Below are 144,179 nucleotides of genomic sequence, written 5' to 3'. Positions count from 1 at the left end.
ACTCCCATGATGAACAGCTCGTGTGCCCACGAGGGCTTATGAAACATTAAATTTAGACATAAAGAAACAGTGCACAGCACACTCGAGAGAGCATAGCTATTTAAGGCTTATGATATATCAGTGAAACAGTTGATGTCTAGATATGCTTTCTAAGCTTTCACCCTTTGACCCAATCACTGGTGATTAACTGTGATTGTCTCCCTAGTAGCACCAACACATGTTTATCACCGTCCTCTGTGATAAATATCTACCGACGAGATAATGTGCTCCTCTGTTTAGGTAATGGCAGCCACTTGGATACATTTTATGGAGTTTCCATGATCCAGGTAATTTCATGTTTGGAAATAGCCTAGAACAGCTGCAAGATATCAATGTAAGGTTGCATTCCTTAACTACCCTCTTGTAATGAAAAAACCTGTCCTCTGGGGCAAACAAGTAAGGCAGAATGAGTTAGAGAGGGTACCAGGGCTACATCATATTACCTTCAGTGCTCCGCAATACTCCAGATTTAATTAAAAGCATGCATAGTTGAGGCTGGAAACAAAGGAAGCATTCACCTAAGTCAAATTCCTCTGTAAATCAAGAACACTGCAAATACATCGCCCATTTACTGAAGCTGAAAGATAACAAGGTTATTTTCTTAATTTCATGAGTAGAAAATATTGAAAATGGTCTTGGATGGTACCTGAGAAACACCTGAAGCGATCACCACAGCCATCTTCTGTTGGGCATCCCCTTGTGGGGGTGCATGATCTTGTTTCAAAGGTATCTCCAGAGCAGGGATTTCCTCCATACTGGCCATAAACTGCCACTGTCCGTCTCCTAATCTGAATGCAAATCAAAGGAGACTGTGGAAAATCCAAACGAAAAGCCAGAATAGTTTACTACTGTAAAGACAGTGCTACTAGTCTAGACATTCACTGTTTTTTCTGAGAACAGCCACCCCTGGATATTACCACCATATGGTAACAAACTCTCAATGTTTTTAGACTGGTGCATGAGCTTGGCTTGGTTTCCTCAGAAATCTAATATGTAACTGAAGTCAAGAGTAAGCCGCTAAGAAATTTAAGTGATTATTTTCATTTTTAATACAACTAACCCTGCCTGACAGGAATTTGTTAACATTTTGTGAAGTAAACAATGACATTAAGGAAGATGATAAAATCTTATATCCAGTGGGCTAGTTTTTGTTTCTAAAAAAGTGAGTACTGTCTCATGGCACATATTTAATTTTGACTAATCCCTCCTTATATAGATGTAACATCAAAGTAAAAGAGAAGAAAAATTAAAATAAAGTGTCTTGCACATCTATAGAGTTGCAGTGTAAAAATCATCAACTTATTTTCATTGAAGGTAACACTAAGCAACCAAGTTTTCTTCCCTTGAGACATGCCACTAATGAAAAACCAGTGGAACTGGTACAAACCAGCATCAGTGGAGAAATATCTGTGTTTACTGGACAGTTCAGCTGAAACTATCACCAAAATAAAAGCAGCACAAATTATTTTACAACATGAACATCATAGCTTTGAAAGGAAACATATTGGGACAGACGGGGGGATTTATTTTCTTAGTTCTTTGCTCTTCAGCCTTCTTGTTCTGCTAGGGCTTTTGTCTGAGCACCTGATTTGGGGGTTCAATGTTAGAGTGGCTTCTTAATTACCGGGGAAAAAATTATATGCTAATAAGGTTTTGAGTACAGAAAAGATGTGTCCATCTATACCTGTTTTTGAGTACAGCCATTGCACTCGGACCAAGGGCCAAAAGAATTCCAGTGGCAATGGATTGGAGAAGGGCTGCTCCGGTATTGGGTTTTGCATTAAACAAACAAACAAACAATAAACACACAAAACACAACAATAAAAAACCCACCCACCCCAAAACAGCAACAAACAAAAGAAAAGAGAGAGGAAAATCATCAGAGATCTCCATCCATAAGCATGAGTACAAAACTTTCCTAAAAGGCAAAGCAAACCTTCAACAATAATAAGGAGTATGATGAGGTTTACTATAAAACCAATTGGATTTGCTTTACACATGTAAGAATGAAATCAGTCCCAGCTCGGCCTTTCTGCCCATTGCAAAGAAGAAACTAGACACATTCGCCTAGCCTAAAGATCAGCAAAAAAATGAACTGCCAGTTTCCATGGCAGGCATTGAGGGTGCAACCTGGGACTGGGGCTGGCTTGGGGTAAGCTCTGCTGTGTTTCACAGACATGGGTTGCTGGGCTTACACCATCACTGTGCACTCTCTTCCCCAAGGATGGCTGACTCCTCTAGGTAGAAGTTAAAGGGCACCATAATGCCTCACTGTTGTCATCACTGGTGGCAGTGCCAGAGCTGACACCAGTGTGTATTTCTCCCAGAAAATATACCTGATGACCCCTTGAAACCCTGCTTCACATCATGCAATATAATTATACATGCTTAACCTTCAGCACTTATTTTATGAAATAAATATTCACCTGGAAACAATGGGAGAGAAGCCTGAAACTTCCAGCAACAGAAAAATCCCCACCACCTGAAAAAAAAGAAGTAAAAGCAAATTTACTTCATTTTTCTACTTTTTCCTCCCTTTTTTAGATCATGCATTTAGTTCATGATTTCTGCAATCTATATGCTAGTCAGTGTAAGAAATAAAAGGAAAATGTCACACAGATTTTTCAGCTTTGTTGTACAAGCTCGTTTTTAAATTTTCTTCTTTCTTGCAGTGCTGTCAAATTACTTTTTTAAGCTAACTATTTCTCCATATAAATTAATATTTCATTGCACTTTCCATATTCACTTCATCAGTACAAATTAAGTAAGCAATTTTCTTACCTTCATGTTAGACAAAATACTCAGATATACAGCAATTACCAGGGAAAATGCACTTCAAGCATTTTCAGTCTGGAAGCCAAAGGAGTCAGTCAGTCTGTCTGTTGCTGTTCATCTCTTCTCACTGTGTCTTGCTACCCTGCTTTTCTTTCCCTAAAAGGGTTGAATATTGCCAAGGAATTTTAACCTTAACCCATCTAGTTCTCTCCAGGGACGCAGCCTGCTTTGGGAGCTGCTCAGTATTTTTAAGACATATAAATAAAGGCTTGGATATATTAACTGGGGCTGGCAGAAAATTGTGATCACTTACTGAAAGAAGAATCATCTTTTCCTTATATTCTCATCATTTCTTTCCTCTGAATCTTAAGAGATCCCAGGCCACGTGTACTACACCCCAGCTGAATTCACACTGCAGCAGGAAGAACTGCTCTAGAATAAAGCTGATGTTGCTAAGGTTTCATTTTAAGCACAAATCTTCATTCTCCACTTCTAAAGTCATGCTGATTTTTGTGTATCAAATTTCACAGTGAAAATCAGCTTATGGATCCGAATGCAAATTTTGGTCAATTCTGGCCTGGTTCTGCATATTTTTTGTGGAGATACTCATAAAGAAACAAGATCTTTCCTTATCCTGCCATGTCCTCTTAATTTTAGTTTTGACTTTTTTTTTCTTTTTACTTTTTAGAGCTCATCCACTCCAGTAATGGCATGAAAATGACAATGAAAATGCTGGGGAAATTTACCCCAATTTATCCTAGTGTGACCCAGATAAATCCCTCATGGAAAAGTAGCACCCCTATGTGAAGACACCTCATATACTAGATCTCAGATCCTATGACAGTTTTGAACTGCTGACACTGCCCTCAGAAAACTAAGTGCTTCATATCACAGTATGACAACATGGTGAGTTTGAAGCCCTGCACCTTGTTGGCATGGCCTGCTTTCCTTATGGAGATGCCTAGATCTTGGGTCACTCTACTCCATTCACGTGTGAGATGCCTATGTCCACTCCTCAAAGCCAATTTTGATGAGCCAGAGCATATTTGGGGACTTTTCAAGTTTAGCAACTATGAATCTCTTTGATAATGTAATTCACAGACTTTCAACCCTTCTGTAAATATTTTATTGCTTTTCATCAAAATCCTCATGCTCCTATTTAGTTTACAACCAATTTGTGCAACACTGACAGTGGTCATTTGTCTATGAATTAAATTATTAAAACTGAGTCAAGACCTTTAATGGTGGCCCAGAATACAGGAACTGCAAAGAATATTTTATTTACCCAGACATATGTCTTAATCTTTTAGTCAGCTCTTTTAATGGCTTAGATAGCAATTTCACTTTTTGTAAGTATATCATTAGCTATAATAACCCTCAAGACCAAGATATACTGTAATTTGGTCCCAAACAAAACATGTAAATAAATATAAAAAAGGACAAGTAGAGCTAGCAAAGAAAGTGTATGTTGTCAGGGGTCTGGTCTCAATTAACAGGTAGTCAAATCATTATTAGTAATGGTATCATATTCAAATGAGTTTATATTGATAGACTGTCTTCCTGCAAAAAATTATTTCAGCAAGACAAAAATGTTTCTCTGGCAGACACTGTATAAAAGTAATTTTATTACACATTTTCAGGTATTTCAGCCTAACAATTTTATCTTATTTTATTTGGAAATAGGACCCCGCTTTTGTCCTGATCCTGGCTTCAGAGTAACAAAAGCAAAGAAACTGAACCAACATGGTGCAAACCAGAGGGAGGATAGAGCTGTATTTGTGCTGTTCCTAGGACTGCCAGTCCACAGGCCCCATGGCACTACCCTGCTTTGCAGTGGATGGGTGTTCAGTCTCTCTAGAGCAATGGGACTGGGAAAGGCTGATTCTTATTTCATTTCATAGGGTACTTAGAGCAGCTTTTTTTTTCTACTTTGCATTTAAGCTCTAAGCCATTTATATAGTTTTCTACTTTTTTGTGTGTGTTACTGACACTTAAGGAAATATACAGTAGCATAAACATCTACTTACGCGTGAATTTTGTGACTGCATTGCACAGCCACATTGACATGCAGTTCTACAATAACATCAATTATAATGAAAGGCCTGACTGGGGAGCTCCCCAATGACTTCCCCTGATGGCACAGTAGCAAAGAGCAGAGTGCAACTTACAGAGAAATGGAAGCTGATTTTCCCTTACTGTTTGTGAAAATGGCAACAATCTAGTAACCATTTTACTGTCTCATCATAGCAACATTTGGTTCTTGCTAAACATTGCTACCGTGCATTCAAAGATAAACCTTTAGAATTAATAAAATTAATAAATTCTTTAGAATCAAACCCAGTGTTTTAGGGGATTGTAAGTGGAGCAGTTTGAGAGACACAAACAGTTAGCCATAAGGCAGGGCACTTTTTGTCTTGCATCAAATGATAGTCCTAGCACAAAAGTGATTAATGCAAGGCTTCGTTTGCTGGGCTAATGATATCCTGCTTGGTCTAGAGACAGCCTGAAATGGTATTGTCTGCATTCTACTTCACACTAAGGTCAGCCAGAATATAATTATATCAATGATATTTCCCTGTAGGCTTCTAGCCTTTTATAGGATTGATGCTAAGGTTACCCAATAGTTTACCAAGCTTTTAATAGTCTCGTGTCTTCATTGTCCAAGTTCATTATGTATTACAGCCCTAAAGACAGTTTGTGTTCTGTGACTACTGCAAATGCCAAAGTTCCAGTGACAACTGAGTGGAGAAGGAACATCCTGTTATTATGGTTTTGAATTGTGAAATTGACTTGGAGAGTTTTTGTATTTGTTTCTGTATGCTAAGGCCATCTCAATTCCTTTTTTAAAGCTTTTTAATTGCCTGTTTAGCTTTTAATGTATTTGTCACATTTCAAGGATTAATGACAATGCCTTGGGATGTGTCTCCATGAAATATGTCAAATGGCATTACTGCTGTGCTAACTTTAATGCAAATTATTCTCTCTCAGGGGACCTTGTAGAAGGATATTGCCTTAGATACCGGAATTTGTATGCTGCAGAAACTACACCAAACAAACAAGGGCTGTGAGGGTTCTGGTTTGAAAGAACTGGGTTAGAACAAAAGAGCTCAAGCTACTAGGATTCAAAACTCAGAGAGCTTCAGTGGTATATCAGCCATACATGAGACATGTTCAGAGCACAGACATTCCAGGCTTTATGTACACAAAGGTCATCCCTGGGCAAAAAAATAATTACTTTTCTTTAGAGTTACGTTCTGCTCTTAAAACAAAGTTATGGTGAATGAACTCAGGACTTGAATCTGCTCAAAGCCAAGTTACTGTTCTGATTTTTTTCCACCTTTGCCTGCTTTTTCTCCCAACCACCACATGCCTGCTTCTTCTGCATATCTGGTGCTGGCTTTGACACACTTCAGTCATCTCTGAGCCAGTTTAATTTATCCCAATAGCAGAAAATAAATCCAGTGCAAAAAGATATCTGTGTGGGTTTGAGCTGTTTTCATGAATTAGGTCTTCTCCCAGAAAGGTCTGGTGAGAAACAGACCCATGGAAAGGGTAAAAACATACAGTCACAGATAAGAGGGATGGGACAAGAGAGATGGGACAAAAAAGATGGGAAGTGGGAAAATGAGGCCAAGAAGAGAACCTTCTGTTTGCAGATGCAGAGAGCCACTGCATCTGCTCAAGTGCCAGTGAACCACCATCTTGCACAAACTCTTTTCATTTTTTTCTTGTATTTTTAACATTGTTTACTCTAAGTTTAATTCATACAGTTTAATAAATTCATGAGGATCTTTATATGACTGCCTGAGAGAGCAGTATCTCACTGATAATCCAGATCTCTTCTGGCCTGAGGTCTTGGTGCTTTTTAAAATATCATCTCTTTCTGATTTCTCTGTAGAGTGAATAGAATGTCAAATATCAACCATTAGCAACCTTGCCCATGCTTTAATATTTCTGGTTCTTTCTGAATCAGTGAATATATTCTAGACTTATTATTATAACTAGCTGAAAAGCTAAAATGCCTCAAGCACCAAAAACCTTGAACAAAATCTTTCATCAAAGTCCATTAGTCTCCCTCTGAAAATTTCCAAGTATCATGAAATTAAAACCTTAAAAATGTTTTTCCAATAAGCAGAACAAAGTCTCCTTTCCTATAAAGGAGAGTTAGGGAACAAAATTAAGACAGGACTTCAAAGAAACAGATCTTATTAGGATATCTTTTTGAACTACAGCATTTTTAGGACCATCTGAAATTCATTTTAATTTTGTCAGCTTATTTGAGAAGTCAGTAATTAACCCTAACTGCTACTGTGAAACTTCCTGGAATAAGCTTTTGTGGATATGTTCCATCTGGAAACAAAGTTCAACAGATAAAGTAAGGTTTTGCAAACTTTCATAGAGGCAAAAGAGACGTAGCGCATTACCAAGAAACAGACGCAACACGGCCTTGACTCTGGCTCTCCCTCATTCTGGACTCGCTATGCATAAAATCACCATCAGACTGTGATAATTGAAAACATGCACCAGTGATAGGAAAGGGATAATGCAGTTGCAGAGATTCACCTGAGCCCAGGGAAGTTTAGATGTGCTCAACATTTTGTATTTCTTCCACAACAAGCTTATAAGCATAGTGAGTTATTCTGGCTTCTGTCTGTACTTGCATTTCAGTTAAAAGGAGCAGGACTGAAGCACAGGGTCGCTGTGACCACACTAAAGATGTACTTTTTTATTTCCAGATACAAAATTCTCAGAAAACCTCTTCCTATCCAGCCATCCAATTACTTTTATATAACAGATTTGATTAGTTGGAGTTATGTAAATAGGAAATACTTTATCTGATAGTGGAGACTATATGACTAAACATCTCTGAAAGAATCTTCATTTCTGGAGATTGGACTTGTCCCCACTTAGCCTGAGAAGACATCCCAGACTGTGCTTATTTGTTTGAAAGACCATTGTGAAAGTAATTGAAAGTATGGTATTTCTAACATAGGTGGAGGTTCTTTACAACTTTTAATAGCCAGAAAAAAGTATTCAGCAAACAGCAATCTCCAGACTTTTTAGAACTAGCAAATAACTTTGAGATTTTATAAATCATTTAAAATGAGAGATAAATACTGGTAATTCCAAAGAGAGAATGTAAAATATAAGGTTTGTGATAGCAACAGAGGGAAGCCTCCTGTTTCATCCTTTTTAGGGCCTCATGGCAAGAGAGGTACACAATTCTGCTCATTTATTGGTGAAGATGTATTTGGTCCTCTGAGACAGCAATGAAAGCAGGTGTGTTGTTTTTTGCTGGGGTAGAGTTAATTTTTTAAATCTATAGGGTTAACACTAGTATAGGGTTATGTTTTTGATTTGTGCTGAACACAGGATTGATAATGAAGAGATTTTTTTTATTATTGCTGAGCAGGGATTGCACAGAGCCAAGGCCTTTTCTGCTTTTCCTGCTGCCATGCTGGTGAGGAAGCTGGGGGCTCATGGGAGGCTGGGAAGATGCACAGCTGGGACAGCTGACCCAAGGGATATTCCAGACCATATGACATCATGCTCAGTACATAAAGTGGGAAGAAGAAGGTGGTACTGGGGGACATTTGGAGCGATGATGTTTGTCTTCACAACACATAACCATTATGTGTGATGGGACTTTGCTCTTCTGGAGATGGCTGAATGCCTACCAGATCATGTGCAGAAGTGAAAGAATTCCTTATTTTGCTTTGCTTGTTTGCACAGCTTTTTCCCTGTTATACCTGCTTTGTCTCAGCCCACAAGATTTCAGGCTTTTACTCTTCCAATTCTCTCCTCAATCCCAGTGTCATGGGAAGAGCAAGCAGGTGTACGTGGCTTAGTTGCCAGCTGGACTTTAAGCTGGGACACCAGGACAGGGAAATACTTCCACGTAAAAGCATGAGAAAGAAAGGTACCCTGAGAAAGGCTGGTGGTCAGTTTTGCACAGAGGTCAATTACAGACTTGTAAAATGGTTGAGACACGGAGCAGAAAAAGTAAATTACCGATATTGTTACTGGGAGGGCTACCATATTTTATCTGCAACTAAAATAGAATAAGTAGGCTTAGACTTGCCACCATTTTGTGACCATTACATAGTGCAACATTCTCTCAGGCATTTTTCCCTTCTTGAGCACTCACTCTTTAGGCTACATCTCTCCCTAATGTGTGTTCAAGCTCTGGTGAAAGCTATGCAACTAGTTAACAATGACCAACTAGAGGGATAACCCAAATCTAAAACTGTACATACTGGCATATTCTCCACCATCTGCCAGAGAAGTTGAGTTTGCCCTGCATCATCTGGAACACTGTGCATGCCGTGTGTGTTAGTCTAATCGAGGTTTTGTGGCCACAGGATTGTAAGTTCCATTTTGTGACCAAAAAAAGAAAAAGTTAAAAAACCTCCATTTCTTTTCTCTGTCCTCTTTACATACACTAATAAGGTTAGGCACTATTTTGTCTTCTATTTTTGGTAAAGTGAAATAGTGTAAGAGGGAAATTGTGCATGGTGTTACGGGAATTCCCTGATGGAGCCAGTATGCCTCAATTCCAGTAAATGTAAAGCTGAAAATGCTTGAATACAGGGAAAACATTCCAGAATAAACAGAAGATAGTATTTGTAACTGCAAAGTTGAGCTGACCTTTGGTAGCAATTCATTTGTACTTAGGGAAGGTTCTCAGCTGGTGAAAATAATAAAATGCAAGAGTGATTTTGAAGAAGGAAAGTGAACTTATTTTACCTGGGGACTAAGACTTTATCTTCAGCAAACATTAGACTTAAATTTGTCTGTTCCACTGCAAAGTCTTTTTTTTTTTTAACAGCTTCTGTCTCACAGCCAAAAATTAAAAGCAACCCCCACAAATCCATACAGGGTAAAGGGTGCTATGCAAGTGACAGGTTTTTTTTAATTTAAAGTGAACTTAAATTTTTATTTCTAGAGAAGAGACAGGGTGACCAGCGAAAGCAATAATTTGAAGTAGTCCCACAGCAAGAAAAATGTAAATTCTTTAGGACTCCTGAGGTGAAATGTAAGATAAAATAATTATATACACAAACAACTAATATGTTACGCTCATTTTTGTGGTTTTCAAATTAAACACAAGTGCCCCAATTTTCTTCAATGCCCTTTTCTTTGAACTTCCACTTTATTGCTGACATTTGTCTTTCTTCCTGAATATTAGATCTAAAGTAAAACTTGAAACTTATAAATGACAAATATTTGTGAGAAATGCATTTTTCCAAAAGAAAATCAGATACCTTATATTTTGTGCACAGCTTTACATTTACTCACATACATGGATAGTTAAAATTACAATATGCATGAAAAACTTTAAAATTTACCATGTATATGCTGTACCAGTTCTTTTTAACATCAACAGGTGCCAAACCTGGATGAGTCCTGTAAAACTAAATTACCTGCTTACCATGGGAGACAGAAAGCAATGTAAAAGGGCATTTCTCTGCATTTCTCCAGCATTTCCAGGAGGAGAATATCAAGTCATGTTCTAAGGAATGGCTGGTGAGAAGTAAAATCATTTGCATTTAGTAAAATCAGACTATTACAAAAGATAAAGTCATTCACATATGCACTTAGAGCATAGCTGAGAAAGACAAGGACGGAATGTAATGCCAGAGATCTAACTAGCCAAGCACGTAATTCCATGTAAAAAGCGAGAAATTGAGAAGGTAAGATACCCAAAGACTTTTACTCCCAACACTTCTGCAGGCAAGAGATTTTTTTTTCCCAACCAGTTGATACTGTATCTCTTTTCCAAAGATTATGCCCATGTATCCCTCATACAGAACATTTGGAAGTATAAAAGAATTGACATTGTAAGTTATTTTCAGCACTCAGCTTCCAAGTTAGCAAATTTCAACCATAATTCCTGGACTTAAGTATAGGCTGTGTCTAGCTATAAGTGCAACAAGCTTTTGATATTTTTTTTAGTACAAAAGAAAGGAAAGAAAACATTTTTAGTACAGCTAACTGTGTACCATCTGTGTATGTGTCTGCACAGAAAGACACACACATGTATCACAGAATATTGGAAAGGACCCACAACAGTGATCAAGCCCTGCTCTTCTGTGAATGGCCCATACAGGGTTCAAAACCACAACCTTGGTGTTATTGGCACCATGCTCTGACCTACTGAGCTAATCTTAGGGTCATGACTAGGTAACATTTGCTTTTCAGTTATATAATTATTTTCAATAATAAATCTTTTGGGTTTAATGAGCTTTGGAATAACTCCAAAAATGCAAGTCAGAGAGTTACATAACCTGAGAGAAGGATGGATGTTTAAAATGCAGGCCTGTCAGTGGTGTAAGAAAGGGAACATAGAACTTATTTGGCCACCCACCACAATTGGAAAAGTAGACAAAACTTGAAAGCAGAAATCATGAAGATCTGACCTTTTTTTTTCCAAGTATAAAATTGGTCAAATGCATTTTTCTGAGAAAATGACAGCCCAAGAGATTAGAGATACAGTTATGTCTCTATAGTTAGAGGCCTTTTATGAAATCACAGCATGACAAAAGTACAGCTGGAAGGAACCTCAGAAGGTCATCCAGCTTATTTGCCTTCCCACTAGAAGATCCACCAAATCAGTGCCATTTCAGACAACCATTTGACCAGCCTTTTCTCAAAAATTCCAGAACCATCTGAAGGAAAATTAACTCGAGTACTTTGCAGTCTGTACTGGTACAAACATTTTCCTCACAGCACACTAAAATATTTTCTGCTGCAGTGTAAGAGGCATGTGGTTAGAAGCTAGGCGTTTCCACCTGGAATGTGATTTAGACTACAATACCAGATGGTGATAGCTCAGATGCTTTTTGTACCTCCCCAGTGAAAATTTTGCTCTAGGCTTGTGTGTGCATACATTTGTCCATGAATAATGCAACAAAGTTTTAAGACAACAATGTCAAACAAAACAAGATCAAGAAAGGTTGTTTTTTATCAAAATAATACTAAGAAGACAAGAATATTTTGTTGTTATAGAACTGAGAAATAAATGGCTGCCACGTTGTAAAGGAACTTGTGGCTTTCTCTTATAAACCCTGTTTGATGCTCAGCCCAAACTGCCATGCAAACACCTCTGCAAACAGTGAATACCCCTCTGAGAATTACTTTGGTGCAACAAAGCCCCACAAACCTATACTGTATCTAAGCATAAGCATTAAAAAGAAAACAAAAAAAAAAAAATCAAAACTAAACAAAAATAGAACCAAAGCAAAACAAACAGACAAACAGAAACTAGGGACATTTTAAAATTCTGATTTTTCTGAATTCTTTTGCACTGTGTAGGAAGAGTGTCCCAGGCTTGTCCCTACCTCTGCTGAGAAGAGATATGCTCTCCCAGTTCCCCTAGCCAGATGCAACAAGAAAGATTTTAGTGTGGTTTCTAGTGGGAAAGAAACCAGCATCCCCCCTTGCAACTACTCTAAGATAAAGGTTAAAGGCAGCTGAGGAAATGGGCAAGGAGCTCTTCCTGCTATGTTTGTAATGGTAGTCATGCATCTGCCATGATCTGTAAGTATTAGTGCTATCCCCAAGGTGGTCTGAAGGCTATTATCTGGTCTCTCTCTCTGATGCTGAGGAGTGGTAATAGAATAACAGAATGGTTTGGGTTGGAAGGGACCTTAAAGATCATCTTGTTCCAAGGCCCCTACCATGCGAAGGGACACGTTTTACTAGACCAGCCCCATCCAGCCTAGTCTTGAACACTTAAATGGATAGGGCACTCACAGCCTCTCTGGGTAACCTGTCCCAGTGCATCCCTGCCCTGACAGTAAATAATTTCTTCCTAATACCTAATCTAAAGCTGTCTTTCTTCATCTTAAGGCCATTCTCCCTTGACATCCCCTTGTAAAGTCTCCCTCCATCCTACTTGTAAGCACCCTTTAGGTACTGGAAGGCTGCCATAGACTTGTAATTTAAAAATATTGAGTTGTTAAAATTTTTTAACACTTCCACTGTATTTTAACAATCAATTTCAGAAGTTCGTGTCAGCTGTTTAATTTTCTTGTACTCATTTTCATCTTAAACAAATAAAAAGACTTTTCTATTATGCTTATTAGTATCTTAGCAGGATACAACAGGCTTATTCATAAGCACTCTTGTTTGCTAAAATGTTCTGTTATTTTCTGTACAGATAATATTCATTAATTTTTCAATGTATTAACTTAATTTACTGTAACTGAGAGTTTTTACTGAGTTTTTTAGTAAAAAGGTTTTACTTGAACTCTACTGTCATCTTGTGGTGACCAATGTTTGTAGTTCAAACTCACACACAAAAGCTTCCAAGCTGAAGAAACTGGATATTATACAAATGAAGTTAAGCTGCTTCTACCTTCTAGATAACAAATAATCAGTGTCTTTCCCACTAATTCAAACTGAGATATTTACCTCTGCAAATCAGGATGATACCCAGAAACAAAGGCAACCTGATCAACCCTCATGAAAATGTTGCCCCCAAATTCCTCAGTTTTCCTGTAGCATTCCTGAGATGGTGTTACCTATGTTAAAGTGTTTGATATTCAGGAGGATACCAAAAGGCATTCCTTTGATTTATAAGATCACACAGTGTCTGCATCACTGAAGATAACTGAAGATAATATTAAGTGCTGACTAGCTTCAAATATCTATATATAAAGGTTGAATTTTCGCTATTCCCATCCCTTTAACTCATGCCTGCTTGTGCAAAGGGTGCTACACATGTGCACAGACAGGCGATGCCATATGATGACACTAGACAGAACTTGCCTGGATATCAGTTTTGCATTTATCACACACTAGACCCTTGAGCAGTTCAAGCTCCATAAAACCAATTCAGCTGTTTGTTGAAGCAAGTCACCCCCTGAGCAAAACAAACGCCACCGAGGTTATTTGTTGCTCACACCCCCCTTCCTCTCTAATGCCTAGCCAGCCTGGTTCTGATCTCCCTGTCCCTGAACTAGACTTAACTCTAAGGTTTATTTCCAAATGCATATCTATTTTTTACTTCAGTGTTTTAACCCCAATCAGGCTGCATAACATGGTGCAGATGTAGTGGCTTGTGAGCAAAACAAATGAGAGGCTCCAAGTCAGAGCTATAATTTAATAGGAAGAAAGGAAAAAAAGTAAAATAAAATAGATGCAATAGTACAAAAGACCACTGACAGAGTCAGAATACAACCTGAGCAGAGTGATGGAGGCAGTCCAGATGAGATGGTCTTCCTGAAGCAGTGATCCTGTAGAAAGGTCTGGTAGCTGTGTTCCTCTGGGAATCCAGTGGGTCAGGGCCCCCTTTACTGTCCCAAACCCCAGATTATATCCAGCTGAGAATGCTTGGTTCCTCCCCCTGGGCGGAGCATCTCACAATGGGATGATGAGTCATGCAGGGGGTCCTTGATGGCCCATTAAACAGAGATAGCTCCCGGAGGGAGTTATCTATGAGTCATGGGCAAGGCATCTGATGGGCCATTAACAGAAGATAATGGCCCAGAGGGAGGGGGTCTGGGAAAACACTGCCCCACCTGGATTCAACAGTCCATGAAGACGGTGATAGAATACTTTGTGCTCATCCTATACTACAACCCAGGACACAGAACACAGTATTCAATAAACCCTAGCCTGGAAGATTAATAGGATCACTGTTTGCTGGCACAACAAAGGGTTTTTTCTATCAATAAACCTGGCTGGACCAAAATTGCTGTGCGGACACTGTGACAGGATACCAGCTGCAGTGACAGACTGCTGTTTCCTAGATCACAAAGTCAGTTCTGAAATCCAGACTTGTCACCTTCTAAATTTTGAATTACCTCCTATGCAACAAAGAAGCACAATGGGCAATGAACCCTGTTCTCCCCTGTGAGCTTTATATGGGCTAAGACCTTCTCAAATGGTGCTGGGTCAGCCACAGCTCTGCCCATTCTCTACCCTAAAAGTATTCCTGAATACTAAAGACAAATCTATGATGATAGCAAAAATCTTTCTTTCTGAACAGGTTTGAAGACACATAAATGAAGATTATTTTTAACCCACAAAGGACAGCAATGATTCCTGCATATTTTTGCAGGCAGCCAAACCAACAGACATCCTTTGGAGGCTGTTGCCATGGCACCTGTCCAATGTCCATGCCATCTTCCAGATTTCTGAGATTTAGTGGAAAAGAAAGACCAAAGGAGGCACTAGATAAAAGGCACACAGCAAGGTTGCTGGGAGAAATATGACTCCAGTTCAGCCTGTAGGATGTATTAACACTGTTTGAGTTAAGTGGTTTGTTTGGTTTTTTTCTGAATGGCATTTCATCCATAGAACAGTGCGATTTCTGATTTGATTTCTGGTAAGGAAGACAAAATTGCTCTACAATATCTTAATTGAGTTAAGTCAGGGCGAAATTAATTTTACCTAACTTCAGCTACCTATGTACCCAGCCTAAGGGGCCTCCCTAGGCTTCTCTTAGAATTTATGCAAGAAGGGTTCCTCATTTTTTCACCCTACTTCAGACACGTAATTTAAGATGGGATGATTTACCATTTGGAACCAGTCTCTCCTTTTTAACTACCGCAGGACCATGGATGAAGTAAATGTTTGGATTTCATGTGAGGTAGAAATGAATATAGGCAAAGATTCCTATTCTTTCAGAAACAGAAATTGACATCCAAAAATGAGAGAACTGAGTGAACAGCCTGAGACACACCTTTGTGGGTCTGGAAGCTGTGTTGCTGAAGCCAAAATGGCATTTCCCCCCATTCTTCAAAATTAGCAGAGGCCTCTCACTACATAAATTAGCACCAAAAGAATTCAATAAGAGGCTGCCACTCCAAAAGAAGTGAAGATAATTTAATACTTAGACAATCTCATGAACATGATTTGTCCAGGAGTGAAAATGCAGCAGGTCAGACACAGCCTCACTAATCTGGGGACTGTGCCATGGGATTACCCCTTTTTCTGATCAATGAACTCCATGTCACTGGGGTTCAACTCATTCATAGTGGGAAGGTTCCTCAGAGTTTGTTGGCTTCTAGTGGGCCCAGACAATTGAAAAGCTGCACTTTTAGTCAGTAAACAAAGAGTAAGATCTATCCTACCAGACAAAGACATGATTTGTCAAGTATTGTAAGACAGGTTACATAATTCTATAATCAAAGATAAATAACCTGGCTATAGCATCAATTTCTTGCTTTGTTTTGGATGACACGGAAATGATCTGATAATAAATAGATATAAATTTCTCAAATTTCCCCTGAAATAAACTCTCTCAAGATAAAATTGTGTATAGATTGTAAGTCTACTGAAGATGCATAGTAGACAGGCTTGTAAGAATTTAAATAGATTTTCAGAGAATCACAGAATATGCTAGGTTGGAAGGGATCTACAGGGATCATCAACAAATTCTTGGCCCTGCACAAGACAGCCTCAAGAATCATGCCCTGCATCTAGAGCATTGTCCACTTGTTTCTTGGACTCAGGCTTGGTGCTGTGACCACTTCCCTCTTTTGTGCCCATGATGTCCTTTGCAATGCTTTTGATCTCAGGCAGACTGACCAGTGCTGTGGCGAGGTCTGAGGGAGGACATTGGCAAAGAAAGAGTGCAGGAGGGCCTATTGTTCAAGTCAGCATATGTTGAAGTTTTGTATTACGGGCAAGAGTACCCTGTGCCTGAACTTCTCTCAATAAAACTCACCCACTAGACCCCATTGCTCTGTACAACCACCTGGAACAAGGTGTAGTAAGGTGGGGACTGCTCACTGTGCCTACAGAGAGGGCAACAGAAAATGGCCTAAACTGCGATATGGAGAATTCACGTCAAGGAAATTGTCACTGCTCCGGTCAGAAATTGGTTACCTAGAAGATGGTGGAATCGTTCTCCGTGGAGGTGTTCAACAGGGTCTGGGTCTGGCATTTGGTGATGTGGTTTAGGGGTTTAGTGTGACAGGAATAGTGCTGGGCGGACGGGGGGACCTGACGGTCTTGCAGATCCGTTCCATAACTGTTGATTCTGTGACTCTATAAAAACAGGCTGTCGGTGTGAGCAGAATCAGGACGAGTGGCCAGCGAAGCCCCAGCGCCGCGCCCGCGGCGCCGACGGCAACGGCGCCCGGAACCCGCCGAGCGCCCCCCCCACGGGACACGGCGCGGGCCCGCCCCGGAAGCGCTCGCGGGGGCGTGACGGAAGCGGGGCGGAGCGTGGCCTCTTTGGTGCTGGCGGCCGGCGAAGATGGTGAGTGCTCCGCTCGCTCGCGGGATATCCATCGCCATCCGCCATAATCCGCCGCCGCGCCAGGCCGGGGGCACCGCGGGATTTGGTCGGGCCGCGGCGGGGAGGCCCCGCGCTGTGCCGCGGTCGGGCTCGGCGGCGGGGCTGGGGCCGGGGGGCCGGCGGGCCGGCTGCCGCGCCGGGGCAGGCCGGGCCGGGCGGGGAGGCCGTGGTGCGGTGTGGGGCCGCGGGCGCTCTGGGGACTCCTGATTCATGCCCGCTGCCGCCGTGGCCGAGCAGCCCGGCTGTAACGTAGCAAAAGCGAGTTCGGTCGCCAAAGGTGAGTGTGCGGCTGCTGTGTGGGAAGCAAGTCATTTTCCGTCAGGAGAGAGCAGTTTGCTGCTGTAGGGGGGATGGGCGCGGGGAGAGGGGAGCCGTGGCTCCGTTTTACTTGAGCACAGGGGCGGGGTCACATGAGGAAAGGCGGCAATGAGTCCTGAAAATCGAGTCTACTTGTAGCTGAAACTGAGTTGTGGTTCGGAGTTGAATGTGCCTCCGACGTGTTTAAACGACTCGATTTGATCTTGTTTTTTTAGGGCTTGTTCCTTTAATTTTATCACTTGGAAGTGTTAGTGATGTTTCCATTTCTTGAAATGCTTTTCAGACGAAGGGTACGTCATCATTTGGTAAGCGAAGAAATAAGACGCACACCCTGTGTCGTCGATGTGGATCCAAGGCGTACCATCTGCAAAAATCGACCTGTGGGAAGTGTGGTTATCCTGCCAAGCGTAAGAGAAAGTGTAAGTAACAAACTTTTAACTGGCTCTAGTTTAAAAAACCGTGTTTTTCTTCAGTAGTTTGACTTGTTTTCCAGTCAAGGAGAAAAGCTGTCATTTTGCATTTTGGAGCTTTGTTCAAATTAACGATGATTTAACTAAATGCTAAGTAATATACAGTATTACTGCATAGAAAGTGATTTAAATTATAATTTTTTTTTTCTTTTGTCAGCTTGAATAATTGTGCCATCCAAATATAGCATGTGACTAAAATTACTTGATGCGGGTAAATAACAGTAACTTACATATTTTAGATAACTGGAGTGCAAAGGCTAAAAGACGCAACACCACTGGTACTGGTCGCATGAGGCACCTGAAAAAGGTCTACCGTCGATTCAGGTATAACATCTCATTGCACACTAGCAGGGTGTGAAATCTTGCATAGACACCACTTAATGGCAAAACTCAGCATTCAGAGTTAACGTTCTGATTTTCTTTTAGTACTGCTTAATAGGCTATGATCCTAAATATGTAATGAAATAATGTGCTTTGTATGGTTGTCTGCATTTTATCCTCCTTTGAGGATTAAAAAAACCTTACTGGTAAGACAAACGGTATGTAAAAAGTTTTTATGTTTCTACTAAATTTAGGTAGTGCAGAATGCAGAGGTTATTGTGATACGAAGCCCACATGTGCTTTGTGTGGTATTGCATCTGTGATTCAGTTAAATAGATAATTACACTATAATGGGGAGTCTTGTAGAGATAAGTCTCAAAATGCACTTCAGTCCCCATTTGCTCATGCACAAAAAAGTTCAGGACAGGAATAACTTCTGTTTTCTCTCCTTATTTACAGTTCAGTCAGCATTAAATAGGTATTACATCAGATCCTGAGTTGCAAGTTTCTAAGACTTGTTACAAAGCTTTTGAGTTGTACTTGGAAGGTTATTGGGGGTGTTGTATGATTCCCATGGAACTTGGTTGTTTCTGGTCTACTACACAAGAAAGCTTTACGAAAAAATATGTAATTCAGGAATGTTGTCATAAAAATTTAGATTGGCATTATTAGCAAAAGGTAGGAGATTTTTAAGTCTCAGTCCTGAGTGTGATTGAGAGATCAATTCACACATTTTGGTTAGCTCATTCTCAGCCATAAAACACCTTCCAGTGTGCAGTGTGGCTTGCTTTCCACTGAGTGTTGCTCAAGTAGAAATGTTATCCAAAAGGAAGTTCAGGGCTGAAGGGTGTGGCTGAGGGCATAGAGGACTTTTGTAAGGAACAGGCTTCACAGACAGGACCTCTCTAGTCAGATTGCTTAGAAGGAACGTGAACTAAGATGTGCTTTCAGCAGTTGAGCTGTATTTGCAGTGTTCACTCTGATAATGAAATCTTCCTGGTTCGAGAAGTCAAATTTACTTCAGCAGAAGAGAGTGAAAACCGTACTTCTAATTCAAGACAATTTTTAATGTCTTTCTTTTTAAAAAGGTGTGAATGGATGAACTCTGTAGTGATCTCAGTGCATTTCTGAGATAAATTGAAAAAAGCTTGTGAGCTTCATCTAAAGCATGACTGTCAGAAAATGACCTGGAGCAGGAATCAATTTCTCAAAAAGTGGTAACCATGTTTTTGCTTGCAGGAATGGATTCCGTGAGGGAACCACACCGAAGCCCAAGAGAGCAGCTGTGGCAGCCTCCAGTTCGTCTTAAAGACTCATCTATTTGTTAAAATAAATGGTCTTGCCCAGAAAATCTGTCACCTTTTTTTATATACTCTACTTCATACTTACATGCTTTGAAATGTAGTATTCATGAAAATACATAAATACTTAAAACCACAAATTCTGAACTGATCAATTTAAAACAATCCTTTAATTGACACTTCATGTGGTAGTACCTTTGTCTGGAAAAGGACCATAATGTCTCCAGTGAACTGAAAAAGAGGCTTGTATGTGTTACTCAGAGGAGGTCCCCTGCTAGCGATGTGGAATATTAGTATTGTGAGTTTGCCCTTTGTGCCTCTGATCTCAGGATGCTGTAGCATAGAGAGCCAGAATTGTGTTTTAAAGATTGTAGCTATAATAATGGCTCTGTGTGCTGTCTTGGGAGGTGTTAATGAAAGAGGGATTTCCAATACTGTTTTTTTCTCTGCTCTGTGGTACTGAAAAGCCTGCAAAGAAACTGCTTACTCTGTAGATCATTGCTTCTTGGGCAAAAAGAAACTCCCAAGCCTGGAGTGCTGTAGGTACAGGGATGTTGGGAGATCTGCTGTGGGTGGGACAAAATTGCCTAAATGGTTGGGTGGGGTTGGTGTGTAAAACAGACACACAGATCTGAGTTAACTGTTAGGTGTAAATAATAAATTGATACCAGAGAGTAGTAAGTCAGTTTGAGTTGCATGAAAATTACAGATGAGTATGAGATAACTTAGGTGTTTGTACCCTATGTTATGTATTACTGGTATTGAAACTCACACTAAGAAAGTCGTCATGAGGTGCTGCAATGAAAGTTTGGGGAATTGCAGTAATTTCTGTGAGGGTTTAGAGGATTTTCAGATTGCACTGCAGACAATACCAGAAACTGGAAAACTTGTGATGCTGTAAGCTTCTTAGGCTGTTTACACTGCTCTTAGTTTTGTCATAAACTTTCAAAATACTGCTTTGTCACTACTGAATGAGCAGAATGTATCACCACCTGCAAAATTTTTAGCCAGGTGTGAAATTGGAGTGCCCAACTGCACTTTACTACGTCTTTAAATGGAGTTAAAGCTTTTGGATATTTCAGCATATCAATTTGAGCTGTTTGTAAACCAAAAGAAGTTATTTGCTGCTGTTGTATAGCATTTAACAAATAGACTCTACTTGCTCTAGATTCAGCCGGTCCATTTGAGAAAGTCAGAATGTAAGTAAGTTGTAGTGATGCTCTTAAAAAAATACGGTGTGCACAATACTGACCATGTATTCCCAGGGCTAAGGAGCATCCTTGGAATGTGGTTTTTGGTGATGTTTGGGAAACATGTAGGGAGGAAGTAATCATAAATGTGTCCTCATTCTCTGAGAATAAACTCAAGACCAGTATAAAAACAGGTCAGAAGGAGTCTAAGGAAGGGCTTTTTGAGTGACAGTACAGCTGGACGGTACAGCTGGACAGTGGTATGGCAGGTATTCTGACTGTGGGTGGGAGTGAAAGCCTTTGCTTGCCAAGTCTGGGGTGATCTTTCTGTAGCATGGGATTTTGCTCTGAGCAGCCTGTTTGACCTGCAGACATGATAAAAACACTGTAAGAGCAAGTCCTTAGCTACTTGCTGCTGTTAAATATTAGCTTATGAATTCTGCTCCTGCAAAATTAACATTTGTATAGTAAGCAACACACCATGGTAACAGTGATTGACATTTCCTGTGACTTGGAGTAAATGAAACCATTTATTTCAGGAAGAATTTTACTTGCAGCAAGAATGAATTTTATGGATAAGACTTTTGACAGCCATTTTCAATTGTTTTAAAATTCTTGGTGAGGGGCAGGAAATCAGTTTTTTGTGGGTTTTTTTTGTCCTGTTCAGAAAGGATTGTGTACTTCATGTGTCAGTTACATTTGCACTGTACAGGAAATAGATTTTGATGCACTTCTGTTCTTCGTAGTGTGTTAAATATTGACAGGCTGCTTTGCTGGTTGCTCAGTGTATAATGTTTTGTTGAGATCTTGTTAAGCATTTTAACTCAAGGATTATCAGTTGAAGCTCTGCATAATGCCCACTATATACTTTATGTATATGGAAATATTAGCATACCCAGTCTGTAATGTGTGATTTTTGCATCCTCTAGACCGATAGATGGTGTAGCCGAAATTGCATCAGGAATTACATTTCCTATTGTTCAGTGTACAAGTCTCACTTTTTAGAAGTGTATCAGATGAAGGTGTCTTAAAGGCAGAGATGTTCAAGTGACTACAGTAGTGAAAGTTTGATTGTCTTTGGTAAAAGATCCTTGTGTGGGGATGTATTATGTCCCCAGACACCTCCCCCTACCCCCTCACCAAATGCCCTTGAACTTACCCAAACACTGTCCTAACCAAGGAGGGTGACAGATAGTAAGTCATCCCCTGATAGCCTAGGAACATTACTTGCCCTTAACATAGCCTGAAGGGAACAATATGGTTATGAGCTTCTGAAAATTTCCAGTGATTACTGCCTTGGATTGCAGCAAAGATGGAAATTGGCTGAGGGCTGAAGTCAGTCATCTTGCAACCCTATAAACAGTGGTTCTAAGTGAGGCCTTTTGAGTTCCCTGGCACAACAGCAGGCTGCATGAGCATTTCCCTGCAGGAGATTTGAGCAATTCTTAGGTTGAAGGAGCTAGTCCACTACCCTCAGAGTGGAACAGAGCTGGTAGATCCTTGACATGTGTGTTCGACAGGGAGCAAGAGCTCTCAATCCCCATCTATAGAGAACCAGGAAAGGAAAGCCAACAGCATGGCTGAGTCCAGACGTGCTCACCAAACTGAAGGGCAAGAAGGAAATACAAAGGCAGGGAAGCAGGAGGAGGTTTCCTGGAAAGCGCATGGGGACATCGCTTGATTGTGACAGGATAGGGCTGGGAGGGCCAAGGTGTGGGTAAAGCTGTACCTGGCAAGGGATGCAAAGACGAGGAAGGGCTTCTGTAGGCATGTGAGCCACAAGGGAAGGTCAAAGGGTAACCTCCCCCATCAGTATTATAGAAGGATTGAGTGCACCCTGAGTGAATTTGCAGGAGAAGCTGAGTGGTGTGGTTGACATGTTCAAGGGACAGGATGCCATGCAGAAGGGCATGGACAAGATCAAGCAGGTTCATGTGAATTTAAAGATGCTCAGAAAGGCCTCAGTAAGGTCCTGCACTCAGATCAAGGCAAATCCCAACCAAGAGATGAACAGATTGAGAGATTCTCTATGAAGAAGGATTGAGGGTGCTTGAAAAGCTGGACATGAGCCAGCAATGTGCACTTGCAGCCCAGAAACCAGAAAGCCAACCACATCCAGGGCTGCATCCAGAGCAGTGTGGCCAGCAGGTCAAGCGAAGTGATTCTGCCCCTCTGTCCTGTCTACAGAGAGATTTCAACCCAGAGCACTGCATTCAGCTCTGGGATCCCCAGAACAGGAAAGATGTTCTGTTGAACTGAGCCCTGAGAAGGGCCACAAATAAGATTCAGGAGGCTGCAGCACCTCTCCTATGAACCCAGAGAGTTGGCATTGTCCAGCCCGGAGAACAGAAGGCTTCAGGAAGCCATTATGTACTTCTAGGAAACTTGGAAGAAAGATGAGGACGAATGTATTAGTAGGGCCTGCAGTTATAGGACAAGGGGTAATGGTTTTAAACTAGAGGAGGGTAGATTCAGGCTATGTAAAAGGAAGAAGTCTTTTCCTATGAGGCTGCTGAGACAATAGAACAGGTTGCCCAGAGAAGCTGTAACACTACCAATCCCTGGGAGTGTTTCAGGAGAGATTGGCCTGGGCTCTGAGCAACCTGGTCTAGTCGAAGGTGTCCTGGCTGATTGCAGGGCAAGTTGCATTGGAGGATCTTTACAGTTGCCTTCCAAGCCAAACCATTCTATGATTCTGTGATTTCTGCAGTGTCTTCAACTTAGAAGCTAGAAACAGCAGAAGAGATAAAAGCCTGGAGCTGGGCAAAATGTACGCTATTAGGGGGAGGAGAGGGAAAGTAGAAATAGTACCAGAAATGTGCTGTACATTCAGCAGTAATATTGGGGAGTCAGAAGTCAAAGAGAAAAGGGCAAGAAGTGTGTGCCTGTTTGCAAAGCGCACCAATGATGCCAAGGAAGTCTTAATACCAGCTGATAGAAAAAACATCAACGTTGCCCCTTTCATAGTGTTAGTAAAGTTGAGAATGTTTTCTCTTTTGTCTCCAATTCTTTGTTTTCTTGTACTGTCTGATTATTACATCATCTACCACTTCTGGTCTCCTTGCTGGCCCTGAACTGTACAGGGGCCTGATGGCATTGCAGTGTCTGGGCAGACACTTAGGAAGGCCTTGCTGTGTCCCTGAACCACAGCACTGGCTCCCTGTGTGGCACAAAGGGCATGCAAACTGGTAGCACTTGTAACACGCTGGGGGTGTTCCCACAGAACAGCAGCTCTATGCTAGAGTGCCCTGAGTCTTCCCACATATGGGAATAAATTACTGAAAATACAGAAACAATTTTAAAGAAATAAACGGTACAAGGGGAAAATAACAGCAATTGTCTGTCTCAAAATAAGATTATGGATATAACTGACAGAAATCATAAAGTCAGCTTTGAGTTCATTCTTTGTTTTAAAATTGTCTTAAAAGTAGAGGCATGCCCAGTGTGAATAAACAAACAGAAAAAGTGGTTTTATAGTAGTGCATGGGCTTTTCAAGATAATTAGTGTAATGGAGAGATTATCAGAAAGTAAATTGTCTTGAAAGACTCATGGAGTAATTCCTCTGTTATGTCTTGTTCCTACAGCTATTCTAAGAAGACAACCTGCACCGCACACCCTAACAATACATTACTCAAAGTTGCACTGTCAGCCAAAAAATTTCAATCTTTTAATATGACTCTTACATGCAAAAAATGAGGAAGGAAGCAGTGCTGCTGCTTAGTATTGTAAAGTGTGTATCATTACCTCTCACACTGAGTAAAGTTCAAGTAGCTGTGTAGGTTCATATGTATTGTACATAAGTATCAAATATTAAAATATTAATCCACTGCAATCTTACTATAAGGCTTGGTCTAGATTATGCTTGATTTGACTCAGCCTGGGAGACTCCACCTATCAGAGATTTTATGCTTTTTTTTTCTTTTTTTTTTTTAGCAATTTAGTGCTCTAGGTGTGACAAAGAACTTTGAGTAAAACTGCAGTGATATGAACATAAAAGTCGCTATACAAATGGACAAAATATTTTGGTAATTTGGTAATACTCAGTTTTGGCTGCAAATATAAAACTCATGAATAGCTTCTATAGTTCCCATCTGGCTTTAACAGCTCATTTATTTTCATTTTCTAAAATGTTCTGTTATCTAAGAGATAAGAGATTACTTAGTAATTCATGAAATTATATCATTTTCTAGAATAGATCTGTAGAGCTTTATGAATTCTCATTTCGTTGTCATGATCAGGATTAACAGCTTGAGTTAAAGCCAAAAATGGCTTGTAAACATTTGGTATCAAGACCACCAATGAGCTCGCAGACATCCCAAATAATTTTTCCCTCTTCAGCTAGCTATGGCTTAATCCATTTTTTCCTCAGTGCGATGTTCAACACATAATTTTCTCCTCATACTACAAAGAATGTTTCCAAAAGGTTAAAGTAATACTTTTTGCATCACAAAAGAGATCTTGCCAGTTTTTCTTTTCCTGAAGTTAAATTGCTATCCAATCCCACCCTGAAATTTGATAGCCTGACAATAAATATTTTTCCCCAAAATCCCAGAACTATGCTATCTTGTGTATTCTTATTTGTGTGCGTGATGTACAAGATTTTTAGAGTCAAAGATCTAACATCAGGCCAAATAATTTTTATAAATACGCTTCAAAGCATGAAAAAAAGCCTACTCCTCAAATTAAAGAGTTAATAAGGAATAATAAGAGACAGATCAATATAGCAAAAGTAACAGTGCTGGGTCCATGGCAACAGCCAGAGGCACACCCAATTCTTTAGCACACAGTCCTTTATACTGTTGCAGTTGCATTACTTCCCCAAAGGACTTTTCACATTTCTTGAGCCCGTTTACTACAGCTCTGCCTCAGGCTGCCACAGCATTGCATAAGTCCATATTTATAATCTCCGAAGGTCCCTCAGAGAGGCAGTCCAGGATGGTCTTCTGATGCCACTTTAGACTTGGTATTCTCCTTTTATAGTATCTTGTTCTCTGCCTGTGCTTATCTTAGTTACATATTTTGCAAGAGCAGTCATACATTGATATATCTTTTGCTTTCATCTTGTAATCTTGCTTTGTGCACAGTTTTAGTTCTACTGTTCACAAAAGTAATTGCAATTCGCACTATATCTACAAAAGCAGTTACAATTTATAATAATGTGCAAAAGCAAATACATAATAGTGAAAACCCAACTGTTACACAGCAGACTGTAGCAAAAGGTTGTACATTTCTATCGTGTAGTGCAATGTTACTAGCGTAGTACAGCAGGATGTTCTAAGTGGGGTAAAACCCCTCAAACTTTGTCTTGTTAGCAAGTTGTCAGAGGTGGATGGAGGACGATGTGTCACAAGTCACGCTGCTTTCGGTGTTGAAGAATGCTAAGACCAGTCTGACTCAACTATTCAAAGCATTAAACATCCTGAGGATGTGAAAAACAATTGTTTCCTGACAGAAATTGGCAGTGATGAGGATGTGGCAAAGTTCCTGAGAAAGGAACCTACAAATGAGGACACTGATAACTAAAGTAAAGCTGCTGCGCTAAAAGCTGCTGAGCTGACACAAACGACCTACAAATACCCGGCTGACAATCACTTTATACATGTGGTTTGTGATAGATACTGTAGGATTAATTCGTGTTTTCTTTTTATGATACTTTATAACCTATGTAGAGTTAGTTTGTGTGTTACTGTATAATGTTTTAAGCCTAAAGAATGCAAAGTTCCTGGAAGACGGCGGAAAAGCAGAGAATCACCCGTCACCGAAAGAAAGGAAGGCACTACCCCATGGGTGATGGAGTTAAGCACGGCCATCATTGGCCATCGGCCAAGCGCTCAGCACCCCATATCCATCAACCCAATCTCATCAAGGACATACATCTCAATACCTGGTTCCAGCAAACCCAGACATAAGTTTATGTCTCCCCGGAAAAACTATTCACCTATTCACCGAATTCACATCTAAAAAGGAAACCATACGAATATGAATCGAGGACTATATTACACAAAGAACCGATGAAGAAATCTGTTGCACAAGCCCAAAAACTGTATAAAAATGGGGCCCTGCACACTCCGAATTTGTGATCCAGAGGGGGATTCTGTGCCATAGGGGGCAGGATCTGCGGTTCACCCAGTGCCGATTCCCGGGATCGGAACTGTACTTTGATTGTGGTTTTATCAGGGGTTTTCTATTTCTCAAGTTCTTAATTTTTTTTGTTTTTATTAATAGATTTGTTATTAACATTTTTAATTCACGGATTCGGCTAATCATTTATAACATAGTTTATGTACTATAAAAGCGCAGTCCCACTTTTAAATGGACACACTTCTGACACAACCCTTCCTTTTCCAGAGTGAGTGTGTTATAAATTATCAGAGCCAATTCAAAAATCCAAAGATTTATTTAACAATTTCAGAAAGCAATTTCGAAAAACGCCACGATAAGTCAGGACAACGTCGCTCGAATGCTGGGTGGACAATCCGGGGAGCAGCAAAAGGTGGTTCTCCGTAGTACTGCCCACAAATTCGGGATCTCAGAGTAGGTATTTTATATCACTTTTCTGCCCTGAGGCGAAAGCAAGACTATCACAAAGAACAAGGATTCGCCCAAAGAACATGACATCATGCAAATAATACAATCATTGAAATGTCCCACACCCCGTGAGGGATGTTTGAAAGAGCTTCCTGAGGAATTGAATGAAAGTCCGAAGGAAGAGTCCCTGAATCTTCTGTTGGAAGGCTTCCGTTAATCTCCACCCAGTCTGATATCAGATCCTCTGAGTGACTGGGAAGATGTGGTCAGCCCGTGATTGATGAGCCGTTTCCACGTTATCTCTTCTGCAGATGTCGAGGTAACACCTTCAAGCTAAAAAAGACTTTGGAATGTTTGGAGACGCCCTCAGACTGCTTCCAGGAATCTGGGGTTTTATATTCCACTGTATAATTTTACACATACAAATTTTAATACACAAATTTTATACAGTACATCTATTACAAGTATATGAAGATTTCTCCCTTGAGTGGGAACACCCCTCAAGGTTACTTCCCTATGAATTTTTTTTATGCCATTAGCATAGAGGAATTTCTTAAAATGGACAGTTTTTGCATAGACCAGAATTTCTGTTTTCCAACTGTTTAATGACTATGACATAAGTAATATTGAAGGCTCTCTGAATTAGATTTAGGACCATTGCGAGAATAAAATTGTCAATTTCTTGCTGTCTGATGTGTTTTTCTATTTGCAAACACATTCAGGGGCTGTGTCTAGATAGGCAAGAGAAACAATTTTAGATTGAACCATTCACTTAGTCTGGAGCACCAGGGAAGGGAAGTGAAGGCATGGGAGTTGCCCATAACCTTCCTCTTCAGTTGACGATCTCTCAATTTGAAAATACCCATCCAATAGTCACTCCTTTTCCAGGTTTATGTGTTCCTTTCAAAGCTGAGTTGGAATGGAAATAATCCAGTAACAGTCCACAATAAAAGAAGTATAGTCTTCAGTCTATAGAAAATACCAAATGCATGGAATGGAAGGTAGGTCAGTGGCTTAAATGCAATGTGGATGAGCATCGGGAGCGGGCAAGGCGAGCCAGAAGGTAGGATACGTGATCAAGATATACGTGGAGTGAAGAGACTGCTACTTTCCTTTGTATTCCCGTATGTTGGGGGTTAGGTTTGTTCCTTCTTTCTCTAAAGAATTTTTTCCCCATAAGTTACCAAGGAGACCAAGTGTTAGATACTTGAGAGTACTTAACCGAAACAAAGAAGTGGACAAAAGTGGAAGGGGGAGATAATGCAGGTAAAAGACAAAGCCTGAGGCAGCTGCGGGATCTTCTTTTTCTGGCGTTTGGGGAGAGAGAGAACGGCTGTTGCTGGCTGGAAGAGTTTCACTGTGGCCAAAGGGATCCAGTCCTGGGAAATCTACTATCACCGGTTCGGCCTGAATCGTGAGTTTTTCCCTGTCACTCGCGGGAGCTGGTCCAGGCCCTGCCTCGCCTTCGGCTTCTTGGGCGCTGCTCCTCTTGCTACAGCGTGACCCTGCACCCCCTGCGCTGCCGGGACACCCTGCCATCCCAGCTACCAGCCCGGGACTTTCCACTGTTCCAGCTTGGTGCTCTGAGGATCCTGCAGAGACACCAAAACCGAACTGCCCTGGGTTTTGTGAAACAAAGCCCTCAAGGTTCTTGGTACTGTTTTCGTTTGTTATTAATGCTGTAGTTGTTTGGTGGGGGTTTTTTGTGTTTGTTTGCTTTGTAATACATACTAGTAAAGAACTGCTATTCCTATTTCCCAAATCTTTGCCTAAGAGCCTCTGATTGTAATTTATAATTGAAAAAGAAAAAAAAAAGGGGGGGGGGAGGGTTTACACTCTCCTTCCCAAAGAAACTGCAGTTGTTTTTTTTTATTACCTGGCCGATACCTGTCTTCCCAAACCAAAACACCATAATAGTCTGGATGTGGGAAGAGGAACTGAGGAGAACAAACGGATTTAATTTACAAGGTTTTTGGAAATACAGACTTCGGAGGTCTGTTTTAAGAGGGCAGCCTCGCTGCAAGGGTGCCGCTCCCGACAAGCAGCCCGCACGCGCCACCATTCCGCAGCTCTGCAGCCCGGCGGGCCCCGTTCTCCCGCCGGGCGCCCGTGGGCCGGCCCGGCCTCCCCCGAGAGCCGCAATGGTTCGTCCTGGGGCAGGGCGGGAGGGCGGTCAGTGCACCGTTGGCTTCCGGGTTCGGGTGCGAGCGGGCGCTCTGTGTTTGCTCCTCCCCGCCGGCGCTGCGGCCCGGCCCGGCCCGGGCGGGGGCTATGCGCAGACTCGGGCCTTGCCTCAAGATGGCGGCGGTGGCGGATAAACAGAAGCACGAGCACGGGCGGGTGAAGATTGGGCACTACATCCTGGGCGACACGCTGGGCGTCGGCACCTTCGGGAAAGTCAAGGGTGAGCGGCGGGAGCGGGGCCGCGGGACGTTCGGCAGCCCGTCAGCGGGGCCGCGGCGCCGGGAGCGCCGCTCGGAGCGGGGCTCGCACGGGCTGAGTTGCCGGGTGGGACTTGCGGTGGTGCGGCGGGAAGCAGCGGCTGGGGCAGAAACAGCTCCTTTTTCTGTGCTTGCGGAAATAACCGCTGGGAGCTAAATGCTGCGTTTGTTTAGAGCAACGCTGGGCATGTAACAAAAGTAGGGAGTCTGAATCCTCGCGCTTCTTATATTGCGGTTTGATGCTCGAGTATGAACTCTCCATGCCCTTGTAAGGAAGGCAGGATTTCTCTCTACAGAGAAATAAGCGTAAAAAGATGGGTTTGGGATTGTTGGATTAGTTGGTAACGCAGCTGATGTGCAGATGCGGAAAAACTTCATGTTTAATCTGCTTGACGAGTGGTTAACAAAGTTTTTTTTTCAGCTCAGATTTTAAAATTTTCCATTGTAGGACTATGGATGCCATACTGCTTATTTGAAGGCTGGTAAAAACAAGGTAGAAGTTAAACTTCCCCATGGTGTCATTTGCCACAGATTGCAGGATTGTGCATTAGTTTACACTGTTCCTGCCGTGTTGATTGTCAGCACTTCAGATAGTGGGGCAAGGAAATCAAAAATATCTCTCAAATGAGTAGAGCTAGGCTTAGGTTATATTATTAATAAGTTTTTTTGCGTGTTTGTTTGTGTGTTTTTGGTGGGTTTGTTTTTGTTAACTTAGCAGGTGCATAAAAAACCCATCTTTTTTCCCAATGTAGATATTGCATTGTATGTGTTCTGCACAAGCTTTTCTAACTGTTGACATGTTCTGAAAAAAATTACTAATGTATAGGAAATAGGATAATATGTTGCTCTAGGAAAGCAGTAAAAAATATTTTGAGAGCAGAGCCCTTCGAGTCTCTTTTTCAAGGGGAGCTTATAAAGGGACAGCCCTAGCCATCTGGGAGCAGTGACCCCTGCATCTGGCAGCTGGGGTACCATTCTTTTCTGCAGGAACTCAATACTTCCTTGAGTAAAGGGGAAAGAATGGTAATGCAGCAGACTAGCATTGGGTCCTCTTTCCTCATGGAGGAGGCATGGTTGAGGGAAGGGGTCAGAGTTGTGTTTGTTTTGTGGTTTTCTACCCAGCACACCCCAGAAGACTAAGGTTGATATACCATCAATGTTCTAGTATGATCCTAAATTTGGGAGAGCACTGTTGCTTTTCTTGTCCCTATATGATTATATTACTGTGTTACTTTTATCTTACTTCAGGTGTGTTTAATAATGAACATTTTATCCATGATGCAGTGGTTTTCCTCTTAGGCACACATTTTCTTCATTTAATATCGGATCTGCAAGTGTTTTCCTGTTTTTGTCGTTTCCTTCTCTGGTGATATGGTTTCATCAATTGACATAAAGTGAAAAACATGTGTTCACTTCTTAAAATTCATTAGGATTTAAATTGAGCTCAGATAATGCAGGGAGTCAGGCATGTGGCTTTTTGAATATGAATGTTTTGTTCTAATAGTGGTGGCAGCCAGAAAAAATCTAACTGGAAGATCAGTGCTGTATTTGGTAATTGTGAAAGGTCTCCTGCTGTTGCTGTCAGATGAATTCACGTTGCGCGTAGCTGTCACTGGTGCGAATCTTCCAGTTTATCATTTTCACCTGGCTGTACCACTGAATTAATTCTGAGTGACCTGGTGTACCTGACTGTCCCTCAGATGGGCAGTTGCAGAGTTGGCTGTTCTTAGCCAGCATCTAGGCAAAGCAAAAATGCCATTGAAGTAAAAAGCTGAGGTGGAAGAATACTGAATCTGAACCAATTGTATGAGACACATTTATGTTCAGACTTCACTAGGATTCAGTGTAAAACATCTATCCCTTTCAATTGTTTTTTAAGCACTGCTGATGTTTTCTGCTGAAGCTAAATGCAAACTTTTATTTCCAGATACCTTTGTTTTAAAGTTATCTTTCATAAATGGAAGAGTACTTGGGCTTCTTGTGGTCTGTACTGAGAACATGAGGGATATTACTTAAGGCTCTAAATATACAGTAATTGTTCCAGCTCTCTAAATCTATGTTATCAACACTATTCTGTATAGACTGCGAATCAAGTAGTCTCGGTCAAGGCAATAATAACAGATAGGGAAATGAGCGGTGCAGATCAGTATGGTATCTAGTGTTGTGCAGCAAGATGGCTTTGCACAGCATAAACTGTTGTTCTTTAGAGTTTTTTCCCATATTAGTGAAAACATTTATTTAGCACATACTCTTAAAGATTGCTTCCCTCTGAGCTTTGAATTGGCTTTTTGGCCTGCTGCGAATTGTTTCACTAAATGCAACTCAGGCTTCTGATTTCTTTTTCCTCTAAAAACTTAATGACTTCTTCAATTTTGAGTCCAAGATCCCCCTAATTAGGGTTTTTTTCCTTTTTAAAGTCCTACGCCAGGGTTAAAAGATGAGTGGAACTTGCAGCTTCGGTCTTGAAAAGTGTTTATTAAATTTTTTATCTGAAGGGCAGCGCACCGCCTAACACCAGGCTCAAGACACTGAAAGACACGGCTGCCAAGAGCACGAGACCTGACCTCCAAGGTCTCTTAAAGGCTTCTAACCCAATTAACTCTTAAAACGTACTATATTTACAGTTTTGTACCAATAATTACTACCAGTTCTAAACACACAATTTTCTACATCACATACATTCTACCAATGTCTTTGTGCCACCGTCACAGCAGAAGATGGAGTAGGAAGAAGGAGAACTTAAGACACCGCCCAAAGTTCTCCATCTTGCCTCTATCTGCTTCCATTCTAAAAACCCAAAACTACAAATTTTCACCCTGCGACAAACTAAACTACTATCTAATTTAATTTTTTGTTCTCTTTTCATCCATAAGTGTTGGCAGTTTTTCCCATGGGCTATGGTCAAAGGCAATGCTTTCCTGGGGTCCCGGCAGGGATCTCGGACCCCCCAGGGCAGTCTGAGGGGTTTTCCCTGTGCCCTGGACTCCAGCAATGACTTATACCTGTATTTCATTAGTGTGTTGTATTTGGTCTGCATGGCCTCATAATCAGGTTTTTTTTTCCAATTGAAGAACTGTTCAACAAGATGGAGACTCTTTCACCTGCACTTCAACAGTTAAAAAGGAATCGCTGCTGCTTTGAGACTCTCACTGTCATGAAAATCTTGGTGCTGTGCAAAGCCACAGTGAAGCCTGAAGGCAATTAGTATTATCAGAAAAAAAAAAAAAAAGAAATATAGGAATATACTAGGTCTGTAAAATTAATTTTTTTTTTTTTTCAGAGATTGTTTTGGAGGACTGATAGCTAGTTGAGGATTAGAGTGTGTACTTACCTTCTATAGATAAAACTTCGATCAAGTGGTAATGCAGAGTAGCTTTCAGGAAGGTAACACTGGGTGCTTATGTTTCTACATGATGTTATCATCTGGGGTGACACTTTCACTTCTGTCCTAGTGTTGAATTCAAAAGTGTCAGCAGTCTGTTACCAGTTGGTATCTACTGTTTTACTGGTAACAGATACCTTGAACTGTATCCCAGAAACTTGTATCCTAAAAGGCTAGATTTGTTATAATTTCAAGTTGAATCAAAGGAAGGCAAACATTTCTGAAGAAAACAGATTGAATTTGAAATGTCTTAAGCAAGAGAATAGACTTTTGGGGATCATTCTGCAATGGCACCAAACAACAGTATGTTTTCATTACAATAATTTATTCAGAGTTGGTGAGTTGAAGAAGCTGAAAATCTTGTTTTCTCCCAGTTAGTGAATAAAATTAAGGCTTAAGACTCACAGCCTTGAAGGCTGTGACAGCTGGAATTGGTTTTAGTCAACTGCAAATGTTACTGTTTAGTTACTTTGAAAGAAAATTTTGTTTTGAAAAGCTCTTTTCTTATGTGCCTTGCATATGGAACACAAACTGTAGCTAATTAATTTTTTTCTTATGTTTTTCTGAGTGCTAATGGAATTCTAAGGTAGACTGACAAATCAGAAATTAAATAAATCAGCTTAAAAATGAGATTTTATAACCCAGTGCATATCAGAACTGTGTATTTATATTCTAAGCTGTAGACTTGGTCAAATATGTATGTTACTTACTGTATGAAACACCTTCTTAAATGTACTTTGTGCAGCAAAAGAAGATGCAGATTCATGTGTTTGACCAAAAGATTTTTTGCTTGGTTTCTAACAAGTTGTTTCTTACTAAGAAAAAAAAAAGGGTTACATTTTAATTTATGGATTAAAGTTGGCTTTTTTTAAAAAATTTTTTTTCAAATACTTCTGGTGTACATCAGTGCCCATTAAGGATGGGTAAAGACTACAATTAAAACAGTTGCTTTTCTAATTTTAATCATTTTTTATGATAATTCTTTACTCCTGAGGTTTTGAACATAGGTGATATAATTTGTTCGGTTCCTTTAAAACTTCAATGACAGTTGAAGAAAATAAGGCAAATGTGATTGCTTTAATTGTATGTCTGCTTCAAAGCAAATAATTCTCATAACTTTCTAGGCACTCACCTGTCACTGCTTTGTGGTCTCTCTAGAACTTGCTATGGATTCCAGCTTTGTTGTGCATTCCTCAGTACTGAAATACGCCTGCCCAGCACTTTGTGTATTGTGGCCATTGTTAGGTAATGGCCCCTCTGAGTGAGGGGATGTCTTTTCATCCTAGTCAGAGCTCTTCTGTTTTTTTCAAGTACTAGACATAACTCAGTGCAGCGTTATGATGTTCTGGGGTCTTGGGTAATCCACTCTTTAGTCCCCTATGGGAATTCAGACTGTTTAATTTTAAAGGTGGCTGTCTTCTTGTAAGAATAAGCATGCAGATGGTTATCATTATCTTTGGTCTCTCTGCTAAGAGCTTCTTCTCACTTGCATTGGTTTTTAGCTCGATATAGAGGCAGAATGGAGCAGGAAGGTCTATTGTGCTGGAATGAGATTTACAGATTGATGGGTGTTTGTTTATTCAATCCAGATTGTCTGTTGAACACAGATTTTTGTGGATCACTGCTGTTTAATCGCAACTTCCCATGGATCTATTTAAACAAAACTTTAGGACCAAGGCTTATTTAAATTATCAGATTAGGGTAGGCACTCAAATGAGGGAGTATTGTGTTCAGCACAGTTGTGTTACAAATGTCTGTTCATGTGGACAAGGATGAGCCATGTGGGTGTCTGAAGAGTCTGGCTTATCTTTGGAAGGTGGGAATCAGGGTGGTGAATGAATGGTATTATAATCACTGCATGTGGCAGATATGCAGACAGGGAAGCCTTCTAAGAAAATAAACACTTAGCTTCTTGGTGTTCCATCTCTGATTATGCTTTGGGTTTAAGAAAAATATTATGATGGAGTTTGCTGTGACTACTCCCAATAGCACTTGCAAAGTTAAGGACTTTAAGAGACGTAACTGCCTGTGAAATAGTTTACACTTTTTAGTTCCTCTGTTTAAGGAACAGTGTTACTGTCCTTAGTTTCTTTTGCACTTCTAGGAATGCATTAGGTTGCATGTTTGCATTGTTTTTTGTTGTTTCTGTTCTATTTTTTGTGCATTTCTTGTCGCATTTGCCACTTTTTAAAATACAATAAAGCTCTGGTGTTAACTGCACAGACTGTGGAGCTGTCAGACTGCTCCAAGGACAGTTATATTTTTATAAATAAATTGATCAGGTACTTACACTAGTAATTCAGAGCAATTGCTGAAGCAGACTTCTTGAGGGAGTGATAGGAGTGATCCTTGCAGATGAAGTAGAAGAGATACAGGAAAACATGTTTGAGTGGGTTGCCACATAAAGAAAAGCTTGGAATGACTTACACAGGAAGAGAAAATGCTCTCTCTAATTAGCAAGGATGGTAGGGTTTGGGGATACGCTTTTAAAATTTTTTTTAAACCACTATTACAAAAACATTATGCTGCAAGACTTCTGCTGGTTAGGTGTAAGGAATTTCTTACATATATACATTTTCTAATGATAGACTTGAGGAAGAAATTGGAGTAGGGCTGAAGAAATTCCATACCATCTGGTTTTCAACCTCCCCAAAGATAACGGGAATATGTGGAATGCTGGTGTCCTAACTTGGCTACATTCAAAAAGGAGAGATAATGTCTTAACTGAGCAATTGAAAACCTTGACTAAGTACTTCCTTGTTTCTTGCAGTTGGAAAACATGAGTTAACTGGGCATAAAGTTGCTGTGAAGATCCTGAATCGACAGAAGATTCGCAGCCTTGATGTTGTGGGCAAAATCCGCAGGGAGATTCAGAACCTCAAACTCTTCAGGCATCCTCATATAATTAAGCTGTAAGTTTTGCTTACTATAATCAAACTTATTTAGGCAGTAATGTCGTTTTGCTCTCACTGATCTAAAATACATTTAAAGGGCAATGCTACAAACAGTATCTTGTCAGAAAAGTAACCCGCTTCAAAATATACAGCTGTGCCCTCTGTAAAGTGTTTTCACAAAGCTGATCATTACTGCAGGCTGGAGAGTTTCTATTAGATCTTTGCCTAGACATTCTTGGGACAGGTGTATGAAAGGTAATGTCATGACAGGTGTTTCTGGTAGCAGTCATCTCTGAGTTTAGAGGCTACTTAATTTTGCTTTTTCTGTTTATGTTTGATTTTTTTTTTTCTGCTTGGAAAATGAGTGTAAGGGTCATTTCTATAGTGAGTTACTGTATCTTCTCAAAATGTTTTTAGTGATGTGCTGGTCAGTGATACAAGATTTTTCAATGTAGGTGGTGCTCTGCAAGATTTTTTCTGGATTAAGGATGTACAGTTTGATAAATGTGATTACTGCTTCAGAAATCTCCAGTGTAGCGGCTACCCTTTGTCTAAATGGGGTATTTAAAATGTGCCTGATTACATCTCTTAGTTGATCAATAGTTCATTTGTCAGTGCATTCCAAAGTACAACTATGTCCCAGAGTAGACCCTTCATGTCTCATCTGTGGTAATAAATTATAAGGAATGTTGATTTACTTTTGACTCTAATTTCCTGTTAAGATAATCTGCACTTCTGGAGTGTGGGTGACTTCCACTGTCTTAGTCATGATGTTGGGTGGGTTTTTTATGTGTAGAATCTTCTCTAAAGACCCCATTGCTACTGGGAGATGCCATGTCTCTGCACTCCCTTTACTTCAGCAACAGCTGTTACACTGAAGCTAAATTACATTGTGTAAGGTCAGCTCCCCCACTTCTTCAGTGTGCTAGTTCTTAAAAGACTGTTGAGCTGATTTGTCAGCAAAATTGCTAGTGCTTTCAGTTAATCTGTGATTGAGTCCAAAGGGCATTCCTGTAGCCAGAACAGAATAGGAAGTGTCAGTGCACCAAGTGACATACCAGTATGAATAAGCAGAATGTGCTTGTTGTGTTACTAAACTGGAGACAGTTTAGCAGATTTCAGATGACAGTTTCTTTCTCAGGGAATCACAGGGAGATTTTTTTCTTTTACATGTGGAATGCTGTAAAGGGAACAAATTAAGCAATTTTTAGGTTAGGATATGGAGAAAAAAATCATAATCTCTTAAATTGTGATTTTGTCCTTAGATTTGTTATTTCAGAGCTAAGTTTTTAAAATTTAATTGACGTAGAATGATAAAAGATATCATAAGCAGAGATCAATAGTCTTAAACACTAACATTCATCATTATTAAGAGGATTTTTTTTCTAGTCTGGAAGTACACTTTTAAAGTTATGGCAACTGAATTTTTTCCACGTTAATGTCAAAAAGTGTGCTTTTGCAACAGTAGGAAAGTTCTTTTGAAGTCCTTTCTCACTGCATCAAGCTGTTGATGAGGCAGCACTGTAAAAAATCTTACAGAAATCACTTGTACGTCTCAAAGAACAAGGATTGATATTCCCAATAGGGATTACAAATTTCCTGCTAGTCTTTGCAATGGTGGCATCACACAGTGAAAGGAGAGTAAAAAACTTCTGAAAGATACTGTCATTCCAGTAGCTGTAGATTGAATGATAACTATTTTAAAGTATTTTTTTTATCTGATTATTTGTACGACTTCGGTTTTAACTAAATATAACTAGTGTTTTACTGAGCGTGTAGACTAATAGATATCTTTTCTTGTCAGGTACCAGGTCATCAGTACACCCACTGACATTTTCATGGTGATGGAATATGTTTCAGGAGGAGAACTGTTTGATTATATCTGTAAAAATGGAAGGGTAAGAAGTACAGCTCTGCAGATCAGTGACTTGCATTCTGTTATTGCATTTGCCACGTTCCTGTGTCACCCTACGCTGAAGGGACAGTCTTTTGGGTATCTCTTTGGGTATCTTTGTCAGAATGATACAATTAAAAGTTTTCTTTTCTCAAAAGAATACTATGATTAGTGTAGCACAGAATTTATAAGTAGTGTCACAGGATTTCTGTGAGCGGAAGGAATGTAGTGTAATTTATAAGTAGTGTAGTACAGAATTTTTACACAGCCTAACTTGGGGTATCTAGTCACCTAGACTCTTGGTAGATCTGGTCAAATCTTCATACATATTTTGCTGTATCTATATAACAATCACAGTCTAGCCTTGAAAATCATAGGAACAAACACAAGTCAATCAGTCCTCAGAGCAAGCAGAGGATAGTGGAGGTGCCTGTGGCCACCGACACATCATGGGTTTCATTCCCATTTAGGACTTGTAACTGTTTAATATTGAAGATACTGCTTTGGCTGCTGTTGCAATTCCATATGCCATGACAGAGTCATCCATGGCTCTGTGCCTGGGAACTAAAGGCTGGTAAGGAAGCAGGTAATCAACCTGGAACCCAGGAATCTTGAGGCTGGTAGGAAGGGGAAGAAGAAAAGTGGTGTGCCTATTTGCTTCACAGGACCTCCAGGGCCTGATAATGAGGCAGAGGGAGTGAATATTTGACTTCAAAGGTCACAGAATGGGTGCTTGCCTCACAAAGTGGTGTTAATTAAGCTAACCACATTATCAGGGACTGGGAGCAAGGGGTGCTCCTTACACCTTGTTAAATGTGGGTGTGTTTTCTTGTATTCAGTTCTTGTTTTGCTGCTATCAATTAACATAGATTTTATGACTGTGTTTTTGTTCTGAAAGTACAGATAGTTGTATGTTAACACATTTCAAATCTTTATGTATGATTTTCTCATAGCATTCTTTCTTCCTTTCTACTCATCTGTTAATTTACAGTGGCTGATAATAAACCAGATGAATAGGTACCCAGTTGGAGTAGCTGAAAACTGTTTCTTCAGTATATCTCGTTGTTGGAAAGCTACCATTGTGCCCTTATTATTGTCTTCTACTATTAGAACAGCTTGTGTGAAAGATCTGAAGTCACTTTTTACAGACGGTCTAGGTATATAGGATGCTTCAGTTGCTGGGACAAACTGGTGAGGATTACAGATCTTTGTAGGAAATGCCTGCCTAAGTCTGCAGTTTGGGACTAGCTGCTGTTAGCATAAACAGCATTTGAAATTTGTAATTTCTGTGCTGCATTTCGGCAGGTTTTGCCAGCTTAAATCTTGTGCTGTGCTTAAACATCAAAGTTTGGTGATAATTCCAGTTAGACAAAGTTAAATGTTTGATTTCTAATGTTTCTGGTTAGTGAGTATGTAACATCTGCCAAACCCAATTTCAAGAGTCTGATTAAGAACTTACAGTGACTTTCTGAGTAAGTGGGTATGTTTTGTTTTAGTCACTTTAAGGCTGTGGCACAAACAAAATGACGTAAGATATGAAGCTGCTTGCTACAAGTTCTGATAATCTACTATATAAAGTATCAAATGATAAGTATACTTGATAAGTTTAGGTCTTGGAAGAGTTTCCTCTGGCTTGTAAAAATGAAAACCAAGTTAGCTTCCAGTGTCTTTTAATTATTTAAAATCTTTGTCTGTTTTAGCTTGATGAGAAGGAAAGCAGACGTCTGTTTCAGCAAATCCTTTCTGGTGTGGATTACTGTCACAGGCACATGGTAGTCCATAGAGATCTGAAGCCTGAAAATGTGCTTCTTGATGCACACATGAATGCCAAGATAGCTGACTTTGGTAAGTAGTGCTTTATTTTTCTATCTGATTGCATTTCTGGTCTTAGATGCTGTTAATAACAATAGGAAATATTGTATGTATACTTTAATATCCTGGTGGTGGAATACAACTGAAGAACATGAAGAAAGTAGACGTAAAGCAAAATAATGTTCTTGCACATTTATTGAACTTGTTTTCCTCTCAAGCTTTCTTACTTTCTTTTGAGGTATCTTCTGTGACTGGCTGAAATTGTGAACTGATTAGTTTGGTTTCACTTAACAATATTTTCTTTCGTTTTAAATGCTAAGTAGACTTAGTTTCTGACCTTTCTTCTTTGAAACTCACTCCTGTCTGTTTAACCATCCGTAAAATGTAGATGCTTAGCCCTGTTGGAAGAACAGTGCAGGGGCAGTTCATCTTTAAGAAGCTAGAGTGCTATAGAAAAATACACTAATCCTCCTGATTTGTTTATGCCAGCTGTTCATGACACAGCTGCAGAGAAGCCTTGAAGCTAGTTCTTGGAACCACCTGAGTCAGGAAACCTCACCACATAAGCATAGTAAGGTATCCATGGCATCCACACTGCTGTGTCATGACAGATCTCTTGTAGACATAGTGGATAATACCTGCTTATATAAGTCTCCAGTGAAAGGTGTTAGGTAATGCTGAGTATTCTGAGTATGCTTTAAAAGTATGGTGTTCAACTGTGTGGGCCTTGGGAATCATTGGTTTCTCATGTGAAGAAAATGATTTGGGTGAAATAACTCACATGGTGAAGAAACGAAGTGCAGTAAATTACAAATATATTTTTCTGTAACTTAGCACCAGCAAAACTGTAGCATTCAGTTAATCATGAGTAGTGTATTAAACAAGAGTTTAATAAAAGCTTTTGTATGTTAGAATATGAAAGGTAGCCAGGCTGTACTCTTTCCTCTCTACATTCCCTGCTGATCCATAAAAGGGCATAATTCCTTTGTGGAGACTTAGTTCTTTGGCTTATGATAGTCTTGATCATGCAGCCTCACTGAGGAAACTGGAAGAAATTTTCTACAGCTGTCAGACTCTACTGAGTGCTGGTGAATGCAGGTGGCCTAGTTCTAAAGCACACTTCTGTTGCTTACAGAGTATCTGAAAAGTAAACTACTAAAGTGCAGTGATGCAGGAACCAGGTGTGTGGTGTAGGGGTGTAAATTGTGGTAAAGTCATGTTTGCTCCTCAGTTCCTTTCTTCTGTGTAACCTTTAACAGTATTTTATGCTCTGTGATAGCATTTCCCACTTGGGCATTTCAGAAGCAAATGAGGTTTTTAGTACTTTCTTGTTAATGACCAAAATCCTATCTTGCTGTACTGCTTTATCTCCCTTAGATCAACTTTGTTCTCTGTCATGCCTGTGTCATCCAAATTTAACTGTTCTAGTCTAGGAATAAATAATGCTCTCAAATATCTCTAGGCTGTGGGCATGGATTGATGTTACTCAGATTTCTGGTAAAATATATGGAGGCTAATGTGGCATGCTCATATAAAAATTCCTTAATTCCAAACAATATTATTTCTTAACTGGAATAAAATTGTTAATTTTATAAATTGAATCCCTAGTGATTTGTTATAGGTGGTGTATGCAGTGTGAAATAATTTTGCTCCCTGAATTTTTAGTAGTTACTCTTATACGCTTTCAGGTCTCTCAAATATGATGTCAGATGGAGAATTTTTAAGAACAAGCTGTGGTTCTCCCAACTATGCTGCACCAGAAGTAATTTCTGGAAGGTAGTTTCTTTTATATTGGATGCATGTATGCATGTACTTAAGTCATGTTGCTGCTTGATTCTACAGGGTACAAAACTAGTTCAGTTGACAAGCTCGATACTGAGAAACTGAGGGCTGTTAGTTGCATTGATAATTTTTTAAATGTTTAAAGCTAGCTGTGAACTAGCTTTGAATAGAGGTGATGTCTAATATCCCAAATGCATTGTGTGCACTCCGCCTGAATTGCTTTAAAAATCTCATGTACAGCTCAGATCTTGGAAGCTGAGGTGCAGAGTTACAGGCAGAGTCTGCTGTGAAGTTGAGTAGCAGTGAAATACCTGCTGCTGGGTAGATACTCAGCCTGGAGGTAGCTTCCCTTTTTGTAAACTGTGATTGTCAATCTGCTTTCAGCTACCTACTTAACATTGCCCCTTGTTGATTGGAGGCCAGATATGTTTTACTCTGGCAGTGGCACAGAATACATGATACATTCTGCTATATGGACTTGTCTTAAACTTTTCAGCCACAATTTGGGGGATAGCTGACTTTGCACAGATTCCTCTTAGACATTGATAACAATATATAGCCTGGGTTTTCTTAGTAGTAGATGCATGTTTCTTTCAGTCTGTGTGAAATTGCACTGTGGATTATTGTTACACATTAGAGAGGAAAAATTGTACTCGTGCCCTGTTATGTATTAGAAAGGGTTGAGTACTGAAGTTCAAGGGAGGCATGGCATAGAACTGAAATGGTGTAGTGTTTGCAAAATCAGTTGTCATGAGTTCACGTGCTTTTAATTACTGTGATACAATGGAAAAAATGAGAGAAAACATATTTAAATGTATTCAACACAAATTACTATAGGTTTTTTTTTTTTTTTTTTTCACAGGTTATATGCAGGTCCAGAAGTAGATATTTGGAGCAGTGGGGTTATTCTCTATGCTTTGTTATGCGGAACGCTTCCATTCGATGATGATCATGTGCCAACCCTTTTTAAGAAGATATGTGATGGTATCTTTTATACCCCTCAGTACCTGAACCCATCTGTAATAAGTCTTTTGAAGCACATGCTGCAAGTGGATCCAATGAAGAGAGCAACAATCAGAGACATTAGGTAAAACACTTGCTGATGTCTGATCACAAGATGCTGGAATTACAATAGCGCAAATAGGCAGAACAAAGAAGTTATTCATACAGCTCGTCTATCTTTTCTAGACTGGGATGAAAAATGCAGCTTCTGATGGCTTGGTTTTAGCTCTGATAGTGCTGATCTCCAGTGGACAATGAAATATCTATTTGAGATCATAGTAAAACAAATTATTTATGTATGGAAATTCTGAGAAACTTTAGGTTTAAGGCTGCCATAGCAAAGCTGTTTGCATGCATAATGGTTTGCATAATGGTTTGCAAAAATTACGCTATATAGACTTCTCTGTGGCAAGAAAATTATCTTTCCTGTTAGGAACCAGTGATCTCTACTGTAAATGTCTGAGGAAGCTCTTTAATCTTTAACTACTGCTTTTATTCATATTTCTTCAAGCTCTGAAAAGTCATTTGTTAAGACTGAATATTCCACATATAAGGCAACAATTTCTAGCTTCAGAACAGTGGCATGAATTTGTGTATGAATGGTAATTACTTCACCAAGTACTGAGAAGTTAAAATTTGTAGGTAGAGAGAAGCTTCATGGGCTCCAGATTCCAAGAGATGATTCTGGAGAAGTTAATTGTGTTGACAAATGTGCACTCGATCAAATTTAAAAAAAGGTCGCTGAGAGGAACGTACTTTACGCAGCAGCTTAATTTTCTTCACAAGGAGCTCTAAGGAAAGAATGCTGCTATACTACCAGAGTGAAAATGCTGCTCCTTTTAGAGTTGGAAGTTAGGAAATCAGCAATGTTCATTTTCTCAGTGGAACAAAAAATGTGGCACACTTATCCCTTACTGCCTTATTACAGTGGGAAGTATTTCCTTGCAGAGATGAAAGCACTCTGAGAACTAAGCACTGTAAAACTTGTGTGGTTGGGAACTTAACTTACCTCAGTTGTGTTAAATAGTGTGTGGAAGAGAAGTGGTGCAAAACAGATGTTGAAAAATGTTGGTTACAGAGCAGATGGAAATTGGATCTGAAACAGCTCTGTCTTATTATCCATATGTCATGTCGCCTCACAGTTTAAAGGACCTTAATTCTTCTAGGGGTTGTATGTGTGTGCATGCAAGGGGAAGGGACTGGTGCCATGAACAGTAACAATATTTCTCTGGGTTCAGTCATCCCAGCTATGACTGAGCCTTTGTTGTGGTATGGAAAAACATTTTTCTGCTTCCTAATTGATTGTTTTTCTGATTAAACTATATTTTGCTCAGTACATTTGTACTGAGGCAGTGTTCTCAGGATCACGGAGTTCTCACAGTGAGTAGAGCTTAGTGCACTGTGCTGGTTTGGGTTGGAATAGAGTTGCATTTTTTCACAGTAACTGTGTTTTGAATTTGTACTGAAAATAGTCTTGGTAACAGGTGGATGTTGTAGTTACTGCTGAGCAGGGCTTGCACAGAACCAAAGTCTTTTCTGCTTCTTACACTGTCCCAACAGAGCAGGCTGGGGGTGCACAAGGAATTGTGAGGGGACATGCTGGAGCAGCTGACCCCAACTGACCACAGGCATATTCCATATCATATGAGGTCATACTCTGCAGTAAAAATAAGAGGAAGGCTGATGGGGCTGGTCTGCTGGTCATCAGACATTTCGTGATGAGCAGTTGTTTTTATCTGCATTACTTGTCTTTCTTGGGTTTCCTTGTCACCTCTCTTGTGTTTTTGGACTTTTTTTCCTTAGAATTTTTTAAAACAAATTTCTAATTATTAAACTGTTTTTTCTCAACCCTCAAGTTTTTTGCACTTATACTCTTCTGACTCTTCCCCTCATCCCACTGGAGAGGACCAAGCAAGTGGCTGTGTGGTGCTTGGTTACTGGTTGGGATTAAACCATAGCAGTCTTGTTTGACACCCAATGTGAGGCTTGAAGGTGTTGAGATAATAACAGATTTGAACAGACCATACTGGATAAAATAATTATAAATTCTGTCTGTATAATGGTTGTTGGTGAGAATATTGATTCTTCTGTTCTCAATACTGATTTGTGTGATCTCTTCCATGTTCCATTTTTTGAACATATTGAAGATTTGGGTTGTTTTTTGCAATTTGCTGTGCTCTGTAGTGCTTAGTGCATTTTAATTAGAATATTGGCCTTGAGCTTAATCTGCTGTTTTGACTCTGTACTGAAGCTGTTACTGTCCTTTGGGTGCCATCTCAGGGAGACAGTTAACAATTACACATCTTTGTCCAAGGTTGTTTTTTCTGGAGCAAATACAGAATGGCACCTTCACTGTATTTTTCTGTGTTGTTTTCTCCCTCATTGCCATAACTTCAGTATCTTGAACATCCTTAGGCAGTCAAAATATTTCTACTGGTATTTCTTAGGAGCATAGTTTAGGCTTTTTGGAAGATAAACAGGCTATTTTGGAACATCTTGCAGGCCTCACAGCAGTGTGGTTACAGATGGTAAGGCACATGGGGGAAAATGTGCAGGTAGGACATGACAGAAATAGCATTTCATCATGAAGTGATAGAATGTTTGAAAGAAAGATGCTGTTGCAAGGAGGCCTGGCTTATAACACTGTGCTGTGACCTGACCTCTTCCAGTGGAACACTGCTCAATACTAATCAGCATCCTCAAGGAGAAAAGGGGATTTCTGGGTCGGAAAACATATCAAAAGACACTTTGGCTAAGCCAGAAACCCAGCTTTCAACTATATCACTTGCTCCTATAACTAAAAATAAACAACCAAAGCGAAAGTAACCTCGTTTGGTTAGGAATGAAGAAGCTTCTAGGAGGGAACAGGAGAGAGAATCAGAAGGATCAGCCCTCTCTGCAGCAGAAAAGTCATAAGAACCAGGAGGAGGAAGGGACTGAAATAATAAATGAGAAAGTAACCACCTACTTCTATCCCAAAGCAGTTTGTGAGATAGCAAAAACATTTTTTTCAGTTTCCTTCAAAATGTCTAGTAAAATCTTGTGCAGGCAGTGATAACTTTATGTACTGTTTTATTGTCTGTGCTACAAGTAGTCTTGGACTGGCAACCATTATTCTTTCTTTTAGAACAGACTAAAATTAATTTTATATTTTAAAGGAATTTCCTGTTAAAAATGTTTTCTTTACTTACATATACTCAGATTTTTTTTTTTTTTATTTTTAAATTTAGGGAACACGAATGGTTTAAGCAGGATCTTCCAAAATACTTGTTTCCTGAAGACCCATCATATAGCTCTACAATGATTGATGATGAAGCCTTAAAAGAAGTGTGTGAGAAGTTCGAATGCACTGAAGAGGAAGTGCTAAGTTGTCTGTACAGCCGAAATCATCAGGACCCTCTAGCTGTTGCTTATCACCTCATTATAGATAACAGGAGAATAATGAATGAGGCCAAAGACTTCTACTTGGCGACAAGTCCACCGGATTCTTTTCTGGATGATCACCACCTGTCTCGCCCTCACCCTGAACGAGTGCCATTTTTAGTAGCTGAAGCACCACGTCCTCGCCACACCCTGGATGAGCTGAATCCACAGAAGTCAAAACATCAAGGTGTAAGACGGGCTAAATGGCACTTGGGAATACGGAGTCAGAGTCGACCAAATGATATCATGGCTGAAGTCTGTCGAGCAATTAAACAACTGGATTATGAATGGAAGGTAACAAAATAGAGGACCTTTACAGCAAACAACAATGCATCTTGGCTTGACCTGTGTAGTTTCATAGCCCAGACATCTGAAACTGTTTTCTTATTCTGGCATTAATCTCATGTGCCCGTGCTGTCTGTGTTTGCTGTGCCAGAAGGGTTTTGGGGGTAAACTGTACATGCTGACAGGAAAAAAGTCATGCTAGGATTTTTTCTTGGGGCTGTAGGAATATATTTCTCTTGGCTAAAAAAAAAACCCAACAACCTTTAAATCCAACAGGTAATGAAATCTGAAATAATTTGAAAAATACTAGTGAGTTGAGAGGACAAAAACAATATGCAGTGATTTTCAAGCAGTTCTGGTTATCTGACTCACATCTTTCATACTAGGTTGTAAATCCGTATTACCTGCGTGTTCGGAGGAAGAATCCAGTAACAAGTGCTTATTCCAAAATGAGTCTCCAGCTGTATCAGGTGGACAGCAGAACATACTTACTGGATTTTCGTAGTATTGATGGTATGTGAAGAGTTACTTAAGTTAATTGAGTTGTATGGGGAAACATTCCACTGGCAAACATGTCTTTATTTACTTACTTAAAAGTGAAGTGTTGCCCTTTTTATTTTAAACCAATCTAACCTGTATTAGTGTTTCCTTATTTCTTCCTGGACTACTGTTCCTGCGGTACATGCTCAGGTGCTGCATCCCTTAAATAATTGTTTTCTTGCTATGTCAGCTCCTGAGAAGTTCCATTTTATGTCTGCATCAGAACTAATACCAGTAGTGCAAAAGGGGACAGGACTGTTGGAGGTGAGACTGGGACCAACTTAAGCTGCCTTTGGAGCCTCATCCCAAATTTAAACATTGATTTAGATCTGAAGTAATCATGTGAATTGTGTTTGCTAATGAAGATAAAGTAGGACATCTGGGCATTTAAACATGACTTGGACTGTACCTTGCATACTGGATCTGACTGGGATGGAGTTAATTTTCTTCCTAGCAGTCTATGTGGTGCTGTTTTGGATCTGTGACTGAAGCAGTATTGGTAACACACAAGTGTTGCTGAACAGCAGTGGCATAGTATTGTGCCTTTCTTTTTCCAAATTGTGGTGTTGGGAGGGAAGCAACAACTCTGCAGAGCTGAGACAGATTGAACAATGCCGCATTACATTATGCCTCGCAAAGAAGGGGGTTTTGAGGAAAGTAACCTTGAGACCAGTAGGGAATCAGTCTGCTTTGGAGATAGTGAGTGGCTTCCTTTGCATCACTTTTCTCCCCCGGTTGCTTAAAACTGTGTATTTCTACCCATGAGTTTTCTCACTTTTGCCCTTACAGTTTTCTTCCCCTTTTCACTGAGATATCAGCTGCAAGGCAAAGTTAACCCACCAGTTCTACTAGTAGCTAAAATTTGAGGTAGGGATTTTATGCTCACAGGAATGAAAATCTTGAAAGCATTTAGTTTAACCTGTATAAAAAGATACTTTATGGAGTGACAGTAACACAGTATATAAAGCCTGGTTAGATGAAGTGAATAGAGGAGCTAATAGAGACTGAACACAATGCTTGTTTATGGGCATAGTAGACTAAAGGAAAATTACTTACAGCCAGTGGTGTAGATGACATGCCTAGGAAAACATTTCATAGAAAAAAGCCTTTTTTTTTTTTTTATTTTTTTTTGAACTGCTTAGAGCTGTGCAGCTGGAGGAGGGCAGCCTGCTACAGTCCTGGTTTCCATTTTTGAGTGGAAAAGGGCACAGATTCCTTGTATCTCTTCTAATAGTTAAAATGATTTGACATTCCTTCTCTCCACCATGTTTAGCTGTTCTCTGTTCCTCCGAACAATTTGTTCCTCTTAACAATTAAAGTAGCTTTGTCTAAATGGGAGAAATAGCCTTTCCACTCATTTCTCCTGAAATAATTTTTCAGGAGCCAGCTTAGAGCCAAGTTAATATTCAGTGTTTAAAGTAAGAATAGAGATGCTTCAGCAGAACACTACTGTTTAGACTACTATTAACATGAAACTATTTTCTCCTCATACTGAAGGTAAACATAAGTTGTTGCAGCCTGAACATACAACATTCTATGGCGAAAAACTTTCAAAAGAGAAGAATAAATGAATTGCGATGCTAACAAATATAATGTGCAAATGAATTATCATAAAATAAAAATAATAACAATGTATAAATACCCAAAATAGAAGAAAAATAGGATAAAAATAAAGTAGGTGCTAGACAAAATCTACAAACTGCTATTGAACTTAATCTTATGATGCTGACCTGTTTTGGTTTTGAGTAACCTAAATTAGCAAAAGAACATTTCCTGATGTGCTACTACATTTACAAGTATCAAATACGGTTCACAAAAGCTGTTCATTTATTAATTAGGACTAAAACCCAAAAGATTTAGAAGTGTGAGAGGGGGAGATACTTGCTCTTTCTTAGAACTGATTTGATACTGATACCAAATTTTCCTCTTCTCTGGTTACCAGATGAAATTACTGAACCGAAGTCTGGGACTGCAACTCCACAGAGATCAGGTTCTGTGAGCAACTACAGATCTTGTCAAAAAGATTCAGATGCTGATGCTCAAGGAAAATCTGCAGATACATCCCTTACCTCATCAGTGAACTCTTCGCTTGACTCTTCCACAGCTGACGTAACTCCAAGACCAGGGAGTCATACAATAGAGTTTTTTGAGATGTGTGCAAATCTTATTAAAATACTTGCACAGTAATTTTGAAGATGGGCTTATTTCTTTTAAAGCAATAAGCATGCCTAAATCATAGTCAATGCTTCCTATTATAATCAAGTGAAATTAACTAAGGCGCTGAAAAAGTTAGCCACAAAAATGCAATTTGCACGGGGATTAAAATGATTATGGGCAGTTAACATATATTATTTTGAAGCTGGAGTGAATTCTGATTGCCTGCTGTCCAATAGCATAACACAGGTACAGGAAATAACACGCCCTTTGGGTAGTGTTTGTAACATTTTACCTTGAGAGCAAAATAGGCTGCCTATAACATTTAAGCTAGATGGACCTCCTTGCTTTTTTCTCTGGTTATACATATATCTGATGCACTGTAAGTTAACATACATGTACTAGTTCAGTGATCTCAGTATGACTTGTTGGTCACCCTCTACAGTTGTGACACAGAACTATCAGCATCTCCTAACAGTAATGTGTTAAAACTGCTATGTTTCTTCCCCCTTATTTGACAGAAAATAATAAAGAATGCTTTGATGCGTTACAATGTACTAATTTTTTCAAAAAGTGTTATTAAATGCATGCAAATCCAGCCAGTTGGAAATGCATTTAGGTAGTCTGTAATGAACTGAGGGTGAAAATTCTGTGGACAGTGAGTAGTCCATAACAATGGCAGGAGACTTAATGCTTGGACGGTGTGGCATCCCATTGGCTAAACCAAAATGTTGCTTTGTGGAGAAACTGTGAGGGAGCTCCTCATCTGTGCATGTTATCCCAGTGTGGTAGCAGCACAGCAGCTCCCCATTGCTACTGCAGGCCAGGAATCCTTTTCCTTAGGCACATGTCCCTGTAGGTAAGAGCAGAGCCTGAGGGCTGTTTTCATGCTATTCCAGAATCTGAAATTTACAGGTTTTTAACATATATGTTAATACTTTGATACAGCTGGTTATGATGTTAACTCAGGATATACTATACAGTATTCAGGATGAAGTGAAAACTACATACACAGGTTTCTAGTTTTTCCCAGGTGACCTTTGTAGAAAACTTTGCTATTCAATGTAACTGAATTAAGCAGTCTTAAGTTTTCAGCTGAGCATTGAAAACTGATCATGACGACTTCAGTACTGGAGCTTTAATGGTAGATTGCAATTACCCATAATAAAAGTCTTTCTGCATTTATGTAGCATTTCACGAAAAAACTCTCAACTTTATACGTTCAAATCACAGGGAGTACTTGCATGAAAGCCTTTACTGTCTTTAAATTGGATACAGTTAGCCATGGTTCCATTTTCATCTGGCACTTACTAGACACAAACAGTCAAAAACTGAGTTTTGCATTCAAAACTTAATGCTCACTTGAAAATAAAATTCATGACTTACATAGTTTCAAAGGTTGCTCCCCTAGGAAGAGGCTGGAACTCCAGGCATTACTATGAACAGTGAAACCTGGACTCTTCACATGGATGGAAATTCTTGCCAGTGGTTGTGATTTTTTCCATGGGAAACCGCTAGCTACAGATACAAGAACAGTTTAAATCCTGGCCAGCTGGCTGCAGCCCAGAAATTCACATGCACAGAATCTGAAGAAACATGAGGCTGCTTTAAAGCCCCTGAACTGCTGTAACCGTGTTCTGAACTGGGTGTTTGTGAGGTCTGTCTAATAGGTGGGTACAAGTTCATTTCTTTATCCTCATCTGTCACATATGGTCCCTGTAGGGACATTGGCTGTATCACTGTACTTTAAAGTGGAAGATTTTCCAAAGTGAAAGTTAGTATCGGAAGTTGAAATCCAACTGTAAGATGCAAATGTGAGGGACCAGCTACAAATCCTGCAAAAAACTCCTGTCTTTAGTCATGTAAGAATTGGTTCAAATGTACTGAATAAATCAATGTGTTCATTTTTGTTACCCTTTATTTTGAAATTATTAAGTATTGCACTTGTATAAACACTACAAACGCACAGGTTTTTAAATTGTAGTAATTCCTCATCTAGAATTGGTTTGGGATCACTTGCATATATTAAGCTATTTATAAATGCTATCTGCTCCTTGTAATGCTGACAACACATGCAAGGTGAAAAGATGCAAAATAGTTCTTAATTTTATATACTTCTCGGCCCTCTTGTGCTTTAAGACAACCATGGTTTGTCCTTAGTTTTGGTATCAGGAGGTTAAAGGAAGTTTCTGGCAGAAGTGTACAATATTTGTAGTTGTAAATAAAAGTACATTTTTATGGTAGATCAATTTTGATGGCCAAAGGTTTTCTGATTGAATTGAGATTTTTATACGGAGGGGGAGGGGTGGAAAGGGTCACTAACAACCTAGCTGAACCCAGTTGCCTGTTGTGTGACTTTCCTATGCGTCGTAGATCTTGCTGTTGAAACTGCTTTCTTTACGTATTCCTGCTGATCTTGCAAACTTTTTGCCTTGCACTAGAAGCTGCCAGTAGGCTGAGAAATGGATCTTCACTAAGAGAACTGCCAGAAGGCAGTGTATGCAGATACACAAACTGGTAAAGTGTGTTATTCTGTATTCCCAAGCTTACTCCTGTTGGAGTACAATGAGGTACATTGTCTTTATATTGTAATTTTTGCAGTAACATGGATGAACCTGGGCTGTCCATTTGCAATATAACTCAACTCGGTAATGGATAAAAATTCATCTTGGTGGTGCAATATGAAGAAAAAAACCCCTTCATGTTTGTCTTGATATGAGTGTTTAATACAAACTTTGAGCTGAATTTTATTTCACCAGTTGATTACCATTGTAAAATACGAAGTCCTGTTCTTTAACAAAGATGTGCCTACTTCCTGTTAATTTCTTTTTGAGAAAGCTGAATGGCAAAATTGCTTGTTTCTAAATGTATAACTTTTTAAACTTTCAAAACTAAAAACTAAGTAAACATGAAATACTAAACCATCTTGTTTGAAACTGTGTGCTTGCTATTTTCTAGTGTTGTATTGTAAGAGGACAAGAACTGTTACACTCGTTTTAAAAACAGCAGCTATTACAATTATAGAAAAAGCAGCAACATGAAGAAAATTACAGCAGATTTCCTAGCTGGACAGTATGGTGCACCAGCTGTGCTCACCTGATCCGACTGACCCTTTTCCTCTCGATCGTGTAAACTCATGCTGCAGAAAAGGAAGTTGAGGCAGAACAAACTCTGACCACGTCTTTTGCACCCCTGTGGTGACGCGCTTAATGCGCTTCATCTCAGATCTTCACTCGGCCTTGCCTTTGCACAACGCGAGGGGGATGTTGAGTATTTTTGGTTGGCTTGGGTTTTTGTTTTGTTGGGGATTGTTTTAATTTGGGTTGTGGGGTTTTTTGTTTGTTTGGGGTTTTTCGTGTTGTTCGTTTCTCGTGGGTTTTTTTGTTTGTTTGTTTTGGGGGGGGAGGTGCTGCTGGTGTTTTGTTATGTTTTTTTTATTTTGTTTTGTTTAATTTTGTGTGTTTTAGTTGTGGTGGTGGCGTTTTCCCGTTTAGAGGAAAAACCCGTCCTTGTGAGCCTGGGTCACTTCTTACGGGACTTGCCGCCCGGAGCTGCCTCTCCGTGGTGGGTGGCTGCTATCGCAGGACGCAGTCGGCAAACGCGGGGGACAGTCCCGGCGTCCCGCACCTGTCCCTGCGTGACGCTTGAGCACCATGTGCGGTGGCACTCCCAGGGCCGGGTGTTTTGTCCCCTCCGCCCCTGCTCCAGCGCTCCACCGCTGCCTCAGTCCGCACAGTAGCGCGGGGCCCGCCGGGCCCCTCACGGCATCCAGGCGGCCCTGCTGCCCCGCGCCCGGCCGAACTACGGCTCCCGGCTGTCCCTGCCGGGGCCGCGGGCGCTGCCGCTGCCCTCGCTTCTTCCTGCTCCTGCCCAGTTCCTGCGGTGCCGCCCCGCCTTTCCGCTTCCTGCCGCGGGCCGAGGCTGGCGCGGCGCTTCCAGCTGGGAGAGGTGGCCGGCTACAGCGCCAGGTACCGCCGCGGGCGTCAGGTCTGTGCGTGCCTCGGTGGCAGCTCAGGTGCAGCCGATCGGATAGATTTTGTGTGCGGGAGTGCCGCTCTCTATTACTGCTTTAGCTTCGAGATGAACGAGGTGTGATTTTCCTGCTGTGTACTTAAAAGCTAAATTGCCTAACTACTTAAAATGCATTCTTCCTAGTTCTCCAGATGGCTTCTTTTGGATGGAAGAGAAAGATTGGTGAAAAGGTCTCAAAAGCTACTTCTCAGCAGTTCGAAGCAGAAGCTGCGGATGACAAGGATCTGGGTGACGATGATGATGCTAACTGGGTGCTTGCAGCTAAGAGAAGAAAGGAAATTCTCTTAGAAGATTGTGTAAGGAAAAGTAAGGAGCTCAAGGACGAAGGTGCAAATTTGGCTGAAAATATGAGGTACTAATGTTGTCTTACTATTTTTTCATTGATTGAAAAGCTGCTGCATGGTATTTTAATCCCTTCTCTAAACACTATTAATTTACTAGTATCTGCATCGATAGTTTTCATAATTTGAAAAGTGATAATTTCTTTCATTCTGCCTTTATGGTCTGGTACTGTCTGTTTTTGTGTCTCGTGGTGGTGTCAGCTGTGAAAGAAAGTATGTATTCCTCCTTACCTTCGTATGTTCTCGTAACAACAACAACAAAGATTATAGGGGTCGAGAGATGGAGAACTGACTGGATCTGAAAGGGTAAATAGGATGCAGGATGATAAGTTATACCGTAAGAAATTCTTTAGCCACTCTTGAAAAATGTGTCTTTTTTCCCTTACTGAGAGTAAGCCTGTTTGCCTGCCCACAGTGCCCAGGTGAATACTGCTAAGCAACTTATGTGCTGTTAATCTGTCTAGTGCTTTGTTAAGTCAGGCATAGGTGCGAATGCCTCCTGAATATTGGGAGTTTGGCAGTTCTGGAAAGATATTGCAAAAGTGGTTCCATTGTCTTGTTATACTTCAGGCAGGAAGTCCCTTTGGAGGTGTGTTGGAAGAGGGAGAGGTGGTCTATAAATTGTGTAGTACATAATTTGGCCAGATCTTCACTGGAGGGGAGAGAAACAGTTCTGAGAGTAGTCCCCGTAAAATCTTCAGAATTCTTTGACATACAAATTTTTATCCTTTCTTTTCTTTTAAGAGCATCTTCGCTTTATTGTCCCAGATCACAGATGTTATTTTCCTGGTAGAAATATTACCAGGATGTCAGTAGGTGCTCCTGTGCTGTTAAGCTTTTTGTCTTAGGAAATGTCGTCCTAAAAAAGGGTTCCCTGGGCAATGTGGAAGAGAGAACTACTTTGAAGTTTAAAGAAGGCAAGTTTGTATATCAAAATAAACATACTGTGTGTATGGTTGGGCCTGATTAAAAAAAAAAAAGAATAAATACAAAATCTCTTTGAGAAAAGGCCCATTTTCAAATATTTAAATACAGTTTCCTCTTTCAACTGGTCACTGAAATAGTGACACTGTTCAGTGAGTGACTGCAGTTGATTCTTTGGTGTTCCTGAGGCCTGTAATTTCTGAAGAAAATTTTGAAGCCTTTGAAAGTTGAGTTTAAATTAAAACTTAATAAAACTTAAACTTAGTTTTAAGCATCCTGCCATTGTATTAATCAATAGATTTAATGCAGTAGTTGCATAAGCAGGTTACATTAATATTAATAGTTGAAAACAGAGTGTACAAATTAATAGTCAGTTAACATCTCTGTTTTTAACACCAGAAATAAATCATAGATTGATCTACAGAAAGGTAGATCCATTCTGTCCTTTTAAGAGTATAGAGATTGCTAAATATTTTTATCTAATCTTGTATCGCTGATACATCCTGTGCCTACATATATTAAACAGATTGCTCTTGTTTCTGTTTTCTGTTACACATATGTCTTCCTTGTATTTTGCTTTGGCTGTTGTATATCTTTTCTCTATGTTCTTTTTTTTTTTGTGTATTTTTTAAAGTGCAATAAGTCTCTTGAACAGTGGCAAATACTTTGTTGTAGATATGGTTTAGGTCAGGGACATACTGAACAGCAGGTAATTTTTGATGCTTTTAATAGCTTCACTTGGTCTCAGAAACTGAGTTCTCCATTACCTGTCTGTTCGAAAATAATACAAAAGCTTCACCCATCCATAAGTAGCAATGTAAGCATTTTTTTGTGAGTTTAGGGAGAACTATGTCTCATCTGAAGTGCTTATAAGATCTACTGAGAAACTCTGAATGGCTTACAACCGGTCTGCTAAAGTTAACATTCATATCTGAGGCTCAACAGAAGTTCTCATTTGAACTTATAGTTTCCATCAGTTACTCCAGTACACTCTACAGTTCAGGCAGTGATGGTGATATGGTGCTGTTGGGGTACATAACTTTCAGACAGATTTTCTCTTGAAAAAAAAAATCACATAGGTTTTACTCTCTCTGGCAGAAAGTGGTTGCTGTGATTGTGTGAAGGCCTGTGTGGTCTATTTCTTGAATACACATTTGTACAGCATAAGCAGACTCATGTAAATAATTAAATACATAAGGTGAATTGTTTCCTGAAATATCAAAGTATGGTAACAGTTAAAAAAGATCTGAGTTGGATTATGTCGCATTCTAGAAGAAAGGCAAAGACCTAGTAACTATAAAGTAACATAGGTTGGGTTTTGGTTGATGTTACTTGTGGAGGGAAGGGGATCCTAAAAGAAAAACTCCCAAAAAAGCCGGGGGCTAAATAAAAGAAAGAATGGAAAGTAATAAATCAGCTTCATTTCGTAGGGTATAGAGACTCTGAGGTAACATGCATGGCAGAAATTAATATGATGAATCTTATAAGCAGGCCCACTATTAGTATTACTTAAAATTGTCATTACCATCGTTATGCTGTCTTAGTCTACTCAGCTTATTTTTCTGGTGATGGTTACAAACCCCACCATGGCTTTGTTAGTCTCTGTGTACACCATAAGTCTGTGTGGATGAGTGAGACCTCACTGTTTGGTGTTTGTGAGGTGGGATTTCAGTGCATCTCTGGGGGAGGGAACAATGAATGAGCTCCTCAGGCACCAGAATTTGTGCTGCCTGTGTTATTTGCTTGCTGTCAAAGTTGGGAGTGGCATGGTGGGATTGTCTGGGAGGTGATGGCCCTCTGTGGGTTTTCAGCTTTCCTGGAACTGTTTGAGAACTATTTGTACCTGCTGTTATGTGTGATGAACCTGATAAGCCGACACAGACACATGGAAGAAACACAGGGATGAAGACGACAGTTTCTGATCCATATTTTGCATTTTTTTGTGGGATGGGAAGAAAGATTAGGAGTCTTCCGGAAAAAGGTGTTAAGCTAAGCTGATCGTTACATGGGTGCCTTACTGTGAAAAACGCTGTTAAGGAGACTCTGACATAGAAATTTGATAAGTGGGCCGTGTTGAAGGTGGCTTGTATATGGGCGATCTTGTCAGAACAGCAAGAAAAGGCAGATGTGTGTAGGAAGTATCACATTTGTATGTTCTTTTGATGTGTGAGAAGGAGCAGTAAAACAAATATGTACAAACATACAGTCTTTTGGGAACAGGCACATGGTGCTATTCTTTAGGTTGTCATGTGCATGGCAAGGAGGTGGCCTTTGATGATCCCTGTGGTCGTGTCCAGCTCAGGGTATTCTGTGATTTCTGTGAATAGAGTATTGTTTGTTGGTGGAAAGTATAGAGAATATTCTAGAGGAGAATTTTTTTTGCTTGTAGAATACTTAAAATACTGGTGGGTTATCTATCCATCTTGAGACACCAAGTATGGATGTGCCCACATACACTGAAGTTGAAAAAAGAGACAACTGAAAGCAAATCAAAACCCAGCAACCCCAACCCATTTTTTTTTGTGTTGATAGTCCTATACCGTTTTAAATCCAGCATAAGTTCACGTGTTCTGCCTTAGTGTTTTGAACACAGCAATTTGCCATTACAATGTTATTTGACTGGGAGGGAGGTAAGCCTTTGGCTCTGGTCACACGATTGAGAAATGGTTGAGGTGCAGGTAAACTGTGAAGTGTGGTGTCCTTAAATGCAGGGCATGTGAGCAGTAAAAGGAGGAAGAAAAACTGTCAGACTTGTGTCCTCAATGTAACTGAGTTGCCTGTCCGTGCAGTAGCTCTGCAGTCATCCCTGTGCTGTTTTCAAACCGCAAAATTCTTTAGCTGCCCAGTTAGTGGCAATAGAGCTCTTCTCAATGTGCCCTGACGCGATGCAGGATTTCTGTTGGAAGTAGATGCTATCGGGTTTAAATTCTCAGTGATTTGTATTTACTTTTTTTCAGTTTTGCCAAATACAGGTTAAAAACTGCTTTTGCTTCTGATGATATTTATTGCACTAAAAAAAAGTAGTAATTTCCATCCTGACTGGGAAGGTTGTGTTTTCAGCTGGAGCAGCTATATTTAAAAAAAAAAAAAATTCTTTCACTTTGTCACTTGGTGTCTAGATTAGACCGCTTAATGATATTTTACTTTTTTCCCTTAGCTTTTGCAATAGCAAATTAAACAAGGGCATGTCAAAGCGCGGTGACTAGACCAGGCAACAGGCCAATTTTCATGCCACTTTTCTGAATATATTAATTTTTTAGAGTTGTTTAATTTTCTAATCTATTGAAGAGAACTGAACTTTTCGTAAGTGTAATTTTTTCTAAATTTTAGCAGTTGAGACTTTTTTCTCTGATGTGAATGCCAGCATGACTCCCAGATGTGTAGTTTGTGATTCTTTAGCTATATACTCTGTGACTGAGTTTGTTTTTCTCACTAGACACTGTAGGTTGTCAGATGATGAGGCACACACCTTTAAAAAGTATGCTTAGTGTAGTGGTAAGTGTTTACTGAAAAAATATGTCCATCAGATGGAGCAGATTTTAACAGTTGTATTTATTCCACTTACCCATGTGTTTTAGGTTCAAGTTATGGTAAGTACTTGATTAAAAATGAATTCTGAAACTAATAAAATTGTTTTCAGATTATATTTCTAATTCATTTTGATGCAACTAAGATGGCAAAGGATAGACATCATTGTGTTGAAATTGCTTTTCAAGTTTCAGTCAATAAAACTGATGTTACTTTCATAATACAGTGTTAATAAAGAGGTTTCCCAGAAGATCCCAGCAGCTGTCTTTGGCAAAAACATTTCATCAGTTTAATCAGCTGAGTTACATTGTAGAGTAGCCTAGAAAAAATAGGGTGTGTTAGAGAGAAGAGGGATCCAGGTGAGAGCAGGTGGCATTTGTTTCAAGTTTTCTCCCTTAAACTCAAGAGTAGCTCTTCCCAAGGAAGAGGAAATAATGAAAAGGTGAATAGGAGTCCTGTGTGGATATATAGAAGCTCCTGATGAAATCCAAAGGTAGAATGGAAATTTACAAGAGATGAAATCAGAGTTGTGTGACCACAGAGACTCTGAGTATGTGGGGGCAGGGATGAAGTTAGGAAAGCCAAAGCCCAAGCGGAGTTGAATCTGGGGAGGAATGTGAAGGACAGCAAGAAGAAGGGCTTGTACAGGTATGTCAGCAACAAAAGGGAAGCAGGGAGAAATACGGGTCTTCTGCTGAATGGGGTGGAGAATCTGGTGACAAAGGATGCAGAGCAGGCACTCGCTGTCTCTTTGCCTTAGTCTTTACTGGTAAGTGTTGCATTCAGGAGCCACAGGTCCAACTGACCAGAGGGAGAGCCTGGGTCAAGGAAGACTTACCCTTTGTGAGTCAGACTGAAATGTTTGGATAAACCTGATGTATAGAAGTTCATGGTACCTGATGAGGTCCATCCCAGAGTACTGCAGGAGCTGTTTGATGTCATCAAAATAATCTTCAACTGCGCTTGAAAGGTTTTGACAACAGGGCATGGTTCCTGGGAACTCACAGACTGATGGGGAATGGTGTGGATTTTCTGTCCGTGTTGATACTCTGGACAGGAGCCTGAGCAACCTCCTTTAGCTGACCCTGGTTTGAGCAGCTGATTGGACTAGATGATCTCTAGAGTTTCATTCCAATCTTGGCCTTTTTGTAAGTATATCCCATTAAAACTCCAGACACATTTAAAATACAGAAGGTAGTTCCTGTCACTTTTAAAATTTTGATTCACTAGTACAGATATCTTAGGTGGAATACTTCAGGTGCAGAAACAAATTTAAAAAAACTACTCTGCCTTCTTACCATCTCTGCTAACTGATCTCATTTAAAGCAAAGATGTGTTTTAAAAGTTAAGAAATTAAAAGGATTTATTCAGTAGATAATTTGGGTGTCTATGAACTTCTGGTGGCTGGCTTCCCGAATAACGTCTAGAAGTTCTGTTAGACTGTTGATAGAGTATATTGGCAATGGTGTCTCTTGTACGAATAATCTCAAGGCCCTACATGGTTTGGATTTTTATGATTAAGTGTAGGAGAAATTGTTAGAAAATTCTTATAATGAAACCTGGAGTATCTGGTATGTTTTCATGCCTGCTGTTCGTTTTAGGCTGAAAATCACTGTTTAGTATCAGTCTGGATGTAATTTGCATACCACGTATAATTAGCTATTTTATATAATGCCTATATCCTTCAGAGTGAATTACCAATACAAGTGTTCTGCAAACAAAATGGGAAGTTTTAGTATCAGTAATTATTTGATTAAGTTGAGAGTTTTCTTGGGTCACTCATGCGAAAATGCAGAGAACATAAATAGATTTCATACTTTAAGTAAAATTACACAGTGCAAATAGGGACTTCATTAAAACTGTCATGAGTTCTAGTCAAAGTACCTGATCACTTTTAAAAGTTTTTCAGTTTTTAGCATTACTGTTAATTTTGTGTCGGTATAAAAATTCCTGTTGCCCTTCCTTGGGAATGCTGTACATCATATACTCACTAAAGAGACAAAGGGTGTGTAAGCTGCAAGTCCTGGATGCAGTACGCATGAGCTGAAACAGAAAAGACTGAACAAGTATGGACTTTGTACCCTTGTTTTTTGGATAAAGCATGTTACTGCTTCTCTATTGTTAGTCAGAACATACGGATTGTTTTTCAGGCCTCGTAACCTTTCTACAGAATTAAAAAAGTGCAGAGAGTGTTTTGCAGTGTTTAAAACCCTCCTGTACCACAACTCAAGCTGTTGTGTGAAGTAACACTATTTTTTTTTTCCTGGTGATGCGTCTAGCTGGCCCCTTTCATTGAGAAGTAAGTTCTTTGCAGACTGCGTAAGTAGTTATTCTCGTTTAAGTTGTAATTCATCTTTAGCTATTTTCTTGTCATTCTGGGAAACATTATTTTCCAACAGCTGGTTATTATTTGGCAAAGCAGGAGTTCAGTTATGAAATTGTTACTAATTTAGTGCAGATTTTTCTGAGAGTGAGGGCAAGAATTGTAGATTATTTAAGTAGTACCCAGAGTTTCAATAGTTTTGAGTGTATCTTTTTGTTAGAATTGTTGTTCTTTGAGGATACTGAAATCTGACACCATATAAGCCATATGCATTTGAATGTGTGCATATTTCTATATGTATGTATTCGAAAATAGAAGCAGAAGGAATATCCATATGCCAGCTGTAGACTATGGAATCATTTATGCATGTCTTTATAGATATATTTTCCTTCAGAGAAAGCATAATTTAATTGGTGCCTGTGTATCATCGTGTATAATTTAGGCAGTTATTGTTATCAGCCAAGATAAGAATCAATACTCATTCGAGGTCTGTTGTCAGTGTGAGGAGGAAGAAGTACACCCTGTGAGGTGACTGCAGGGTGACTCCAGTCCTTCTGTAGACACCTCAGGTTAGGTGTCTAAACTTAGATAAGGGGGTCAGAGGAATTTGGTCTAGTAACACTTTTTTGGAGGTTAAGGAAGGGTAGTTTGTGTTACCTGCCTTTATTTTTATGTCTAGAGAGTCTGTTCCTTCCGTGAATTAAATACATACAAAATTTTGTAAGTGGTAAGCTGTGATTTTCATTGGATTTGTCCTATGTAGTGTTTTTTTTAAATAAGCTCTTTGAAAATATGTCTGTTTACTTAACACCTCCCTTCAAATTTAAATATGTAGAGAATGTTACTGGAACCGAAGAAACAGAAAAAAAATGGTTCTTATGTGTTTCATCAGTATGTATTAATTTTTTAATATCCATGTTAATATCTCTGTCTAGAGTATTCATGCCGTACAGTTCCCTTTTTTCTGTCCTTTGTCTATATATGTAGTTACTGGAAACTAAGTAATACTTGCCTCAGGTTTTTATAGGCAGTAATCAATAGTTTCTAAATTTTTAAATTACTTGCTGCTCTTCTTGTTTTGTCCCATTCCTAGCATGCTTTCCAGACAGCTTTTGTTTTTGACCCATCGGATAGTTGCATCTAATCCCAGAATACCTTTGTGGTACTTCTTAACTATATGACATAATGGACTGTAATATAAATATTAATACCACATTCCTCTTTTTTTTCATTACTCATTATGATAATATTTTGAATTTAATTCTTATCACTATGCTAGCTGTGCTTGAAAAATTAAACTATTTTAAAATATTTTAATTTAACATATAAAATATGTTAAAATAGGGAAATAAAGCACATGCGCTGGCATAATTCTAGCCTTATAAAGTGTACAAAGGTGGAGTAATTAACTTCACCATTTTTTAATTTAATTTTTCTGGCCGTCTGATTTTCCTTGAATGTGATGTGTATATGCCACCAGACTTTGAGATATTTTCCCATATGAGCATTCACAACTTCTGCTGCATATGAGGTACAATGAGTGTATGTAGGTGAGTGCTACTGGTGCATTTTTTTCTCCTCCCACGTGCTGTGTTGAGGTGAAGTGCTTCAGTGTGAGTCTCTCTCACAGTTGGCTTGATTTCGGAAACTGTCCTTGTTCCATTTCTCTTCCTGCATGTTACTGTGATAAACTGTCTGAGACAGGGATTCTTTTAAAATAGGTGACATGGTGGCAGTACAGCCACCACTATTGCCATCCTGCATTCACGAAATTCTCCTAGCAGGTCTGTACTGGTGGTTGACAGCTGGAGGTTCATGGGAATTCCTGGATGCAAGGATTCAGGTTAAAGAACATGCTTGAGCTTAGAGATTTTGCTCATAACTTCAGTTAGGAATTCCAGTGGCGCAGCTTTTAAATGTAGGCAATTCTGTTATGTATACGCCTAGTATAATACAATTCAGCAAAACCTAGTAATTTACATTAATAATCTAAGCAGTTTTAATAGAGAAATACAAACTGGGGCTTTTTTCCACATCATTGTAGGATCCCCTGTATTAATGATATCATGTATTACAGCATGGATACTGTAAAATGTGATCGTATGTCATTTTTTGAAGTGACAGTTTTTTTGTTTTGCTTTTTGTCCAGGTCTAGTGTTAAACACATCTAGTTCCTTTTACTTGAATAATGAAAGCTTTGTGTTTAGAAATAATTTTTTCATAATGTTATTTCTCTTCGTAGGAAAAGCAACTGGGAAGAAAATTAAGTGGTTTCCTGATTTAATAACTTTGGTTACTTGCTCTTTAAGTCTAGCTATTGTTGCTGACAAAGATAATATCCCTGTCCACTGCCACTGTCATTCATGGAATTTAATTTTGAAATAGTAATTTAGTATCCATTGCTCAATCCTTTCTGAACATGATGTGTACCTGTTGTCCCTATCTTCCAAAATGAAAATATACTGATTTTAAGGGATTGTAATTGCCCATTTGGTTCAGTGTTTTCCTGCTGAAGTAGGATATGGCAGTGTACTTTGTTATAAGGTCTTGGTTCCTATATATGTGTCAGCTTGTCTTCTAGTTCCCTAAATGGTGTTCCCCATACCCTGTGGTATATTGTGAAAGTATCCTTAAACTGAAAAGGATGTTTGGCAGTAAAAACTTAGAATGAAAACTCTATCTAAACATCTTGTTCAGTCAAGTCTTTTGAAGGGTTAACTCAAACAGCAAATGGGGAAAATTGGGAGTGGTGCATTAATTGAGAGTGGGCAGTTCACATTGTAGAAATATTTGATGTTGTAGGACTGATGGTTGTTAATTAACTACTACCACAAGAATAATTGCTTGGAAGGGTCCTGTATAGTAACATTTGGTCATCAGATTTACACGAACTTAATTTATTGTGTATCTTGACTTCCCCTCTTGTTTTTTTTGTCCCATTGATTTCTCTATGTGGCAGTTAACAATGCAATAATTTTCTAGGCAGTTGTAAAACTGTGTCAGGGCTGAGTTAACTGAAAGCAAGGGCTGGTGTATGCATTCTCCCTAGCTTTTGTTGTCTGGAAGTACCTGGTCAAAGACTGCAGTTCTGTCACTGGGTAGAGTGATTTCAGTTGAATGTCAGTGTGACCTAGGTCTGCTCCCCTTTTCTTTCCGCTACTTTGCCATGGTCTTTTTTTTTTTTTTTTTTTTTTTTTTATCCTGGGGGAGGCCAGCTCGAAGTACCAGTTAGTCACAGCACTGCAGAAGAAGCCTGGCTGGAAAATAGGTTCTTTCTGGTTGCTGCTTCTGGTCTGATTCACAAAAGCTTTTGACAAAATAGCCAGAAAAATGGGAGTGATTGGCCAAACAGCAGGGGAGGAGGAGAGAAGTTACTTCATTTATGCTGTATGGTCTAGTTGTTGCATGTGTTGTGTTACTATATTGCGTGTGAAATTTGAATTGGTTATCTGTGAATTTTTTACACTTGTAGTTGTTGTAGAATTTTAAAATACTCATCTGTTTTCAAATGAGTCTTACTGTCTCACTTTTATCACTAAACTGTGAACAAACTACTTCGAATTAGTTTATAGGGACTTTACTAGCAGTTATTTTCTCCAATTTTATGAGTACAAATTAAAGTAAACTTTTTTCGATGCAGGGTGGGTGCAGAGAGAGTCTTAACATGACAAAAATTTAAAATACATTGGCGAGTACTTCTGGTAAATCATCTGACCCATATGAAATGGGTGATAGACATTGTACATTTTTCTTAGCAGAGTAATTTGGGTGACCAATACATTTGTCCTGGTCTCAAAGAGAAGACTCAGTATTTACAGTATTATCCTCAATTTTATACTATTGTGTTTAAATACTGAAATTCAGATGTTTTAGACAGGAACCATATGAGTGCTGTCCAGTACGCTCATACCATATAGTGAAAGAGGTAATGCAAGCCGCCTCTCTTTCTTTTTGTGCCTTCTGAAAAACAGTCACAGAAATTTTCTTTTTTTAAAGAGCTGAAGTTTGCTAGTTTGCAGTCAGTTCAAACTAATTAGTAATTTTTACAGGCTGCCATTCTTAGCATGAATTGGATATATTTTCATGCCAGTCTCTGGAGTTTTGCCAGCTCTAGCAATTACATGACAAATATTAAAGCAATGTTTTGTCTTTGACTTGTCAATTGGTAACAGAAATCCAGTGTAGTAGACCATGCATGGCTTAACCTTTTGTCTCCTGCAAAAATTAGGAAATGACATTTAAACAAAATGTAGTTGATAGTTGTGGGGTTTCTTTCAGCTACAGTCTTTGGATAATAGATCTTGGCTGTGAATAATGGATTGTATTCCACTGGCTCCACAGTCCTATTTTTACTGTTAAAAATAGGAGACACCTGTTAAATATGTTGAATAGCATAAACTTACTGAAAGGAGTCAGGAGCCTAGACTTCTCTGCAGTAAGCTGTATTTGTCTGGAAGATTTAATATGAACATTTCTTTTCCTGGGAATTGGCTCTTGTGACGATAAATTCACCCTCAGTGAATTTGGATGTTGACATAGATGTTTTTGTATTGGTTTTATTATAGGCTGTTAGTGAAAGTCATCTGTTTGTCAGAAGGTTAACATTTCCTGGTGTTGCTCACATAATTTATTTTCCTGGACATATTTGAAATATTGTATATTTTAAAATAGATGTGTCATTCACTTATGTATTTCAACTTACAGTCCTCAGAGAGCATTTCTGATTTGAATTTGATTAATTGTTGAAATGAAATTTTTCCAGTCCAGAAAGTAAACTTTGTTTTACTCAGCCCCCGCTGGACCATCTTTCTGTCACTGTCAGATCAGAAAGTCTTTTTGCAGAGCTCTGAGTATGAAGATGATAGGACACTGTTTGCTAAAATGCATTTTTTTTTATAATGCTTTGAGTTTCATTACTATCACAACAGCTGTTTCATTTGGTAAAGTAGTTCTCCAGTGTAATTCCAGCGTGGCACTCCAGTGTCACACCGGGGAGCTGCCTGGTATTTAGAACAAACTGTTGTTTGACAAACTGACAGGTCCAACCGTTTGTAATAACCTTGATTAGGCTGTTGGTTTGCTTTGAGGAGCAAAAGCTTTTATGCTGGTGCAAAACAGGGACCAGAAAGTAAACTGAGGTAGGTGAGGAGAGTGCAGAACAACTTTTGAGGACTTACCAAAAAGTTGCAGAGTTGTTGGAAGATGTTCACCTTTCAGAAATATGGCAGAATTCTGATACTTCCCCATTGTGGGTGGAATTGAATGAACAAGGTTTCAGAAATCACTTATTTTAGTAGATGATTTCTTTTGTGGTCTTCAAAAGTGAGAAAGGAACTGCAAGCAATACTGGAAAAAAATTCAGAAGTGCTGTTGGTAAAAAGAATGAAAGAAATTGAAACTAAAATTGAACAATAATAATTAAAGTGTCCTAATACAGAATTGCTGTAATAAAACCTAAGGAAGTTTTATGCAAATTACTAGTATTATTACATTGACCATTGTGTAAGCATGAAATATCTTTACTTACCCTTTTTTTTCTGTGTAATTTTTTTTTTTAATTTAGTTTAATTGATTGTGAGGGTGTCCAGGTGACTTAGTTTTGGTCTTTATATTCTGATAATAAATTGAGAGAGAAAAATCATAAATACTGAGCAAAACTGGAAAGAAAACCACCAAGGAGAGGTAGTATGTGTCTAAGTCTGAAGAACATTCATTGGTTCTGTTAAGAGTTTGTAGATGGTAGCTTTCCATAAATTCAGGGAAATGAATTGTAGAGATAGACTTTTGTAAGTCAGACTTAATTATGTTCATGTTATCAGTGTAATCAACCTAACATGTAAAGAGAGAAGGTAGTAAAGGGTATATATTAAAGGGCATATTTTTATAATCAAGACACAGATTTGTTCTCCAGAATGCAGGAGGCTGTCAAGCTTTGCTTGCTTTTGGTTTTTGTTTTGTTTTTCAGAAGGGATTTTCCAGTTTATAGATGCTTTACAGCCCTTTGCATTTCCGCAACAAACTCTGACTGTTGCCCTGTTTGTTTTTTTGAAAGTATGTTGTGAATCTATTGATGGTACTGTCTTTCAGAACTCAGAATATTCTTTGCAGATGTTTCGTGCTTGGTGGAGCATAGGATTTGAGTCATAAGTTAAGACCATGAGGGAGAATGAATTTTGCAAGTTAGAATTCAGGATCATGGAATAATCTGAACAAATCCCTGAAGTATTCCTATCCAGTAGTCAATGCAGATAAAAACATCTGATGTGTTAATCTTCTGTTGAATCTTTAATGTTTTATTTTGCATTGCCTGCTGTCCTGTGGGGGAAAAAAAAACCAACCCATTGAAATAAATAGTTCAACAATTCTTGCTGTTCTTCTGACAGGCATTACTTTATTGTGCAAAATAACAGTGCCAGCCAAAACCATCAGTCTGAATGGTTCCTGTAAGATTGCATTTCAGTAGAAACGGATTGTAAGTTATTAACCAGCTCTGTCATGGGTCTTGAAGCACAAATGTAACTCATCTGACCCTTTACAGAATGTTTTTGTCTAGTGAAGGCCACTGCTCCTTGCTGCTATAGTGCTGTAGTGAAAAGTTGCTCCTCTTCTTGCCAGTTCCGTGTGGATGAGTTCTTAGTTATTTTGAGATTTAGGACTGTGATAGTTTCCTTAATTCTAGGTCGTGGCACCCAGTCTCCATACAGTCTGTATATATATGTATATTATGTCCTTGCAGATAGATTGTTCTGTTTATTACACATCTATATTTTACTTGTTTCAGAGGACTTTATGGCTTTTGCTGACTAGTATTTGCATTAGTACTTTATTGTCTTTTGAAATCAGTACTTTTTAACAGTTTTGGTTGTGTGGGAGTACCTGCCTACTTAACTTACTGGAACTTTAACAAAAAAATAAAATTGCCTTTCAAATACGAAAATACAATAGAGAAGTATACATTTCCCCTATTTTTCTTTCTCTCTGTTTTTGTCTATAACTTTTGTCATTATTACTCATCAGCAAACAGTGTAAAGAGGCTGTAAGTAATGGATGGAAAGAAAATGGATCAAAATTGCATTATTTAACACAGATAACAAAAACATGTCAACTAGATGAGATGGAATTGATCAGAATACAATGTGAGCAGACTGTTGCTTTTCTTGTGTCATCTCTCCCAAAATGTTTTGTCAGGTTAATACCCCACTGCTGAGCATCATAATTTCACAGTAAATAATTTTGAGAAATATAGAGGAATGCTGGTATTTAAAGCCTAGCATTTAACAATTTTTTTATTCTGTTGACTTACAGCGTTCATTTTTATGTCAGATTTCTGAGAACTGTTGGGATCATAATGTTAAGTAAGAGAGAGCTGTCTGCTGTTGTTAGACAAATAACTAAAGCCTGGAAAGGAATAAATATCTTCACAGCTAAGAACAAGAGAGATGACATCGATTATTTTGGCCTCTAGTACTGTGTGCCTAAAGGGTATGTGTGCAAGTAATTCTCAAGACCAGAATACTGCTTCAAATGCAGTGTAACAGTCTTTTCCTTCCTGCTGCTTTCAGGGGAACTGCTGTTGAAAATATTTTGAGGAACTAAAGCTTTCTATTTAAGATTTCATTTCAGCAATAAAAACATGTTACTCCTCTGTGAATACTTACAATGCTACAGCTATTGCAGTGTCTGATACTTGATTAATATTAATTTGCGGCTCCTGTTTAGAATACTAAAATGGTGAACTGATTTTACTGAAACAATACAATTAATTTTTGTTTGAATCTTGCAGGGTTAGGATAGTCCTTACTGCTTAAATAATGAAAATAGCAGGTTGAGGTGTATAAAACTTGATTTCCTTCGTCTATTTCCATGTTGCTCCTATTTGTCCCTGTTTATTTGGGCTTCCTGCAGAGCTCTCACCTGTAAAATGACAATCAATACCCGATTTTAATTACATTAAGTTACAAGTTGGGTATTTAACACAGCACTCCACATGTTTATAGATGGTTGGAAACCTTTAGACCCTGTAGAGGGATTCTTAGGTGTTGTCTTCTTTATCAGTTGTGGTCTAATCTGATACTAATGTTGAACATAAAAACATTTGAAACTGAATTTTAACTATGTGAGTGTAATTTTTATTTATTATTTTTCATGTTAGTAATTGAACACTAGTTATACAACATACTAACTTACTAAATGCAATTCTCTGTGAGAATGTTTCCCAGTGATGTGGAATGTAGTGACAACTGCTGTTCTTAAGCACTCTAATTACGACTTTCAGTATGTGGATATGGCTGTTGTTCCCTCTGAATCAACGAGTCTGGTGTTAGCACTGCCTTTTTAAGTAGGAAACAGGTATGTTACCTAACCTGCAGCTATAGATATCGGAGAAATGCAGGTAAAAGGTTTGCCTCTCTGTAGGGAAGTTCTCAAATGTTGCATGCTATCTGGTGGATTCAGATATTTCATTGTGCATATTTGCACGTCTTTGTGTTCTATTTTGTAACTGACAGTTTAGTGCTAATAGAATACAGGTAGAAATAGGTTATTTCTTTTGTCTCTTCCTGAAGGTCAAACATTTTTTCATAATGCAGCTTGTCATAGATGTGCTGTATAAAATTCGTGTATTAAATTCGTGTGTGTAAAATTATGCATTGGAATTGAAAAGCCCCGGATTCCTGGAAACGGTCTGAGGGCGTCTCCAAACATTCCAAAGTCTTTCTTTAGCTTGGTGATGCCACCTCGACATCTGCAGAAGAGATAACGTGGAAACGGCTCATTAATCACGGGCAGATCACATCTTTCCAGTCACTCAGAGGATCTGATATCGATCTTGATGGAGATTAGCAGATGATTGCATCAAGCCTCCCAACAGAAAATTCAGAGACTTTTCTTTCGGACTTTCATGCAACTCTTCAGGAGGTTCTTTCAAAAGCATCCCTCAGGGGGTGTAGGACATTTCGGTGATTGTATTGTTTGCATGATGTCATGTTTTTTGGACAAATCCGCATTCTCTGCGGCAGTCGTGCTTTCGCCTCAGGGCAGAAAAACGGTATAAAACACCTACCCTGAGACCCCGAATTTGTGGGCAGTACACCGGAGAAGCACCTTTTGCTGCTCCCGGATTGTCCACCCAGCATTCAATCGATGTTGTCCTGATTTATCGTGGCGTCTTGAAATTAATTTTCGAAATTGTCAAATAAATCTTTGGATTTTTTTGAATTGGCTTGTGATTATTTATAACACAGCTTCAAATTTTTACATGGTAAAAACCTAAATACTTCTTACCGCAGTCATCTGTTAATATTTCTGTAGTTAATCAGGTATGCAGTCAGTGACAGTAGTCGCTTCTGATTAAAGTCTTGTGGTTTTCATGACAAAACTAAACCAGCAAAACCACTACTTAACTGAAAGAAGTGTAATTTCTTGGAATAACACTGTGGTATCTGAATTAACAGCTTGTAGCAAGAACTCGAGATATTAGGTATTCTCACTTAAAAAATACAGTACTGAGTTCTCAGGACTATTGCAAATGATTAGCAATGTATTTTTAGCCCTTCTGATAGTCAGCATGATGTAATCTTATTGCAGGTAAGTCAGTTCTTCTGTTTTATGTAAGTTTTCTATTAAATCCATATTTTGAGAGAAAAATATGAAGTAGTGGTGCCAAGTCCTGAGAGGATCTGCAGCAAGGCCAGAAACAAAGCTGTAGAATGTCCAGTATCTAGAATTTTTGTTGTGATCGGTGTCTTTTAACTAAGATTTTTTTTAGTAATATGCAACTTACTTGTTCTGCTTCCCTGAATATAAAGCATTTTTTAAAAGAAAAGTACGTGCTTTTAACTTGCTTGTTAACCAGCTATATAATTCTCTTCAGTCAGAGCTTAAGTAATGATGTTATTTTTGAAGACTAAACACAAGTGTAGGCACATGCATACATGCTTCCCAGTCTCCCTTGGGCACAAAGCCCTGAAATTGCACACATTGATGGCCCAGGAATGAAAGTGGTTGTTGAAGTTATCTTCAAGAGATTTGATTAGCCATCTAGATGTTTTGCATTTGTGTTGCATACTTCCGTGTCTGCTTACAGGTGAGTGCAGTATCTGAGTTTGGTGGACCATGATTCACCAGGTTGTAAAGAATGGGGTAGTCAAAGTTGTAAGTCAAAGGCAGCAGAGCCCTCAGCTCACAATTCTATATAAAATGTATTTTTGAAAGACATTTGCTTCCTCCCCATTTCCTCTGTCATTTGTCGCTTTAATTATTTACTGCAATATGTTCCATTCCTGTGTCTCAGAAAAGCGATTGTGAAATAGTAGTAATTTTTTTGAGACTACTTTTTCATGTCTTACGTGAGGAGATTAAATGTTATTCCTGTGTGAGAGAGGGTGTCTGTCAGAGATGGTACCAAAATCCTCATTCTGGAGCTTTTGCTTTAGGGTACTTGATTTTTTATATGAACTTGTTAGTCTTTCTCCAGTATTGTATTTCATAGATTTCCTTTGATAAAAATAGTTTCAAAACTGCAAAACTTGCCTAATAGATAACAGTGATAGAAATGAACCATATTTACATGTGTGGCTGGAATAAAAATTAGGAAAGTGGTGAGTGGAATTTACATCAAAAATTTGATCTTGTAGTTCATTGTGATGGTAGATGGTAATTACTTTAGGCACATGATGAAATGGTAATTCCCATCTGTTCTTCTGTGCATGTTGTTGAGAGAGGAAAGTCTCTTAGTAGTACTTGTGTAGCTATTTAATTTTATGGTATGTTCAGCTGATTTACATGTAATGGAGCTTTGTGTTCACTGTATAAAGCAGACTTATTTTCACTTTGTGCACTACAAGTGTCAGTGTCCTGATTTTGAATGTTCTAATATATGCAAGAATAGTAACTCTGAATACATAGGGTTTGAAATTATGTACTTCAGGCATATGCATGCTGTTTTGCACCACTGTCAAGTCAGAAGAGTTTGTCTTTTCAAAGGGTAGCTGTGGTGAGTTACCTCTCCCTTGCTGTGGGGTATGACCCACGTGTATGGTCAGATGCTACTGAAGAATTGCCGTGCACCTCTTGTGTAGCCACACCTAATTGAGACTGTTGAAATTAAATTATTGAGGGGTCTAGTGAATAGTAAAGCAGCTGGTTTTTTCATACGTAATCGGAAGTGACCTTTGACACTTTACCGCAAAACAGCTGTTCTTTTGTGCTGCAGTGGTCATGATTCGCCAATAGTTGTCAGAATTGTCTGACAAAAAATTGGGAACTTGCTAAGACTTCAAAAGAACGTTTTAAACACATGAAGCACGATAGTAAGGTGTAGCAATCCTATGATTGTTATCAGGCTAAATGTGCTGTGGACGTGAATTTTCTGTGTGTGTTTAAGCAAACAACTTCTTGTTGCTTATTTACAAGCTATTCTTTTCTAAATGCTTCTACTAAGTGCTGTACATCTCTCTCCTCACCCCCAGCAGAGGAAGTACTTTACTGTGAAAACCTACCTGTGTTAGAGAAATCTGAAGTTGTTAAACACAAAAAAGCCATGTGACATTCATTCTCCTTTTTCCTTCTTAGTTTCCTCATTCACCTGTTGTTCATATCTTTTCTTCCAGAGTCTAGCCGTGCATCATCTCCCAGCTTAAAAAGGGAAGTTTGTTCCTGTAATCAACGTCTGCTTTAATTTTCATTTCTCTTTTTGTGTAGTCTGTATAATTACTAACTAGTGTTCTTTTCCTCAGGTTTCCAAGAAATTCAGAATTTGTCCCTGCACTAGGTTAAAATTGTTCTAGATGGTATTGCTGGTGGCCACAGACCATTCATGTCCCTCCTCTGTGATAGGAATCTTTGACAATTAGGCTTTTTAAAAAAAAATTTGCTGTCCCGTTTTTAGCTTTGTCTATGTTTTTTCCTCATTATCCTCTATTTGATTGTAGGAGTATCTGTCCAAATCTAAAAGAAATCCCAGGACTTAAGTTTCTTCATGTCTCCTCCTGACACTGTGCTACTGTACTATTGCCTCTGTCATGCAGATGTGCCTATTTTTGCCTGAATTTGATAGCATCTCCTCTTTTTAGTATATTTGCAGATATTTTCAGTGTCACTCTGATGATGTCCTGTCTTAGTCTGTTCCTGAAGCATCAGCCTGTAGCAAGCCTGAGAGTAAAAATACTGGACTCTAAATCCTGCTGTGATGCTGATTTTTAGCATTTTATGCATGTGATTGAAAAATCACTCTCTGTGTAATCTGAATGTTAGGTTTTATACCAAGAAGCCTCAAACTTTTTTTAAAAAAAATTTGTTTTAATGATTTTATTTAAGAGTTCAAGAGATCATGTTTTCCCAGAAGTAGTGTTGAGAAAGTGAAGTGTAAGCATAAGATGTTTGTTTCAAAAGTTTGGCAAGCTATAGAAAAACGTGCCAAGTTTCTGCAGCTCCCAGATGGTCAGGAGCATGTCTGAAGAGAGCAGTTTTAGTACGTTAGAGGAGCTATGGGCTGTTAAATAAGAAATGTCAAAACCCATCAGGTCTTGTATCCTGAAGCCATTCCAGATGTATCCAGTTGTCAAAAACTTACTTCTTTCTACAGCTGTGCAATAAAGAAGAGAAAGTGCTAATTAAATTCTGATTGTTACTGTATAATTTTTTTTTTACCATACTACTTGACTGAAATCACTGTGGGTAGATAAGTATACTGTATCTGTGTACTCACATAACTAGAATTCTATATTTCAAAATATTATAGTCTTATCATAAAAATACTTTGTATTACTGTTTAGGTGCTTAATTGCAATGTACATATGCATAAGGGTTTTAAATTTCCTGGAAATACTGTTTTCATAACCTATTAAAAATGGAATATGTCCATTATTAGTATTCTGTGACTTTACTACTACAATAGATAAATTTTTTAGCCATTCCCAAGATGTAAAAATTAACGGATCTAATTTTTGTCAGTTTATATTTTTTGGTTTTCATTTAGCCAAGAGATAATAATATCTTAAATCATGTATCACTGGTTTTGCTGATATCTTAGTATCATACAATCCTAGTGAACTCTAGATTTTTCTACTCTGGCTCCTGCTTGAAGCAAGGCCAGCTATGGTGTGTTGCTCAGGTTATTGTTGAGTTGAGTTGTGGATATCTCCAGTGATGGAGATATGCTTTAACAGAATTTTCTGTGCTTCGGTTTGTGCCTCTTTCTTCTTTTCCTGTCACTGGGCATGATTAGGAAGAGTCTGGTTCCATCTTCTGAACTCCCTGCCCCACTTCCACATTGAGTAATTTTGCACCATGGTAAGATTCCCTTGAGCCTCCCCTTCTCCAGGCTGCATAGTCCTGTTTCTCGTAGCATCCTCTTATATGACAGATGCTCCACGCCTTAAGCTGTTTTCATATCTATATCAAATCTTTCCTTTTCAGAACTACTACTCCTGATAGTGGTAAAGCACAGTGGTAAAGCTGAACAGTTCAGCTCAAAAAAAGATCCTGAGAAACAGTAAAATGATCTATTTAAAAAATTATTTATTTTTCAATACTACCCCCATGTTAACTCCCTTCTTATTCCAGCCAAGGTTTAAGGTTTTAATAAAGAATTTCCTGGAACACTGACTTTATAATCTTAACTTATATACCTGGGAATTTTTTCCAGTATGGTATTCAATATTTAATGTAATCTTTTATGTAATCTTTTCCTTCAGAAGAATGAGGTAGAACATTCTGTGATTAATGGACTACCTTTTTATAAAGCATTTTTCCTAAATTTGCATTTTTAGAGCAAGCAACATGGCTCATTTACGCTTAGTAAGGACAGTATCCTTAGTTTCTCCTGGAGCAGCAATAAAAGCATCTTTTTTTCTGAGTGTTTAAAAGAGCCATGTTTTCTCAGACCTGCCTCTAAAGGAAATACGTGCACTGAAAATATGACTATTTCACAGGCCTGTGTGCATCTGCAGACTGTAAGCTGGTAGCCAGCAGTCAGTCTCCGGAGTAGGTGGAACCTTTCCTTCAGCCCTCTGTTGTTCTTAGTCTGGAAAGTGGTTCTGGCCTTCTCTTGTTGCTTCTCTTGGATCACATATTCTGAGGCTCACAGGCAGAGTTACTTATTGTGCTGTTCACATACAGAACACACATAGCATAGTGTTTCTGTGAATGTACAACTTTTTCTCCCTTGTCCATCTTTTTTTTCTTGGCAGACTGTTGACAAATTGGCAGCAAAACCCATCAGAATTTGGGGGATATTAGTTTATATTTGTTTTTTCAAGGGTAGCACGTTCTTGCAGTGAGTTTTATCACATTCAGATTGATGCTTTGAGCAGTCATATTCCCTTCATAGAAGGAAAAATGAAAGTTCCTGAAATGCAACTTACTGTCTTATATCTTTTAATTGCAGAATGCCAGTGCTATTCCTTCCTTTCTGTTACTGATGTTATTACTGTAATTGCTGTGCTCTCCAGAACTTTTTCTTACTAAACTTTTTTTCTGTACTCAAAATATTGCACCTTTCTGCATGGCCAGGACACCACCTGAGCTGAGGACCCTTATTCATGTAGGCTTAATTTGCAAGGTCTGTGCTAAGTCTTGAACTAAACTATAATCTTCTTGTCCAAAAGTAGTCCGCAGTCAGTAAATAGCAGTATAAGTCTTCCACTGAGGCAGGTAGAAAATGTCATGATGTTTTCTTCAGGGTGAACACCTGCCATCAGGGCATGAACTGAGATAAAAATGTGGAGCTGGTGTCTAAACTTTGAGAAAATTTATTGAAATATCCTTTGCTTAGCACTCAAATATCACACTTATTAGTGTCATTTGCAAACTAATAATACCTAAACCATAGTGAGAGTTTGACTTGAGTTGCATTGCTTTTCCAGTCTGTTTTTGTTGTCTAAATCGGTTCAGAAGTTTCTGAAGTATTTATGTGACAGCTCTGGAAAACCTGGGGTTGTAATACAACCCAGAGGACTGAAAAGAAGGGAAGGGAAGGGAAGGGAAGGGAAGGGAAGGGAAGGGAAGGGAAGGGAAGGGAAGGGAAGGGAAGGGAAGGGAAGGGAAGGGAAGGGAAGGGAAGGGAAGGGAAGGGAAGGGAAGGGAAGGGAAGGGAAGGGAAGGGAAGGGAAGGGAAGGGAAGGGAAGGGAAGGGAAGGGAAGGGAAGGGAAGGGAAGGGAAGGGAAGGGAAGGGAGAATGGGGAGTAGGGGAAGATAAAAACTGTTTCACATGAGGGGCACGTGAAAATTGCTGTAGTTTTACCCATACTGTATTAAAGTTGAAGCATTTGTATCTCCCAAGAGTAACTGTTTTCGTATGTTTGCAGTGTAATTAATATAAATACAGGTGTTCCCACACAGTTCCATAACAAATGTGGATTTTGAATTTCAGAGAACATGTGACAACCCCACACTCATTCATGTTGATGATAAGCCACATTTATTGTGGAAAGACTGCACATCTGTAATTGCATCTCACTATTCTGTTAGTTCTTCATTGTGGCTCAAGTTTCACCTCTTCATTCAAGATAAAAAGCTACTTTTTGTTGGTTTTGCTTAACTCTTCTGTTTCGTTCTTTTTCCTAGGAAAGAGCAACAGCAGAGTGTGTGCTTTCCCAAAGAGTGATTTCAGTATAGCTGTTTACTTTCAACTTCCTTCTTATATTTGTATACTAAAGTTGTTTATATGTCTTTAGATTCTTACATTATGTTACAGTACAGAAATGTAGACTTTTTAGAATGAAGTTTTAAATTATGACTGTATCATGGCATGTTGAGTTCAGACTGTATTTCTTTATGCTTAGCTAAGGATGATGTTGACAGTGAGGGAAAATGGACTCAGCCCAAGATTTCTAGTTTTAAGTCATTAAACTTTGCCTAAGGTTTCCAGTGTTGCTTTGTAAATTTACTTGGGGTCACTTCTGTAGTAGTACTTAGCATCCATTTGATCAGAACAAAAAAAAAAACAACCCAGTTCCTGAAAACAGTTCAAAATGTCTTCTGGGGAAGTAATTGGTAAAATAATTGATGTTAACCATATGCCATGGCGCTTTATTTAGGACAGTGTCAGGATATAAAAAGAAATATACAGTCTCTTTAAATATGTTGACCCTGTAATGTTGTTTTAACTACAGGTACAGAGAGGCTCTTGTCAAGTGGGATGAAGCACTTCAGTTAACTCCAGAGGATGCTACACTTTATGAGATGAAATCACAGGTAAAAGCATGACAATTCTTTGCCAGTTTATAAATTAGAAAAGAAGATGTGTTTGTGAACAGATATTGGTCAACATTGTTTTTAGTTTTTGTGTGCAGGAACTACAACTCAATTTAGGTATTTCATTTTTACCAACCAACAGGGTGACTTTTAACAGAAATTGGAATAATGCTGTTATCCCAGCCAGACACAATAAACATCTTTGTTGGGTTGTGAATTAGGATGCTATACTGTGGGGGAAAAAATGTAAATACTTAAAAATTATATTGGAGGGATCAAGGAGAGCCTTAGTGTGATAGATTAGTGAATTTGACCAGTAAAAATCTGCCTGCTCTTTCTAAGGAATGGGCTTAGTACTATCTATTGACGGTATTAAGCACGGGTGTTGTATGCAAATGGTTTGCTTCAATCTGGTTTTGTATTAAGTGCTACCTAGATAAATCAGTCATGTAGAAGACTTAGTAATATCTAATCTAAACCTGCCCTCTTTCAGTTTGAAGCTATTCCCCCTTGTCCTATCACTACGTGCCCTTGTAAAAAGTCCCACTCCCGCTTTCTTGTGGCTCCCATATGAACCCTCTGGATTCTAGGAAGCAGCTCAGCAGGCCCCACAGACCTGTGCCTATTCATTTTCAGTAAGCGGCCTTGAAAAAAATACATTGTTTCAAGAAGAGAGGAAAAGAGAAAAAAAATTGAGTGAATGTATTAACTTTTACGAAGTTTGCTATACGGTTTAGGTTTAAAATCTTTGTTTGTTACTCTAATAATAGAGTTGTTACTCTAAGTCTTTTATTGTGTAAAAATCCCAATCAAGACCCTAACACCCCTGCTTCCCAAGAAAAGAAGCCAAAAAAACCCAAACCCCAACAAACCCCAAGAACCAATGCTGGTTCTTTTCCAAGGTGTGGTGGCTGCTTTTTCTAATGGATATTACTACATTTGCTCCTCATAGTCATCTTGTCTGGTGAAGTGAAGAAAGTTTGATTCTGCAAAAGAATTAATGGAATAATCATGGCTTCATTTCAATACAGTAATACTGAAGGATGCTTTTGTTTTATAGAGCTGCAGATTTAGATCTTCCTGACTTATGCATTTGGTTTGTGATACTTCATGGCTTAAAGGTTTTTCTTTAAATTGTTTCCGAGAAATATGTTGTCTTTCTGTAAGTGTTAGTGTAAATGAAAAATCTATCTAGCCTAGTGGAATGGCTGGGAAGCAGTTGCACAAATAGCATGAGCATGTTGCAATACTACTCTCCTGTTACTTCTCCCAGGCTCCAGCAAGCTTTGGCTCTGGAACTTCTCTGTGTTTAGAAATGCTTAATAGATTTTTCTTTAACATTTTTTTTTTCAGTGCTTTCTGTTCTCATGTAAATTTCTAACATCTGCAGAGCTATGTAGTAAGGAATTTCAAATCCTGATTGTGCATTATTGAAAGACACAGGATAATAAAATTCTGCTTTAATTAGTAGCACTCCAGATTGCTGTAAAGGATATTAACTTATGTAGCAGTTCCTTTATACGTTTAATTTATGACTTCACTAGTGAAGGAAATCTGCTAAGACATGAAGATGGTATTGGTAAATTTCATAGTCACAGTTTGAAGATTTAACTCTGTTTTTAATAAAACAGAAAGCTGTTAAAAATCTCAGGACAGTTCAGCTCAGTGTGGCAAATTAGTGAACAGCTCCCGTGTAAGTGTTCTTTATTATGGTCTTACGTGAATGCTAGAATTTAAGATAGGTCCCCAAAAACATTCTACTTAATTGAAATTATACAAAAATGAAGTATTTTCACACTGAAAAAAGCAGGAGAGCTATGAAGTGTGTAAGCTTACCTGGATCTGAGCTATGATGCAGTGAATTATCACAGGTGCTTACTACAATGTGCTTCAATCTGTGATGCAGATGCAGTACCTAATACTGAGGGGTTGTTGTTAACTTGGCTCCCCAGTCCCTGTATTTTAGCACAATGGCAGAGGTGAGCTGGAGACACTCAGCTTTTCTGCTGACCAAGACGAACTGTGAAGCAACTGTGTGACTGTGATTCATCTTGTGTATTATCTGTTCTTATCTAATGAAACAATTGGAGAGTAAAGAAAGCTGAAAAAATGAAGGAGCCCAGGTTTCTGCTTACACCATGCCTTTGCTTTCTTTCCAGAAAAAGAGAGCAGTTCTGGGTAGTTGCACCATTTCTTTCTGATTTCACTTTCTTGTAATGCATAACACTTGTTATACTGTGAATGAGAACACAAGAAAAGCCTGTGTACAAAATACACATTTATAAAGCTGTTTCTTGAATCTTTTTAATAAAACATGTAATGCTTCAGCTGGTAATGCCTCTTTCTTACATGCAAATAATTATTGCAGATTTTTTTTTGCAGTATGACTTATGCTTACTGGAAGCTGCTTAGTAGAATGTGTAATTTGATACCCTTGTACTTCTAACAGCCCTGATGTGAGCTGTAGAAATCCACTTTTGCCACAGTAGAAATACGCAATTCATTCAAAAAATATTGTGGCCAGTATTTAAAGGATAGTGTCTTAGAGCTGACTATGTCCAGTCTGTATACCAGCACAAATACTGTAGCTATTACAGTGTAGCTCAGTGAAAATGTTTCCGAAGCACTATACACCAGCTTCAGCAAAGGCCTTGGCCAGCACTGAGTCTGTAAAAATCCTCCTGTCTTGGTATGTGTGTCACATACTAGAAGAGGAGATTCATGTTAGGAATGACTTTGTGCAATATGCAGAGATTCTTTATGGTCTGTATTAATTTTCTATCAGTGAGAAAATGTATATTCATGAAGTAACTCTGAGAATTAACACTGGAGGATGAAGTGGGGTTTTTTGCACAGGCTTGAGTATCTGTCTTACATCCTTGCGTTTATTAGGATAACGTTATGTTGGGTTACACAGCAGCTTCTCCATTCTTTATTATTTCCTTTCTCCACAGCAAACGTAACATTTTCAATGCTGTATTGTTTAATATGGTGCTCAGATAAATATGACAGTGACTCTGTAGGAGTCTGTAAACGTTTGTGGTGAGTTCTCAAAGATCTGTATTTTAACCGATGTAGGACAAACGTCTTTCAGTACTTCTGAAGAGCAGAAATAGTGTTTAAAGTTCCTAGTTGTCAAAGATACTTAAAATAAGTGTATTTCCAGAAAGTCACATGGGAACTGTGGAATTGCTCCATTGCTTCATGAAACCTTAGAATTTGATGAGATTTTTTCCCGTTGCTCTCAGCTACTCCTTGATCCATTTAAAAACAAATTTTTATGGTTTTTGAGAGGTTGGGGGTGCACTTTTCTTTGCTGCAAGATATGTCAGTATACATGCTTGATACTTCATCACCAGCCTAAGCTGCTTCCCCATTGCAAGAAAATTGACTGGAAAATAAATGTTTATGTGAGTTCATTTCTGCATTTTTGTTGAAAACCAAAAATCTTTAAAAAGACCCAACAGGAGCAGCCTAATGTTGATTCTGGTGTTAGGTAAATAGCATTTTAAGGATATTCAGAGGAATGTATAAACACTGCCTATAATAATGCAGCCACTAAGACTGCTTGAAATTACTTGTGGGCTGAATTTCTTAAATATTGACTGGATTATTTTGTTACTGCATTGAATTACAAAGATGGAGGGGCAGACTTTGACATAATCTTCGATTTTTTTATCTTAACATTTGGTGACTGGGCCATGTAGAACATTGTTGGATGAAGAGGAATATCAAAGGACTTTATACATTGTGATATTATATAACAAACCCTCTTGGGAGCCAGACTTGCTGCGATTCAGTACTACTCCTGAGAATTCACCTGGTTTGTGTTGCTTATCACTTGCCACTTGCATCAGATAACTATGCAACTATGACAGAATTTTTAAAGAAGACAATACAGTTTTTTAATATAGATTTTTAGAAACAGGAAATTCTAATGTAAACCGTCAGGTTAAATTCCTTCTCATAACGTGTTTGGATGTTTTATCATCACCTGTATGAGACTCCAGTTTCCTACAATGCTGTATCCTCAATTTTTACTCATTGAACAGGATCAGGATTTCAGATATGTCTCTTCTTTGTTTTAATACATGAAACCTATCATCTTCAAATTACTCCACTTCTCCACTTCCCCTTACTGCTTTAGGGCATGGATAAATGTAAATTACGTATGGGTAGGATGAATTTTATTCATCTATATTTTGAAATGGGTTACTGGATGGAAAAAGGAAAGGAATTCACTGGGTATGGAATGTAACTATATCTAGTAATTCAGCCTCAATGCACTGAGCTCATTTAAAACCAGAACTTACTCAGATTTGTAATGCTTCCAAAATATTGTGAGCAGAACAGGCTGGGTCACTCTACTGCCTGGATTTCTAGTACTTGGTTAGTCTCCTTATGAGAGTTGCTATGTTTGATTGATTGTTAGCCACTGAGTTCTTCTAATTCTTCTAATCTCTCTTATATGACTTTTTCTAAAGCTAGTTATGTTAAACTAAGGTGTTATAGGACATGGATGTTTTTTGTCTTAAAGCATGTAATAAGGATAAATTTCTTGGAATAAAGCAAGTCCTGAAAATCCACTTACTGAACATCTTTATAAGACATCTCCTCCCAGTCACTTTTAACACATATATATGTGTGTCTGTGTGCAATGAGAGCCTTGAGATGTTTCTTCTGCTTCGTAAATTTCTAATTTTTGGATTAGTTTTAAGAATGTTTTCTAATGGAGTATTATCACTATACATATATATCACTGTATACACACACATCACTTCATTTATACACTATATATATATATAATGAGTGTATGTGTGTGTATATGTGTGTACACATACTTGACGTGACTGCACATTGAGCATGTGACAGGCATGCTCTGTGACAAGGCGGGCTACAGCACATGTGGTTCCTGTTTGGCTTTGTCTTGTCCTACCCCAAAAGGACTAAGCACCACTTGTCAAATCTGTGCACAGGAAATCTTTGTGCTAGCAGTGTCTTTTATTCCTTGTTCAGTGTGGCCTTTTGGGTGTAGAATAGCTGGTTTGCTGGTTCAGATTCCAAGTAGCATGCAGAGGTATTTAGTAAAGTCATAATGATATACAAGTAAAGTAACCCAAGACAAGGCTGCACACATTCATGTCTGCCATTGTAGGTTCATTTTGATGACCTCTTCACCTGAAAAAAAAAGTGTGGGAAAGTAGTGTGCATTAATAAGTATATTCGTTATACTGATTGATAAGCGTAGCGGAGTAATTTTATTAATAATTGAAAAAACTACCTGTGCTGGATAAAAATGCATATGCATTCAAATGTGTGTTTGTTTGAATGTACTTTGAGAATCTAATGCCAGAGTTACTAGGAGCAAAGTAATTACTTCGTGATCTGGAAGGGAATTTTTAGCGCAGCTGTTTATGCTAGTACACACAACAGTCATAAATAGATGAAAGTAGAATAATTGCCTTTATTAGTGAAGTAATAATTCAGTAAACAGACCAGTAAAATTCATTAAACACTACAAAAGATTTTCTAGGCACTTACACAGATGTTTTGTAATTAGTTTGCAGTAGAAAGTACTGGTAGGAAATACTGAATACTTGGGATGAATAAAAGTGTTCCTGTGAATGTATACTTGGATTTGTTTTTTCTTATGAGAAAAACACATTAAGACACTGATGTACAAAATAGCTGATAGATGCACAATCCTTTCATCTTGGTAGGATTTACACCTATCCACTAGTAACAGTTTGATTCACTTCATACATCTGCCGCATATAAGGGAAACTGCACATACAAATGTAATTCATCTGGAAGTTTTAGAAAAACACACGGCATTCATCACAGATGTTGATGCAGTCATTGAGAACTGTTGAGCAGGAAAAAGAGGGAAGATGATATACTGCTGTAGATTGTTTTTCTAAAAACTTTTAGGTACTGCTGAATTCTAAGGTGCAGTCCATTGTATGGAATTAAAGTGAAGCCATAAGACTTTAGAAAAATTTTGTCATATTAGAACAGCAGAAGTATCAATCCAAAGGGTTTTTCAGAACCTATGCTTGCGATGTTTCTTGGTTTTTTTCAGTTCAGGGTTGCTTTCAATAGTAAATCTTTACTTTCCCGTTTCCCTCATCGTCTTTTTTTTTAACTTAGTGCTCACGTTTATGCTGTGCATGTACTATTTGTTAAAGTAGAGTAAATACTCAAGATCATCACATTTGAATCGTCCTCTAATCCACACTCATATTTATCTTTTTAATATATGATAGAGCCATAAGGTTAAATAAGTCTGTTTTGAATCTATTTGTTTCAACAATAGTCCTAATGTGTTCTAATATTATTCATCATAGTTGTGGTCAGTTGGGATGAAAGTGGCTGCCCACACATGAGTCTAACCCTTGTGGTTGACATTCTCATCATACTGAAGGAATGCAGTTGTCATTTGTTTCTTACGCTGGTATCTATCACCATAGCATGTGGGTGTCTGAAATCATGATCTCAGAGTGATGCAGGTCTTCAGGTGATGTGCCAGTCTCATGGTGGTATTGGAAACATAAGGCAAGCTTTGCGCCACATTGTGTTTTGCTAACTGTGATTTATCGCCTTAGTTGTGGAGATTCAATGCAAGAAGAATAATCCTGTGGTAACTGCTGAGTAACAGAGATTTTCACATTCAGAAACCACTTTTTTTCTTAATGTAGGTGACCTCACATCTAAGTTAGGCTCTGCAGAATGCTTGTTCTCTAAATACAGCAGTCATTTTTAAGGTCTGTTTCCATGCTGAGTTACAGGGATTGTTGCTATAATTATAATCATGTGCACTGCGCTGTTTCTGGTAGATTCTAGTTCTCTATTAAAAAGATCAAATACAGTCCAGGAGTTTTTCAACAGCACTTGCACATTTTTATGTTTAGTTCTCCGTATGTTTGTCCTCCTGAGTATTCTGTTGGGCTTTTATAGGCTGTAGGGTTTGTTGACAAGGAGAGACACCTTCAGAAGCACTTAATCTACTTCTAATAGTGTTGCCTAAATAGTTTGTGTGAATCGTCCTCTAGCATGCCTGTTTCTCTCCATGGGGATTGAAATGAATCTGGGTGACTATCTGAGGTCAGACAACTAACTTTTAACTAAAAAAAGCTAGGTAAGATGAATCTAGTCCTTAGTTTTTGAAACAGTGGATGTTGCCTAGGTAATCCCAGAAAACTTACATTTATTTCCAGTTTTGCTTATTTTTCTTCCTCTTCTATTTCTGATACAGGTCCTGATGTCTTTACATGAAATGTTCCCAGCAGTGCACGCAGCAGAAATGGCTGTCCAGAGAAACCCACGTTCCTGGGATGCCTGGCAGACTTTGGGACGTGCCCAGCTTGGATTAGGAGAGATAGCACTGGTAGGATAACAGAATTAATTGTGTGCGAGAAGGAAAATACAGGAATACCAAGGTTGCTGGATATCCTTATGGGAACTTGAACATAGACAAGGGAAAAAGATCGTTATTACTTATCTCCAGTGTTCCCTCTGCTTTATTGTGTTTCAAAAATGTTTCCTGTGTGGTTTTGTTGCTAGACTTGTGGAAGACCTGTGTAGCTCCAAGACTTTTGTGTCTTATACTATGGTGTCTTATTCTATGGTCTCTTATGGTGTCTTATACTATGTGTCTTATTCTATTGCATAAAGCCACATGGTGGCTTTATGCAATAGAACAATTATGCTGACATAACTGCACATACTACATTCTGTGTGTTGTACTGCTACAGTGCAGCTCACCATAGTTTAAAGATGAGGGTAATGTGAGGCCCAAGGGTCAGCTTATTATTTATACATGCCTGCTGGTAAAATTGTCTTGTTTTCCGTTGCAAACAATGTGTGCTCATTCCTGCCTTCCTCTGGCTCCCTGACCTCAAGTAGTGGCTGAGGTTGCTTCTTCATTTAATAAGAGAGCAAAAAGCTACTCTGCAGTAGCCGAAGTGCATATTTTTTTTTCTGGAGTATAATAGTTTTCTGCTAGTTTTGGTGAAAACACAAAAGGTGAACTTTCAAATTCAGACACATTCACAGAGATCCTTTAGAAAAACAATGCATCATGACTTCTTAGATGAAAAAAGATACTGGTTGCATTTTGAATAAAAGTAGCTGTGTGCTGTTTTGATCCAAATAATTTTGTTGGTAATTTAGAGTGTTTTTGCAAAGTTACAATGTTTGGTGTGAAAATTTTCAAGAATTGAAAAAAAGATATGGGTTTTTTTGATGGAGTTTAACAATTCTTGCAAAACTAATTTTTAAAATGTAGTAAGAAGCAGTGTTAAAAATCCCAAACTAACCAAAACAAATGCAAACAATGTGAATCACCTAGGGTTGTAGAATGGTTTGGGTTGGAGGGAACCTCAAAGATCATCTAATTCCAGTCCTGCTGTGCCATGGGACACCTTCCACTACATCAGGTTGCTCAAAGCCCCATCCAGCCTGGCCTTGACCATTCCCAGAGATGGGGTATCCACAGCCTCTCTAGTCAACCTGTTCCACAGTCTCAGCAATTTCACAGTAAAGAATATCTTCCTAATATCTAAATTTCCCCCATTTCAGTTTGTACCCGTTACTCCTTGTTCTGTCACTACAGTCCCTGATGAAGAGTCCCTCTCCAGCTTCCCTGTAGTTCCCTTTCAGATTCTGGCAGGTTGCTGTGAGGTCTCCACACAACCTTCTCTTCTCCAGGCTGAACAGCCCCAGCTCTCTCAGCCCATCTTCCCTGGGGAGGTGCTCCAGCCCTGTTAGACAAAACCTAAGACAAAAGCTGTTGCAGATGTGCAGTGTGCTCCCTTTGTTGTTGCAGCACTGTAATATGAAATACATCATATGAATCCATATATGAGTATCTGCACTTCAGCAGTGGTGACATTCCATGGCTTTTGTAGTGTAGAAGGTAAGGGTAGATGGTTTAGTCTGTTTGGATCTTTTCCTTTTAAGTGTATGAAACTGTCACTGTAAATTACGCCTGAGAATTTTAAATGCACTAGTCTCAGGAAAATTAGTTTTATTTCCTTCAAGGATCTTAAGTAACTGATGTTGTTTATTCTGTAAAAAATGCTACAGTTGCTGCAATATCAGTTATAAATAATATGCCTGTACTAGTTATATCCAGCAGGTTGATTCACCAGATCCTATAAGCTTTTTATACATAGACAAATCATGAATCACCAGTGGGACTGCATATCTTGAGTACTAGTGTTCATATTATATTAATTTTATTTTAGTGTAGCACTTCAGGTGCTCATAGAGTACATTGTTGAGCTTAGTCAAAAAGGGATCTAATTTATGTATCTGAGACTAGTCAGTGATGCAAAGCAAAGCATTTTAAGTGGGAACAATTTGCATCAAAGCACTTCATTCATCTGAAACACTGCTCTAGGTGCTACTGTAATTGTTAAATTGACCTTACTGTGGTGAAGAGGGAGGGTGGAGGGGTTATCACGGGTGGTTTGCCGGGTGGTTTGCCGTCCTTGTGTTTTTGTTTATCTCTGAGTAGGTAGCCTGAGGTGTGGAAGCTCTTGTCAGTGTCTCCAGTGAGTTGCTTTTTGTGTTCATACTTCATTGCCCTTCTGTAGGTTGAACTACCTTCTGATAAATATGTTCCCACATACAGAGGACTAGGAGAGTTGTTCTAAAATGTAAATGATGTTCAGTATTTGTTTTTGAACCAAGCGATATTTAAGAAATCATAAGAGGTTAAGACTGAAGGAGTTTTAAAATAAGAAATGAATTCATTGTTATTGTGGAGTCTTCTTGACTAAGTGGTTTAAGTCATAATTATCCTTTTTCCAGTAGTCTTGCACTGCCATGATCTTCTATTTTTTTCTCTGTATCATATTTTTTACAAAGAAATAAAGCACTATATCAAGGCTTTTATCTTAATAAAGCATAAATATCAAGGCTTTTTAGCAATTTTTTTTGAGATTTGGGAATTACTACCCTTCTCAAAAACTGCTTCTTCTGTTTCTTTGTTTCATTTCTCCCCCACCAACATCTGTCTTCATTACCCATATCCTGCCAAATGGTCTGTTGTGAATACTTTTATTTCTTCACAATGAATGATGCATTTTTTTTTTGTTAGGGAAAAAAACAGTTTACTGTATTTTAATTTGAAGTTTCCCAGGTCTAAAATGCTGCTTCCAAACAAATCTAAACTATATTATGAGCTGTGTAATAATAAAAGAAAGAAAGATTTGCTTGGATTTAGTTTTGGTCAAACTTGTGACAAAAAGAATGAGGTAAATTAGTCCCTTTTTGTTTCGCTTTTATGAAAGTTGTTTGCTCTTTTTTCCCCTGAATTTACTAAATAGGGTAATTCAACAGTAATACTTAAATGTGAGCAAGGAGAACTTTGTTTTGGTAAGGGCAGAAATTCCTTAAATTGTACAAATCAACTTGCAGAGCACACCTGAATAAACCTGCAATGTGAATGTAGCAACTGTAGAAATTTAGTCAGGCTTGCAGTATTTCTCTGATTTCATTGCAAATACTTTGTTTTACAGATTACATTTCCTGTACTGCGGATGACATCTTAACTAGCTAACAATTTCACACTAATATCTTCATTAGAACAGTTCCTCCCATGAGACAGGATGAGCCCCATGCTTGAATGATCAAGAAAAAAAAAAAAAAAAGAAAACCAACCAAGCAATATTGAAAAGAAGAACCAAAACTAATCACAAAGAAAGCAAGGACCGAATGAAAGCACTGAGTCTCCCTCCATGGAGAAGTTCATCAGCCCTGTGACATGGTCATGGGCAGCCAGCTCAGGTGGCCCTGCTTGAGAAGGGTCTTGGCCAGGTGACCCCAGGAGGTCCTGGCCAACCTCAGCCATTCTGTGGTTCTGTGGCTGCAGCTTTACCCCATTCTGGGTCCCTGTCAAATCTGGACCACTGAGGGTCACGACGTTGAGAGAGTAGATGTGTAAATATGCACCAGTTGTGCATAGGTTTTGTTTGATGTTTTGAAGGATGTGGTTTCCTGTATTCCTGCTAAGTAGTTAGTGCTTCAGCAGTCTTTAAGCATGACACAACATTTTGTCAAAAGAATCATGCCTTGACAATATGGATCCTCAGATCAGCCCTTTCCTTTCATCTCTCTTGAAAGAAATAGTTTTAGGTCTTTTGGATAATGATGGGAGTTTTGTACTCCCAAAGAGAGAAATGTCTGTCTTTTACTGGAATGCAGCTAATTAATATAACTAATCTGAATTTGAGATAATTTTTCAACATGTTACAAATGTTAGCATTTATAAACATAGAGTATTTTGGTAATAAAAAGGAAATTGATGGTTGGCGTTCCACTGAAAAGTCAAAGTATTTAGGAAATGCTAAGTTAAGAGAGAAAGCACTATGCTTTTTCATTTAAAGTGGGGTTCTGTTAAATTCTTTCCAACAGCTTTGAACAATCCTACTGTGTTGTTGAGGTAATAGCCAGTAATACAAGCATCCCAAGGAAGGCCCTGTGTTAATCCTGCCCTCTCCATCTACTATAGTGTAACCCTTTTTTCTCTTTCAACCACTGTCGGAAATCATAAATATATTTTGCAATAGTAATTGTTAATGCACGAAAAGATCTTCTATTCAGAGGTGAATTTTATTTTCCCTCAAGAAAGCTGAAGGGCAAGCAAGTCTCAAAAAGTTTAAATGTTCTTTTCAGCTTCATTTCTGCCAGGGGTACTCAGTTTTTGCAAGTGATTGTGGTTGTTTTAGCTGGTGCCTCCTGTTAGTTACCTTTGTCAGATGCTCAGGACTTTGGAGGAGTGCATTTCTCAACATCGAGACCTTGTAATTGAAAGCTTTAATTAAATCAGATGCACAGGATAAGACAAACAGGGATGTTGAAGAAAGTTTATTCGCCATTGTTTTAAAATTCCTGTAATAATTTTGGCAGTATAATTCAGTAATAAAGAAGTAAGCGTTTTCTTGGATTTTCCTGATTTGCAAGATGAAAATACTGATAACACTTCAACTTTATTTTCCTAGGCTAACTATGTCAGTTTCTAGGATTGGATTGATTTTTGTGGTTGTTGCTTCCTTGGTCATCCTGGATCATCTCCTTGCATCTGGTAGAGCACACAGTGTAAGAGGTCTGTGTGGTAGAAGCAGTGACTTCAGCAAAACATGCAGCAACCTTGCAGAGGTGTGCACTGAAGTGTAAGGGCAGAAGGGCAGTAAATGTGAGGAAAGGGCTGTGAAGAAATGAGTTGTGCAAAATGACATCTGTGAAATCTGTCACCGAAGGAAAAGAAAAGGGAGCATAAGGAGGATACAAACTTCTTCAAAAAGAGGAGGAAGGTGTGGAAATGAGGCTATCTCACACACATCTACCAGATGGAAACAAAGACTTTTATGCATTTGTTACTTAACCAAATCCCAATAAGCATAAGGCAAAAATAGTCTTTCACATCTGGAAAATTACTATATTTCAAGTACTTTCTCCAGAACATGAGAGCTTCAGAACCTTTGAATAAAATGGTTTTGAAAATGTAAGAAGTGCAAAATACTGTGTTCACCTCATTTGTTAAGACACCAGAATTACTTTTGACAAAATTTCCAGAGATTTTTTTTTATTGAAAAGCACAAATAATCTGAACAGAAAATTACACAGAAAAGTTCATGACAGTTTAAAGTTAAAAAAAAAAGGTGCCCATTCAAATTATACCATAGAAACTATTAAACTAGAGTGAAAATACCTGAAAGGATGGGATTTTTTTCTTGTTTGATGGAGAGAAATGTCATGAGGAGTCTTTAAACATATTAAAATGTCTTATTTCCCTGTTTTCTACATTACTGTGATAAATACTTCTGTAAAAATTGTTCATTTATGTTCATGGTGAGTCATACAAAAATAAGACTCAAATTCCAGTAAATATATTGTCATGGAATCATAGAAAGCTTTGATCTGGACGGGACCTGTAAAGGTCCTCTAGTTCAACCTCCTGCAATTAGCTGGGACATCTTCAGCTAGACCGGGTTGCTCAGAGCCCTGTCCAGCCTGGCCTTAAATGTTTCCAGGGATGGAGCATTAGCCACCTCTCTGGGCAACATTTACAGTGAGGTCTCAGTAGCCTCACTGTAAATAATATCTTCCTTACATCAAGCCTGAATCTAACCTTTTTATGTTCAAAGTCATTACCCCTTGTTCTGTCACTGCATGTTCTTGTAAAAGTCGTTCTACAGCTCTTTTGTGGGTCCTTTACAGGTACTGGGAGGCTGCTGTAAGGTGTCATGGACCCTTCTCTCTCCAGGCTGAACAGCTCCAGTGCTCCCAGACTGTCCTCATAGGAGTTGGGCTCCAGCCCCCTGATCCCCTTTGTTGCCTTCTCTGGACTTGCTCCAGCAAGTCCATGTCCTTTTCATTCTGGGACCCCACTCTGGATGCAGAGCTCCAGGTGGGTCTCACCAGAGCAGAGCAGAGGGGCAGAATCCCCTCCCTCCCCTGCTGCCCACGGGGCTCTGCATGCAGCCCAGGACACGTTTGGCTCTCTGGGCTGTGAGTGCCATGGCTGAGACATGTCCAGCTTTTCATGCATCAACACCCCCAAGGACTATACTGAGTGCTGTAAAAACACACAAAAATTTTCCATGTTAAAGATCATTTAACACAGAAAAGGATTACTTACTTTTCACTAGCAGACATAATTTGAAGCAGGTCAGAAAGTGTCTCCCAAGTGTAACATAAAGACCTAATACCTACTTTGACAGCAGATACAAGCTCTTAAAATTCTTGCCTGGCTTTTTGGGGGTTTCTATATATTGACAGTTACTAAGTCCATGTGTTACAGAAATTTGTAAAAAAAAGTGCAGTCTGATTAGAATTGCCCATCACACTTGCAGACCAGCAGAGGAGGCTCTACTCATGGGGCAAATGTAAGGGTGTTTGCTACAGAATACTATTTTGTATTAGATTAGAGACAAAATATAAGATACTTCAAAAAACTGGATTTTTCAAATACTGTAATTCCACAAGGAAGAATGTCTTGCAGGTTTTACATTGCACTTCCCCACAGAAGCAAAAACAGATACATGACTGTACCAGTTTGAAATCCTGTAGTTCTTATATGCAGGATCTCTAAAATGACAGCTCCTCTTTAAAATGAGGCTTGTAATACCAATTTCATGTAGTGTCACTGTGTTTTCCTGTAATGTGACAGGCAACTGGAGAAGGAAATTCACATCTCCATTAGGGGAAGAATTAAAAGTAGCACTGTTCTTTTCTTCTGTCTTAGTAGAAATTAGTGGCTTTGGGCACTGTTCCAGTGGCAACATAAAATTTTAAATGGATGACAAGTGTATATTTTTCAGTTTTACATTGCTGCTTTAAAATTGATCGCTCTGATCTTTTGCAGCACTAAAACAATTACTTCAATATTTTTTTATTCCTTTATAAAAATGTCAAGCACAAAAACTTTTCTAATAGATTTACTAAGATGATCTTTTTATGCAGTATTGTATGAATCATAAAAGCAGCTTTGACGCTTACCAAATGTTATTTATTGTGCATGAACATAACTATATAGGCAGGTTTTAATTAGGGGACCTCTTTCATGGAAGGCTTAAAAGCAGATGGTGTTTGTTTATATTTTGTTTTCAACAGAAATACAAAAAAGAGCATTTAGTGTTTACTTGTTGTTCATGTGTCCCTGAAAATTAAAAGCTAGCGAAGTTGAATAAAGTGACACTGTTTTAGGAGAACTAAACTTCAGTAGTTCTTCTATTTAAAGTTCAACATGTCCTACACTTCAGAGCTGGTTGTGAACCAGTAATTAAGCTGCTTTTTCCATCTGGAATTGAAAGACTGCCTCTTACAACAACAGTACTATTGATAGCATAGGCAGCATTTCTTAAATCTGATTTTATATCTCTTTCTTCTGAGTTTCCATCATATGCAGTCCATATGATATCTGATGGCATATCTGTGCCATCAGAAGGATGAACTATCAGTTTCTGTCAGTGCAGAAGAAAAGTTGTGATTTTCAAAACTAATTGGCATGCTTTAAGGATTTATAAACTACAGCAGAACATGCAAACTGTGGTTTGCCATATGTCTTTAAAGTTTTAATATTCAAGTTGCCAGAACTCTTCCCAAATATCATCCCAATCCATATCATCACAGTTTTCCCATCTTACAGGAGGGCTTCTGTACATATCATAACATGTACATGTTTGGTTACTAAGGTGACCCTTTTTCATAACTGACTGTACAGTCATAAATGTGAAATACACTCATGCTTTTGTGTGCATGTACCTAAGTGTGAGGAGGCAGGTTCAGCCTTGACCACTGTTAATATTATTTAAAGACAGTACAGTTGTAATTCTTGGTGTAGCTTTTGTCTAGTATCGTAGCAACCTCTTCTTATTTTAGATGGTCACACTTCTTTGTTTTTAATTACACAAGTTCTCTGTTGAGGATTTGTATTTGTGAGTGTTTTCCCAGCTGAACTGAAGGAAAGGAGAAGCATCACTACCTACACTTGCTTCTACTAATATTACATTCTTTGTAAGATTATAGAAGTTCTTAGAGCAACTCTCGAAGTTTGGAGTTTATTTGGCTTCTGTGCATTTATTTATGTGTTTCTGTAATCACATACCTGTTACAGAAACTGTTTACCATGTGGCTAGTATTAGTGTAGTGTTAGGTTGTATATGAAAGGACTGCTTTCTAATTTAAAAGCAGCAATACCAGTGGTACTTCAAATTCCAGTCATCCCTTGTCTGTGTTTTTTTAAACCATATCTGTCTGCTTTTGCCTTTACATCTGATGATGAGAGAAAAGTGGAGTAGGAAACCATCCAAAAAATCATTTTTCCTTTACCTTTGTAATTACAATGTTATTTTTCATATATGAGCTCTTTATTTGTGCTCTTGTTGCCACGTACCTGGTTTATTCATGCATTTTTGTCCTTTCAGACGCAGTTGTTTGGGGGTAAGGCTGCTATCAAACTGAGGGATGATTGCTTCAATAAAAACAGGAGTAAAACAGCTTTTGGCTAGGCTCAAATAATACATGCAATTTTTTTATTGTCAATTTTTATGAGAAAGGTAGTCTTTAAAGTGTCCCATCTCTGTTTTTTCCCTGTTCTGCTTATAGGCAATCCGAAGCTTCCAGGTATCCTTGCACATCTTTCCAATGAACCCTGAAGTATGGAAGGAAGACCTTTCCTGGGCGAGAAAACTACAGGTACAGCAGAAGGCCACAAAGACTGAGTCAGTGCAAGCACTGGCAAAAGGAGAAGAGATTGTACAAGAGTCAATCCCAGACTACGACTTTGAAAGTGATGAAATCGTGGCAGTCTGTGCTGCCATTGCAGAGAAGGAAAAAGCTCTTTCAGCGGCTAAAACGATGGTCATTGTGTCTGCTTCAGGCACAGTAGAGACTGTTACTGAGCAGGACAATTGTCCTGCAACTCCTGATGAAACCCTTTTCATCAGGGCCCGGTAGGACAGCCTCATGGGTTGTCATACCCATAGTTTTGAGAACTGTTGTTATTTATCGTATTTTGCTTGCTTTGTGTTTGTTCTTTTTTTATACAATGGTAGGATGGCCTACAAAAGTTCAAGAATTGAAATTATTTTTCTTTTGTTAATTAAAAAAGCAATGACCTGAGTTGTTGTTCCATTTCTGTTTTTCAAAAAGCCAAGAGTTGATTCTAAAAATACTAAATTCTTATGAACAAATGTAATCTTGAAATGCTTAACTGCATTCTAACAGCTGCTTTCATCTTTGTGTATTTCATAATTTTACAAGTTAATGTGTACATTTTCCCAGTAATTTGGAAAGTTTTATTTAAACTGTAAAAGTGCTGTGGTTTATCCCTAGCTGGCAGCTTAGCCCCACACGGCTGACTGACTCCTGGGGAATGGGGGAGCAAACTGGAAGAGTAAAAGTGAAAGAACTCATGGGCTGAGATGGAGACAGCATAATAGGGAAAGCAAAAGCTGCAGATCCAAGCAAAGTAAAACAGGGGATTCACCACTAGTTCCCATGGGCAGGCAGGTGTTCAGCCATCCCCAGGAAAGCAGGGCTACACATACAACTTCGGAAAACGCTGTGAATGTCCTGCCTTCCCCTACCTCCTTCTTCACCCAGTTCTGTGTGTTGAGCTGTGAGATGGGGTATCCCTGTGCTCAGTTGGGGTCAGCTGTTCTGGTTGGTCTCCTCCCAGCTGCTTGTGCACCCCCAGTCTTCTCACTGGTGGGGTGGGATGAGGAGCAGGAAAAGGTCTTGACCCTGTGCAAGCACTGCTCAGCAATAATGAAAACAACGGTGTGTTATTAATACTTGCCAGCACAAAATCAAAACTTAGTCCCCTACTTGCCACTCTAAAGAAAATTAACTCTATCCCAGCCGAAACAAGCACAAAAAGGAAAAAGGATGTTTACAAATTATTTCAGTCGCTATTAACATAATTTTCTTCCAGTGAAAATCTGAACTGTTTTCTTTGTTGTCTTTGTTTTCATTATTTGTTCTATGGAAAAGTTTTCTATTAATCAGGAATGGATTATTATTTTGTATGTCTGTGTGTGACAGATCTGATCTGTAGGCAAATCAGGTACAAACCTTTATGATGCTTTCCTTGGTGACTGGGTTAAACACTTTCTGATTAGATGAAGGGAAATGCTTTACCAAACAAGCCCTGAATGCTTAGTTACAATTAAATGTTTCAGCAGCAGAAAGTTTATACTCAAACTGGCCTTTCCTTATCTTGTGTGCTGTGCTACAGACATCACCAAAAGTAGAATGGTGGGAATAGAAAATAAATATGGCTGAATTGTATTGTATTTGGGGCTTTTCTTTCCTAGTGAGGCTAATCTGATAAGGGGAGTCAGTTTGCTCTCCCTAATTCTTATGACCTGCCATTAAAAGTATGCTCTTAGAACCAGTTTTCCAGGACAGCACTGCTGGAGTCTCCCTTCTTACCTTTTTTGGATTTTGGATCCAGTGTTGGGTAATGAAGGTTGATACCCTAGGAAATTTTTAATGTTGCCTTTTTTTCTAGGAAAGGTGGCAATTGGTTCATCACACAGGCAGTTCAGAGAAATGAAATCAGGCTATTTCTTTGATGTATTCTGTGGAGCACATCAGCTGTTCTCATTTCATTGTCTTGGAGACATGGTAGAGATGATCACATCCTAACAGTACTGGAAAAAAAATGGTCAGCTGAGGAATTCCTGAAGAATTCAGTTTGGGAACATGTAATTTTTACTTGATTTTGATAAAATTTTGTATGAGAATACATAGTTTTGCAGACAATTGAAACTTCTGGAATCAGTTATCTTTGCACTTTTCAGGTCTGATTTCTAATTTCAAAATAACACATTTCAAAAAAAATCATGTTGCTTGAGAAGTAAAGTGCTTTTGCAGCGGAAAGTGCATTGCAGAAAAACTATCTCAAATCATACTTTCTTTTTATCTAATATCAGAATACCTTTATTTAAGAGGATACATACAGATTTTTAAGAAGGCTTAATTGCCTTGTTGTACTAAGTTTTCATTAATTTTTGCAAGATTATCCCTGAATGGTTTTTTTTTTGTATTTATAAATTTGTAGATCTGTGCTTGCATGAGCACACATTCACACAAAATCGTGCATTTTACTATCTTCTGAGTATTCAAAATAATTAGAACTACAGAGACCCAAATATATTAAGACATGTAAGACATCATCATGCTACATTTTTATTTCTTCATTAAATTCAGAAATATTTTAGGTGCTTACTGGATAGGCACTTGATTAAGATATGGTTTGATAGTTTAAATTACTAGAATTGAAAGATTTCTCAGTCTTTCTCCTATCAACTTAATACAATCTAGTCAGCCATAGGAAGACTTAGCATGAGAGGGGTTTGGACAGATGTCTTCAAACAAGAGATCTTCTCTGGCTGGAAAAGTAGATGTGTGAGGTGCTCCGGGGTATATTTTCATTTTGAAGGAGCTTGGCTGTATCCACCTCATCTTTTCTTTCTTTGCACTTTGTACTTGCGTCAGTGTTCTGTCTTTACTCATACAGGAAGGACTGCTGCCGTTCTCTCAGAGGCCTGTGTTATCACAGAATCTGTTTCCACTGAAATGATTCACAAAGTTCCTATTGACTTCAGCACTGCAGGGCCAGACTGCTGGAGGGGTGTACATCTGCACCATCAGGCTGTGCCGGGCTCGAGTGGTGGTTTCCATCCCATGTACTAAATGTGTTTTCCTTCTGATTAGATTGGGTTATGAATTCTAGGTATTGTCAGAACTGTAGTGTTTTGTAGAGCAGTTAAGTTCCTGGGACAACTCTTTTCAAACTGGGGAGAAGTTCAAATATTGATGATTTCAACATTGTTTTTTGTACAGCATGCCATGTTTTGCATGTGTGTAATTTTCTGGATCGGTTTGCGGTTTGAATAAAATACTGACTTCTGCTTCTTAGTGATGTCTCTTTATTCTTTGTGTTATAACAAAAATAAAAATTATTTCCCATTCCAGAGTGTTCCTCATTTAATAATTGGCTTTTGTCTCTGGTGAACATGTTAATTTGTTTTAGTAAAAAAGAAAAGAAGAAATCTTGGGAAAGAATATTTAATAAAGGGTGATGCTCAGAGTTTTTAAGTCTTTTAGCGATATCCACATGAGATGAAGCAAAAGGAGATGTTATCCAAAACAGGATATTAGTGAAATAACACTGCCTCTTTGACATTGGAAAATTATTGTTTGTCATTATCATTAGTGGCAATGGCTGCAGCAGCTTTCATGTGCTTGCCCTCCATATGAATCACATATTAAAATGCTAAACTGTTGCATTGAAGAGGAACGCTCAAGAACAGCAGTGGGTTAGACAGATTAGTTTTGCCTGATTTAAAAGCCTACATTCAAATATATTTCTCCCTTTGAGTTCCTTTGTATCCAGTGGAAAGAAATGCACAGAGCCATTCATATGCCTTGTGTTAGATAAGTATCAGAATGAGCTGAATCAGCCTCCCAAGGTGCCTAATTATTTCCCTTGACTACAAAGGAAGCTCAAGGTGACTGACTGGCAGTTAACCTCAAATGCTGAAACAGGGCATGTGACTTCCACTCTCATAGATGGAGATAAGTATCTTTAAAAACCTTAAATGTACTGAGAGAGAAATAAATCCTTTCTGACAATACTAGAGGGTAAGAAAGGAATAAGGATCAGATAACACAACAGTGACTCTTGATAGTACCATAAGATGCTGGATTTTAGAAATCATGGAGAGGGATAAAAAACAAATGGAACAGTTTACTCTGGGTTTAGAGATCAAGATCAGAGAGGTGGCATTGGGAACTTGCTCGCCCACACAAGGTAAGTTCCCTCCAATCCTAAAACCAAGGGAAAGGAGGTAAAAATACTAGTATTGAGGTGCTATCTTAAATTTGAGTTCATAGAATTTCCATCAAACTATAATGACTGTAGTTAGGACTGGTGCACAGGAAAGCAGAAGGATGTGGGTTTGCTATGTTGGCAGATTGCAGGAACTCTGTGTTCATTGTAGGTCACTGTCATGTTAACATGGTGTTCCCAGATATGCTGGAGTGCTTGGGCTGTGGTACCTCCAGAGGGGCTGGTTCTGGAGCAGGAGGGGCTGGTGGGCATGGATGATTATCGAATCCTGCCAGGTGTGCTGCCTGGCTTTGAGGGCTGATTTCCTAAGAGCCACAAGGCTAGGAACTGTAAGGGTTGTAAAGGATAAATGATCAAAGGGGATAGGTTATAAAGGATAAATAAAATGATTAGATGTGGGGCTCGAGCTGCCCTTGGTTTCACAAAGCAGGAGATGCACTGGATTTCTAGGTTTGTAAAGTTGGCAGGTCTAGAAGAGAGCCTGGAGTGCAAAGGCCTGATGGTATTTGGTAGCTCTAATAGCAGATCTGCCTTAAGTGGAACAGGTTTGCTGTTGTGTCTGGCAGCAGAAAAAAAACCTCAAAAGCTTCCTGACTTAGGATGTTGGCTGTGCCATTTGAAGACAGCAGTTTACGCTGATCCTGTTCATGCATTGGCACTGGGTCTGAAGTGCCAGTTCAGTTCAGGCAGCAGGGGTGTTCCTGACAGGAATGTGTGAGCCTCATTTAAGTCAGCCGTGTCCTCTGACAGTACATCCTACACCTTAAACTGTTCTTAAGGCTAACTTACCATGGATCAGAGATTCAAAGTAATCTACAGATCTTAATAGAAACCACTGTCTGGTACAGATGCTGTGTCTCATCCTGCCTGTGGTGGGTGGATCCTCCAAGCCCTGCCAGAGTACAGGGGCTTAAATTGAATTAGGGCTGGGACTTGGGGTGTGGTTGCGGGATTGGAGGTCTAGCAGTGTCTCTGGATGGAAAGGGTTCAGCAAAGTGGTGATCTGGGATGTGTGGGCAGGACAGACTGCTGGAAGTGAGGGAGGGGGACTGGCAGTTGCAGGACTAGCAGGGTGGACGGAGTTTGAGAGATAAAAGTTTGGTATGAGAAATTTTTGTATCGGTACATTTTATGTGAACACAGAGGACTGGAGAACGTGGATGCTGGTGTGAAAGGCTGTTCTGAGGGGATATGGATCTCAGGTTTGGGAATATAGGGGAGATATTAATGTGTGAGAAACGAAACCCTTGGAAACTACTCATAATACCTACCAAGAAACTAATCTTTTAACCTCTGTGTGGCAAATTAGACTCTTGAAACATGCAACCTTAATTTAGAAGACTTAAGCTCAGGGAGGCTGAGGAATGTGGTGTGGTAAGGTATCTGTGGTCAGCGCTGGAGGAAGGTGCTAAACCTGAGTGGGACTCTGGGGGAGGTGAGCAAGATGTGATACTACTGTCACCCTAAAAAAAGCCACACTTGCCCAGTCCTTCTGCCCAATTGCTCCTGAACACTGAATTCTGTCACTGCATAAACTACCAATAATAATGGTGTGCTGCTCTGGGCCAGCTGCAAAGGTGTGGTCCCATATTGGTACATGTGGTGCTATCTGGCAGTGGCACTCCCACCTTCCTGCTCTGCCAGGTGCTATTTCCTGTCTTGGGAAGTATGGTGATCTGTTCTATTTGTTGGTCACCAGTAAGCAACAGAACATAGTGAGGTGGTTTAATTGCAAGGAATTCAGGCAGATCCTTATCTGTAGCTGCAGTAGGAGCTTGGGTAATACTGTTCTCCTGCTTAACTGGTGAAAAGTGGCTGCTGCTGCTGCAAATATTTGTGTAAAGATTTAACTTCACTTTCTATATGCTTAAAGGCAAACAAGCTTCTTCCCTAAGGAAAGAAAAATGTCCCTGTTTAAAGGAAAATGTCCCTGTTCAAATAAAGAGTTTTTCTGTCTGTGTCAGTGCTCTTGGGGGCAGTTTTGAAGACATCTGCTTCTTGCTGATGGTGATCATGCTGTGGTGTTTTGGAAACTTGCAGCTCAAGGTATGTTTTGGCAGTAGCTGAGTGCAAAACATTCCAAAATGGGAGGCTTGTTAAGGCAAGGAGTTGGCACTGAATGGCAGACTCATGTAGACATCTGAGATCAAGCAGAACGTTTCCATTTAATTGTGATCCCCAAAGTTCCTTTGGTCGGTACAACTGCTTAAACATATCAACATAAGGCTCAAGATTTTCATTACAATGTAGCATTCACATGAAAACACTTGAAGAAGCAAAACATGCTTTGTTTTTGACAAAACATCCCCCAAATATCTGTACAGAATTATTTTGATACACGGTATTTCTGGAACAAGATCCAACCCTTGCAACATAAAACTCCTTTTTGTCAGTGGTTAACAGCTAGTTAATCAAAACTCTAGCAACAAACACTTTTCAAGGTGTTTAAGACTGAAATATAGTTCCATATAATCTATACTTTAAATGAAGATTCTGCTTCCATGGTTTCATACATTTATTTGATGGAGCATCAGATTACACAGTCATAAAAATCTATTTACTATTTAAAGTAAAATGATAAATGTTATGAAAAAAATACCTTTGTAACATCAGTGATACTTTAACTAAAGTGAATATTAAGACTATTAACCAGGAGTTGAAAGTTTCAGGCCCTGATATTGAAAGCACTTCTATATGTCCTTAACTTTACATGTAAGGAGTCTCCCTGGCAGCAGAGAGACCACTCTGACGGGCAATGTTACGTGTGTGCCTAAGTGTGTGTAGACTGGGCTGAAGTACTCAAGTGCGTGTGTATTACACAGAAAAACATTCTCAGAACATAAATAAAATCTTATTTTTTTAGTATATACATATATATCTTAACTGGAAGGATGTGTTTTCTTTTTCTCTCTTAAAAAGGCATATTCCCATTTCACTCAGAAAGTGCTTATATATTCTCAGCTCGAGAATTACTCATCAGCTGTGAATCTAGCATGGACAACAAATATAAGCCATGAATGCCTGATCAGCAGGAAATACTGAGGGAAGAGAGGGCTGGCAATCATTTCTACATACCTCGTATTAATAACAAACCTTCTCATAGAGAAGAATGCACTTTTAAATATTTTTAATCCTGACATATATACAATGATAAAAATTCACATTTTCATGCTTTAGTGAGACACTTTAAAATCCTACGGCAGGCAGCTCTCAGAGTACCTGTGTCCAGTTCCTAGCAGCTGCCTCATATTCAGCTCTAAAGAAGCTTAAACTCTTGATAGCTGAGCAGCCACAGGGAAGGAACAAAACCAATTCTACCAGACTTGGAAAGGGAATGAAATAAAGAAAAAAGCAAGTGATGGGGCTTTTCTATTTCCAGAGGCACAGTAGCTCTCCTGTGTCCCACAGCAAGACCAGGCAGTTCATGTTTCCAGTCCCATCAGACCTGCTTTGTAACATTTCTGATGGCAGGGCCCAAGTGCAATGTCTGTTCCACACAGTCTCAGTAGTCTAAAGGAAATGTACCCATCACACAGCAAGAGAAAAATAGCCCTTTGAAGCCCAGCTGAACCCCTCTCCCCAGGAATAGGCGGAACACCTATCTATTGCACCAGTTTTTCCAATGTACCAGGAATATCCCCAGGGTTGATGCCTTTCATGGCTATCTATATGCACTTTTCTGACAAATTCAATGTCTCTGTGGGGAAGGTGACCTGCAGAGGGCTACTCTTGGATGCAGAGCTGGCCCCATCACCAGAGCTGACTTCGCTCACCAGGAAGACACTCTCGGAGTCGTGTCCCTGTGAGGAGTCCGAGGTGTCGGAGCTCCGCAGTGTCCGTACAGACATGGTGTCGGAGTGTGCGGAGCCGGCGCTGGGGCCCGGGAGCAGCACGCGGCCACTGACGCTGCTCTCGCTCAGCTCCGGGGGGTACAGCAGCGTCTGTGAGGTGCTGCTGATCTCCCGCAGCTCCCGCGAGATGAAGGAGGGCGACTGACTGGACATGGCAGAGGAGGTCCTGCGACCGTCCACGCAATTGAAGTTGCCCCCTGAGTTATGCCTCCGGGCCCCTCCGATGCGGCAGAAGAGGCATTTGATCTTCTCGATGGCTTTGCTGAGCACAGTCTTGCGGAGCAGGATGTAGATCCAGGGGTCCAAAATGGGGTTCACTGAGGCAATGCGGATGGCCTGCAGGTCGGGGTTTTGCCTGACGTCTTCCACTGATTCTGGCCGGTACAGCTGGTTCACAAAGACACGGACCTACCCAAGAAGAAGGGGGAAAAGGAAGACACGATTACATAATTGCATCAGGACAGAAAAGCTTACCCTTCAAAGCGCAGATCTAGATTTGCAGAAGTAAGCTATGACAGAAGAGCATCCAGGCAAAGTTAGGCATCTCAGATCAGCAGTCATGAACTCGTTTTTTGAAATAGAAAAAAAAAAAAAAAAAAAAGTCAGACGAAAATTTTAACACCTTTGTTACATGTAGAACAAGACTTTTCTTTCTCTCTCTTTCGCCTCATAATCTTTCGCCTCCAAATTTTGGCTGATGTCTTTAAAATTTTCCTGGAACAAAGATGTAGACCTGTATCCTGCTTCCTTGGTATACCTCAAATCTCATACAACCTGCAAAGAAGTAACGGACTGGGGAGACCTGACCTGTCCCTCTAGCAAAGGTATGAAATGAACTGAAACACACATAATAATCCAAGTACATGAGACTGTAAGCTGGTCCTGAGTTGTTGATTCCCAAGTTTAGAAATGTATTTTCCTGGCACCTGTCCTTACTGGAACTGCTTTTATAACCACAAGCGTCTGCTTGCTGCAGCATGGTTTAGAAAAACAGGAACATCAAAAAAAGAAAAGGAGGAAAAAACATCCAGAAAGACAGGTCACCCAGGTAGGAGATTTTTAACAAGCCAAGAAAATGAGATTATTTCAGCACTCAACTAGAGCGCTCTCTTCTCCTATATGAGCCAGCATTTTGGTTTTACTTACAAAAATACTAATGAAATGGTCTAGAGTTTAAGATGTTGAAGCTGATGTGTGAAGTGACTATTTAATTATTCTAGTTTATCATGCACAAATTTTAAAACTGAAGGGCCGTGTCTTCTACATAGAAATGTATTCTTCAGCTTATTCTTTTAGCTTATTCTTCATCTGGTTTCTTTCCTTGTTTAGAAGCCACTTTTGTAAAGGCTGCTGTAAGGCACAGTCCACAAAGGCATCAGAAGAGTTTGTTGTGTTGATCATTCTCAAACAGCTCTTCTCCAGTTTAGCAAGACCTAAGCAGCAGACAGTTAAGTGAAAGGCTTAGGAAAGTCACTGAAAAGTGGATAATGGAAGATTCTATTTTCTTCAGGTCGCTTAAGATAAGTTAAAATAGATTCCTTAACTCTATTTTTATCTGATACAGTAAAAGTCCCGTAGCAAAATTATAAGGTTTTTAGAATGTCATCCTTGGCTTCTGAAATGAAGCAAGGCCTGTATAGCTATGAGGTTACAGACATGGAGGCAAGCAAGCATTTAAATAAATGAGCCAAATTAGGACAGCCCTCATAAGTAATTTTTTACAAGTCGTGCATGTGAAGCCATCCAAGCCTGGTAAAAAATGTCACAATTCTTGAGAAATTTTCTTGCAGGAGGGCAATGTAGCAGCACTCAGCCTTGCCAGTATTCAGAGATGGAATGCTATCCAAAGCTATCAATGGTATGTTTAGAATAATGCTGTGTCCCTCTGTGGAAGCCCTGTGCCTAAAATCTCTCAAATGGTCTGTCAAACTGATGATTGACTGTATTTCCTTTCTCAGTACTTTTCTCTAGGATTATGGGTAACGTAGTGAACTCAAGATATGGGAAAATATTTATAAATTCAAGACTTTAAAATTGATTATGGACTTTAAAAAAGCAATATAGTGATGCGACCTTTATCTGCAGTTACTTTCCTAATGATTTATAACACTGCAGATGTCTTACTGACTACTAATTTCTTGGCCTTATTGACCTGTTAGGCCAAACACACCATTCAGGTGCTTCAAAGAGTATTCCTATACATGATGAACTTATTTTTATGGCTTTAAAAAAAATTGTTAATAATCTTACCTTTGACTTTAATATTTGGCTTTATTTTAAACTATTTTAGACATAGTATTTTTTATCATTATTAATTTCCTTTATAAATAATTTCATCATTATTTTATTTATAAGACTGATATTTTATTATTTTATTTATGATTTTGACTGTCCGTTCTGTAAGCAGATTTCCCCATTTATGCTGTGAAAAAAGGGATTCGGGAATAAATGATCGATAAATCAGCTGTTGCTCCCGGGAGCGCCGCTAGATGGCGTGGCTGCCCCGTGGCGGGTGTGGCTCTGCGTGTAATCGGTGTGTATAATACGTATATATGTGTACGAGGTGTACGTGTACATATTTGTAGTATGTACGTGTTTATATGTATAATGTGTACGTATGCACAACAGGTATGTGTATATGTGCAATATGTATGTGTGTATGTGTATAAAGTGTAGGTATGTATAATGCGTAGGTATGTATAATGTGTATACGTGAGATGTATGTGTTTATACGTATAAATGTGTATATACGCACAACAGGCATGTGTATATGTGTAATATGTATGTGTGTATGCGTATAAAGTGTAGATATGTATAACATGCATGTGTATGTGTATATGTATCTGTATAATCTATACACATGTAAAACATGTATGTGTGTATATGTGTAAGGAGTATAACAAATCCAGCTGGACCACACAACCAAAAGACACACTTTGAAGACAGCTGAAGAAATTCACAGTTCAACTTGGAGGCTTGCTTTTTTTGTTGTTGTTGCTGGTTTTTTTTTTTTTGTTTTTTTTTTTTTTTTTTTTAAACTCAGAGCTACAGTTACACGTCAGTGATTTAATAGTTCGATTGTTCTTTTGATAAGCAGCACGTGAAATTGAGGTACTTATTCCACCTCTTTCTGCTACCTGGCAGACTATATGGAAAGATGAAAATGTCTCCCAGTGTTCATTCTGTGGCTGAAAAGGATGGCTGAAAAAGACTATTGCTAACGGTACAGGACAGCTTGTTTTATGCTATATTTCCTTGTGACAGCTACACAGCATGTGGAGATTAACGATTCTCAGAGTGGATGTAGTCAGTGAAAACTCTGATTTTACAAAACTGTTTTTACTTCCCAGAAGAGTCCCGTAGAAAGCTCCCCAGAATGTCATATGCATTTATCAGTTCACACCTATTGTTTTCTTACATTAATCACAATAGGGTAAAAATTTATCTGTGTAGGAATGTAAATTCTGTCCTTCTTTACTTGCTGGTGAAACAACATTTAGTAAAGGATCACTTAACAGCAAGAGGTGTACCCTGTTTAGGCTACAAGTCCTCTGCTGCAGGAGGTAACATGATAAAAGATATTGCCTGTCATCTTCAAAGCAAATGCCAAATAATTGGAATCCACTACTAAATAAATTATCTAATCTGATGCTTGGATTTGTGCCATTTTAAATCCTACTTAAAGAAGGAATCAAACTAGAACAATTCAGATCTCTAAAAAATAGGGTTTGTATATTAGCTTTGCAGAGGTAGAATTCAGACAGCAAATCTTAAAAGTAGTACCAGTTTATTTGCAATTAGGAAGTACACAGCTCTAAGGCACGTCAAGTTTATGCTCAAGACAGGCACTTGCAGGATCAGAGTCCTTGTGCACTTTTCCTCTTTACTAACGACAGATGCAAGTCATGATTTTTAATCCTATGAAGCATTATAAGGTGACTTTTATAGTTACAGTCACACTTGTAATTGTTTCCACAGCTTCTACCTGCCCTCACATTTCCCCACATGCTGATATGATAAATTTAAAAAACATATGGTAGTAAGCAGGAACAAGTTTTTCAGCTCCACAAGCCAATAACCTTTGCCCTTCAAGGTCTTACTGTCTGCTTGATGACTACTCTACTGCCAAAAAATCATGCCTGACCCCTTGCAGTTGGTTATGGACAGTCCCTGATACAAAAAGTTGAAACCAGCCAAGCCAAAAGAAAATCCAGTTTTACATGAATTAAACATCAAGTTAGAAAATCCTGATCATTTCATGCAATCAACAAGATGTACACCCTGAAACATTACATTTTTCATATCACTATAATTTAACAACAACTTTCAAGGGTCAGAATGAGAAAAAGATCACACACTTAAAAATTTTAAGAGTATCTGACAGACTGCTGGAGTGAATGACAGGCTTTGAGTAGTATATGCCTATTTACTCTTGAAAGGAGCTTGGTGCTTTCAGAAAGATAAAAAATTCTACTCTGTTCTTGACAAAATCTCTCCTAATATAATTCATATTAATATAACTACATTTTACACTATGCAATTCTAATTTCTAAAAAGCTCAAAACATTTTAGGAGATGACATAACCTGTGTGGAGTCAAGACAAGAGTCAGCACATAAGTTATGTGCTTTTCTTACTTAATTTTTAAACTACTGTCAGATTCATGTCCTTCACACCCCTTTCTGCACACTGAGAACACACTGGATTATATAAAGTTTCCTTTCACAAATCTTTTTTTCATTCATCTTTTCTTTCCTTGATATACTTGATCAGCCTTCAGTTCTGTCAAGTTCATTCAGTATTTTGCATAACCTCCCATAATTTTGTTACAGCATTTGTTACTTTTAAATTTTGCTGATTTTATGAATAATCACTAAAACTCTAACCTATCCTACCTGTAAATCATGTGCTGAAGCATCTTATTATTAAAAACTGCTGTTATCTGTGACTCAGTTATTTCAGAGTTGTTTAATATTTCAAATTTTGAATTTTTTTTCTACCAAACCATAGTAAGTGGATCCTGTTGGATTGACCCCATCTGCTATCTTATTACCTTGTGAAAGTGTTTGTTCTAAAATGTTAGAGGCTTACATGTCTCTTCCAGAAGTTGCTTTTCTTAGACTTACTTGATGGTTTATTGAGCTGAAATCATCAGTGGGAAGTCAGCTCATCAAAAGAAAACTTAAGTCGCAAAGCACCCTCTGAGCCTGCTTTGTGTTTTCTGAATCATGCTGGCACCACCACCTCACCACTTTTATGGTTCTTGAAGAGTGCCAGGCTGACCTGTTACAGGTGAGCCTCTCACACGGTGAGGACTCCCTAAAACTCTCCAAGTCATGAAAATGTAAATCTGTATATTAGTAATCTACCTACTTCAAATAGTGGCTCTTTCTAGGGATTTATAATATAAAGTGTCACTTCTCTGAGTTTCCCCATTCTTGACCTCAGTGTCTGTGCATCCAGAAAGCTTAACACAGCAGCATACACGGCAGCTCATCATGGGACAAAGCAGCAACAGTGGCTGTGGCTTATTCCCAGAGAGGGAGCCAAGAAACTTTAAAAAGCTACTTAACAATGAAGAAATTTAACCACAGTGGACACTGTGATGGTGTGTATATATGTGGTTATTTGGGTTTGGTTTTTTAGAAAAAGCTTCCTATTATTTTTAGTCATCCAACTAAATGAAATTAGGGTCCCTTATGTCATTTTAGATAGAGAAAATACATACTGCTTTAGCTGGTAAAAGCTAACTTACGTGAACATACCCAAGGTAACACTCTGCCTTTATAGGAAGCGAAATCAAGGTCTGAGAGAGCTGTACAACTTTATCACCTGCACGTTCACATACTTCTGCTATATGCAAGTTTTTCACTAGCTACTGTTCAAATAATAAACCTTTTGCCCCACCCAGGTTCAATAATTTTAGCTCTCAGCAATCTAGTTCACTTTCTGGTACACCCTCCCTCTTGATTTCCGGTCCCCCCCCCCCCCCCCCCCTTTTTTTTTTCGGTAAGTATTATGTAAAAAAAATACTGCCTAGGTTCAAATAGATACAAACTTTTTCATTTTGCATTTCACATTCAGACTTCTCAGCACTCCTCTAGCGGCTTTGCTACAGGACAAGGCTTGGCTTGTTTTCTGAAGCTGTTTAAGTCCATCACATCCTGACACTGTATTTAATTCAGAGAACTCGTTCTCTGCATTTACCAGCATCTCTTTTGAAAATGCAATACTGTTCTTTAGTGAACTAGCTGTTTTGATACTAGATTAATCACCTTAAGTACTGCCACCCCTCAGTACTGTCGGGGTTTTGGCCGCCTGATGCATCCCGGTGCAGCAAGTCAGCTTACTCCTGCCATATCTGGAGCTGGACTGCAGGGCAGGCTGGCACAGTTCCTCTGTCTAAGGCATGTGCTCCTCCCGGGGACACCCTGTGTGCAGCTCAGGCAGCACCTCTCGACCTCCTCTGGATGTCAGGCAGTGAACACACGGCACCGTGCACGGTCATGCCTTGGCACCGTACCAAGTGACAGCGCCGATGGACGGGGATGGCCTTTGGGAACGGCCGGGACCCTGGAGCTGCAGCACAGCCACGCTTCACTAGCTCCTGTTTGCCAGCAATGTGGCAGCCCCGGCCAGCCCTTGTCATTACAGCTCCTCTGAGCAGGGGGACACACTCACTGACAGCTGAGTCCTGTTCACACACACTGCTCCAAACTTCCTTACAGTGGTATACAGTTTTGCATGTCCAGCTAGCCAGCTTTATTTGACATACATTGCACCCCCCTCTATGACAGAGGGATCACCCTACTGACAAGAAATCTCCTTACGAAGTCCTGCTAAAAACACCTTCTGTCTGACAGCCAGTGCTTGAGAAACTACCCTATGTTTTGTAAGATGGCAAATAAGGCAAGCCAACTATTTGTTTAATGTCTCTGAGCCAGAGTAGGACAGGATTTTTGACAAGCTTTATTTTGGTGGCTGGCAAGCAAGAACTGAGCCTCTAGCTGGTGGATTTGGGGTTTTTTGTCTTTCCTGAATATAAGGTGGAGGATTAAAAAAAAGTGGATCCTGTGCGTTCAATTTAATAGCACAAATTGTATCAGCCTTTTCAGAAAATGAACGAACAGTTAGTTGTAATGTTGTTTGACATTTCAGCATGATCTCAAGGTTTCTGTGCGCCAGATTCCTCCAACATCCATTTCACTGAGCAATATGCTGACAGGTGGTTCCACTGAGTTCACTCCTCCCACTGTGTGGGGAACTCCTGGAAGGATGCCTGTGAGGGATCTACCCCAGAGACGGTGCATGAGTCCCTGAGGAGTGGAACCTTAGCTTAGGTTTTGGTTGTGAAGAACTCTGTATGTTGCTAGGGCCAAGTGCACACAACCCCGCCTTCCTTTTGCACATCAGGTAGTGTTTGCACCCTTCAGCAACAACATGCACATTTAAAAAACACACTAAACAGCCAGAAATGCAGGCCCAAGCCTCACTTATCACAAATTAATTTTGCAGGCGAAGTTTAAAGATCCTTTAGCACTCAGGATTTTACTCTATGGATTCCAGTTGAACAGTGAAACAATTATAGAGATTTTTAATCAAGTAAAGGACTCCAGGACTTGGGATAAGCAGGTTTCTTTCTATGTAAATGTAAATCTGCTCAACTTTCTCCTATCGTGCATGAATGCTAACAGCCACTGAGTTACTGTACGAGTTTGTGACACCAACTGTGGGTGCCACAAATAAGCACCTAGTCCAACAGGAATCTGACAAACACAGACGAGGAGAAGAAAGGACTCTGCAGTAAGAGTGATAGAACAGAGAAGGGTTGCATGATGTTACTCACCACCAGAGGAATGGAGCAGATGACCACGACCAGGGAAGTGGCAATGAGCAGAATAACCATCTGGATTTCTGCTCCAGCCATCCGACGGAAGCTCCGGCGTCTGCGAAAGTCAGATAAACGGCTGGAGGTGGTGTCTGTCCCCAGGGACGTGCGCCGCATGAACTGGCGGTGCATGCGAATGAGGGCCACGCACACCAGGATGTTGCAGATCACAGTCACCAAGATCAGGAAGGAGCTGAAGCCCGCGTACATGTAGGAATATGCTGCATGGGCGGACACGTTTGTTCGCCAGTCTATGAAACACCAAGTGTAAGGGTACTGCAAAGTAGATTTGCCGAGCCCCATGCTAGGGAGGGCACAGAACAGCACGTTGGAAGCGTAGATGGCAAAGAGTGTGAGCCCTGCCAGTTTCTTGTCTACGTAATGGTTGTAGAAATAGGCATGGTTGATGGCCAGGTACCTCTCTATAGACATGGCACAGATAATGCTGAGGCCAGACAGCCCAAAGAAGAGGAGGATGAAGGAGCTGTACTCACACAGCGCAGCTCCTCCGGGCCATTGGTTCTGCAGGTAAGTGGCAATTGTGACCGGACTCACCAGGCAGGTCCCCAAGAGATCTGTGACTGCCAGTCCACAGACCAGCGTGTAGAAAGTGGTCTCCTTCTGCTCCTTCCTGGACTTGCAGAGCACCACGATGGCGATGAGGTTGCCCACCACACCGAAGATGAACATGACAGTGGGGATCGTGGGGGGCTTTCCGCCTTCGGCCCCGCTGGCGGTCCCGTTGGCGGAGCCGTTTGCAGGTGGCATGATGGTGGGGTCGAATGACATGATTCCCACGCTGCAGCTGGCGAGCTGAGAGGCGGCAAGATCGCGTCCGAAAAGGAAAAGCCGAGTAAAGGAGGGGAGAGGGTTGTATAGTGCGAAAGGAAAAATTCAAATGCGAGAGAAGTTATTAAAAAAAAAAAAAAGAAAACAAAAAAAGAAAACAAAAAAGTATTGTGTTTCAGTTAAAGAGTCAAAAAAGAAGTCCTAAAATGGGGCCGAAGCGGGGTGCCGTCCGTCAACCACCGACCGCAGCCGGGGGAGCCGGGGCTGCCTCTTCCTGCCGCAGCGCTCCGCGCCCAGCCCGGAGGGGGATCGAGGCTGCCCGAGCCGAGAGGAGCGGAGAGGAGGCGAGCGGAGCCGCCTCACCGCCTCTCGCACCGACGCCGGGGAGGGCTCAGCGAGGCGCTGCGGCGGCGGCTCCAGGTGCCCTCGGGGCGGCGTGAGAAGGCGCCGGAGCGCGGTGGCCGCGGCTCATCCCCCGCCGCCGGTCGGCGGGGCGGTGCGGTGCGCTGCCACGGCGCGGAGCGGAGCGGAGCGCTGCGGTGCGGTGCGGTGCGCTGCTGGCCGTGCGAGGCGCGGGCGCCGTCTCAGTCCCCGCGGCGCTCCCGCCGAGTTTCGCCGCGGAGGGCGGGGGCGGCCCGGGCCGCTCCGCCGCTGCTCCCCGCCCTCGCGCCCCATTGGCCGCGCCGGGCAGGGCAGGTTGCGCGGGGAGGGCGCGGGCGGGGTCCGGGCCGGGCCCGGGGCCGGCGGGGGCACCTGTGCGTGGGGCGCGGTCCGCGGGAGTGCCGGCGGCTCGCACCGAAGGGGCCGCGGCGCTGGACAGTGTTCGCCGCGCAGCTGGGCTGTCGCTGCCCGGCCCGCCGTGCTCCAGCGCAGGACCCGGGCAGGGGTCGCGCTCTCTCCGTGTGCCGGGCCGGGCCCGTGTCACCCCCGCGCTCGCCGGGCCGCGCATCACAGAGGGGGCGACGAGGTGACGCCGTTACAGTACGGCCGGCAGCCGATGCTCTGGCATCGGGGCGGCATGTCCCGCTGCCAAAGGGAAGATATGCTGTACTGCCTGTTTCTGGCCTCTGTTAGTGTGGATACCGAGCACGGGAGGGGTGTGTGTTCAAGGGGTGCATTTGTAAGTTTGTACCGAGAACTTGTTCGGTCTTGACTGTGAGACGATCACGTGTGAATTGGAAATAGGGTTACACTTGTTAGTAAAGCCCTACGATTATAGTCAGTCTTATCTGGGCTGGTGGAAGGGCAGCAGTCACTATGCGCAGTGCCTGTGTCAGCTTTCACCCAAGCAGTGATGGTGGCGATGTAGTCCCTGGTCCAGAAATGTCCATACAAGACCTACAGCCACGGGTATGTCCATGGGAGTTTCTGTGCTTGTGGCCTGAGCTATCACTTCTGGCTCAGGGGTGAGGCTTCACATTGTCATGCTGTATTTCACACCTGCTGGTCTATTGCCCTTGCACACTTGGTGACATTGATTGCTATAAAGAACACAGAATTTCCGTCCCAAAATACAACATTTGTATCTTAGAATAATCTCTTCTCTGACGTAAAGGCAAAATGTATTATAAAAGTCTACTACTTGTCAGTCTTATCATCTTCCCTCTCTTTTATTTCTTTTAAGTCTATGAAAATGATGCCTGTGGACTGGCTATCAGTAAAGTCATGATAACATCATGATATACTGATGACAAAAGTACTGACAGAACAAAATATATGAGGAAAAGTTTGTACTGTGGGAAAGAAAACAAAGAGTTTCAGTGTTCAGTGCCATATGGGCGGACATGAAGAAAAAAAGCTGGCTTTTATTTGATCAGGTTTTTTTTTTTCCCAAGAGGTGTTATCAAACTACTCTGAAAACTAAAATGCAGTTTTAGAAAAAACCTTGATTTTCTCTTAACACATATAGGGATAAATAAACTGTAGCCGTGGTGGTGATCTGGTCTGCTCAGAGAAAACAAACAGCAGTTTTCCTTACATTTTGAAATGGTAAATGTATTGATGGCTCTTTATTTTTTACAAAAATAGAAAGTAATTCTGTCACTAGCACACGGGTACATGTGGGAAGTAGAGGTTGATCAGTTACATTTGCCTATCAGAAGCAAATTAGAAGCACTTCAAAACAACTTCCAAAGTGCAGCACAAAGGTTGTTTTTGTTTATCTTTTAAACAGTTTTCTGACTGTTCCGGGGAAGCTGACCAAGGTGCAGAGGAAGCTCTGAATTCAGGAGGTGTAATTGCACGTGCTTTCTCAACAGTCCTTTTTTCATACATCGGAACTTTGGAGCTCTGGCATTAGAGACCATTATATGGGATTAATTTAACACATGTGCAGCGGTATTTACCAGTATGGAAGAAGAACTACCTTGCTTCCCTGAAGCAGTGCAAAAGTTTTTCATGATTAAAGGCAGAGGAAATGATTTGTGTTTCTTTGTTGCTGCCTTTTTTTTCACTTCTTTTCTCATCTGCACATCCTGTCTTATTAGGTATTTTGCCCATCTCATAACAGTCTGTGTGTCTTAAGAAGGCTCAGGGTGCCCAGGCCCTTCTATGGGTGCATGTGCATGAGTGTGGGTGTGAAAGAGTGAATGCTATCTTTTGTTCTGTAAGGTCTGTCTCTTAACAGATAAACCTGAAGAACTAATTAAAAAGTGCATGAAACTCAGGAAAATCAATGAAGAAACAACTTCTTTTTTTTTTTTTTAAAGGAAAACGGTACAAAAAATTTAGTTTTGAGTGCAAGGATAGTATGATCAGTTTTGTGAAATAGTCCTTTAATTAGAGAATAGGATAGAAACCGGTCACAAAATTGTGAGATGGGTTTTGGGGTGTGAGCTTTTTGTGTCTACTCGTTGTCTAGCTTTCAGAGTTATTAGAAATATACAGTAACTTTTGGGAGTTTCCCACTGAACTAATGGTTTTGATATATAGAACTCCTAGTCAAGATGAAAAGCATAATCACGTGAAATCCTTAGTCTTCAGAGCAAAGCAGACACTGTGGAACTGAAGTGGAACTGAAAAAAATGAAGAAATTCCACTTGTACCATGAGTTGTCATCCTCTCATAGTACAAATGTCACACATTGTAGAATTGAGTAACCACCAAAGAACTTCTGTTTGTGAGGAAACCACTTACATGAGAAGTCAAAGTATCATGAATTAAAAATACCAGCTTTGAAGGGTAATCATATATGGGGAAAAGCCTTCAATGAATTTCAAAAATCCTAGATTAGAAAGTATTGGAACAGTCAAAATATTTAGGATTTACTCTTAATTGCCTCAGAGTAAACTTTTTTCTGATTATTTTGTTACAGTTTTTAGAAGGTTAGTTGTGACACATGTGACTTGATCAGTTGAGATGCATAACTAACTGTGGTCATATTTCTAGCTTGGTGAAAAATTTTAATTAAAATATTTGACTTTTTTTTTTTTTTTTCTTCCATGACATATTTATTGAGCATGTCTCAGCTGCCATGTGGTATCCCTTGTGTCTCCCTTAGCTGGCTGATGGTTCCAAAACCTTACCTGCATTGCTCAGGGACAGCTGGAATATAGCCAAAAAAACTGTACAAAGGCCTTCCTGCCATTTGTAACTGTGATTTTAATACTGAAATGCCCATGTAGATGTTTGAATTGATGGGTATTTTCTGGCAGTGCTTCTAAGAGCTTCACTGCTGGAGGAGTGATGTCTTCAGCAGGCAGTGGAAATGTGTGTACAGTCAATTTTGGAAACTTTGGACTGTGCTTAGCATGCTGCAGGTTTAAAAAGCATTTTGCATGTTAAACTCCCATTACATATTTGGAGTTCAGTTCAACATTCTTGACTTACTCAAGAGTTTGTCAGCCTTTCTCCTTTCGTGGAAAATTTGGCTATGGGAAAACCTTCTTGCTGCTTTTTTGCTTATTTTTTGCTGTCATACTTTTGACACATAAAGTTTTTCAGAAAAAAACCCAACTGTTAGAGTAAACTCTGTCTGTATGCCAAAAGAAAGTCATTATTAATAGACAATGGGGATAGACTGAACCAAATGTTACATAACAGTCTTTAATTAATAATTAGAAGAGAAAAATTATGCAAGGAGTAAGCTGAAAAACTGTTTCAAAGGAATTGGGGAATTCTGTTACGTCACTTGAACAGAAGTAGCCTTGTAAGTAGATTAAAAAAATTATACTTTAAAACATAGACTATTTTAAATATCCTGCCCTCATACTTTTGTATAAAATCATTACAGATGGGAATAGTTTGGTGTTGGTTGGTTTTTTTTGTTTGGCTGTTTGTTTTTTTCTTTAGGAATTCCAGTTATTACTAATATTACTAGCATTATTGCCAGCACTTCTGGCACATTTCCTTTGTTCCTGACAAAATATTGTGATGAGTGGGGGCTTTCCCAGGGTGGGGTAGTTTTTTGTGGAGTGAAAGCAGACCTGTCCCAGTCCTGCTCTTCTTGCTGCATGCCTGTCTAGGAGAGAGCTGCAAAATGCCACTGCCAGGGGACCCAGTGATGCATGGTGTGGAGGGCACCTCTGCACTCCTGTGGGACACTGTCTGTAACACAGCTCTATAATTTACTCCACAGTCATGTGTTCCGTATTAGTCAATCGTGCTACTGAAGTTTGGGGAATTTTTGTCTGTTTAAACAATGCTGGTAATCTTTGTAGTACACTGGGGTTTTCCTCTATAATAACACCCATCACTGCACTAGTAGATGATTTTATTTTAGCAGTTATGAAGTTAGCTAGTTGTTAAAGTACTTAAAATACTTGGGTTTTTTCAATCTATTTCTTTGGAGCAGTGTATTTTTAAATAGCTCATCCTTCAACTGTTGCTTATACTGTCTTATTTATTTATTTATTTATTTATTTATTTATTTATTTATTTATTTATTTTTAAGTTGGCAGTTTTTGCCAGAGAGGCCAAGACAGAAATGGGAAATTCGTAGAAGAGCACTGATAATTAGCTGTCAATGTATTTTGTTTTTTTAAAGCCCTTAAAGAGCTTTTGACTGTTTCAGGAATTACCTGATGTGTTACATGTAGCCAGCTAAGTCAGATCCTATGCAGAAAAAGATGTTATGAGTTAAATTCCTCTTTGCCACGAACTGTTACCTTTGCTGAAGTAAAATAGTATTTTAGAATATGTGCTGGATGAGTTGTACAGATGCTTTAGGATATACTTTGTTCATATTAGTAACTGGTATTTTTTGTATGTTTTAAACTTTCTGTGGCTGATGCTGTGTGCTGTTTCATTTTGTTGTGAGGAGATACAGTAAGGAGTTGACAGCTGTGGTGGAAGCAGAAACAGCCCAGCACTGTACAGGAAGCAGTTGTGTGGCAGGTACTGTTCCAGTCTATCTGTTCTGCAGATTTTCCATGAGAGTTCATAAGACTGAAGACCCTTCCAAAGATCCTGGCTGTAATTCTGTGACAGTATCTGTGTGCCAGAAATTTAAACAAAGTATCAGATTTTCTCATAGTTGTTATTTTTGGGGATTTTTGGGGTTGTGTGATAGTGTTGTGTCAGAGTATGATATACACTCATATTCTGTGGATTTGAAGAAAGAATCAGAGCTTTGCATTTGTGTTTGAAAGTTGAAACTTTTATCGGGTGTTAAAAGCTGTGTACCAAAGGCACCTGTGATGAAATGAGCGGACCTCTGATTTTTGCAGCTGGTTTAACAGTCATGGAAGTGGCTTAACTCATGGTATGGTTTTGTAGCATTCCTTTCTCTGTTGTCATACTTGGCTTAGTTTTTTGTTCAACACCTCCATGTAAAAAAACTTTAGTTTCTCGGGACAGTATACTGCCTGTGTACAAATTGTGTTCTGTTTTTATGCTGGTGAAGTGGTCCAAGAAAATGGTCAGTAAGGTTGAGGTGAAAGTTGTTTTCTTCCATAGAGGTTCTGGGGCCATTTTGGAGGGAGGGCAGAATCGTTCATAGCATGTGCTGAGTCTGCTGCCTTTGCAGTGTGAGGGCTGGCTGGGTATGTGATTTGTGGAGAGATGTATGTTACAATCTGTTGTAAGTTTAACAGAAGTTTCTTCTTGTACCATCCTGCCCATTTGGGGCTGGACTTAAGAGTGTTTCCAGCTGTCAGGATGGACTAGCATCTAGTAGTGAAGTGCAATGTTTCTTTTGCTACCTGATGAAAGAATTATCTGAATAAATGCTAAGGCTAGACTCTTCAGGAAAGATTTTTTTCTTTTTACAAATGCTTGCTATTGCAATTATTCACAAGGGGTTTGTACACTCTGTAACTACTGCATGTGATCAACTCTTCCATGGGGTGAATTATGTTACATTAAGTATTGAGTTCTGAAAGATTCCAGGACCAAGAAAAATAATAGAAACCAACAAGTTACTGGAAATAATCTGTTACTCAGCAGCTTGGTTCTTAGAAAAATCTACTAAAACTCCCTGAAAAAAAGGCTAATTTTATGTGAATGATTCATGTATTAGGTGAGTCAGTTATCTTTCACTAAGAGGACACTGGCTGCAAAATCACTGGAACAAACTCCAGCTTTAGTAAGACTGCAACAAGTGATGAACTGTATTTACAGCAGAATGTTTTTAAGAAAGTCCACAAGAAGTTTTCAAGGAAATGTTTTCTTGCCTGTAAATTCCTTGTTATTCCAGCAGAGGGTAGTTTATCCTCTAGGAAGCTAGGTGTGTTGAAGGAATGATTGGGAAAGGTAACTTAATGATTCCCATTTCCTCTTGTTTTAGATAGGGCAATAAAAATTAACTTCAACAGACTGACCTCATCAGATTAACAAATACTGAAACATATTGTTAGGCCATGGTATGTTCTTAGGCTGGGACTGGAAAAGGCAGCCAAATTCAACAGTAGTCCCATTTCTGTCCTGCTACCAAGGGCTTCATATGCCCTTCAAGAATTACTGCAGTTTGCTTGTGCTGAGAGCAGTTGCATTATCAGCTTAAGAACTATTTCACTTTCATTTGTCAGCTAGTGAAGTAGATACAAGATGAAGCGTTTTTTTATTTCCAATACATAAAATCACTCTAGTTGCAGAGTGTTTGGCTTGTTTACAGTTGCTTAAAAGCCCTTTTTTCTGCCACTGTACTCACTGCTGCAGCAGCTATTGTTGAGGAGAATGAATGTTTGCAGTTTGTCATGGTAGTAACCCAGCTGCAGCAGCTCCCTGCTCGGCTCACTAGTAGTGGGTGTGGCTGGGGGGATGCTCTGTGGTCTTCCCTTCTTAGATATTTTATTTTAAATTAGTCATCAGGAGGCAGTACTGAAGTAAACTTTTGTGGTTGTCAGTCCTGAAGTGGAGCAGAAACTCTTCTGACATGAGACCATGAGTGGGGGTGCTGATGACTGAATATTTGAAAGGGTAGCAGAAGAGATGTGAGGATCCACAGCTGTTCAGTTGCCATGTTTCAATGAAGCCCTGTTACTCAGAATTTTCCATTCAAAGCAGTGTTTCGGCTCCTCATGAATATTGGCCTTTTTTCCTGATTTCCACAGAGAATATACTAATATTTATCTTTTTTGTTTATCTTAGTAAGAGGTATAATATGATTAATACTATGCTGCATATTTTATTCTTGAACTTCTGTATGATTTGTTCTTAAAAAAATCATACTAGGAGCATTCCTGTAAGAAACCTCTTAATATCATCAGTGTTAATCATGTCCATGCTTCCATGGCTAGCTTGATCTTGATGTTTCTATCACTTGGAGCTTTCCCTGTGGTGCATATGACTCCTGTCCCTCCCTCCCTCCCTCTCTCCCTCTCTTCCTCCCTCCCTCTCTTTTGTTTGAATCAAATAGGCTTGTAATTTACATCTAGTTGTATCCCTCTCTGTTACAGACTTTCCCCTCCTTTCCTAGTTTTGAATTTGTTTTCAGAAATGACACGTTATTGGTTTCTACTTATAATTTTCTATTGATTGGGTAAAAAAACCCTAACTATATCAGGGATGAATAATGTATCTGAATTGTTTATTTTGGAGCAATACAGGTATAACCAGTTAACTTGCTTCTATTTTTTACACCAATATTCTACATGATCAAAGGGATATAGAAAACTTCTGCATGGATCAGGAGAAGATATATGTTATACTGTTTACCAGTAATACAAGAAACCTAGGCAATTAATCTCTTAGTGCAGGCACTTTGGTAAGCTATTTTACTAACATGGGATGATTCCAGACCTGAATACCAGTCCAAGATTGCTTTTGTCTAAACATTTGGCAGACAAAAGAAGGAGGAGGAACTCAAGATAGCTTTTCCAAAGTTATACATAGTGTTTCCTACTTATACATAGTCAGATTTGCTACTTGCCAGTCTCTTGCAGTCTCATGGAGTTTGTAGCCTTTCAAAGTAGAAATAAGTTTGGAGGACACAGACCCCTTTGATAGTTGATTTAAGGTATTTAGTTTCTACTTTATGTTGTTTCACTGGTAAGCAGTTTGCAAAGTGCTAATGCCTGGTTAATTGAGACTGTAATCTTGTCACACAAATATGGACTGTCTGTGCTAGCAATTAATGTATTTTAAATAGGCATAAGTAAACTATGAACCACTGCACTCCAAAACAACAGTTCACCATTTATTAAAAAAATGTATTAGTTTAGTAATATTTTTGAGATTTTGTAAGTGAATATTCATATGTAGTTCTTAAATTTATATATTTTATCTGTTATTCTGACATTTGGCTATGGTAGACTTACAGACTGCAACAAAAATGAACCCCATTCTCTTTAGAAATGTAGGTAGATAATAGTTTTAACGAATATACACATTGAATTCCTGATGCTGTTTTCTTCACCAGCTGCAAAGCCTCTCACTGTCGGAAAGGCATTCAGTATGTTTGACATTAAGGGTGGGGGAATGTTTGTGTAATTATAAATGTTAGACTTGCAAATACCCCTTCTGATTGCAACAGCCTGAACTTCCACATGTCAACAGGAATTTTAACTTCACAAGATAATCCTTGGTTTATGTACCTTGGCACCTTGCTCTTTTCTATATAATTTCATGTATATCGCCAAATTGTAGCTGAATTTTACATGTGAGCACATGAGACATTTGGATAATGTAAGTACTCTTGACTAAACACTGGGTTGCTCCAGCTACTGTGTGCAGCTGTAACAGTTTTAGTACTGCAATGAAAGCTGAAATCGCACAGCATAACAGTAATTACCTATGATCTTAGAGGCTTGTCATATCTTGTGCAGTGCTGCTGAGCCTGGTATTAATTCTAGAGAGGCTGTTGGTTGCTGAGGTCTGAACATTTTCAAGGAGCTCTACGTGATTTTTTCCTAGTTATGTAGCACAAAAACTTCAGTGCTTTACAGTGTCTCCACAGTTATTCACAGGTGGGTTATTTTTAATGTGGTGGTGTTACTATTCTTTCAGCTGAAAGAATTATTTAAGAAGTTGATTATGGAGTGGCTGCAGTTTTCATCTGATCTGAGGAGGAAGAAAGAAGATTGAAGCTGCAACCATGTAGTGAAGGATTGCACTTTAGGATTGTTTGCTTTAGGATGGTAAATGAAGTGTCTGTATGTTCCCCATCCTTTCACAGATAAACTGAGTTTCATATGCATGACCTATGTTGTCAAATTCTGGGAATGATCTCAGAAAAATGATAACTCAGAATATCTTAAGTATTTCTGTGGCATGAGAGACCTCTTGAGACATGCTGACAAGAAAGAAAAAGGAAAAAAAATGCAAAGGAACAATATTTCTTGTTGGATGATAAGGGCCTCTGGAGATCTCAAAGGTTTTTGCCATCTCTTTTGTAACTTCTTCCTGCATCTGTATCTGTGATATGCCTACTGCAGTAGTGCTGCTCCAGCCTCACCCACCTGAGCAGATGCAAACGTAGCAGTGTTGTGGGACACCCTCTCTGACATGGCAGATCTCACAGGAATGTGTGTGATGTATCACTCAGTTCATGGACATGTATGCCATGTGGAGAGCATTCCTGCATAATGTCCTGATGCATATTAATTAGACAAGCAAGATACTTATGTGATGTAAATCAAATCCTTTCTTGGAAATGTACTGATTCTTATACCAAGCCAGAACCTAACCCAATATGCCCAGTATGTCATAAATACCAATCTGTTTTACAAATTATCTAAACTATTTTTTGACACATTTAAGGAGAGAGAATGTTTTATTTTAGTGATTAATGGTTAATCATGTTACTTTTATTAGTGTGATGACAGAAGGAATATTATCTGTAAAGACTGTGGAAAGATGGTAGCTTTCATGAGAACTGGTGTGTCATACAAAAATTGTAGGAGGATTGGTGATAAGACAGTAAGTGTCAGAAGAGAGGAACACAATGAGAGCACGTGGAGAAGTGGAGTTGAGGAAGACCTGTTTTGTAGGTGCACTTCTTTTTCTTGGAACTTCATTATCTGTATATCCTAAAGGTTGTCTTTACTCCATTTCCTCATGACTTTCTGTTGGATTACAGTGAATGCTCTCAGTTTGGGCTGATCACTCTATTGCTTGTGTGCACCCAGAATTGTGCTGACCCCAAGTGATCAAAGTATTTTCCCACTCTGACACTGACGCTGTGCTTCTTGATCTCTTCTTTAAGCTGCTGGGCACTACACTCGCAGAGAAAAGCACAAGAAGTTGTGGCAGCTTCAGGCTTCGCTGTACATCGGTGCTTGGTGTTTCTGAATTTGTATCATTTATGTTAGATGATTAGGAAGCCTCTAGGAAAAGTTACTTACATGACAAATCCCAGCAAACTGATTGCAGAGCTGGGAGAGGTCTTGAAAATGTGGAGTACCTTAAGCAGCATCATTGCCTACTACTATGTCCTTCAAGACAGGCTCCCTTTCCTGAAATTAGCCATATGGCCTTTTCTGTTCAAAACCTCTTAGTGTTCTGTTGCTTGCCTGCCACTCCCAAGGTGTGCTATGCACTACCTCAGCAGTTAAAAGGCAGCAGGCTTGCATTCAGTTCCTTCCTCTGCCTGAGGGAGCTCTAATCATCATCTCCTATCTTCCAGGAAAGTATCCTGGCTATAAAATACTGAGGTGGGATGGCTGCTGTGTCTTCTCTTGAAGGCGTTTTGCTGTGCATGGAATAATTAAATATTAATTGGGAGTGCAAAAGAAGATCAGTTTGCAGATTAACTCACACATCTGGGGGCAGAGAGACATGAGTTTTAAGTCCTAGCTCCAGAGAGTGCTTGTTGTTAGTCCTGCAGTCCGTCTTCAGCCTGGTTTTCTGAGGATGTCGTTGATTAGAATGCCACAGCTAAGGGAAGCAGCAGAATGTGGAACTATCCACAGATATGAACAGAAGTGAAACTGATTAAAGTTAAAACAGTACTAAAGATGTCAGCTCTCTTGAGCAATAGCAGCTGAGTGTGCTGATAGGCAGGTTTAACTAAGAGGGATGATGCTGAGTATCTAATTTTGGAACTTAAGTACCAAATTAAGCATCTAAATCCTACCTCTAGTGCACTTATACAGATCTAGCCATAAATGTCAATACATGCTGAAAATGTAAGGTATTTTTACAGCCCATGCAGCCTCTTGTGCTGCTATCACTGCTTTGCTCTTTTTTGTGTTGTATGTATCTCTCAAACCTCCTTCTTGTGTTTCTTGCTTTCACAGCTTTCCACTTCCATTAGTTTGATCAAGAATCCCTTAGTTCATTTTTGCTAGATTCCACGTCTAAAATTGCTCCTTCAAATATGCTGTGCCATGTATTCAAGGGGATTTTCCTACCAGTGGTTCCTGCAGGCTGTTTTTAGCTTTCATCACTTCCTTATTGGAGTGCTTTTGATACCATATTAATCAGCTTGACTAATGTATGGCAATGATAGTATTGATGCTCTTTCTGCTCACTTTTTTTCTTACAGGAACTAATTGATGTATTTTATCTGAGTTACTATCCTAGTTTTTGATGATTATTTTACTGGATAGTCATTGATAATCATCTTTTGAGAGAATAATGGCTCACCCAGTATCTTACAAAAATATATATAAAGATAGAAATTGTAGAAATTGTCTGTACTAATAATATTTTTATCAGTGATTTAATCTCTTCCAGTGTTTGGGGACTATGCAGTTTATAGGACTTTGTTCTATTTCCTTAGTAAGTATGACATCAAGAAAATAAGGCCTTATTTCCCCCCAGTTTCATTACTGGTTCAGAAGGAACTGGGATGATAATTGTATTTTCAAGATGTAATCTGATATACTTTTAGGCATCAAGTACTAGGCGTAGAGTAATGCCTTCTGTTTTCAAGGTTGTGGTGGATGTTAAAGTTAGCACTTTACTGCAAGCTAAATTTTTTTAGCAGAACCTGGTCAAGAAAGCTTAATTGGTTGTGGTAGCTTGCTTTCACTGTTACAAGGTTTTGCTAATACATTAATTTGCTTGTAAGACTCTTCCAGTAGCTAAGAGACTGCCACATAATAGAATACTGTAGAAATTTTTGTAATAAAATATGTGACTTCTGTAAACTCTACTGTCTTGAAATTGTTAATACAAACATGATGTTGTAGACATCAATTTTTGGAGCAGTTCCTATTCAGGAGGTTTAAATGCCAGAGCAGCTGTAGTGAATATTTTGAAAAATTTGAGTATTTTGAAAAAGTGTGTCTGTTCTTGCAGGACCTTACTGGAAGTTCTGAGCATTGTGTTTTGTCTGGGAATGAGAAGAGAATGTGTTAGAGCAATACCTAACCTCTTACAAAACCTGAGCTCTAGAAAACCTAATGTCCAGTGCTTTTTAATAGAGACAAAAAACCTGTTTGGCTGTCTGAAATATCTAACAGCATGGCAGATTAATGAGTATTTTAGTGACAGAGAGAACTGCAGTATCCATTTTGGTAGACCAATGTGAACTTTTAAAAATACTGTTTGTAATATCTGAAGGACAGATATTAGTATCTGAAGACAGATATTAGTATCATTCAGTTTTAAAGTGAATGGATCATCATGACATTTTGAGAGCACCAGTAGAGGTAATTTTGTTTAATGCTTACCCATTGATTGAAAAGCACAATGCATTTTCATTCAGCCCCAGCATAAAGTATTTATGTCTTTTATCTGTGCAGAGACAGAGTAAGAACATGTTCTCTTTTAATACTTTTGTTAAATGTTTGCACTAAATGTTAATTTAATTTTTTTTATCTGTGCCCTGCTTTAAGCCAACTAAGTGCAAATATGGTTTTCATTCAGATGGATGAACTCAGTTACTGTACTCAAGGTATTTAGCCTTGCAATAATTTCTGGCATCGTAATTCAAATCTAAATTAACTGCTTCTATGCTTTTTTGTTCTCCACCTCCATAATAATTTAGTATTAATGATAAAACCTGATTCTCCTTGTGAACTTACCAAAAAAGCAGTTATGATGCTGGTCTAAGGGTAAAAAGTACGGGGATATGCTTGGAATTGCCCAATCAGTAATGTCTTTCTAATTTCCCTGTAGCAGGGAAGTAGTGAAAAGTGTTTTTGATATCCAGCCAAGAAAGTTGCATCATAAAGGTTTGTAAATGACAAATTAAATTCCATTAATTGTGACCTGTTTCTATGAAACTATAGTGATATTCCTAAGTCAAAACAGATTGAAATCATGCTGTGCTGTTCCTGGCTTGTGCTTGCAGAATATTTATGTTATCAGAATATTTGCTGACTGGTTGAACTGAAGGTATGTTGAAAATGTTATCAACCATTGTCATGATGAGATGCACAAATGGACATTACTTTTTTCTGTCTGCTATTTTTCACTCACATTTTTGTTTTTCTTTTTTTGATCTTGGCACTCTTTGTGTCTTTTTCACTTCATACTTCTTCTTTTTTTTTCCCAAGCAGTCTCATTTGATTTGAACTTTCTGATTTGTTCATTGCCTCAGAGAGACATGAACAGTTATGCAGACCTGATAAAAAGTAGTGTTGGATAACAACTAGCATAAAGTAACACTGTGTGACACCTATAAGCCCTCACTCAAATTTTTTAATTTCATTTTTAAAACTGATTTTTTAAACCCCTTTTTCTTATGTTTTGTGCATGCTTATAACCCCTGAATCTGTCACTTTGGGTTATTCCTGGAAATGGTGCAGTTTGTATCTGGAGCAGAGGGGTTACAACTAATCTGGGCCATGTTTCCTGTCTTCAGATCACCAAACTTACAGCCCTTTCTTAAGTCCTTTGGGGCAAATGGTTTTGAGGAAGATTGCAGAGGGGCATGAAAGAAGAACTACATCCTAAATTTACATTTCATTTCCTCCATGCACTTTAATTTGGCCTCCAGAAGTTTGTTTAGCAGAATCCTTAGAGTCAACAGAACTCTTGAGCACTAATGAGATACAGAGAGATAAATACACTTCATAATAAATTCATGTTACTATCCACTCAGAACAAATTTTAGGGAGGCAAATGAAAATTAAATATTTATAAATAAAATGAACTGAATTGCAAAACAAATTTCAGTCTTTAAGAGGAAGGGGAAGCCTTCTGAAAGCTAAAATTGCTGTTACAGTAACTGGAAGGCTCAAATATTGCACAAGAGATTAAGCCTGAGAGCAGATGAACACTTTAGGGAAATGAACAGCTGAGCAGCTCTGTTTCCAGTAGAAGTAATAGACTCAGCAGATTACTTGGGGAGATTAAAACCTCAGGAGTGGAGAGCTACTAAGGTGTTTAATATTTTTGCTAGTTTTAAGCCTTAATGATCTATGTATGAAAAGCACACTGAGAAGTGCTGCTGACAGTTTTTAAAAAGGGAGCTCAGACCTCAGTAAAACTTGTCTTCTCAGTAGCGGTACATACTCTTACCATTTCTCTCTGCTTTTCAACTTGCTCTTGCTATTTAATCTTCAGTTTATTTTTTTTTTTCCCTGAGCCTTTGCCACAGTGAATGGATGCTGTCTTTTTGCTAAAAATAAGCTTGCTATTTAAGAGGAATTAACAAAGAATTTGCTTGATGTCCTGCTGAAACCTGCATTCCACTGATAAGCCTTTCAGTTTTAGATGACTGAAAGGCAGATTTTTATCTTCATAGAGATTAGATTGCAAATAAAAGACCAATATGTAGATTTTAACCCAAGTAAAGACCCTGTGCAGGTCTTTACAGATCAGTACTTGTTGATCTGTACTGTAGGGGATGATAAAGATACTTTTAATGATATTTTGCTCGGGATGAGACACTGAGAGGAATATCTGCAGGGAAATTTATTGCTTGGTTTCCGTATGGCCTTTCAATGATGCAGTGAAAGATAGACACATTTTGAAATGTCTTCTCTGTTAGGTAGCCCCAGTTTTGCTTTTCAAGAATGTTTCCCTGGCAAGTCCAGTGTTTCTCTCTTGAGTCAGAGGACTACTCATATTGCCATTTCCTTGGTAGTTATAAGGTTGTCCCATGAGTTTCTTTGTACTTTTGCTTCTGAGTAATGATTTTTCTCCTACTTTTTTCATTTTCTTTTTTTTTTCTCCATCACCGTACCTGCATTTGTCGGTGACTTCTGTGAACAGACTCTTGGTGTTGCCTCATGTCTCTTGTATCCCTGATTATGTGTATCTGCATTTTCTATACACTGTAAACCAGGAAAAATTCCCAGTGTTTTTGTTTGTTTTATCCATTTCCAAATTTACAAATACAGATGTGCTCCATTGCAATAGTGCTTCATAATGTAAATATTTTCTATGTATATGTTGCCTATAATACCTTTTGTTTAAAGAATAAAACTGTTGTTGGTTTTTTGCGCAGTTAATCCCTCCTGATTGAGATTTGTCCAGATGAAAAAACCAAGAATTTATAAGATTGTTTTTTGCTATGAATTATTTTCTGGCATTAAAATAAAGACATACATTCTCCCAGCAGAATTGGAGAACATATAGTTCTAAACACTCAGCAGTCATATTTCTTGGTTGAAGTATTTATTTTAAAATGCAGTATAGTTAGCAAATTGAGTATGCCACCTTGGTAATCAGGACTGGACAACATCCTGGAACAGAAGTGAAAGTGAACAAATTGACTGAGGTTGGGATTGTGGTTCTGTTTGCATAATAGTGAATGTGTGTCAGCAGGAGGGACAGAGAGAGGAACAGGGAGATCAGAGGCTCTTGGGAGGGTGTTACTGTGTCAATGTGCTGGCAGTTTAAGGGGCTGTTTTGAGCCTGTGGCTAATTGGGGCTGGTTCAAGTGGTATAAAGCACAGCTGTCTAAAACAGCAATACTGAGACCCAGAGATAAAAATAGGTTTCAGATGGATTTTTAAAGAGGTATTACCATGTCCTCATTTGCTGGCAAGAGATATTTTTTGGGCTGAGAACAGAGAGTGAGGCTAGAGGGCCGAGGCTGAAGTGTTCTTATTCAGGGTGTCAAGAATCTTGTGCCAGAGTCAGACTTGGGGCACTTGTGGTCTCATGGTCATCACTTCGTAAGCTCTAGGGCAGAGAAGGAATTTGGTCTTTGTGGTGCTAGAGTGGCTCGTGGCAATCAGTTTTGAAATGAGACTTGCACCAAGTGAAAGTGATGATTTTTAAGAAATCTGAAAGATTTGGTGCTGTTTTCTCAAGCCTTAGAAGCAGCCTGGAATTTCTTACCAAAATCATAATTTCAATGGAAATTGAACATCCTAACATAAAGTTTTATTCTATGTACATTTATATATCCTCATACTTAAAAAATCAGTCATCTCTTTAATCTGAAATACAAAATATCCAATCTCAAAAGATTTGAAATACCAAATCTCAAAATTTTAATGCAGGATTTGCAAAAATATATGTATCAGATTGTATTCTATGCTTTCTGATATGTAATATTTTTGTTTGTTCTAAAGATGTGGATTTATTTCTGAAAAATAATTAATTGAGACTATTGAGACTCTCTCATTGTGCTTAGAAATCAGCTTTCAGGGTTCTTAACTTTATGAACTAATACTAATGATACAAGTTTTAACAAAAAGAAAAATCATGGAACAATGCAGCAAGGATTTAGAAATTCTACGCAGTGTTCATTAAGTGTTTTTTGTCTGCATCTCTCAGGTCCCATAACTATTAATTCTGGAGAAGCAATCTAAAGTCTTCTTAAATTGTTACTCAAAGACTTTCTAAGTTGGAACTCAGTGGCATATGAAGAAGTTTATGACTTCAGTCTTGTGGAAGGTGAGCCTAGTTGGCTGCACTAATGCTATAAAGGCAAGGACAGAAACATCTTACATTTAGAAGCTTGCTTTGATGTTTACACCTTCATTGGAAAGAAGTTTTGTGCAAACAATTGAATGGTGTGTAAAAATTTTTTCTCCACAAGCACCATGGTAAAAATCTCATTACTATGCCCCAAATAATGTAGAGAAATTTTAGATAATTGAGCAGGTTTCATATGACTTCAGCAGTCTTGCAGTGTTATCTAGGTTTCTTCTATAAGGGAGAATCTGGAACTTCCTCCTATTTTAAGATGCAGGGTTTTTCACCATTTTAGATTAAACTGGATGCAGGCTGCTGCTCTATACTTGAAGATTTTTTTTTTTCCTGTAGGTGTTTGTTGACTCACATTGGGGTTTATGTTTCTGAAAGACTGTTGCCTGGAGTACTTTCACCTCACTTTGGAGGTTAATTTTCGCCTTAATCTGTATCTTGATCTCATTGAATGTGAGCATACAAAGGCTTGTAGGAATGTGCAGCTGAGAGAGGATGGGGCTGTTCCTTTCAGCAGCTGCCTGAGTTCAGGAGTTTGTCAGGTGCCATAGAGATGTTCCCTGAGACAATGTGGAATTGTCCTCTGAGAGTGGCAGTCCATCTTGTCTGATCACAGAAGGAATCTTCTTACCTTGCTGAAACAGTATTCTTTATCTTAAGTAGTAAAAACAAGTGTGATCAATCCTGCTCCCAAAGTCTGTGTTTCAGTGTATTGTATTACATAAGAGAGGACTTGTGCTGGGATATGGGCAGGCACCTTTAAGAAAACAGCATTGATTTAAAAACAATTTTCTATTGCATTTTCCAAGATAGAAATCTATTAAATTTTTTATTTAATTGTTTAATTTGATTTGTCTTTTAAAAAATCATGTTGAACAAAATTATTTTATTGTGAGTTAGGTTTCCTTCCAATGAAAATATGGAGAAGGGGTTTGATTCTGGAATTTGCTGCCCATGTGAATAACACCATGAAATGAACAACTAGAAAATGAGTGTCAAAATTTGGAGTGAGCCCATGATCTTTAAATTATAAATGTTGAATCCAGTGTCTTCAGCATTAATATCTTTTGTTTTAAGTGGAAAGTAGTTCAGAAATCTGTCTCCTGGTTTTCCTTTAGTCTCTTTGTGTTTCATATTGTTGTTTGCCCACTGATTTTGGTTTAATTTTTCAGGTAAGTATTTTTTCCCTAGCAAATTTCAGAAGTCTGCAAAATATCTGAAAAAAATAGATAGAAAAGCTGTGGGCTTGTTTACAGCAGTGTGTTTTTCCAAGAGTACATTGTGAATATTAATCTTTTTTTTCAATGGAAAAAATACTTTCTTAGTCATTGTGAGAAGGTGACAGTGCTTCAGTCACTGTAAATAAAACAGAATTCTCTTACAGTATTCTCTTTCAATAAACCCCAGGGCTTTTTTGTATTGTAAGCATTATAAAGATATTGCTCATTAATCATAATCTGGAACTGAGCTTCAGCTTTAACTTTCAAACCTGTTCCAAGGAATAGAAAAAGAAAAGACTAGGGAATTTTTTGTACAGACATGTCCTCTGGCTGTATGTTTTTTACCATGGAGGTAAACTTTCTTTGTGTGCTTTGGCTCTTGTTTTGAACTGCTGATTCTGGAGAAACAAAATAAAGGAAGAAGAGAGGCTTACAGAAGCCTGCTTTTGACTTGAAGACAGCTACTACAGAGCTTCCAATTTTTGTGGTATTAAAGAACAAAGAGACTTCACTGAAGCACTGGGTAATAAAATGAAATAATGGAAAATGTGTCTATGAGGTTAAAATAATTGCAGTGATACAGTACTGTGAGGTCTATGTCAAAGCACAAAGGGATTATTTGTTCTTAATTTTTGTTGCAAATGTCCTTTGTTGTTAAACACAACTCAATGAAACATTATCTCAGAATCAAAAGAGAGCATTCTTAATGTCTGTCCTGTATGTGATAATGCTGATTCAAACCTTTCTTGTCCAAATAATTTGTAAACTTGTATTGGCCTGTGAAAATCACGTGTTTAACAACCTGCCTACAAGACCTGAATTCTGTTCATCTTGTTCAATATCAACTGGTGTAAATTCTTTGGATTAACTTGCCATTGTCATTTAGGCTGAATTACTTCATGCATGCGAAATGGCATTGTTTCAAATGGAATTAAATGTGTGGGACTGTTCTGTGGAAGAAAGATGGAATTTTCTTAGCTGTTTCTTTGATATCAGAAGATCTGTCTGCTTTTTTCTGTTCTTTTTAGGAAGTCAAATTCATTAAATTCCAGAGCATATCACTGCTTGTGCCTTTCATTTCTATGTGTGGTCACTGTAAAGTAAGATAGTTGTTTCACAACTAACAATTTCATCTCAAGATGAAAAGCCATAGGCACCTAAGGTGATGTTTTCTGGCTGTATATCTATGAAGCTAAAACTTCATTTTAAACATCTTAGCTTTTGCAACTTTTATCTTGTTTATTTGTGATGTGTTAGCAACCTCTACTTGTGATACCTTTCTATGACTGATGACAGGTAAAAAAGTACCTTTACAAAAAATTGTTTGAAAGCCTGGTTTTACTGAAGTCAACATCAGCTGCAGCTGTTAACTGCAGTGGGACTAAGAATTTGACATCAGCAACCTCTTGGAAGAAAACTCCCACTTAGAACAAAACCACCTTGAAGATCTTCTTCAGGATGGATTGTACTAAGTATTGACACCAAAGCTTAAGTGCAACATAGTGATAACAGCTTAGCCTGGCTCTAGACCTGAACATTCCAGAGATACATTTCATCCCCTTTAAGTTGTATGGCCAGAGTCTTGGTATGTACATCTCCCGTTTATAAACCGTTCTATCACATGATAAATATGGAAAATACTGCATAGAAGAAATTATTTTTGTTGTTGCTTTAGATGTGAACTATTGACATTCACCTTGGCTTAAATTGTGTGGATAATTTTCTTGATTGCCTTTGATGGGCTCAGCTAGGATTAGGGTATTGGTCATTGATCTCCTGTACTGGGAAAATTCTATTTGTCATTACTTTGTCATTGCTGCTTACATTACTAATGATTTTAGAGGTACAAAAGTGTACACATAATTTAACATATTTGTATCTAGGAGGCCTGATCTTTCATTTTAGGTGGTATTTTGGAACAACTTGATATTATTTGATAATTAGTTCACTTGACAGTTGTGTCACTTTAAATTTTCCTCTTTTGATGGCTTGGACTGCAGATGTGTGTTTCCATACTAAAGAAGTTAGATGGACACAATAAAGGAGTTGGTTTAAGTCAAATAATATGAATGTGTTTTTATGGTCCCACTTATTTGGACAACTGCTTTTTGTTAGCATCGCTTCATTGGTTGTTTCATTTTGGACTACTCAAAAAAATAAGAAGGTTGACAAATAAAGCCTGTACAATCATCAGGTATACAAACTTGGTACTTGACTCAAGCTTGATGTTTGTTCCATTTTCCTTTTATAGAAAACATTTCTTGTGGAAAACAAAAAGATGTCTACATTTGATTCAACAAACACAGCTGATGTTTGCATCCTTGAAGTCACTTGAGTTGCTTATTTTCCTGATAGAACCAATGGGTTCTACTAGTTTGAAGTACCAGAAATACATCTGACTTCTTTCCACCCATTCTTCACCTTCATTTATACACTGCAGTGTTAGATCATACAATTTCTATAATTCTACATTTTAGAAATTGCACTGTAACCTTGGATCTTCCCTCTGGACCTCTCACCCTCAGCACAAGGTCTTTGCCTTAATTTTCCTGCATATGTAGCTGACCTTTATCATTCACTGAGGGAGTTGTCATCCTGGAAATAGAAAACAAAGTACAGAGGCACCAGGTTAATTAATTTGTAGCATATGTTTTTTTTTATGCTCGGTAGTTGAAAAGGATAAAATAACATCAGAAGGGTTTTGTTTTTTAATTAATGAGTGGCAGAAAGGTGGACTAAGTATATTTATGTCTGTGAAAATCTATATTATGATGTGAGAAGAAAAGTCCCTGCTGCTTAGAGAACACACCTAAGACCTGCAAATGTTAAAGAGCCATGGATTTTTCATACAGAAAGGGGATTGCTTTTAAATATCAGCAACCAAGTTACCCCAAACAGCAGAATCTCATACAGAAAATGAATTTAAAATTTCTTTTAGAATATGAAGACGTGGTCATCCTGGAGTGAGTAGATTTCCTGTGGCCTTTTAGACACCAACTGCAATAAAACACATGCTTAAATTTTCTGTTTATGAAATTAAAGCACATGCAGTTGTATTTCTATGAGTAGGATTTATAGTTAAATGTAATAAAAAGTCCAGGGTGGCCTGAGTCACAGCATTATTCCCTACAGGAACCACTGCAATCAGTGGGCAGTACTGTTGTCATCAGTGGGACTGTTGAGTCTCTGGAAGGGTTGTACAGATGGGCTTTGCAGATAGGTTGGAGTTTGTTCAGAGGGAGTATGTCAACATTAATTTCTGGCAAAATTAAACTGGCCTACATTAAGGATTATGTGAAAGTAAAGTTAAAATTTATTCAGTGAGTCTTGGTGTTGTGTTCACCTGTTTGTGTCAGGAATGCTGTGTGTGTGTGTATCATCAGTTTCATCACTGTCCATCCAGTAGCTGTATGTTTACGCAGCGCCTTTACATGCACAGCACAATGTTCATTCCAACAGCCTCTAAACTGGAACAGGTTTCTGCGCAATCTTTTCCCGTTTTTCCTAGATCAGCTCAGACCTCCTCAATGGTGCAATAGATCAAAGTGATCTATTGTTGCACTGGAATATTTTTAATAGTGTGGTTGCTCCTGACTATCAATATTAAGCATTCGCCAACATGAATCCATACCATCTGTGTACAAGGGCAAACTAAACAATCTGATATGTGATATTAAAGTTTTCATATAGTTATGGAATGGGTCTGTTTAAATATTTTAGGCTTTTAAATGTCATCATGGGAGAATGAACAATATTCGCGTCTTTCTTTTCAAGAAGGTACTGTAACATCACTTGTAATCCAGGGTTAAATCTCCTTAAAAGAGAAGTCCATGGTTTGTATTAATGTTTGTGGATCAGGACTATGCCCCAAGCTATCAGAATGCAGCTGCCATTGCACTGGGCAAATGTAAAGTGGTGTAAGTGTTAAACTCATGCCACACAGACCTCCAGGATCTGAGTTGGCTCATGTTGCTTATGCCTCACTGTGTCCACTTTTACAGGTGACACACTCATACAAAAGTCAAAGGAGGATTGGAACTAGAAATAAGACAGACAGGCGCTCTGCCTCCTAAATAGCTACCCATCTTTTTAATATGATGGTAGTGTGGGCAGCTTAATGTTTTACAGCCTGTTACTTAAAATAATACAAAAAACTGAGGAAAGTAACATGGAGGAGCGAAGTAAATCATGTGTATTAAAATATGTAATAAGTATGGGTATTTGAATTAAGAAGAATATAAACACTTGCACAATCCTGAACAAGTAAGTATTGTTCCTACTAACCTTTATAGCAAATTTGCTGTTGATTCATTAGGGTCAGGAATTTACCTTGAAACAGAAATTGAGGTGGAGAGAGAAGTTAATTGGCGGTAGCTGTACTTGTCATCAGTGAAAGTGCAAATGGATTTTCTAATGCACACTATTATCTTGAATATATGGTATGCTGTGGTAGCACACTGTGTGCCATATGCCTCACCCTTTCATGTTACTCCCCCTCATTTTTAATGACTCGTTCTGTATATTAAGCGTAGAAACTGTTCCAAGAGTGAGACTGGCACATTCTTTACACAGCTGAATTGACACGTCTGAAGCTGCCTCTGGCTACTGTTTATAGACTGCCTTGCCTTTCTTTCATGGAGAATATGTTTTGCCTAATTTTAGTCATGCAAACCCTGCAGCGAGATGTTGTCATAAGTCCTTGCGCAGTAGAAGGCAGCAGTCTGCCTCCTTGGCCATATATGGCTTTTATGTTGTTGCCATATGCCTGCTCTGACATTACCTGAGTATCACATGCATTTCATTTTGTGTGAACTAAGCGTATTAGGGGGGAATGAGAAGGTTTCCTGCAAGAGGGAAAACTATCTATCTACTTGGGACTTACGTAATGAGAGTAATGAAAAATAGCAATGAAGTAAGGAAAAATAACTATAATTAATTCTATTTAATGTTCCCCCCTGTGTAAAGAAGAAAATACCTCCATAATTTAAAAATAACAGAGCTCAGACACTGGTAGTCAGGGGCAGGGCTCCATGAGCTGTTTTGTGCCAGAAAGCAATATCAGGTTATCAGATGTCATTAGGATGGTCCTTCTCTGCCACTGTGTCACCAGAGCAGCCACTGCTGTGCCCTGCCCCAGGCCAGCTGCCGCTCTCCCAGACAGTTTCTGGGTAGGAGTGGGGAGTAGGCTCTGTCTAACATCTAATACCATGTTGTGCCCTCTCTGATTTGCAGACACAGGCAATTCAGTAGTAGAGACCTGATGAGTTCATTGCCAGGTGGCCTCAGTGTCAGAAAATGGTCCTGGCCACTTTTACTTTGCTTATATATATATATTTATATATGAAAATATGCATATATAAACAAACAAAAATACACACATATATAAACCAAAAACCTTATATAAAAATGGGATTTGAAAATCATATGCAATTAGCAATTTATTTTGAATATCAGTGGGCCCTGAAAGTCTGACTTCTTTTAGTGTCTTTGAAAGTTGTACTAAAACTTTTAGTCATTCAGGCACACGCTTTGAAATACAAGTTAGTTTACTAAGTGCCTTTGTGGAGTCCCAAATTACAGTCACTCTTTGAGTCACTTTTTGGACTGGGTTTTCATTTTCCCGTCTGTTTTTAGAATGTCAATTCAGCTGTAAAACTTATGCTTTTTCTGAGGCCTATGCCAGCACACTTTTGCTTTCATGCATTGATGTGCCATTTTAAATAAAGCATAATTTATTAGGTATTCACATTTAAATAGGTTAGTTGACACTACAGAGGCCTACAATTTGTCTTTACCCAAGCTTTACCTCTGCTAGTTGTGTATTCACATCTCTGTCTTAGTAAAGCCACTTTTTTTTCTGTATGTATGGGATTTTATAGTTGTGCTCAGAGCATCCTTGTACCTTCATTTATTCTAGCATTCATTCCTGTCATTCTCAAATTCAGGTTTGATGGTGGATTTTGACAACCTTTTTTAAACCGCTTTTCACTGTTTATTTCCATTTCCTAACAGCTTCTCTCTTAGCCATCTCCATTGCTGATGTTTTGTTGTTGGTTTATTTCAGCAGCTTGCAGTCAACTCTGTCCATTACCAGCTAGCTAAGGAATTATGAGAAGTTGCTTGTAAAACAAAGGGTAATCTCCATTCTAGATTTGGCTTACTCCTCAATCCTAATTGTTTTACTGTTCCATCCAAATTTTTTTAATACTGATAATTCTTAATTTTTTTTGTTTGATTGCTTTGTAATATAGAATAGAAAAAAGGGCAGACTATAAGTACTTGGCTTTATGTTTATGTTTCATTCATAATAATTATGTGTTAGATGTGAAGTATCTCCTGTTTGTGCTTGAGTTTCTAATGTTTTCATGTCAATTAATGACCTTGTCCTTGTGTCATTAGTCAGGGATAAGGAAAAACTTTATTTGCTTTCTCCATACTTCGTCACAGTGCACATTTGTCATTGTTGGCCTGGTCCTTTCAGAAAACAATATTTTTTTATACTTTCTGTATGTGAGGTGCCCAGCCCTTTGATCATTTACACTGCTTTTCTCTGAACTTTGTCTGGTTCTGCAATATCCTTTTTGAGACTGGGTAATCAGAAGCACGTACAGCATTCCAGGTGAGACTCCACCACTGATTTATATCATGGCATTACAATACTTTCTGCATTATTCACCATCCTATGTCTTATCCTTCAAAACATCATGTCTGCTTTTTTTTTACCACAGCTCAGCATTGAGCTGAGATCCTTAATGAGTTTTCTACAGTGATACCAGACTATTTTCAAAAGTTCATACAGTTAATTTAGGATGATGAAAGTACACTCTTCCTTTTTTCTTCTGTCCAATGTGGGTTATTTTGTATGTACTAACATTGAGTTTCATTTGCGACTTTGGCGATTACTTTGGTTTCTCTTGTAAACTTCTCACAGTCCTGTCTGGACTTGACCACCCTAAATAACTTTGAAGCACCTGCAGTTTTCCTTGTTTACTACTCAGCCTTTGTCCCAGTTTTGTTTCAGTTATACTTGAAAAGAAACAAACATTGATTTTATACTGGTCAACTTACTTTTTTCAGTAAAGCAAACTGAGCCTTCACCATTGCTGCTTTTTTCCCCTGTGTATTAGCCAATTTTGATTATGAAAATAATTTACAGCTCACATTTTTTATAGACTCTAACTACATTTTGAAAGGGACTTTTTTGAAATCTGTTTTTTTAGAATGTTTTATTAAGGTACACATCAGCTTATGTTCTGGGCATGGTGATTTGTAACACATGAACTCCTGGCTTCTCAGAGTGTTGCTGCACAAATCTACTTCTCTAATTTTCATCCCTCTGTCATATTTTTCCATGGTGAAAAGAACAGTAGTCTTGTGTTCTTGCAGTTTAGTAGCTGGGTAAGTGAATGTCATAGGAGACAGGGGAAAGCATGGTTCAAAATATGTCATTTGTATTGTTTCACCCATTCACACCCATTTCATAAGGTCTCTGATGATGCCTCTCAAGCCATTTTTCTCAGACCTTAACCACTCCTTACCCTTACAAAATTTTCCTGAACATTTCCAGACTTTCCTGTTACTTTCCTAATCACTGTTCCAGAAATTTAAACTAATGACTTTGCCCGTCCATTCAAGACAGAGGAGATAGATTATTCCCTCTTTTTTTTTTGTGTTTTCACAGTATCTGTATTCTGCTAATACTGTTACTTTCCTAATCACTCTCCAGAAATTTAAACTAATGGCTTTGCCTGTCCATCCAAGACAGAAGAGACAGATTATTCCCTCTTTCTTTTTGTGTTTTCACAGTATCTGTATTCTGCTTTTAGATTTCACCTTCACTCTTTTCTTCCTTAGCATAATCATTCTCAATATCTTTTTCAGAGCTCATGAGCTCCACGTTTCTAATTATTATTGTTCTATGCTGTATCATTTTCAGGTCATGCACAACCTCTGTGCAATGCAGTTCTACAGACTGGACTGAGCAGAGCCAGAGAAGGTAGTCATGTAAAGCTCATCTCAGGAAGGCAGTTTCAAGCACTAGAAAGAAAAAAAAAAAACATTGAGAGTGTCAAAGAGAAGGAAAGCCCCAAATCTGCAGTTTGTTCCACTGATTCTTCCAGGGGAAGGTTCCACTGATGTTCCCAGATACCTGTCACCAGCTGACATATCTGAATCTCAGTTTGTTTCCTGAGACTTTGCTATCAGGACTGAAAAGTACATTTGCTGGGAGAGGCACCATGAATATCTTCAGCAAGTTTGGCTTTGTTTACTTCTATCTGGCATTTTATATTATAATTTTGTTGGGCATCCCAGATGATATTTTCACTGTAGAAGTACTACTGCAGTATCATTCCACATAATGTTGAAAAGTCTATGACATACTTGAGATAAATATCTTGGGGTTTTTTAAAAGAGTTTTCAAGGATGAGATTATGAAAAAGTTAAAGACTGTTTTCATTTTATTAGTGGGATGATTCTTTGTCTTCCTTGTTTGGGAGGGAATGAGAAGGCCCATGCCTTCTCTGTGCAAATTACTTGCTTAAACTTTTTGAACTTTTTTTTGTAAATAACTAGATGACAGTTTTGACACCTGTTATTTTTTTGTACCCTAGTGCAAGAAATATGTGGAAAATGTAACTATTGCTTTACAGATCCCACATAATTCAGTTTGCCTTTGAAGACAGGTTGGTAAATTGTGGTGGGGAAAGCTGTTTTTATGTAGTATAGATCAGATAGAAGAGGATTAGGGTGTAATATATTTTAGGCTTTGTAGCTTTAAATAAAAGTCAGAATTTGAGGAACCCTTGGAAAGTCACTGTATTTATGTGAATTGAACAAGATAGAATGGTCTTAATATACAGGTGGGCACTCTGCAAATATGAATACTCTGCTGTCTCTGGAGTACCTTGTGTTTTGACAGCAAAGGAAAGAGGCAAAGCAAACAGCCAGGGTTTGTGGAATGCTGTTTTGTAGAATGGAGCCTACAGGAAAAAAATAAATGAGGCAAAGAACAAACACTGCTCTGATCCTGAATGATGGGCCACTGTGTACATTGTTTATCTGACTTAAGGTGTTCTGAGTTCTGCAGATGAAGAAGCTGTCAGTGGGCTCACTCAGTAAATAATGTACCTGTAGATTTGCTGAACCTTTTATTTTTCTGTTTCTCCCATAGCTTCTTTTAAAATTTTGTTTGTTTGCTTTTCTTTAAATAAGGTAAATAGAACTGAACAGTGTCTTGTAGGTGTGTGTCCAATATTGCTTCCTGAAAGCATTTTTTAATATTTCTTTGAACATTCTTGCTGAATAATTGCCTTTTGGGACATTATTACAAACATACTACAGCATTCTTAACTAAGGATCATCAGTGAATGACAGTTAATTGAAAAATAAAAAAATGTTCATATTAGGCCATTTTTGCTTTGAATGACACAGTCTTGACTTTTATTTGTTGCTCTCCATTTGCCTAGCTTTGTAAAGATCCTCTGATTATCTAAACAAGTTTGTGTCATCTGCAGATTTTGTTGTTGCATTGCTTGTTACCTTTCTTGAATGACTCATTTTAGTATGGAAGCTTCAATGTCCCACCTTCAATTTACTAATGTATTGGTTTTTCTATGTATTTTCTTTCAGATTCTGGTCTTTACCATGCCAGTCTTTTATCAGATGCTCAATTTGTATGTAAGCTTTTTCTAATGACTCATATAAAGATTTTCTTTAATATTTACTTACAGAATTAGTATTTAGCTTCCATTTGGATATTGACAAGGATTTTAGGATTGTCAGGTGTTAATGAGCCTGGGCTCTAAAGCTTCACCAATTGATTTTCAGGCTTTCTTGTGTGGAGGGTGAGGAGGAAGTATCTGTGTTGAAGTCTCGGGTACGAGAGCAATTCACGCCAACATGCCCAACCAGGATTAAGTAGTTCTGTTGCTGACAACCACATAACTCTGGGGCTGAGCTTGCAATGTAATGTATGTGTGAAAAGATATGTAAACCTCAAAAGACCAGCAAGCACATTGCAGTTTCCTACCCCAGGTAGTGTTCTATCCATTCCCAAGCCAGCTAGTGTTTGTACATATGGTGTAATAAGTCTTTTAAATGCAGTCTAAATACTTCAAGATTTTTGGTAGTACCATTGGAGGGTTTCCCTCAGGACAGTATGAGCACATTTATCTTTTTATTTTTAAACTATGCAGTTACTTTTGGGAAGTCTGTACTGTGGTTCTGCCCTCTGTTCCATGGGCTTGTAGAGTATGTATAAACTTGACCTGGTAACCTCTGATTCCTGCATTTCAGCTGCAACTGACATGCACATATCTCTGCTTACACAACTTGGACATGAAATGTCTAAGAACTGTATTACATCCAGAGTATTCTTATTATAGGATGTACAATATAAGTTGAATGTTCTTTGCACATGCTGCACAGTACGTATTTGTTCATTATGATAAGCTGCCTATAAACCCATCTGTATTAACATTTACCATCTGTTTTGCTTCTTGCATAGTCAGATGATGTGGCTGTCTGAGAGTCAGTGAATTATTCTACCTGGCAGTTTTATCATCCTTGGTTTTGTTTGCATAAGTCTCCCCTCCTATTTCTAAACATATCTTGCTAGACTTGTTAACCATATAATTGATTTTTATCACCTATCAGGTCTTACTAAAAATGCATAGATACCATTTCAAAGATAAAATTCTCCCACTTTTCACCAGTCTGAATATCTGTGAATTTTGGATGTCTAAATTTATTTCTCACCCTTAGGACAATGTTTTCTGAAAGGGGATATTAATGCTTAAGGAACATACTTTTACAACACATCATGGCAAGTACACAGGTGATTAGTGTAATTAGGAAATGAGAGCCCAGTGCATAATGCACAAGTAAACACATTCAGAAGTAGCTGTTCAGCACTGGATTTAATTGTGTGACCATGTCCCAACCACAGGCATTTTGCAGAGTGCTGAGATTTTGATGGTTCTCTGGCAGCTGACATTTGCTCAAGACATGTCCCATGGTACTCAACACTTAGCTTTTAGGAGGAAACTCTCACTTATGGAGACTGCTGCTCTTCCCCTTCTTCCCTTTCCTGCAACTAATTTTCAGCATCTAACCTTGTCAGGCTGTGGGCTCCAAACTCACCCTGTGTAGTAAGAACCCTCTGTATTGTGGCACAAGACATGCTGTAGTAGTAGTTTACATCTGAGGATCTTACCTAGGAAGTCATTAGTGTAACAATGCCCGTGGTTACCAGGTCGGTATGAGTTAGGCTGTTGCCTGAAAAGCTCTGTGCCAGCACCACACTGCTCCCACTCTGGAGGTGGCTTGTGTGAAAGTATTTCTGCTGTTCCTGCAAGGCACTGTTTTGTCTCTGTTAACACAATTTTTGACCTCTCTGCTAACTTTGCTTTTAATCTCTGGCTCAATTTATGCTTTCCAGCCTTAATTGCAATCTGTTTCACTGCCCCTCTTGGGAAAGGTTGTTCTTTCGAGTCTGTGAATGTGTGGAAAAGGGTTTATGATATCATGTGTAACAGCTATTTCATTCTGTTTGAGCAAAATCAATGCAGCTTGTTAGCATTTTTAACCAATGTATTTCAAGATAGATCTTACTGCAAATGCATGAGACAACTGTGCCATAAAGGTGAGGTGTAAGGTACAAGAGCAAAATCAAATACAAAATCCATGTTGTTGCAAAAGTATTCAGTGACAAAAAAAAAGTCCATTCCAAAAATGTGTGAAGAATTACTGCTTCAGCTGCATGTCTTTTGCTCTGATGGGTTCCATCATGACAGCAATTGTAAATACCCTTGTTTTTTTAGGTTTATGATGAGTATAACTTACACAACACCAATTCTACCCATGGGCCTATTCATTTTCTATTGCACTATTTTTCTCATGTGTCATCAGCCTGACTGGATGCTTTTTATTTGTTTTTTTTTTTTCTCATTAAGCCAGATGTCCATGTTTGTAGACTAATTTGGAAATGTGAGGCAGAATTTTTCCTTAAACAAATGGGGACATCTGCTCCATAGTGGAATGACAAGATCTGGGACTGAGGGTGAGCATGCAGCTCAGAAAAAAAAAAAAAAAAGAAAAAAAAAAGAAAAAAAAGAAAAAGTTCTCAGGCAGTAGGATTAATCCTTCTTCCTTAGGGAAAAGTAAAAATCCCAGTCTACTCATTGATATCTGTGCTGGCATCTGTTGTGATGCTAAACTGCTCATCATGGCATGATGACCAATAAACCCAGGTGACTGAAACTGCCAGGTTCATATCCCTTGTCCCTGAGACCTAAGTTAGACTTGTACTAGTATAACCTGAATATTCAGAAATAATGCTTATGTAAAATTGATTTTAAAGGAATGGGAGAAAAATGACAGAAGCTTGCTGTCACGTGTTTCATGCAAATGGTGTTTCTCCAGAATGCTGATGGACTTCAGATAAATCCAGTAGATCTTTCTGAGATCCACAGTGATCTTCTGCATGGCAAGTGACATTGAGCCTATTGAGGAATTTCACTTCTCAGCTCATTCCTTAAGCAGACATCATTCATATTTAAATCCATATATAATTAGAATCTCTCTGGATTCTGTAGATAGGCTTTATCTTGCCAGAGTCATTCCAGTTTGGTTCTAGCTGTACTGAAACAAAGAAAACAAGTGAGTTGATGACATTAAAGTTGGCCATGTCTGGTGTACAGTTTAGCTGTGAAAGTAGATCTGATTTGATTTGAGGAAATATAAATATATTGATCACATGCCAGAAATATGAGATAAACTTGTCTAATTAATAAAAAGATTAAAAGACAAATAATGAAGCACAAAGCTCATAAGTACAGAGACCCACACAGGCCCAGCGTCCACCTACATTGGAGTGTGTAGGAGGCCTCAAAGATGTTTCTTTATCAGAGTCAGATAGTTGTTTTCCACACTGAAAGCAAAATCAGATCTTAAGAGGGTGTAGATGTCTGAAGTCTGAAGAAATATAGTAAATCTCATATCTACCAATGTCTAAATGAATTTAATTTTAATCATTTCAGTAACTGTACTTCTATACAGGCAAGATTAAAATGTTTAAATTTTAAAATTTTTACAGCATGTGAAGTTCCACTTTAGCTCAGCAATGAGGGTAATTGATTTAAACAGCACTTGGCAACAACAGCTTTCTGAATAAAGCAAACAGGAGACATTTATTTGGAATCATCAATCCTTTAAGTTTTCAGCCTCCAAGTGTTGCATGACACAGTAGTGAGAACTTATTTGATTTTCATTCACCATAATTTATCTAATTTTTTAAAAGATTAGTTTCTTCTGTCATATTTAAAATTAGGTTGTATCTATTTTTAGAAGAAAGTGCAATTTCTCTGCTTGTAGGGTGATAATTAGGGCTATCAGTGTTCTAAAATTATTGTCATAAGTTGTCCATAGAGATAACCATAGAATAATGTTCTAATTTCTAATATTCTAATATTCTACTATTCCAACAACTATGTCCATGACCACAGAATAGTATTCTAATTTCTTTAAGTACAGTGAATTGGTCCTTTTATATACTCTCATTTGCTGTGAGCAGCAATTAATTTTAATATTTAGTTCACAGTGGACTACTTACAGAACAAAACTGGTTTTTTTGTAGCAAGTCAGAAAACTCTTCTGTCTCACTGTGACATTGACAGTACAGCATATGGCAAAGACTCATCATTCAGGCTAAGCCCACTTGTTAAACAAGTGAAAAGTTAAATGCATACATAAACTTTGACCTGGTTCTGCAAACATGCATTGCTTGAGTGCAGCTTACACAGAGTCTTGGTTACCAAGGCCAGTGTATTAGGATATGGATTCCAAAGCTAAGTAGGAGAGATTTCCAGTGTTGCATTAGGAAGCTCACAGGCCAGGTTTCCTACTCTTGTGAAATGCTGCTGCTATCGAGGGGTTTTGCAACCTACATGCTTTGACTCCCACAGATCAATACAGGAACTCTTTGTTTAGGCATCTGTTTTCCCAGAGCTTTATAATACCACTATTTATATTTTGGGATAAAGTTTGAACAAGCTGGATCATAAATTCAGATCAACTATGTAAAGGACTGATGAAAAATTAGGCAAGAGAATTAATTTCTTTTTTTTTCCTTCTTTTGTTTTTTGGTTTGTTTTTTTTTTGTTTGTTTTTTTTTTTTGGATAGTACCTTTTCTTATTTTTAAGAATAGTTTGGTGTTGTTCCAGTGAAGTCAGCAGAAGAGTTCCCTCTGACTTTACCAGAGGAAGTGTTCTGTTTTCATTAAGTGTATTTGAAGTTTTGAGAACCAGCTGGAGTTAAAATATTATGCTTAACAGCTCCAGCAATTGGGACTCTTCCTGCAGCATAAATTCATGCCTGTCCTGGGTTCTGTCAGCAGAGTTTGCAGAGGTATTAACCTGACAGTAAAAAGTCCTACTTGGACCAGAATGCTGGTTCTTGGGTGGGAAGGACACCAGAAGAAAGTATTTTATTGAGTGCCAAACTATATTTAACTGGGTAAAAAAAAGGTGTGGTGTTTTAAAAAGTAATTTTTGTGTCTTTTAAAAACACTTTCTTTAGGTAATTTTGTCCAGACTTGTTTTTGTTTTTATTTTTTTGTTTTTGTGGTGCATCACAGCAGGCCAATGTAGTTGTGGCTTTCTCTTATATTAATGTGGTAGGTGGCTACTGTAGAGACCCAGCAGGCTAAGGGAATATTTTGTCTATCTGCAAGTGTGATCAGCTTACTTGGTAATTGCTGGTGGACCAACAAATGCACAAGATTGTTCTGTCCTGGCAGTTTGATTAGCACTGGTTAGAGCTCAGTCTGATTAGACATACTTGGTTATTAATCTATGGAATGTAGGGAGCACTGCAGTGGAATGCATAGTAAAACAAATCATGAACCTGGAGGAAATGGAATATATCAATTCCACTATGTGAAAGACTATTAGTGGATTCATATTTCAGTGTTTGCAACTTTCTTTATTTCTAAGAGAGTTTTTTTAGTTGGACAGGAATGTTGTTGTTTTTTGTTAACTGACCATTTTTACTATATTTCTTAAAATTACCATGAAAATAGTCATAAGAACTGTTACAATCACAGATTCACAGAATGGTTTGGATTGAAAGGGACATTAAAGTCATCTAGTTCCAACCCCCTCGCTGTTGACAGAGAACCTTCCACTAGACCAGGTCACTCAAAGCCCCATCCAGGTTGGCCTAGTTACATAATCAGGCCTTATTGAGGTGTTCTTGGGCAGGAGAGGTTTGGTGAAAGTATCAAATAATTCTGTTGGGGTTTTTTTCTGATACTCCAAATACTTTGTTTCTTCTGTAATCAAAATATGTTTCTCAAATACAGTGTCACTTCATGGCAGATTTTACCACAAATTTCAGTATATGCATTTTTCTACTTAGTAGTTTATGTGTTTAACACTGTAAACACAATTAGTCAAAATGAAAGTAACATTACAGTTGCTAACTTGGAGCTGCCGGGAATTGGTATTGTCTCAGTTAACTGGTTTGTTGTTATATCACTTTTTAAAAGGTGATATAAGCATTCTAAACTTAGAGAAGATAAAAACCAATATCAGCTGAAATAATATCAGCTCCTGTAATGTGGCAGCTCCTTTTTCTCAACAGTGGAGTTTGATAAGAAAGTCGCTGTTCTGAAATATTAATCAAGAATATTATTTTAGTGTTTGGGAAGAGCTGTTCTAAATCTTTTTGACAGGACTCTACAAAATGTGCCATGTAAATTTTCTGCAGATGACATCAACAAACTGTACACTGCATATAGCCCACTTCTTCATTATAATAGAAGAATGAGTGCCTCTGGAGGCTAATGACTGTGAGGTGGATATCTTTTCAGAGTTGTGCAGCCACAAGGTATAAGTGAAGAGATGTATAACAATATTTGTTAAGCAAATGCATAGATAAACACCTTGTTTTAAACAAATGTGGTGTCAGTAATCTTGCTTAACATACTGTGAAAAATAGCATGTATAGAAAATGCTTAGAATAAACTTTGACAAGCATTTATTCAACAAAGCTCTTAAAACTGTGGCGTAGTGATATTTTGAAAACTGTTAAGGAATACTATTAAGGGTCTTATTTCAATACTCACTCAGAGTTTCAGTTGTTAGCTCTTGTGTGAGTCAGCCCAGGCAGATGTCCAAATGCTTGCTTGCATGGACCTCACTGGGACTGCTCAGGTGCTTTAAGTTATTCCTGTGTTATTCAAATGATCTAGATGAAAATCTAAGCCCTGAACTCTAAGCTGTTAGCTGAAGCCTTAGGGCTCTTAGGCTAAGATGAGACTTAGAAGCTCATGTTTGTTAATGAATATCATACCATTAGCCTTTTTGGGAGTGCATTATAACCTTGCCACCTGGGCAAAGCTTGTGCATTGGCCAAACAATCATTTGCTGTAGTTTCTAGATGCACAGGACTCCATGCAGCCTGGAAAAGAGACTCCTTCAGGAAATCACCTGGACATTAGGAACTCTGCAGTAACCCTCACTTTCCTATCTCGTGACCATAATCTTCACTTTCATTTTAAATTACAAATAATCTAATGTTTTCTCAGTTACAGAGTGAAAAGATATCTGCTACAGTGGTATATTCTGTAGGTATAATATCTTACAGGAGATCTGCCTTTATGCATGCTGTTCTATCAGTGACCCATTCTTCTTGTCTTCTTCATGTATCCCTCTTACTTCCCAGCACCTTCTGAGGTCTGTATGGAGTTAGGCTGC

General features: G+C 38.9%; 5 protein-coding genes across 6 annotated transcripts in view; 3 read left to right on the top strand and 2 right to left on the bottom strand.

The window, feature by feature from the left end:
• The window catches only part of C7 (complement C7), a 24,170-nt gene extending 21,213 nt beyond the window's left edge, over window positions 1-2,957 (bottom strand). The window contains exons 1-4 of the mRNA XM_066181091.1: window positions 2,821-2,957; window positions 2,466-2,521; window positions 1,724-1,796; window positions 686-827 (exon numbers count right to left, since the gene is read on the bottom strand). Coding sequence (XP_066037188.1) covers window positions 686-827; window positions 1,724-1,796; window positions 2,466-2,521; window positions 2,821-2,826 — 277 coding nt within the window. The 5' untranslated portion in view covers window positions 2,827-2,957. The remainder of the gene's footprint in view (window positions 1-685; window positions 828-1,723; window positions 1,797-2,465; window positions 2,522-2,820) is intronic.
• Window positions 2,958-16,922: 13,965 nt separating this feature from the next.
• On the top strand, window positions 16,923-19,528 carry RPL37 (ribosomal protein L37). The gene is made up of 4 exons (XM_066181092.1): window positions 16,923-17,029; window positions 17,670-17,805; window positions 18,096-18,180; window positions 19,417-19,528. The coding sequence occupies exons 1-4, from the start codon at window positions 17,027-17,029 to the stop codon at window positions 19,484-19,486; spliced, it is 294 nt and encodes a 97-aa protein (XP_066037189.1). The 5' UTR covers window positions 16,923-17,026; the 3' UTR covers window positions 19,487-19,528.
• A 9,905-nt stretch (window positions 19,529-29,433) lies between these two features.
• PRKAA1 (protein kinase AMP-activated catalytic subunit alpha 1) lies at window positions 29,434-51,724 on the top strand. Its single transcript, XM_066181090.1, has 9 exons — window positions 29,434-29,601; window positions 35,791-35,932; window positions 37,719-37,812; window positions 39,509-39,653; window positions 41,309-41,396; window positions 42,265-42,489; window positions 45,635-46,121; window positions 46,499-46,625; window positions 48,595-51,724. Exons 1-9 carry the CDS (start codon window positions 29,469-29,471, stop codon window positions 48,837-48,839), a joined length of 1,686 nt encoding a protein of 561 aa, XP_066037187.1. The 5' UTR covers window positions 29,434-29,468; the 3' UTR covers window positions 48,840-51,724.
• A 977-nt stretch (window positions 51,725-52,701) lies between these two features.
• Window positions 52,702-95,626, top strand: TTC33 (tetratricopeptide repeat domain 33). Of its 2 annotated transcripts, none has more exons than XM_066181088.1 (5): window positions 52,702-52,774; window positions 52,962-53,190; window positions 76,068-76,149; window positions 83,405-83,536; window positions 92,266-95,626. In XM_066181088.1, exons 2-5 carry the CDS (start codon window positions 52,970-52,972, stop codon window positions 92,614-92,616), a joined length of 786 nt encoding a protein of 261 aa, XP_066037185.1. In that variant the 5' UTR covers window positions 52,702-52,774; window positions 52,962-52,969; the 3' UTR covers window positions 92,617-95,626. The 2 variants fall into 2 exon arrangements, with proteins under 2 accessions (XP_066037185.1, XP_066037186.1); XM_066181089.1 differs by having other exon boundaries at window positions 52,726-52,793.
• Window positions 95,627-98,683: 3,057 nt separating this feature from the next.
• On the bottom strand, window positions 98,684-109,313 carry PTGER4 (prostaglandin E receptor 4). Its single transcript, XM_066182345.1, has 2 exons — window positions 108,217-109,313; window positions 98,684-100,779 (listed from the first exon to the last, which is right to left on the bottom strand). The coding sequence occupies exons 1-2, from the start codon at window positions 109,045-109,047 to the stop codon at window positions 100,186-100,188; spliced, it is 1,425 nt and encodes a 474-aa protein (XP_066038442.1). The 5' UTR covers window positions 109,048-109,313; the 3' UTR covers window positions 98,684-100,185.
• Between the last annotated feature and the right edge of the window lie 34,866 nt (window positions 109,314-144,179).

This window comes from Chamaea fasciata, unplaced genomic scaffold, assembly GCF_029207755.1.
Source record: "Chamaea fasciata isolate MVZ Bird 193981 ecotype frontalis unplaced genomic scaffold, bChaFas1.0.hap1 SCAF_4, whole genome shotgun sequence".
NCBI classification, from domain to species: Eukaryota; Metazoa; Chordata; class Aves; order Passeriformes; family Sylviidae; genus Chamaea; species Chamaea fasciata.
This window is presented reverse-complemented; position numbering and strand designations above follow the sequence as displayed.

Bases quoted from the DNA above. Each gene is read 5' to 3' on its own strand.
- PTGER4 (XM_066182345.1), bottom strand. From the start codon at position 109,047: ATGTCATTCGACCCCACCATCATGCCACCTGCAAACGGCTCCGCCAAC. The intron at 100,780-108,216 runs GTGAGTAACATC...CTTCTTGGGTAG, and splicing joins TCTGCTCCATTCCTCTGGTG to GTCCGTGTCTTTGTGAACCA.
- PRKAA1 (XM_066181090.1), top strand. From the start codon at position 29,469: ATGCGCAGACTCGGGCCTTGCCTCAAGATGGCGGCGGTGGCGGATAAA. The intron at 41,397-42,264 runs GTAGTTTCTTTT...TTTTTTTCACAG, and splicing joins CCAGAAGTAATTTCTGGAAG to GTTATATGCAGGTCCAGAAG. The intron at 42,490-45,634 runs GTAAAACACTTG...TTTTAAATTTAG, and splicing joins GCAACAATCAGAGACATTAG to GGAACACGAATGGTTTAAGC.
- RPL37 (XM_066181092.1), top strand. The intron at 17,806-18,095 runs GTAAGTAACAAA...TACATATTTTAG, and splicing joins TGCCAAGCGTAAGAGAAAGT to ATAACTGGAGTGCAAAGGCT. The intron at 18,181-19,416 runs GTATAACATCTC...TTTTGCTTGCAG, and splicing joins AAGGTCTACCGTCGATTCAG to GAATGGATTCCGTGAGGGAA.
- TTC33 (XM_066181088.1), top strand. From the start codon at position 52,970: ATGGCTTCTTTTGGATGGAAGAGAAAGATTGGTGAAAAGGTCTCAAAA. The intron at 76,150-83,404 runs GTAAAAGCATGA...TTTCTGATACAG, and splicing joins TTTATGAGATGAAATCACAG to GTCCTGATGTCTTTACATGA. The intron at 83,537-92,265 runs GTAGGATAACAG...TTCTGCTTATAG, and splicing joins GATTAGGAGAGATAGCACTG to GCAATCCGAAGCTTCCAGGT.